General features: G+C 36.5%; 2 protein-coding genes, 1 non-coding gene and 1 pseudogene across 3 annotated transcripts; 1 reads left to right on the top strand and 3 right to left on the bottom strand.

The window, feature by feature from the left end:
* Nucleotides 1-2,213: 2,213 nt before the first annotated feature.
* On the bottom strand, nucleotides 2,214-65,232 carry LOC118010867 (transmembrane protease serine 11F). Its single transcript, XM_035005577.1, has 10 exons — nucleotides 65,225-65,232; nucleotides 33,954-34,105; nucleotides 32,131-32,249; nucleotides 18,724-18,791; nucleotides 16,964-17,127; nucleotides 14,669-14,707; nucleotides 10,671-10,872; nucleotides 6,683-6,942; nucleotides 4,561-4,703; nucleotides 2,214-2,418 (listed from the first exon to the last, which is right to left on the bottom strand). Exons 1-10 carry the CDS (start codon nucleotides 65,230-65,232, stop codon nucleotides 2,260-2,262), a joined length of 1,314 nt encoding a protein of 437 aa, XP_034861468.1. The 3' UTR covers nucleotides 2,214-2,259.
* LOC118010743 lies at nucleotides 26,166-26,877 on the top strand (annotated as a pseudogene).
* A 13,432-nt stretch (nucleotides 65,233-78,664) lies between the features above and the next one.
* LOC118010989 lies at nucleotides 78,665-78,800 on the bottom strand. The gene has a single exon (XR_004679388.1). It is a non-coding gene; the product is annotated as a U4 spliceosomal RNA (small nuclear RNA).
* A 23,390-nt stretch (nucleotides 78,801-102,190) lies between these two features.
* On the bottom strand, nucleotides 102,191-116,630 carry LOC118010866 (transmembrane protease serine 11B-like protein). The gene is made up of 11 exons (XM_035005576.1): nucleotides 116,537-116,630; nucleotides 114,302-114,359; nucleotides 112,224-112,339; nucleotides 109,476-109,594; nucleotides 109,310-109,377; nucleotides 106,705-106,865; nucleotides 105,960-105,998; nucleotides 105,263-105,437; nucleotides 104,286-104,545; nucleotides 103,669-103,811; nucleotides 102,191-102,638 (listed from the first exon to the last, which is right to left on the bottom strand). The coding sequence occupies exons 1-11, from the start codon at nucleotides 116,628-116,630 to the stop codon at nucleotides 102,477-102,479; spliced, it is 1,395 nt and encodes a 464-aa protein (XP_034861467.1). The 3' UTR covers nucleotides 102,191-102,476.
* Nucleotides 116,631-121,457: the final 4,827 nt, after the last annotated feature.

The raw sequence follows: 121,457 nt of genomic DNA, 5'->3' as shown, positions 1-121,457 counted from the left end.
TTTCCTGTTTCTACCAAAGACTGTGTTTAGCTTTAATATAAAAAGGTCTGTTTTCAATCAAACACATCTTAAATTGGCTAAATATTCTCCAGAAAGCTTTGGGTGTTTCTCTGCATATAGAAAGAAGTGTAACATTTAAGTTTTTACTCTGCTTTTTCTATTGATATTTAGTTATTAGTAGTCATCAACTCAGAAATTTGGTGACATTTTCTTTTTAAAAAGAAAGTGTACATGGATGACCTTTTGTGTCTATTATATCTTAATATTAAGATGTAAATAATAACTAGGAAATTTTTAAAGTGGTATTTATCTTGTTTACATATATTGCGCTAAACCCACATACACATAAGTTAACAAAACTTTGTCATTAAAGAAACAGAAAGGCTAGATTTTTCTCTGATAAATCAGAACAAATCTAGCACTTGAGGTCTCACATCTGCGCCCTGAAGATGAATACTGCTGCATCTCTGTAGTCACAACCCTGGTGACAGATGACCACGCACCTGCAGCTTTGTCTCTGAGCAGACATAGTCCCAAATAGATTGACATATCAGAAATGATTTTGAAAATCTAGTAAATCACTTAGGGATTTTTCATAGTGTAATTTAAGCATTCTGAAATCAATTACATGAATTTAAAGAAGGAACAATTTAAAAAAAAAAGATTTTATTTATTTATTTGACACAGAGATAGACAGAAGAGCACAAGCAGAGGGAATGGCAGAGGGAGAGGGAGAAGCAGGCTCTGCACTGAGCAGGGAACCTGATGCGGGACTCGATCCCAGGACCCTGAGATCATGACCTGAGCCGAAGGCAGACGCTTAACCATCTGAGCCACCCAGGAGCCCAAAGAAGGAACAATTTTTAAAAATTATATGGTTTTTGGAGTCCAAGGCACATTAATAATAATTTATAGTAGCTAGTCCATATTGAGATACTGTATGCAGACACTGTTCCAAGTGCTTTACTTTTATGAATACATTTAATCCTCATAACAACCATATGAGGTAGATACTATTTTTATTCCTATTGTGGAGGTGAAAGTGCTAAGAGATGTTAAGAAACCTGTGCAAGGACACATAGTTCATATGGGTCAGAGCCAACATTTAAGCTTGGGCAGCCTAGTTCCAAAGCTTGTGCTCTCCACCACTAGACTCTGGGCTGTATTTAAGCCCCAAAGTCACTTACTCGTTTGACAAATTAAGTTAATTTATCTTAAGGTTCACAGAGGCTTTCCTTTCCTCCATATACAGGAAACATCCATGCAGTGCTTAATATATGTGAGGTACTGTTCTAAGTGCTTATACGAATCAATTATCCCAACCTGATAGATATCTGACCTGTCAGAGAGCTGAAGACTTACAAAAGCACCAGTTACCATCTGCTGATGTAGATATTTCTAAATAAATAATTGGATAGCCCATTCCACCAAAAATCTGAGGAGTGTTTTCCCTGCTGTTAATCTTTTGAAAGCAACTCTGCTTGTCTATGTCCCATCAGTTCTTTTTATCTTCCTTGTACACATGGAAAAATGCTCCCAAGATTCTTCTTTTTTCTTCTTTCTGGCTTAACTTCAATTGATATATGGATGGCAAGATGCTGTTAAAGAATAAATCAGAAATGCTTCTTAAAAATACAACATGCATCCTGAAGCTAGTTCTTGTGTGTATAACAATATTTCCAGTAAGTTCAGATACACTCAAACATGTTTGAAATGGCAACTCTTCTTGTTAATGATAATCCTTTGTATTATTATTTACAAATCCAGGTTGGAGTTCAAGGTATATTGTAAATCCATGCTTCTCCATTCTATCCATTGAATGACCAGCCATCCGTCCTAAAATGTTGAAACTGAATTCTCAGGGAGTGATATTTTGCAACAAGAGTTACAGGTGATCCAGGTTATTATATATAAGTTTTTGGCAGCCCTAGCAACTCCTCATATCCTGTGAAAAATGATGTTCCTTGTCTTCCATTGGGGGAAACCATTTATAAATACTCATTAATAAGTATCACAGTTTCTCTTGTGAGTGAGGAGTTCAGTGTTATTGATATTTGCTATGTTTTCCTCCCTCAAGGTAGAGAAAGACTTCAGTCACTTGTATGCAAAGACCACCTTGTGATATTAGATTGGTCTGAGTTGGAGGATTTCTTGACATCCAGAAAAAGCACTGATCCAAACCACATAACTATAAATAATATACAATATGCAGGCATTTCAGCTTCGTGTGCCATGGATATAGTTCATAGGCAATTCACACTAGATAGCAGTCTTTGAGGCAATCCATTCTCGATACTGAGTCACTCTGGTGTAGACCCCAGGTTTTTTGGGAAGAGCACATGATTGTCCCCAACTTACTATACCAACTAAGTACCAGATGTCATGATTACCATAAACCAGCGGTCCACCAGAATCGCCCTTGAGAAAAAACAAAAATATATTTAAAATTATTAATTCTAATTTAATTCAGGAGGAAGGTCATTGCAATCATCTCCCTTCCACAGGAAAAAAAAAAATTGGTACATGGAGTAGGAAGCCAGACTAGAGATAGATGATATAATGTTTCTCTGAATTGAGTTAAAATTTTGCCCTAAACATTAAAATGCATTGTTTTCTAGAAAGGCTAAACCTTATTCACATGGAATGGTTACATTATTTATGGTTCAACATCCTTGGATTTTTTTGTTAGTTTGATTAGACACTTCATGCATCGTTTAGTAAGTATGATATAAAATATTAAATATGAAGTTAGCATTTGCAAGCATAGGTGGAAAGTTTGGTGATCTCTGAATACTGTTAGCTAGACTCTATACTATAGATCGATTCTTGGTCTCCTTGTCTTTCATGCACCCAACTCTAATTTATGCTTGTTTGCTTAATTTTATATAAGCCCTCTTAAATCTGTTTTGGAACAAGGACAATTAAGTAACTAAACAGATATATATGTAGAGGTTGAGAGTATGGTCTTGGTAGTTGAACTTCTAAGTTTCAGGACTAGCTCTATTAATTACTGGCTGTATGAATTAGGGTAAGATACTTCTCTGTGCCTCTTCCACCTCATTCATTTATTCTTTTATCAACTACTTATTGAGTTCCAACTATGTGTCCCAGGCATTTTGGTGGGCATTGAGGATTCAATGATGACTGAAAGTGAATGGTCTTCATACTCACAAACTTGAAGTTTAGGTTATAAAAACAATATTAAACAAAGCCCATGAATAAATGCAAAGTGACAACTATGATAAGCGCTATGGAAACATACACAAGGGAAATGTGACTGGTCAGGGAGGTCAGGAAAGTTTTTCCTGATGAGAGGTAATTGAGCTGATATCTAAAGGATTTAGACATGAAAAGGAAGGTGGGGCTATAACATGTTCTAGGCAGAGGGAATGGCTCTGCAAATGCTCTGGGGCATGTAGGAGCCTGGCATACGCAAAAATCTGGGAGGAAAAAAAAAAACGAGGACTGAAGAGAAGACAGCAATGGGGCAAGTGGTGTGTGATGAGGCTGGAGAGGTCAGGAGAACTAGCCCTTGAGGAACCCTATGGGTCTTTCTTAGAAGTTATATTTTCCATCTTAAGACTGTGTTAGGTAATATAGTAGTAAATCAGATAGACAACCCCAAAATCTGTACCTTCATGAAGTTTATATTCTAGTTTAGTGGGAGAGACAGACAATAAACCATCTAAATAAAATATATTGTATACTGGATGGTGATAAAAGCTAAAGGGCAAAATAAAACAAAAGACACAATCTACATATGTGTAGTATAAGTTTGGGGGGGTGAGGAGTGACAGGTCGGGCAGTAGCATAGAGAGTGCGGCCTAGGGAGCAGGAATAGCTTGACATGCAGGCAGGAAGGATTGAAGATAGCTGTTAAATAGGAAGATTTGGGGAATTAGTATTTTTGAAGATGCAATAATTTTTTGTGACAAGGCTCAAGATGTGACCCTAGAAATGGTGACTGAGAGGAAGCAAAGATCACTGGGGGTTAGAAGGTCTAGGAACTAAAAGTCCAGCATTTCAATGGGTCAGTGTTAGTACCAAAGGCTTGGGATGGAGAGGAAACCTGTTTCAGGTGTCAAGGTCATTGAAGAGTGAGAGGGACAAAGCGAGAGACTTGGAGGCCAGGGGATGAAAACAAGATGCATGAGAGATGATGCCAAAGCTGAATAAAGTGGTCCTCAGAGGACAGGTTTCTCTGTCTTTTGTTTCCAATTTTGTTTAAGAAAATATTAGAACAGAAGAGTAATTGTTTGAACCAGAAATAGGGAGCAATAGACTTTAATCTCCTAATTTGTAAAATAGGCATAATAATAGCACCTCTTCAATTTCACTATATTAAATTAAATATTATATATAACATGCTTAGCACTTAGCTTGGCATACAGTAAACACTCAATACAAGAATTTTTAATATTATGATTATTAAATAAACTGAATTCTTGGTGAATTGGATGACTTTTTTTTTTTTTCCTCTTCCAGGGGAAATATATGCCATGCTAGAAATAGCTAATGGAAATTTTCCTTTCCAAGTTTTGACCTTGACTTTGGACTTACCTTACATGCGTCTACTTTTCCTTCCATGTATCCAGCACATAGCATTCCTGAAGTGATCAGGCCATCATATACATCCTTTCTATTACACACATCAGTGCTTATGGTTTCCACCCTGGCTTGATGAAGTTTATTTTGTGTGGGTCCTATTACACAAACAAACATACACATACAAACAAAAAATGTGTTCTTTGAATATAACTGTATTTAAAACATGAAAAACACATATGTTGTATATTCCTAGGAACAAAAGCACAAAAACAAAAGATTACTTTATTAACATTAATTATAATTCATTATTGCCTAATTTATGTTCTGTTTCATAAATGCCTAAATGCAAGGAACTATAAACATACATACCCCAATATTATATCATATTTGTGAATCTTCAAGTTATTAGAACCCCTACAACTATATGTAATAGTCTGTGTATACACTTTTTTTTCATGAGAAGAGGGTTCACCCCACTCATCTTGACCAACTGGTACCCTTTTCGTATAAGGAAATCAAGGCTCAGGGAAGTATATTTATTTTCTGAAAGATATTCAAGCAGAAACCAGTGCATGAGCTGCACAGCGCTATTTGCCCTATTCCATGCTGTAGTGCGTTATTTAGGAATGTCTTAAGGCATGGGAAACAGAACCAGTGCCCAAGGTATGCCAGCAATCTGATGCCAGTAGAAAACAAGGCTGGAGGTTATGAAAAGGAAAGGAAGTAGCTTAAGACTCCAGATTGAAGCTGTTGGTGAGTAGTCTTAATCTAGTTATAAGGGCAGAGAACATGAAAGGAGACTTATAACAACATTTCACAAAGTCCAGTTGGACAGGCATTGGGCATTTGGGAAATTTTACATATAATAGAGTTCTGTCAAGTAAAGAAAAGCCAGGGGCGCCTGGGTGGCTCAGTCGGTTAACATCTGCCTTCAGTTCAAGTCATGATCTCAGGGTCCCGCATCAGGCTCCTTGCTCAGCAGGGAGTTTGCTTCTCCCTCTCCCTCTGCCCCTATCCCCTGCTCATGTTCTCTCTTTCTCTCTCAAATAAATAAATAAAATCTTTTAAAAAAAGAAAAGCAAAGGAAAAAAAAAAGCCAGATTAAGATATATTAGCATTTGTCTCTTACTTTCTTCAGGATGATCTTTGATAGAACCTTGAACATTTCTTATTTCCCACTTTAAAACATTCAATTAATCTCTCTTTAGAGTGGAATGAGCTAATAACTAGAAATCTTATAGATTTATAGAACTGGTATATTTCAACCACCCAGGAGGTGAGACAGATGAAAATAAATATATGTTAAATCAACTAACCAAAATGAAAATTCTCAAAACATTCACAAAACACTTTTAAGTTTATAATCATCAGAAAGCCTCACTAAAATGAGGAAACATTTAGCCAAAAAAAAAAAAAAGAAAGAAGAAAGAAAGAAAGAAAGAAAGAAAGAAAGAAAGAAAGAAAGAAAGAAAGAAAGAAAGAAAGAAAAAGAAAAAGAAGAAAGAAAGAAAGAAGCTATCATTGGGGCACGTGGGTGGCTCAGTTTGTTAAGCGCCTGACTCTAGGTTTCGACTCAGGTCATGGTCTCAGGGTTGTGAGATCGAACTCTCTGTTGGGCTTTGTGCTCTGTGGAATCTGCTTAAGATTCTCTCCCTCTCCTTCTCCCTTCCTCCTCACCTCTGCCCCTTCTCCCACTTGCATGCATGCACTCTCTCTCTCTCTAAAATAAATAAATAAATAAAATCTTTTTAAAAAAAAGCTACCATTAAGATTGTGATCTGAAGTATATGCTAACTAGGAGTTTCTACATCTGGGAAATGTACCATTTAGAATCATTTATTCCCTTGTAGCCCCATAGTATTTTGTCCCTTCTTGTAGCATCTAAAACACTCTCTTCTTTTCTTCTCTATTAGCCTCTCCCCTTTCTCACCACTGCTCCAATTAATTGTGAACTCAAGGAAAGGGACTTGATTCCTTTTACTTTTTTAACCCACTGCTTCCAGTTCTGCTCTGGGCCACACGCATTGGAGGCATCAACATTATTTTTATGAAAAGTCTGAAAAGGGATTCCCTAGGACAGCTCGTTAGAGCTCAAGATAAATTTGTACTAAGTATGTTAGGCTGAACTACTCACCATCATCTACAAGGGATCCAAAACCTGTGACAAATACACTTGTTTTAGGTGGCAACTTTATAGATGAATCTGGAAGGCAAACTCTCTGTACTATATTTGAAAACTCAACTCGAGTAGTAAGCTGAGCCAAAGCAATGTCATTTTCATTTGTTCCTCTGTGATAGTTTTCATGAATGATAATTTTCCCCAGCCTTCGTTGCACTGCAGGTGGTGTTACTGTTGTACCAAAAGTAGCAATCCATTGACTTGGGTCTTTATTTCTGCAAAAAATTAAAAGGTAAGTTTTGTGATGTTTAACTGCATCCTTTCAAAGAGAACTGAGATTGTATTTCTCCCAACTATTGGGATTATGCTCCTGAAAAATCTCTCTGGTGAGAGAATTTGTAGTTGTCGGCCTTATGGCAAATAGAGTTTAAAATATTAATGAGACAAGTGAGTGTATGAAAGCCCTTAAAAATATTTTACATCCTCTAAAACTAAAAAGAGCACAGCAACTAGATGGAATTTTCATGCTTTTTTGGATTAGTAATAGTAATTGATATTTTATAATGAATTGCCAATCTTTTAATTCCTTGTCTGTTAAAAAGATTCTCTTTCTTCTATAATTTCATGAAACATGTAGAAATTCATTTTGATTTGTTTTGGATAATATAGATACTAGGAGGCATTTTCCCTCTGTATTAGATGCTCCTTCCATTCTTACTTTATGACTCATCTTGTTTACTATGTCTTACTGTGATCTTTGACACAAAGTGTAACCTTCCCTGCTTTACAAACCCTTATGTGTTCATGGGTTTGTACGGGTTTGTTTCTCTGCCCTCTGCCCATACACTGTCCCCATAGTCAAGAGCAAAGCAAATCTAACTCAATGTCACGCTGTTAGAGGCTCTCTCCCACCCCTGCCTCCCCTTCCCCACCCTTTGATCTGGCCTGGTCAGTCCTCCTTAGTACTTTTTTTTTTTTTTTAAGATTTTATTTATTTATTTGACAGAGAGAGAGATAGCGAGAGCAGGAACACAAGCAGGGGGAGTGGGAGAGTGAGAAGCAGGCTTCCTGCCAAGCAGGGAGCCCGATGCAGGGCTTGATCCCAGGACCCTGGGATCATGACCTGAGCCAAAGGCAGACGCTTAACAACTGAGCCATCCAGGTGCCCCCCCACTTAGTATTTTTGAGGCTCTGCCTCCACACAGAAGCTTTTCTCTCCCACAGGCTTCTATTACAAGCAAATTCTATATAGTCCTATTATTTCTTTACCTCCCTATTCTTCCCCAAAGCCCAGTTCTGTTTTTCTAATTATCTCTGTGAAGAATGACTAGAAATATATAGAAACTTGAAATTGTCTATGTAAAGGAAAATTACATAGAAAGAAATCACACAGAGAAGAATTCGTAAGGGGGTTTCCTTGTTCATGCAGGATTACTGTGTTGGTGAATCATGTATTCACACACTTAGAAGTGTAGTGAAAAACCTGAAAGATCAGTGATTTTCAAAGTATTCTGCACTGCCTCAGGGACGAGCAGGCCTGGCATATGTAGGAGTGAGAGAAAGAGAGGGGGTGGGCACCACAGGGACCTGGAGATGGGGGAAGGCTGTTTTACTTATTTATACTTTAAAGGAAAATTTTATTTGATGCAGAAATCTTAGGGCTGAAGCATTCTTTTGAAAACTGGAATTCTGGAAGATACAAAGAAATATATGACTTCAGTCCTACTACTCTAATTGAGTAGATCAAATAGAAATACCCTATCCCTTCATGCACTGTCCACCAGAAAGGGAACCTCATGGAATAGCCCAATTCAATCAATGCTTTATGGATAAAGACACTGAGACTCAGAAGTTAAATGGCTTGCCCAGGTGAGTGATACATCCCGTGGATTAGTGTCAGAGATGGCCTGCGGTTCCTGACGTGCTGTCAGGAACTTTGTCCCCACCCACACTGTTGCACAAAGACTGGGATCATTTTACATGGACATAAAGGTACTAAGATTTGTCTTAAACATAATTTTTAAAACTACACTATTTCTGTAAAAAAATACACTTATAAAAATTTCAAAGTTATTTGGGTAATTGTGATATAGTCTTCAAAGTACACTGTATTTTTTCCTTCACAGCAGTATAATGCATTGTGCAATTAAACCGAATTATATCACTCCCAAAATTGAGCCCTTTCTATCATCACCTTTCCCAACTGTTTTGAATCATCACTATTGGCATAAAATAAGCTCTAATAGATGATAGATAGATGATAGATAGAGAGATAGATAGATAGATGATAGATAGAGAGATGATAGATAGATACTATCACATTTTTAAAAATCCTTCCTTTGAGTCCACAACCACCCTTAACTGTCAAATTTCTCTGCTCCCATTCATTTAAAAACTCCTTGAGGGGCGCCTGGGTGGCTCAGTTGTTAAGCGTCTGCCTTCGGCTCAGGTCATGATCCCAGGGTCCTGGGATGGATTCCCATATAGGGCTCCCTGCTCAGCGGGAAGCCTGCTTCTCCCTCTGCCACTCCCTCTGCTTGTGTTTCCTCTCTCGCTGTCTCTGTCTGTCAAATAAATAAATAAAATCTTAAAAAAAAAAAAAAAACCCTCCTTGAAAGTGGTATCTAAACTCATAGTATCCAAGTCTTTCTTCTATTCTCTCTTGAATTTGTTCCCGTCCCTGTCATACCACTAATACTGATTTCTCTTATCAAGGTCACCAGTTATCTCTACTTTATCACACTCAGTGGCCGATTCCTGTTAGGTCTGTTGTCACACAGAGACTGCACTGGACCTGCTGAGACGTGTACTTCAATCACTGTATCTTACTTTCTTTACTAGATATTAATAAATTGACATTCTGGGTTTATTTATGTTTAATTTATGTAAACAGAGGTCAGTTATAAACTAAAATAGATGACACTCTCCAAAACAAGTGCGAAGATTGAAGGACTATGTGAACCCCCAAAATTAAGTTAGAGGAACTCAAGTTCCCCTAAGGCATAATGCTAGTTATTCTGAGGATTGTAAATGTATGTAAGTGAATCCTTTTTTTCTTCTCTAGTGAGAGAGTGACAATCACCTTAAATTCCTTAGGTCATTCTCATTACACTTCTACTTATAAAGAAAGGTGTAGGCACCTTGGAACCATTTGGGTGTCACCCTTGGAAGAATGGTCAAGCGTCGCCCCATATTACCAAGCACAATTTTCTCTGAAAGGGAATGTGAATAGTGCCACTGGCCAGAGCTTTTTTTGGAGCTTTTGTCTTTTGAGAGTTTAAAAGGAACCTCAGGGAGGAAAGATGGTGTGTGCTTGATCTCTTGGGGCAACAGGGTGCCTGGGTAGGTCCATGTATGTGAATGGACACAACTGAGTCTTAAAAGCTATAGCTGTGGAAGCCCAAGCAGCACACTCCTGTCAGGTCATATAAGACCAGTCTTCAATACGGTGGGGGCCGTGGGACAGGTGGCAGGCCCCTCCTGTCATCTACACACCTCTCCGGACCCTACAGCCCACAGGGGTTCTTGAAGGAAGAGCTCCAAGAGTGATACCCTTCATTTTTTCTTATTTATAAAGCGATGGTGGATGTTGACACAGGGAAGATAGAGGGTTAATCAGGGAAAAAGAATGTTAACAGAAGCAGCTGAATTTTCTCCTTGAACATGTGCAAGAGTTTATACTTGTTATGTGTATAACAGTCAGTCTTTACACTAAACTAATTTATGAGACAGTAGGAAAGAGAACACTAGTGTCATGATAATATAGGAAAATATGTGCTAGGAACCATAAGAGTGATACAAACCAAACATCATAAATATTGAGAAAAGAGAGAGGGGAGTGCATGAATGAGGTGTAGAGTAAGCATAATGCATTCAGAGGGCAGAGCAGGATCCATTCTGAATGGAGTAGAGGAGAAACTGGTGAGCTGGACTCTTCCAAGCACTGAATTGGTGACAATCGATGACCAGGCAAGGAAGACTCACAACAGTCCTATGAACTTACTTGCGGAAGCAGTGAGCTGCTGTGAGCAGCCAGGTGTTACTGATGAGGCTGGCTCCGCACTGATGGCCTCCCCCTATGAGCTGGAGGCTGACCTGCCATGGCCACTCCCCTTCCAGAGCGATTTCCCTCCCTTGGACAATCCTTTCAGTAGAAGAGGATGCTGGTAAAGGCATGTTTGAAGATGTCATCCTTATTCCACAGCCTGTCACAGAAATATATGTTAACTTGTTTTCATGAAAAGGAGGAGAAAAAGAGCATATGCTGATTTGCATTGGGTGCAGATGCTTTGGCAGTCCATTGTGCCTTCTGTTTTTATCCCTTTCCTAGGACTCAGTGTCTGAGGTTAGTCCATAGGGGTCAACCTGATCCTGTTGAGGTTCAGAAGAAATACTGACTAACAGGTCAAGGCATCCAGTCCGGGAATTAACTTCTCTCTCTATTAAGCATATATGGATAGAGAGATAGATAAATCATTTGTTGAGCATTAAAAATATATAGATCCTCTGCTAAATGTTTTAGATTTTATTTATAGCAACACACTTTTCAGATGAAAAAACTGAGCCTTGGAAAGAGAACTTAAATTGCTAGAGGTAACCCAGCTGGCAAGTGACATAAGATTAGGAAGATCTACATCAAAATTTGTGTTCTTGCTCCTGAGAGAGAGCCCAGTACTGAATGCAGTTCATGATTCCCCCTTGACGTGAATTTATACATTGTCTTTGCAAGCCCTGAATTTAAACAGTCTTAACAATGACCTTTTTTTGGTTTTCTAAAACTTTAAAGTCTAGTTTCTAAAAAAATCCTGATTCCCTGACAACAAACCCTCAATTTGTTAGAGTTCAAATCAACCTCAATAAGACTTGAAAGCATATTGATATGTTTTATTGATGTGACTTTTATTTTTATTTTTGTATTTATTTGTTTAAATATTTTATTTAATTATTTAAGAGAGAGAAAGCAGTGGGGGGGGTGAGGGGAAGAGCAGAGGGGGAGGGAGAGGGACAAGCAGAGTGTGCTGAGCCTAGAGCTTGATGTGGGGTTCCATTTCATGACCCTGAGATCATGACTTGAGCCAAAATCAATTCAGACACTTCATTGACTGAGCCACCCATGCACCCCTATTTTTATTTTTTTTAAATAAGTTCTATACCCAATGTGGGGCTCAAACTCATGACTCCAAGATCAAGAGTGGCGTGCTCTAACGACTGAGCCAGATAGGAACCCCTATTAACGTTCCTTTTAATTATTTATATTTTTATTAAAAATACTAGTTTTTTTCAAAAAGGAATTTTTTCAGAAACAGGTTAAAAATATATGTCTGAAATCATATTCATAGATTCATAATAATTCCCTCAGAGTTAAATAGCTCTAGTTTAAAGTGACCATAACATTGGACAAATGAGATTTCTAGGTTAATATAGTGCCATATTGGTAGTGCCTAATACTTACTTCCTCTCCCAACTTCCTCTTAAAATAGGCATAGAAGTAATACCAATATAAATAATATCTACTAGTTTTGAGCCAGGTCCTATACATAGTGTTACATATATTTTCTCGAATGTTCACAACAACTCTATGGTAGGTGTCATCCTCATATTGTAGATGGAAAATCTGAGTCTATGGTATTTTTCAAAGGCAAAGGAATCAATTCAAAGCACCACAACTTAAGGAAAGATGAGAAAAAAAAGTTACAAATTCTGGTAAAAACTGCAATATCCAACGGGGTTTGAAAACAACTTCTTGGACTACCTAAGCTCTAACCTGTGAACCAGAATTGTGTGGAGAATCCTGGTAAGCTTGACAAAGCCTTTGGCTCCCCGCTATTGTGATTCCCCAGCCCAGGAAACAAAGCTACACTGCACTTGTTCCTAGCCAAGCAGAAACTATGGTTTAAACCATCCCACTGTGACTCATAAACTCATTTCTTCCTCTGTATGTATGCAGAAGCCACATTTCCTGGCACACCATCCTATCACGAGATACAGGAAAGATAAGAAGTTCTATGAAAACATAGGTACTCCATGCAGCGGTCTGAATGTGAATCCCTCAAATTTATGTTAAAATCCTAACCCTTAGAGGTCATAGTATTAGCAGGTGGGGCCTTTGGGAGATGCTTAAGTCACCAGGGTGAAGCCGTCATGAATGGGATTAGTCTCTTATTAAAGAGTCTCCAGAGACATCCCTCGCCCCTTCTGCTCATGGCAGGACGATACTTTAAATCTGTGAGTTGGAAGAGGTGCCTCACTTCAGGCTGGCACATGCCGGCACCCTGATCTGACACTTCCAGCCTCCAGAACTGTGAGCAATAAATTTCTGCTGTTTATAAACCACCCAGTCTATGATATTTGGTTACAGCACCAAGAATGGACTGAGATGCCTCCTGAAGGTCGTTTAAACAGTGAAAGGAAGAACACTGGCATCGGTGAATGCTGCATTCGCTGGTGCAAACGGAGAGGTCAATGTAGTTTTCGGAAACTCTGCATGTTGGATCAAAGCTTAAGCCTGCATCTAACTATACAGCATGGTTAGGGCCCCCCAAATCAGATTATATATAAACTCAAAAGACAGACACATCTCTGAAAGTTATTTTCTACAAAAAATCTTAGGGCATGTGTTTGGTATCAGCCAAGTTGTACAAGAAAACATGATCTTAATGTAATGTAATCTAATGTAATCTAATCCAATGTAATGCAAAAGCAGCCAAACGTAAGGGGAAAATATGCAGTGAGGAGAGTACACATAAGAGCTGTCTGTGATTAAATAAAATTCAAGAAATCACAGGCACATCATAGCAGATATAAAATCCACATGGAAGAAGAGAAAAAGTGACACCAGACAACTGAGATAAGTGGTTTTGGGGAGTACAGAATTGATCAGATCTTTCTGAATGCTGAGGAAAGTGACCCGAACTGGAGCTAGAAATAATGATTGATATGGAGGGCAGAAAATGGAGTTCAAATAAATCATCTGTGTTCCTGAGGGAGGAAAAAAAAAAAAAAAAGAACAATTGGAATGGAAATCAATCATCAAATTTATAATGGAAGAACATTTTTCCAGAACAAGAAAAAAATAGGATACAGATTGAAAACATTCATAATGTCTAGTCAAAATTCAGTGCAAAATATAATTACAACTCACTCTCCTGGCAAAAAGTTATAGGGTAAAGATTTCCTACATTCATCCCAGGACAAAAAAGGTAACCTACGTAAGAATAAAAAATACAACAGTCTTAGATTTCTCCTCTACAACAAAACACTAGTAGAAAATGGAATAATGTGTATAGAATTTATAGGGGAAAGTGTATACGACCCAATAATCCTATAAAAAGTTGAGATAAAGGAAGTGGAAGGGGGAAGGCAGAAAATGTACATGCCAGATATTTCAGCAAAAATGCAAGAAAACTGAGAAATTTTAACAGAAGGAAACCTAACTAGTTACCACTTTAAAACATTCTCTTGAATTGTGGGAGAATATTAAAATACAACGTTAGAAAGATAGTTAGAAAACTTACAGTATCAAGAATACTATGTAATTTTTTTTTTTTTTTACTACATCCTGAAAATCATAAAACTTGAAATTGTAGGGGCATCTGGGTGGCTCAGTTGGTTGAGCGACTGACTCTTGATTTTCCGCTCAAGTCATGATCTCAGCGTCCTGGGATCAAGCCCTGCGTCGGGATCCGTGCTCAGTGGGGAGCCTGCTAGAGATTCTCTCTCTGCCTCTGCCCCTCCCCCACTTGAACAAGCTCTCTCTGTCTCTCTAAAATAAATTTAAAAATCTTTAAAAAAAAAACCTTGAAGTTGTAGTTGGTGTAAATTTATAAATTTAAATGTTTTAAATACTAAAAATAAGCAGTAATAAAAACACCGAGTATTTGGTTTACAAAAACATAAGATGAGCAAAAAAGGCTTTATAAATTCTACTTCTAACTTTTCTGTGGCTTTTATTCATTATCTTTGCTATGAAATGAACAGTTCATTGTGGGTTTTGGAACTTACGGCTGTTGAGAAGATTCATCATCTTTTTGCCGTCAATAGCTGGAATAAGCAAAACATTGAATTAGTTGGTAGAAGAATATGTTCCTGTTTTTATGTGATTTTGTTCAAATGGTCACTATAAGAAATGCTTATTATCGAAAGCATCCATTTTTCAAGAGGGTATGAGATTTTTCATAGCCAAGTAATATATATACATAACTCTGATTTGATTTGGTCCAAAATGTATAATTTTACTTTAAAAGAAAAGAGAGCATTTTGTCGTTTTCTGATTTTTGCTATGAGATCTGAAAAAGAAATTAGAAAATTAGGAAAGAATGATAAGGCTAAATCATGTCCCTGATTGCCTTCTTGGGAGCTCCAGTATAATTTGAAGATGCAACCTCCAAATCCCATCACAACTGGTACTCACTGCATTAGATGTACCAGCCAATGTGTGTCAAGCATATGCCTGATGGCCACTGTTGAAAGGGCAGCTCCAGGGAGCGAAGGGCATCACAGGCCCCTCACAGCCTGATTTCCAGCCCTGGTCTACAAAGGATAGGAATTCACTCAGTGCAAGTTGATGGCCTTCTATCACTGAGGATTCTTCCTCATGGTGAATATTGTAATAGGTTGCAGCCCAGGCAGCAGGCACCAGAGACATGAAGAAGCTCTTTGACATACAGCCAGTCCAGGAACCCCACCCATAACACTTTATGCCTCCCTTCTGTGACATCTTTTTTCCCTTCAAATTTCTCTTCGTGTTCGTTTACGTTTAGTTTCATTGCATTTTTTGTTTTTTTTTGGTTTGGTGTTTGTTCTGTTTTGTTCATTTGACAGAGAAAATAGAGAAGTATGTGATGATTTCCTCAGGACCACTGACCTCCCCAAGAGAGGGATGTGAGCCTCAAACACTACTAGAGGTTTCCTGGACATTTCACTTCTCCTTATTTAACAGGAGATAGGTATGTGGTGGAAGAAAATATTTGTAGTAGAATTTTGATTATTGAGTATAGTCATAGAATAGAGTTATTCTGATATTAAAACAAACCTGTGTAATAAAAATTCAGTGTGCATGACCAAGAAGTCTGAAAAATAATTTTTTAAAAAATTGTAAAAATTATTTTTTAAGAATTCTAAAAAAAAACATTTAACATATCTTTTATGATGGATATGTTAGCATAAATGATCATGCATTAGGGACAATTATATTATCAGAAATTGAAATTTAATTTGAGATTGCCATTTATAGAATGTTGAAAAATATGCTTTACTTTGGAATATAATTAACACTTAAGGTAGGTACCATTCTCTTCATTATTTCTAATTACTTCATGAAAATTGTCATTAATGCGTGCAAGGATTCTATCTCAAAATGGATTTTGAGTATTTTCCTGATTTCTAACAACAGAGAAATTACCTTTAGACAATCTTTTTCTTAAATTCATGGATGCTTTGAGGGGAAAAGACTTTCCAGTCCAAAGGGCAAGCCTTATTTCTTGGTAATAAATCAGAAATGGCTGCCCTTGAAGTACTTAATCAGAACAGTGAACACAACTGGAATACCTGTTGTGTGTGAGATTTACGTTCGTGTTTGGGGGGAGGGGTAAAGAACTAAAAAGGCACAGTACCTGACCTTGAGACTTAACATTTGGAACACATTATTAGGCCTCTCAGCTTGGATTCCAACTAGCTGTGAAGTAGTTTTAATTTCTTAACATTGTGACCTCATTTTCTTCTACTTTTGGGGAAAACCAAAACTTCTCTGATTTTGTTTTGTGAGGAATAAATGACGAAATGAATGAAACATAGTTTTAAATTGGAAATAATCTAGAGAACCTCTTCATAGATCATGTCAATGGTTCGTCCTCTGGGGGTAAACCTTCATAAAGGTGTTTGTTTCCCTGATACTGTAGAAGCTAACCCTGGGAACTGACCTGTAAAGATCTCTGGGAGTCAGAACACCTGTACTTCAGTTTTGGCCGCAAGGCTGGCTAGTCCCATGTCTTATATTTTCCTTGAGTCTCAGCTTCCTTAAAATGGCAGAAAATAATACCTACCCTCTCATGCTTTTGAAAAGATCCAACATAGTATATCGGAAAAAACTTAGAAACCTTAGCAAAAGCCCTAATCAAATATGAAAATAAATTCCTAAAATTAAACTTTGCCTTATAGTGAATTTTTATTTAATTTTATTCCACACTGATATGTGTATATCAGTGGTGAAGTCTTAAAATGAGAGAAGATACTGACCTAAATTCTTATGAAAAGTAAAGAGGAATACAAGGGGATCACAAAGATGGTAAAAGGACTTACATGTGAGAGTAAAGGAAGGTTTGTTTATAGTCAAAGGCAACTGTTTTGTCTTCAGACTTTGATATAAAATCCTTTCAATTTTTTTCTTGATTCGCTCAGCACTATCAGTAGATGGGTATCGAAACATGAGCACCATAAGAATTTTCACGCCATGTTCATCTGGACTGAAGAGCAAAAAAGCAGATAAAGCCACCTCTCTAATCGTTAACTCTTTTTACCTGTTAAGATTCACACTAAATTTTAAAAAACAATGGGTGAAATACATGTATATCAAATTTCTAAATTATCTCGAGAAATACTGGCTCAGATATGTAGCTGAAAAAAATTGTTCTTGCTCTTTATTTAGCTCATAGCCTGTGGGGGAGGGTGGGAGAGGAGGAGATGTTCATGAAATCATGCTTTATATGCACTTAAACAATTTGCTTTTCAAGACATTCTGAGCCATCATAACCAAGATAATTTTTCAGTACTGGTATGACAGAGACAATGCTTTGTGTTCATGAAACCCAGTTACCTTTTCCTCCTGAGCACAGAGCAAGATTTCATTTCCTGGCCTCCTTTGCAGTTTATCGAAACTCAAGTGAATTCTGGACAATGGAATGTGGGCAGAAATGATGCACCTTATCTCCAGCCTGGCCCCTGACATCTCCCATACCATCCTCCATGCTTTCACTCTTCCTGTATTTGCCAACCAGATGCTGAAGATCCAGTAAGCAATTCCATTCCACATCTCTCCCAGCACCCACGTCCCTGCTGCCACTCCCAACTCTTTGGACTATTCCATGGAAATGAAGTAAACCTTTATTGTATTAAGTCATTTATTTTGGGGGATATGATGGTCAGTTAATATGTATTTGATAAGTGGATAATTACAGAAAACACTTATTAAAGGAAATCTTTTGATAAAGGGATCACATATTATACTATAATGTGTAGGTTTAGAAAGCCTCTAGTTGACCTTTGAGGATGAATTAACCTTAAAACAGATAAAGAATCAAAGAAGGAAGGAGGGAGGGATGGAGGGAGAAAGCAAAGTAAGGAAGGAACAAAAATAGAGAGCAGGAGAGAAGAAAAGGCAGGGGCTCCCTAACCACATGTATATGTACTCTACCATCAAGAAGTGAAGCAGACAAATAAGTATTACAAATACTTATATTTGTATATTGATTGATAGCCACAGAAAAAGTTTAAAATTTTTCATCAAAATAGGCAGAAAACAAGATATATTATTCCAGCAAATGCCAAGCATTTTGGACATCATATAAAAAGTACATTCGAGATGGATTCTGATAATTTATTTGAGTCTCTTACAACAAATATATGTTCAATTTAGGCATATTGCCTTTTATCAGAACATAAAAATGAAAAGGTATTAGAAATAATAATAAAAATCCAGTAGCATTAAAGAAAAACCTTATTGCAGAGAAAGTCATCATCTGTTGTTGTTGGATAAGCTTAGAATGAGGATAATCAAGAAGAGCTGGTCTACATTCTACCTAGCCCTGGGCTGAAGGAGCAGGTGCCATTCCAGTGCCATTCCTCCCCTTCCAATGTCTAATAACTGACATCGCCTCTTGACATAGAGCACTTTACATCTTCCTATTGTAACTGGGAAATGTCTATGCAGTATAAGCTGCACTGCTCAGGATTTATGAAATCTCTGTGTTCTTGCAAAGATTTGCCTGGAGAAGCTGGGCAGTCATGTTGATGGAGTGCTTCTTAAGGGTACTGGTTTGAAGTTGCAAACTAAATTTACATACCTCATTTTGATAACATGAGATTTGATAAACCGATCTCCTCCAGAAGAATGTTGAAATATCCTAGATATCTGGTTAGAAAAATTAAATGAGAGTATTAGTCAAAAGAAAAATGTTACTCCTTCTCTTTTCTAGAGAGTTGAGGCAAAGACAATTTTGGTTTATTCCCAGATTGGAACTGGTTTATCATAGTGGTAAGACTAAAAGAGGTTCTAATTCTTGTAGAAACGAATAACCTTAACAAAATTGTGCAATTTTGTCAAGCCTCTGTAAAACAGGATAACAAGAGTATCCACCTCACAGAGTTGTTTTGAAGATTAAATGAAATAATGTTTATCACACATTTCACACCTTGCTGGGTGTAAACTATTGATAATGTTCATTTTGATTATTGTCAAATTAATTTAAGTATCTGTGCTATTTTTAAAAGCAGCATCATCACTTTTAATTTAATTTAATTTAATTAGTTTATGTTTTTGAGAGGGAGAGAGAGGGTGAGCCCGTGCAGGGTAGGGAGGGGCAGAGGGAGAGGAAGAGAGTTATAACCCCAAGCAGGCTCCACACCCAGTGAGGAGGCTGATGCGGGGCTGGATCTCACGACCCTGAGATCACGACCTGAGCCAAAATCAAGAGTTGGACACTCAACCGACTGAGCCACCCAGGCGCCCCAGCGTCCTCACTTTTAAGAAAACCCACCCTAAATTTGTCTTATTCCCAAATATGGAAACTAGTCCACTATTTGTATCAACTCGTTTCTTTCTTAAATGATTATCCCATCACTAAAGCATTTGACACAATAAGTAACAATACTGTCCTTTGACTCTGACACCCTCACTTGTTAGTCACCATTCTGTGGCAGGCAGGCTTTCACAACTGGTACCAGCTTTGGGAATAAGTTTCACCACACTCCATACCATCAGCATTTTATTACTCAGCTTTTCCAGCCTGAGCCATTGAAGGATTTGGATGTTCAGTGAGCTGATTTCCTGGAACCTAATTCTCAAAAGACTGTTGAGGCAGTGCCTCACAGTAAAAAGCACTGGACTAAGAGTCAGAAATGAGAAATCACAGGTCCACATAAGTTTACATAAGGTCCACCTCCCGGTAAATCTTGCCCTGCCCCCAGTACTACATCCTCTGGGAAAGGGGAATATTGCCTCCCTCCCCACAAGATTTCCCCCTCTCCCTGACTCCTTTAAACCAGTAACACTGTTCAGTAGATTTTATCAACTAAATATGGAATCTCCCTCCCTTCCTCCAATTCCACTGCTATGGTCTGAATTCAGCTCCTGCGAAACTTGTGCCTGGACCTGTGCAATATCACCACACTGGTACTTTCTGTGATTCTACTCTGTCCTCTCCCCCCCACAATGCTACCAACCAGGATGATATCCCTAAAGTGCAAATCTGAGTATGTTATGCTCCTGCTTCAAGCCCAATGTCTCCCTCAGTGTGAGCTCCATAATCTTATGCCTTCATCAACCCTTGCCCTGCCTCTACCTTCAAAGCCCATTTTCTTTTTTTTTTTTTTTGAAAGATCTGATTTTTGGGGTTTTTTTTAAATTTTATTTTATTATGTTATGTTAGTCACCATTCATTATGTCATTAGTTTTTGATGTAGTGTTCCATGATTCATTGTTTGCGTATAACACCCAGTGCCCCATTCAGTACGTGCCCTCTTTAATACCCATTTTCTTATCTACTGAATGACTTACTCTTTCCTAATCCCACTCGACTGGTTCATACCTCTGTGGCTTTGCACATTCATGTCTTCTTCCTACAATACACTTCTTTCCTCTGGCAATTCCTTTAATGACAATTTTGTTACCATCCAGACACTCCAGGGACAAATAAGTTATCTTTGACTTGCCCTCCTCAAAGTTCAACCCTCCTTTATTTGGGCCACCCCAGCATCTTGCACATGAGGCTGTTATAGTACTTATCATACCAGTTCACAGCTGTGCCTTTCTCCCTCCAGACTGTGAGCTATATGATGGTAGGGAGTGTGTCTAATCCATCTTTTTATCTTCAGTGTTTGGAACACTGCCTGGCCCACAGTAAATCCTCAATGCATGTTTGAATAAGTCCATGAATGAATAAATGAATTGAGAATGAACAATATGGTAAAGGGAAGAAGATAATAACACACTGTTTTGTTTTATCTGCAGGTCATGTTGCCGAGTATAAATAGAAATCCATGGGAATCTAAAGCAAGGTGGGAGCCAGGAGACTCCAGTGGTGACCCCTTTTGTATGGTCCTTTCAGGGGTTTGGATCACTTTTGAGTTATGTCACTTATGATTTCACTAAGCTTCTCTGAGCTCATTTTATTTCCATATCTCAGGGAACAGGGAGAAAACCTGATGTTAAGGTCTCCAGCACTTTATATAAATGTCCTCTGAAATTCTGAACTGTGCACATAATGGCATTTGGGGAAAGGATTAGGATTCTGTCATATCAGAGTATAAGAAAGTGCTAAGAATCTATTCAAACTAAAATGTGATTATTAGCAAGATTATCATTCCCTGAGGAGTCGACCTCTGTTTTAAAAATGGATAGATTCTGGTACAGTATGGTATTGGTATGCCCACTAATAATAGCTTACGTGTACTAAGTTCATACTACAGGGTATGCATTGAGCCAATTCCTTTGTTTAAACCTTATGCCACCTTAGGAGTAAAGTATTTTTTTAATTCTTATCAGCTTCATTTTAAAGATAAAGAAACTGTGTCAGAACACTTGCCTAAGGTGGCATAGAAAGTGCTGGTTCTGGCATATAAACTCAGGGAATCTGGTGTTAGATCTTGTGTTCTTAAGTATATTAAGTGACATTGACAACCCTTATACACTTATATACCTGATGACAGATGTTCAGGTTGGTTGTGGATGGAGAGTCCTGAGGCAGGAAACCCTTAAAGAAGACCTCAGATATATCTTTTATTCCCTGAATCTAAACCTCATAAAAGATCATCTCTTGGGAGGTTGCTTTTTATCTGCTTCTGAAAAACTGTTCCTTTTTGGACACCTAGTCATCACTGTAAGCAATTTCTGGAGAAAATTAACTTACTGTTTATATTTTTCTATTGAGAACTCAGTAATATTACATTTAGTCAAAATTACAAAAACTAGTTGTATCCTTCCTTTTTCATGGTTGAAACCTAAGAATAGATTTTTTTTTTAGAGATTATTCTGTTTAAAACAAGATAGAGTCTAAGCTAAAATGGGAAAAAAGTTCACCTTAAAATCAGATCCCACTTGGAGTCCTTGGTTTGTACTCCAGCATCAAAAACCAAAATGACATGTTTAAAACAATACTTGTGACTCTAATAATACATCCAGTTACTATCTTCCACAAGCTTGAGCTTGCACCTTCCCTCTGGCTGGGAACTGCATGCAGATTAAGTCCTCATGAAAGATCCGTAGTTACTGGATGCCAGCTAGGGAATCCCTTTCCAGGTCCACCCATGAAAATAAGTCAGGCAAGCTCTACAGATTTTCTGCTACTGTCAGGAGAATATGTAACAACAGAGGAAGGACATTTAAGTGATATCTGAAAGATCAGATGGAATAAGCAACAAAAAGAGTAAGATCATGGGACAATCTTCCAGGTAGAAGGAACAGAATGTGCAGAGCCTCCAAAAAGAAGGCCAATATGGTTTGAGAACAGTGAGCAAGGAGGAGAGCCAGAGCATTAAGTTCCTTAGAGGACTTCATAAAAAGCTGGGATTTTATTCTAAGTACATTTGGAAATCACTTATGAAATTTTAAGCAAAGTAATATATATGTTTATAAAAGGTCATCTGGTTGCTATGTAGGCAAGATATTAGAGGGAGCTTGAGTGGAAGCAATGATTATGGTGAGCTGCCTATATGAGGGATCACATTAGCTAGGTTCAAGATGGAGACAGTGAATTAGAAGTAGAAACATCATTTGTGAATGGATTAGACATGAGGATAAGGGAGAATAGTATTCTAGCAACTAGATGGACCGTGATGTCATTGGCTGAGTGGAAAAAAAATAGGAATTAGAGAATGAGAAAGGGAACAACTTTTAAGAATTGGATTTAGATATAACATCAAGATGCCTATGAGAGATCCAAGTGAAAATGTCAAGTAGACCACTGAATGCACAAGTCTAGGGTTCAGAGATATCTGGGTTAGAGGTTAAAATTTTAGAATTAAAGTTATTGTATATTCATCAGTACTATTATGGAAAATTGTCTTGTCCTGCTTCAGTTAATTCCTGAAAACATATGACTATAGAGTAGATGTAAGCTGTGTCATCTGCCATGTGGAGAAAGCCTGAAGACATTGTTTGAGCCTCTGAATCCCACTATACCTGAAGTCAAATGAATCTCTAGATTTTCCCAACAATCTTCCCTCCTCCCTTCCTTCCTTCCTTCCTTCCTTCCTTCCTTCCTTCCTTCCTTCCTTCCTTCTTTCCTATCTTTGACTTGTTCATTGGGTTTCTGCTACTTTCTACCCAAACTGTCCCATTTATTATGGGAATTTACAGAGCAATAGAAGACAAAGAATCAAAATCAGGATCATGTCTTGGATGATCTGGAGGCCTAGGCCAATGGGAATTATATTGTCTATAATCACTTACAAGCAAATAAATTTTTTCCTCTTAAGAGATTTATTAAGAAGCTGAATTCACTTACAGACGATGAACTATGGTAAAAGAGGAATTGTAGCAGCTATTTGTTCCCTATCTAAACTTCATTTACTGGGCAAGTACACTAATGCTCCAGCTTCTGTAAGTGTTGATTGGTAATAGCTCACACCAACACTTCTCCAGAGGCGTGCCCTTGTCTGACCTGACTTATTGATGTCTGGTAGCTTGTGCTTCACCTTCCCTGGACAGCCCTTGTTGGTATAACTCAAACAGCCCAGCCCTCTTACCTCTGGGTGCAATTACCTCTGTGATGTAATTTAGTATTAACCTTTTGGATTATTCTAAGCAATGATATTCAAAGTGAAGCTAATGATTCATTGAGGATGTAAAAAATATTAGAACTTCTATTTATATTTATTTTTAAATTTAAAAAAAGTTTTCAGGGGCATCTGGGTGGCTCAGTCATTAAGCGTCTGCCTTTAGCTCAGGTCATGATCCCAGGGCCCTGGGTTCGAGCCCCACATCGGGCTCCCTGCTCAGTGGGGAGCCTGCTTCTCCCTCTCCCACTCCCCCCTGCTTGTGTTCCCTCTCTCGCTGTGTCTCTTTCTGTCAAATAAAATAAATAAAATATTTAAAAAAATAAAAAATAAATTAAAAAATCAAGTTTTCAGAGCACTAGCCCCAAGGTGTGGAATCCTACTGGGAATGCACTAATTACCTAAAGTCTCCAAGGGGAAAGTAAAGGTCAGTTTGTTTTAAAATGATATCTAGCTCAGTGCTAGTCTTAGCATAGATACTCAGTAATTCCTTGCTGTATTGCATTGAATTAAGTAATCATACTTCACTCATTGATTTTAACATAATTAAAATAGTAACTCTTAGCAAAAAAAATTATCTTGTTTTAATTACTATATTAGTCTTTTTTTTAACTCTGCCAAACACAGTGGAGCACATACCAAAATATAAATCCATTTTTCAAACAAAACAGTTCTGTGGCAAACCTTACCACACATCTGGCTTTGAGATTTCAGATGGGCCTTGGGGCAGAGAATGATACTAGAGAAAATAACTATCTTTAAAAATCTTTTGTTGAACCTAACATTGGAACACCTAAATATATAAAACAAATATTAACATAAATGTAGGGAGAAATAGGCAGCAATAAGATAATAGTAGATAATTTCAATACCCCACTTAAGATAATGAACAGATCATCCAGTCAGAAAAGCAATGCAGAAACAGTGGACATGAACAATGCTATAAACCAAATGGCCCTAGCAGACATGAATAGAACATTCCACCCAAGAGCAGCAGAATACACATTCTTTTCAAGTGTGTATGGAACATTCTCTAGGATAGATCATATGTTAGGCCACAATATAACTCTTGATAAATTTAAGAAGATTGAAATTATATCAATTATCTTTTCTGAACACAATGGTATAAAACTGGCAATCAATAACAATAGGAAAATAAGAAAATTCACAAATATGTGGAAATGAAACAACACATCCCTGAGTGACCAATAAGTCAAAGAAGAAATCAAAAGCAAAAAATTATTTTAAAAAAAAGGAAAATTCTTGAGATAAGTGAATGTGAGTACACAACATACCAAAACTTGAGCAATGCAGAAAAAGCAGTTCCAACAGGGAAGTTTACAGTGATAAACACCTACATTAAGAAAAAAGAAAGATCTCAAATAAACAACCTAACTTTATACCTTAAGGAACTAGGAAAAAAAAAAAAAACAACTAAACCCAAGGTTACCTTCTGGAAGGCAATAACAAAGCAGAGCAGAAATAAATAAAATAGAGACTAGAAGAACAATAGAAAAGATCAACGAAACTAGAAGTTGGCTTTTGGAGAAGATAAACAAAATTGACAAACCTATAGTTAGACTAAGGAAAAAAGAGAGAAGATTCAAATAAAATCATGAATGAAAGAGGAGACATTACAACTGACACCAGAAATAAAAAAAGGATGATAGGAGCCTGCTGTGAGCAATCATAAGCCAACAAATTAGATAACATAGAAGAAATGGGTACATTCCTAGAAACATGCAATCTACCAAAACTAAGCCATGAAGATACAAGAAATCTGAAGAGACCAATAACAGAAAGGAAATTGAACCAATAATCAATAATCTTACAACAAAGGAAAGTCCAGGACCAGATGACTTTACTGGTGAACTCTACCAAACATTTCTTGAATTGTTGAATTCTTGAATTCAATCATCTCGAACTCTTCCAAAAAATTGAAGAGGAAGAAATGCTTCTAAACTCATTTTATGAGGCCAGCATTCCCCTGATACCAGAGCCAGATAAGGAGACTACAAGAAAAGTACAGGTCGATATTCCTGATAGAATATAGATGCAAAAATCGAACAAAATACTAACAAACCAAATTCAACAGCACATAAAAGGATCAAACACCATAATCAAGTGAGATTTATCCCTGGAATACAAGGATAGTTCAACATAAGTATATTGATAAATGTAATACACCACATTGACAGAATGAAGAATAAAAATCACATGATCATCTTAATGGGGACAGAAGCATTTGATAAAATCCTACATCCTTTCATGATTAAAAACTCTTAAAAAATTAGGCATGTACCTTAACATAGTAAAGGCCATATATGAGAAGTCCACAGTTAACATACTCAATGGTAAAAAGCTGAAAATTTTCCTGTAATCAGAAACAAGACAAAGATGTGCATTCTCAACACTTCTATTCAACCCAGTGCTAAAAATCTCAGCCAGAGCAATCAGGTAAGAAAAACAAAAGCCATCCAAATCAGAATGGAAGAAGTAAAATTCATCCTCCTTTGATATGGAGGACTTCACTGAGAGGATGATGGCCTATGTGCCTGGCTTTGCTCACATTCCAAGGGGTACAATAGGGGACATGATGCAGAAGCTCTTAGGGCAGTTGAGTGGTGCCAGGAAAGAAGAGAACCTGCAAACTCGGAGCTCTGAAGTCCAAGGTCTGATGCCCATCTCCACATATCCCCTGCAGTGGCCCAAAAAGCTCAAAGAAGAGACCAGGGATTCTCCTACATGCTGCTGCTGGAGACACCCAGGATGAGGCAGCCAGTGCTGAGGAGGAGCTGCTAGGGGTGCATGTACTCTTGGAGGTGCTCCCTCCCTGTTCAGTGGAGCAGGCCCAGGGGGTGCTGACCAAAGCTCAGGGAGACTTGGAAGAAGTTGTGCAGATGCCGGTAGAGGGGAAGGAGGAGGGACTTCCAACTTGGAATGGCCCCAACCAGGACCTGCCCAGATGCTTCAGAGGCCCTCAAAAGGATGAACTGAAGTCCTTCAACCTGCAGAAGTACATGATGGTGGATAGCACAAAGGATCAGAAGATTTACCAGCCCATAGCTCCCAGGGAGGCCCTTAAGAAGCTGATCCAATACATCAACAACCAGGTAGTGAGCACCAAAGGGGAGTGATTCAAAGATGTGCAGAACCCTGAGGCCAAGGAGATGAAGGTCACATACATCAACCTCAAACTAGCCAGGAAATACCATTTCCACTGAGGAATTCACCCGACTCTGTCAAAGCCTTTTAGGCTCAGATCCTAGAGGGATGCAGGAGACCTACACCCCCACACAGGGCCTGCCCTAACTCCTGTTCCCCTTCTCTATTCTGCTCTCTACTTCCTTGCCCCACAGTGTTGACCTCCTCTTGGAGCTGCCCATGGGCACAGTAAAATTTGCCCCAAGGGTGGGTGGGGACAGGGGAAGTAAGGAAACTGGCTTCATAAAAGGAAAGTGAAAGACAAAGAAAAAAAATCGCAGTTAAACAATATAAGAAAACCTTTCACATTTCTGAGAAGGTATTAGCTTAATCTGATGATAAAAAATAAAAGGTCAATAAATTGTTGTCATCATAAAAGATATTGGAACTAACCAGAAAACCCCTGCTTGCTTATTATGCACAAATCCACATTGCATAAAATTTTAATTGTATTCATTGTCCTTTGGGAAAGTTGAAGTAGAATGAGATATAGTAAAGAGAAAGGAAAATAACATTCAAGGATTTGGAGGTATTCTTATGGAAGGACATTTAGTTTTGATTCTAAAAACTAGTTGTTAATTTTGAAATGGTAAACTTTGATTACATGCAAATAAAGAGATTTTTGTCCAAGATGGCAGATTGACTATATATTCTCTCCTTTTTTGAAAACCCATTAAAATTATGTTAATTATTATGTATGAAAATGGAGATAAATCTGTAACACTGACAAAAACCAAAAAGATTTCTTTAGTAGGTGACAGATTCAACACTTTTCCTAAATTCAACAAATGAAGGAAAAATAACTAATAAAGTAAGATGAGGGAAGTCACATATTGGAGCAGGATTTTTCACCCTCAGCAGTATTGACATTTTGGGCCAGATAAGTCTTTGTTGTAGGGAGCTATCTTGTGACTTGTAGGGTGTTTTGCAGCACTCCTGGCCACTAGATACTAGATGCCAGGAGCACTCCTCCTTCCAGGGTGACAACCAAAAAATGTCTCCAGGAATTGCCAAATATCCTTTGGGAGACAAAACTGTCCCTGACCGAGAATCCCTGGACCAGACTATGAGTCACAGAAAAGCAGCCAAGAAGAAAGACTATCTGCTCTAAAAACTTTAGGAGAGACTCAGAACTTAGAAATACCAAATACAAAAAAGAAAGGACATAAAAAGGGATTACAAAAACCAGTCATATTTCTATATACCAGTAAGAAAATGTTCTTTAAAAAGATACCAGTTAACAATGACAAAAAAAGAACCTCTAATATTAAATCTAATCAAAGATGAACAAGACCTTTAACAAAAATATTTTAAAGCTTTATTGAAATACAGTAAATATGTATAAATAAATGAAGATGTCAATTATTTCTCTAGACCTCTAGATTTGAAGCAAGCTAAATAAAAATCCCAGTATGAAGGTGTGTGTGTGTGTGTGTGTGTGTGTGTGTATTACTTGATATGGAAACGAAAAGGGTCAAGAATAACCAAGACATACCTGGGGAAGATGGTGACAAATTCAGGTGTACTGGGTTGAATGGTGGCCCCCTAAAAAGATATGTCTGTCTGGGAACATGTGAATGTGACCTTATTTGGCAGAGTCTTTGCAGATTCTATGTTAAGGATCTCAAGATAAGACCAATGTGGGTTATCCAGGAACATCTTGAATATAATGATTCTAATCTAATAATCTAATGCCCTTATTGGACTGGAGAAACACAGAGGAAAAGGTCAAGATGGAGACAGAGATTGCAGCTATGTAGCTGCATGTCAAGGAATGCCTGAAGTTACCAGAAGCTGAAAGAGGCAAAGAAAGATTCCTCCCTAGTGCCTTCCAAGGGAGCCAGCACTGTTGATACTTTGATTTCAGATTTCTGGCTTCCATAACTGAGAGAATAAATTTCTATTGTTTTAAGCCACTAGTTTATGGTAATTTGGTACAGAAACACTAGGAAATTAATATAACAGGTATCAACACTTATTGTCAAACTATAGAGGTTAAAACATTGTAGTATTGACACAATGCAAAACAAGCTGATCAATGGAACAGAATAGAGAGCACAGCAACATCCCAATTCACGCATGGAAACTTGATTTGTGGCAGAGATGGCATGGTAGATCATCCAAGAAAAGACTGACTGCTCAATCAGTGGTACTAAGAGAAATGTTTATTCACATAGGGGGAAGAAAGAAATTAAATCCTTAAGTCAAACACATATGCAAATATCAATTCCATGTAGAATAAAAAAGGCTTAAATGCAAAAAGGAAAAATGATATTTTTTAAGACAGTGATATCAGGATCAGAAAGGATTTCTTATACAAACACAAAGAATACTACTAATAATAGAAAAGAATGATGTATTTAACTATATTAAAATTTAGAACACTGTTCATTTAAATATATTATAAAGAAAATGAAAAGCTAAGCCACAAAATGGAAAAAGATTCATTTCCCAAAATGAAGGATTCATTTCCCAAAAAATGTTTCTCTTTTTCCAAAAAAATGTTTCTAAGAATAAATTAAAAGACAAAAATATAATAGGAAATGGCATGTTACACTGTATGTTAAGTAAAAAGAAAAAGAAAAAAAAAGAAATGGGCAAAAAATCATGAGTAGCTATTTATAAAGGACAAAATGCAAATGGTTGATAACCACTGATGAACATTATTAATAATAGGGAAAATGCAAATTAAATTCACAAAGAGTTACTATTATACATACATACATACATACCAGTTTGGCAAAAGTCAATTTTGTTGAAAATTTTGATGAAAAGGTAGGGCAACATGAATTCACTCCCTGTTGGTGGTGGTGTCAAATGTCTACAAACCCCCTGGAAAACCATTGATCAGAATCTGCTGAAGTTGAGTCTGAGCAAAACCTATGACCCAGCAAACCATCTGCTTGGTTTATGACCTGAGGAGGCTCTTGCACATGCACTAGGAGTGCATGCACTAACCTGCAAGGATGTTAATTAGCTGCATTGTTCATAATTATAAAAGTGAAAACAGCTGAAATATTTGTCAACCTTAGAATGAATTAATAAATAGTAGTATATTCTTTCTAGGACATTCTACACTGCAGTGAAAAATAAATGATGGATTTATTTTATATAGCTACAGGATTTTTATTTTATATAGCTTTTATTTTACATAGCTTTATATTTTATATATAAAATCCTATTTTATATAGCTATTTTATATAGCTATAGCTACATGCATCAAAATGGGAATATCTCAAAGACATAACGTTGAGGGAAATAATGAAGTCACAGAAAGATATGATTATATTTACATAAACTTCAAAAGAGGAAAAATTGCATACTATGCTATTTGAGTATGCATACCTCAGTGATAAAACCACAGAATGATTAAATCCAAATTCAAAACAGTTTTTAACTATGAAGAAGAGAGAAAAAAGAACATATAGAGGTCTCAGAGGTACTGGTAAAGTTCTATTTCTGAAATTTGGTGGTAGGTTCTTGGATATTCACTTTAAAATGTTTTACACACTTTCTAAAGCATAATGATATCCCAACAAAAATGAATGAAAGAAAAAATACCAAATACCAAGACACATCATTATGAAATTTCAGAAAACAAAAAATAGAGTACAAAAGTTTCTAGAAAAAGAAGAGATTACTTAAAAAGAAACGCAATTTCTCATCAGCTGCAGTGATAGAGTAATAAAAATGAAGCAAGGCCTCAGATGGTCTGAGGGGAAGTGATTTTTCAATGTAAAGGTTTACATTCAAACTGTCATTTGAGTAGACTATTGGATAAAGGGTTTTTCAACATAAAATAATTCAGAAATGTTACCTCCCATGCACTTTTTTTCTTAAGGAAGGTGCTTGAGGACATAACCCACCATATCAAGGAAAATATGAGATGCAAAAAGCAATAGCTCTCACACACTAGAGCAATCCTGTTTGGACCCAGGTTACCTCTCTAAAGTGGACCTAGAGAGCAACCAGTTCAAACTGAAGCAGAAAGCATAAAGTTTTGAGAAAGAAGAATTAAAGAAATAAAGAAATAGTGAGACTTTGGACATATCTAAAGATATAGTAAAATGGTAGAGGACTTAAAATAAATGAGTGAGTTCTACTCAAAATTGCTTTGGGAAATACTCTTGTGTGGCAACCCAATAGTAAAAAGCACTGTTTTGTTAAATGACAAACACTATTTAAATAGCTATGGAAATGAAAATACTATTCATTGGTTTTCAATATTTAGAATCAACCTATATAAAGATTAAATAAAATGAAATACTTTCCTACATTGTTAATATGCCAGAGAAAGGAAAGTACGATGAGTTAAGAGTTGAAGTGCTAAAGTCATCTTTTAATTGAGCGAATCATAAATAATCATACTAATTCAGTCTTCTTTCTATAGAGCTATTACTTCATTGTTCCAGAATAACTCTCATAAGCTTTAAGGAGAACATTCTAGGCTAATATACTGGGTTTTGCTAAACAAATCTATGGTCTCCACAGACATGCTTTTCATGGGACAAAAAATGGAAGACTATTTGACTTTCTGCTATGATAGGTAAAGACTTAGCTTGTCTAACATACTTTGAAAATTAGAAATGCCTTGATAAATGCAGTTTTTAAGGGAAGCCATGAGAGGCATAACTAGATTTGAGATTGATATAAAAAATTTTAGACACGGGAGCATCTGGGTGGCTCATTCAGTTAAGCGTCTTTCTCTTGATTTTGGCTCAGGTCATGATTTCAGGGTGGGGAGATCTAGCCCTCGCTCGGCTCTGTGCTGGGCATGGAGTCTGCTTAAGATTCTCTCTCTCCCTCTGCCCCTCCCTGCCTCAATCTCTCTTTCTCTCCCTCTCAAAAAAAAAAAAAATTACAGATGCACATTTGTATGTGATGCTTTGCATGCTTTTAAAAACATAATAAATAAAATGATAAGGCAAACATGGCAATCATATATTCTTATGTTAAAAAAGTTTAAGGAAAATGAACCAGTACAGAAAATCAAGAATTGAAAATCAGAAGAACGTCTGTTTCAACCAACAGTTTTCTTAGTTCTTAATTAGTAGCCTACTCTAATCTATATGCATTTAATTGTATATAACATTATTCAAAATATTTTACATATATTAAGTTCTTTAATCGTCACAACCATATGGCTTAGATATTATCTATATTTTACAGAAGAAGAGATTGAGGCATGGAGAGGCTAGGTTCTTATAGCAACCAGACTGAAAGTGAAACAGAAAAACACATTCATAAACTTCTAAAATTTCTATTAAGCTTACCATTCTCTCAATCTGATGACTCCTTTCTATAAACTCTCTTGAGCTTTTCATTCCATAATTTTCTTTGTATTTTATATTTGTGATTTTAAAAGAGGCAAGGTAATAGAATGACTTATCATCTGAAAGGTAAAATAAACAAAAGATTCATGCTTAAATATAATGTTTTTTGTCCCCCAACCCCAGGAAATAGGTTTACTACAGTGCAGTTTATTTCTTCTTGGTACAAAAGTTATTGTGGACATTTTTCAAATATTTTGTAATTTTATCATTGTATCCAGCTAAAATAGAAAATCCAGGCCTCCAAGTACACTTTCGGAATACCTCTTTTACAGTGTTTATGCATATCAAAATTTTCATACAATTGGACATGCAATATGGACAATAAATATTGAAAGCAATTGCTGAAAGTCATGTAAAAATTATCAGTTTTCTCAAAGAATTGTAACATAGGTATATCTTAGATAAGCTGTATTATGAAGATATATTGAAGAGGCTGTCAGTTTTTTCCATGCTACTAATAAGTATTAGTATTTATTGTTTTCACTTTTTGCCTATTCACTTCTCAATTCTGGGCAGTCCATTCTTGACATACCACTGAAACTTCCATTGTCAAGGCCAACAGTCATAATATCGAATAGCTACCTTTTTTAGGGTCTTTTTTCTTTTCTTTTCTTTTTTTTAAATCTTGATTGTTTTGCAGGTTTAATCATATTCCCTGAAACCCCACCTTAGGCTTTGTGGAGCCATATTCTAACTTTCTTCCTCCCTGGCCACACCTTTTCATCGACCTTGGAGAACTCTTTTATTTCTGCTTCTTTCCTTAGCAACCCACTGTTCTAACCTTGCCCTGGCCATGTAAATAACCCTTTCTGGGTGATCCTAACAGTGATGGCCTCAACCATCAACTATTTGTTGATGTTAAAAGATCAACTAAGTTGGGGTACCTGGGTGGCTTGGTTGGTTAAGCGCCTGCCTTCAGCTCAGGTCATGATCCCGGGGTCCTGGGATCCGGCTCCCTGCTCAGCGGGGAGTTTGCTTGTCCCTCTCCCTCTGCCCTCCCCTCCCCCAGCTCATGCTGACCCCCTCTCTTTGGCTCTCAAATAAATAAAATCTTTAAAATAAATCAACTGGGGCACATTTACATTTTCAAGAGTTTATTTGAGCAAATAGTGATTCCAGTTGGGCAACACCAAACCGAAAGTGATTAGGAGTCCTCCACCAACAGGAGTGAGGGGAGATATGTATAGAGAAGATGCAGAAGCAAAGCAAGGAAATTATTTGATTGCCTATAGCTTAAGCAGTTGCCTTATACCGCTTTTGGGAAAAAAAAGGCATATGAAACTCAGCACATGATGTGATTTGTCTTTATTCTAAAGATCAAGCTTTTCACTCTTCTTTCTCATTTTAAAACGATATTGCTTTTAAAGATTTTTATTTATTTGAGAGAGAGGGCAAGAGAAAGAGAGCATGCACCAGCAGGGGTAGGGGCAGAGGGAGAGGGAGAAGCAGACTCCCAGCTGAACAGGGAGCTTGATCCTAGGGTCATGACCTGAACCAAAGGCAGATGCTTAACTGACTGAGCCACCCAGGCACCCAAAACTGTATCGCTTTTAGATGTGTCCATCCATGTAATAATGTTTATTGCAAGCTTCATTGGCTGGAAATATGTAACACTGAACACTGGAGCAAACAATAATTTAACATCAATAACAGATTAGTAATTAAAATTTTAATATGCAAATAGCATTTTTTATACAGGAAAGAATTTCAAGATATTAAGTCATAGAGCACTTAGGCAATAGAAATGTGACCTGGATACTTACCCTCAACAACAAAATGAGTAACAATACCAATTGCAATTCCTATGATTGCTACAATTGCCAATGTGAAAAGAGCTACACGTATAGGATCCCAAAATTGCTGTCTTCTTTGATATTCAGCCCGTGGGTAATCAGCTTCTGAAAATTCAACTGGTCTGTGATAATAGAAACAAATAGTAAGACAATAAGAAAGTCATTATGGTTCCACTTTATGTCCACTTGTTATGTTCCTCTAAGAAAATAGTTTATACTGCTAATAATAGGATACTTAGATCTTGAAAAGAACACAAGGTTTTAATTTGTATATGCTTTCCCAATACCCCAATCACAATATAAATTTTGGTTAAAGTTCTATCGATGTTGACATTCAAGTGAGAATATCTTCCTACAGCATTTTGTCTGACATATTGGCAATTTGAAATTTGAAGGGTGAAACACAAAGACTTACTTATTAAAAAGGTAGTTTATAAATAAAATTTTCATATTTTAATAAGGGAGTTTCTAGCAACAGTTATACAATAATCTCATCAATTCTACTTGATTAAAAATTTAAAAAATTAATATGAATACTTTTTTAATGACCTTAAAATTTTTCTTAATGATTTCTTTTAAAAGTAGCAACATTGCTTTTGAAACCCTGATCATGGTTCTTTGCATTTTATTAACACCTCCCAATGAAATCACAAATTGTGAATCGTACTTGATAAGACTCCAGTCCCCAAGAAGACTATTTCCACTTGACTTTTACCTATGCCTAATCATGTACTACCTCCCCACTCAAAATATCTTATTAAGATTATCATTTTCCAACTTGAAAGTTGGCATTTATTTACTTTATTTTCCAAATCCTTGAATAACATTCGATATTTAGTATCTTGCAAGTGAGATACTTTTATGTCTTTATATTTTTAATTTTATTTAACAATATTTATTTTAAACTTTATTCATTCAATGAGATAATAGAAAGTTCTTAGAATAGTACCTACCACATTCCAACAATTTCAGGAGCAGTTCTAGATGCCAAGAGATATAAAGATTTTAAGATATACTCCTTGCCTGTCGGAAACTCACTCTTTACAAGAGCATACAGATGTGGAAATGAGTAATTAATATATAGTATGAAATATGCCAAAATAAAACTTGGTGCAAGAATAGAAAGTAATTAACTTTTTGGAGGTCTGTGTCAGGATATTTTATCAAGAAGGTGACATGATTAAACTTTGAGTGTTAAAAGTTCTCCAGGCATAAAAAAGGAGAAAAGAACAGAAAAAATAACATGTGCAACAAAAGGGGGTGTGCTAAGGATGTGAAACGATATTCATTACTAATACAGTGGTCCCCTTTTTCTCACTTGGGATATGTTCTGAAAACCCCAGTGGATGCCTGGAATTGTGAATAGTGCCAAACCCTATGTTTTTTTCTATACATACGTATCTATGATAAAGTTTATTTTATGAATAGGCATAGTAAGAGATTGACAATAATAGTAAAATAGAGCAATTATAAAAATATGCTGTAATAAAAGTTATGTATATATGGTCTCTCTCTTTCAAAATACCTTACTGTACTGTGCTCATTCTTCTTGTAATGATGTAAGATGAAAAACGCCTATGTGATGAGATGACGTGAGATGAATGACACAAGCACTGTGACTAACATTAGGCTACTACTACCTTCTGACAAGTCAGAAGGAGGATCATCTGCTTCAGGTTGACCATAGGTAACTGAAAACACAGAAAGTAAAATCTCGAATAAACAGGGGGTGGGGGGGTGCTACTATAGTTAGTACTGGGAATGAAAATTCTGCTTTTGCCCTCAAAGAATTTATGGCGTCCAAAGCATGTGCATGATTGCATGTTTTCTCGCCACTGTTGTACTAGAAAGAGGATATGCTAAGGCTGGTGGACTGATTGGGTCATGAGGAGTCCCATAACCCAAAGTAAAACGTTTGAAATTGACTCTGCAGAAGATGGGGAGCCAATAAAAATTTTAATCAGACTGAGAATTTAGAATAATCACAAGATGAGGATTAGAGCAGGAGTGCAGACAGGAAGACCAGTTTATAGGTTATTTTGAAGATCCAGGAGAAAGATGGAGAGGATGGTGAGGACCTGAGCCAAGGCTGAAGCAGTGGGGTGGAGAGGAGATGGATTTAGCTCCAATTCTTGATTTTTGTTGGCTGATTACTTAGTTGTGGGATAAGGAAAGGATTAATGTCTCCCTTGTTTTGATGTCCAAGTAAATGATTGTGCCTTCTGGCAAGATGAGAAAGATTAAAGGAAAAGACAGTGATTTCAATTTAGACATCAATGTTGTTAATAATGACCAATGTGCTGTCCTCACACTTGGGTCTGAGCCAAATGGAAAGTACTCATTTTATGCCCTTTTCTCTTTGACTTATTTTATTTTAGTTGTGTCACTGACATCTGTTGGCATGACTCTAATAAAAGCAACTGTTAAGGTTGGCACCACATAGCCCAGAATAAACAAAATTTATTAGTATACCCATATACAATACCTCCTTCCTCACCGTAATTGCAGTCTCCATATACAAAATCTATAGTATTAAGTATTCTTGATATTTAGTTTGTGGACATTTTGGTTCACGCATTTTTTTCTCACTTCCTTTTTCCCTAAGTTTTGTCAATTTGTTTGTTTTTACCTGAGCCCTTCAAAATGCAAGAAATGATAAGAATCAAATTCTGTCAAATTTTGGGGGTTATAGACACACAGTAAGTCATGATAACATTGCATCATGGTAAAGAAGATTTTTTTATTCCTGACATAAATGTTGCTGCTCTTTGAATAAATGAATGATGAATAAAAGGGACACAGTCTAGATCCTAGATCGGAAAAATCATTTGCATACAAAAGTTAAAGAATTCTGAGACACAACTGTTGGTTCCAGTTCAAGATGGCAACCCAGGAGGATCCTGAGCTTATTTTCTCTCACTGACACATAGAACCTACAGCTACATATGGAACAATAAACTCTGAAAAAACCTGAAAACTACTTGAACGACTACTGTACTTCAGAAAGTGAGAATGAAACCTCATGCAGGTGGGTAGGAGAAGCTGAGATATAATCTCACCATAAACCCCACCCCTGGCATGGTGATCCACAATGGGGAGGGAACTCAAAACCTGGAGCTTATCCCTGAGGAGCGAAGGGTTTGAATCCCACATTGAGCACCCCAACTTTTAAAACCTGAAAGAGGAGTCCCCAGAACATCTAACTTTGAAAACCAGCCAGGCTCACCTTCACAAGACCCATGAGTTTGTAGCAAATGGAGAATGGCTCTGAGAGAGCTCCCCAGCAACACTTCCACCCCCAGAGCCCAGCTATTTCATTCTTATGACTTAACTCAGGTAGATATAGCAGACTAACTACATTATCCCACACCAAAACGATGTACATAAAAAGTCAATCTTATACTTTTCTCTGCAGACAGCCTTACAAATGCTCTGATGAAGAGAACAAACACAACCTCTAATACAGCCCCCCTCCAACATGCCACTTGTGTAGATTAACAATTAAGTCTCAGAGTTATGTCTTCTTTTAGAGGCAGGCTCTTTGATGATAAGCACTGTAATCATACCTAAATAAATAGGTGAGAAAACTGGGCTCCTCTCAATAACTAGTTGCAATAAGCTCTAAGATTATTATATCAAAGATGGCTGACTACTGGACATATGACACTTATCAGATAGTTCAGTCTTGAACTTTTAGGAAGTTTATTTAAGCAATTGAAATTGAGTTGCTTTTTCCCAGTTTCTTTTACAGAACTTTTCTTAAAATAGATGCTTTTATAACAGATTGAGTTACTAACTAGCGTAGTTTAAGTAGAGGTTTGCAGAAAGAAGTAGGCCATCTTTATTATATATTTGCACACTGAATGGCATGTGTGTCTTTTATGTTAGGCACAATGTATAATTAAGACATCTCCCAGTCCTTCAGACCTCAGCCTCCAAATATCTTTTAGATTATTGCTCTTAATGTGAGAATCAGTGGAACAAATCTGTTCAAAAACCATGAAATATGGAAAAATTATAGTATTTTTGGCTAGATTAAGGAATAATGAATTATAAATAAATCATAAAAATGAAGATAGCTTATTTGTGTCTAAATTATTCTTATTCCAGAATTCTCAAAGTTAATCCATTTGTATCCTTTTAAGGAGTTAAATTGAAATATATCCAAGCCAGAGCACCTGGGTGCCTCAGTTGGTTAAGCATCTGCCTTTGGCTCAGGTCATGATCCCAGGGTCCTGGGACTGAGTCCCACGTAGGGCTCCCCCCTCAGTGGGGAGCCTGTTTCTCCCTCTGCCTGCCACTTCCCCTGCTTGTGCTCTCTCTCTCCCTCCCTTCCTCCCTCTCTGTCAAATAAATAAATAAAATCTTCTTAAAAAAAGAAATATATGTAAGTGTATGTGGTTCAGGTGGACTGTACCAGTCACAAGAGGACACTTACATGATAAGAGGTATCCCCAAGCTAGAGTAAAACTTCCTTAATCACCAAACACAGCTACTAGATATTATCGAGATGGACTAATTAAGAGTCAGATGGCAAAAGGGTTAATTTTTAAATTCATAATTGGGATTTATTTTCTGCCTGTCATTTTGCGTGTTAGGACTTAAGCCACTAATTTGAGACACTTTGTAGCATGTGTTTTGGTACAGCACCCTGTCTCTTTTTAAACTTTAATCCATTTTAGTTAATTCAGTTATGAAATTGGGATTTGAACAAGTTCATTATTGAAATACATTGACATTGCTTTTCCCATTTCTAGACTTCATATTATAGTTGATGTGTGTGTGTGCTTGATTCCCAAAGGTTATATCACTGGAAAGCAATTATGCTATTACTGAATAATTATTTGTTGGTTTAGCATTGGTGTTGTTATTGGTGTTAGCATTGATAGACTAATTCTCGGCTTCTCTAATCACTAATTGTAATCTGCTTTTCAGGTCACACACATATATATATATGTAATAGGCATTTAATAATAACTAATAGATATATTATATAAATGAAATGTCTCTATTATTTATACTATAGTATTTTATTTGTTGATGCAGAAGCAAAGCTTGGTCTATGCCTTGTAAACTCATTTATTATCTATGTTCTCTGAACTCCACATAGACTAGAAGTTTTTCCAGTACTTTTTTTCTCCCATAGTCTTACTATGTAACTATTGAGTTCATGGTTAAAAGTCCCAAAGTTACATTATCACATTACCATAATAATGAAAATTAGTTTATTGATGTAAAGTATGTCAAGTATTTCTAGACAAAGCTCTGCTAGTACTGAATTTGGAACATACCCAGAGCCACATGATGCATGATCTGGTCAGTAGGATTGCTATATGTCCTTTTGCTATACTCAATTCAATTCTATTTAGGAAACTTTTATTGTGTGCCTATATATTCCTGGCAGTGGGGATATAAGAATTTAAAAACAAATGCACTTTGTATTCAAGGAGCTTATGGTAGAGTAGAAAGATATAAAATAATAAAATCAATACAGTGTCATAGGAAAAATAACAGATTTACCAAGTACAGTGATAAGTAAACATGGAGGATTGAATAATAAAGGTTGTTTAAGAAAGAGACAGAAAGGCATACAGGAAAGACTTCTTAGAAGATGTGATGACTGATCAGGGCCCTTGAAGGTCAAGGGTGTTCTCTAGCATGTGATAGTGGTTAATTACATCCTAATCCTGTTTACTCCTTGCTTGCAAGCAGAACAACTTCTCATTATCATAAAAGCACCTTTTTAAACAGGAATATGACCACAGAATTTATTTGGAAGTCAAAGAAACTCACCAATGAATAGTATTTTTCACCACCACTCAAAAAATTGATAAAATCAACAAAAGAAAACAATTCATGCATTTTGGATAAAAGACGAGAGTAAGAAGAGCTTAAGAGATTTTGGAAAACCATTTTAATGACTTAAACAGTCTAATTTAGTTCAGCTGATGGTGGTGCTGTTCTTTTTGGGAAATATCTTTTTATGCGAAGACTTGGCAACACTAGAAAATGTAAATCAAAACATTGGCAAAATGGTGGGTAGTAAAAGAGAGGAGTTCATCGTGTTGTTGCAGCATTTAAAATGGTATAGTCATCTATGATGGACATATGGGCTGCTTCCATAATTTAGCTATGGTAATTAATGCTGCAATAAACATAGGGGTGCATATATCTTTTTGAGTTAGTGTTTTTGTTTTCTTTGGGTGAATGAATACCCAGTAGTGGAATTACTGGATCGTATGGTATTTCTATTTTTTATTTTTTTGAGGAATCTCCCCACTGTTTTCCAGTGTCTGCACCAATTTACATTTTTTCCAGTAGTGCACATGGGTTCCTTTTTGACACATCCTTGCCAACACTTGTTATTTCTTGTCTTTTTGATTTTAGCCATTCTGACAGGTATAAGGTGATATCTCATTGTAGTTTTGATTTGCATTCCCATGATGATTAGTGATGTTGAGCATCTTTCATGTGTCTATTCATATGTCTTTGGAAAAATGTCTATTCAGTTCCTCTGCCCATTTTTAAATCAAATGGTGGGGTTTGTTTGTGTTGAGTTGTAAAAATTTTTTTTATCTATTTTAGATTTTAAACTCTTATCAGATGTATCATTAGTGGATAAGGAGACATGGTGTGTGTTTGTGTGTGTGTGTGTGTGTGTGTGTGATGGAATATTTTGCAGTCATAAAAAAGAATGAGGTCATGCCATTTGTGACAACATGGATGGACCTAAAGAGTATTATGCTAAATGAAATAAGTCAGACTGGGAAAGACAAATACCATATGATTTCACTCATATGTGGAATCTAAAAAACAAAACAAATGAATAAACAGAGAAATAATAAGCAGAATTAGACCTATAATATAGAGAACAAACTGATGGTTGCCAGAGGGGAAGGGGGTAGGGGCAAAGTGGGTTAAGGGAAGTGGGAGATATAGGCTTCCAGTTATGGAATAAATAAGTCATGGGCATAAAAGGCACTGCATTGGGAATATAGTCAATGATACTGTTGTAACAGTGTTTCATGGTGACAGATGGTAGCTACACTTGCGGTGAGCATAGCATGACACATAGAGAAGTTGACCCACTATATTGTATACCTGAAACTACTGTAACATTGTATGTCAACTATACTTAAGTAAAAAAATTATAATCAATCAATCAATAATGCAATCGTTTAAGTAGTGATGACACATATTTTCATGATGAGGCAAAATTTGCTTTAGACTTGGTAAGAATTTTAAAGACTAGGAACACAAATGAAAGGATCCTGGCAAGAAATGCCCTTGGTTTTGTTCAAAAGGCACATGAAAGCATATCCTAAAAATGTGATAGTAAATGACTACAGCAGCATAAAGAACTAGCAATGTGGTGGGAAACTGGGGGAATTTCAAGTATGAGCTAGTCATCAAAATTGGGTTCTCTATCAGCTAGACATGACTGGTTTGGCAGGTAATGGAGAAGGGCAAAGGTTCAGAGTGTGGGCAGAAATCAGATTGCACCCTGCTCCTTTACTGTAATGTGTAATAATTCTATTCATTGCAGGGGGATGCGTATGTTAATCCCATTAAATCCTATTTACATAATGTAATAGAATATAAAAGAATGTAGGACATTCTAGGATATTGGTGACAATTTCATGGGCTTTCCAAAACTTCCTTTAAAAAATTTTTTTAGACCTATGATTTCTAGATCCAGCATAAGATCTATCCCCCTTTATAGCTTATCTTCAAAATCATGATTGCCATCTTCTAAGCACCCAAAGGCAACCTCCTCCCATGCTATAATATTAGCAAGGTCAGCTCCACCTCTGTGAAAGCAGCTACATGAACAATAATATTTAGTAATTTAATTCTTACAAATATGGGAAACATTTCCATAGTTTTTGTGTGTCCTTCAAAAATACACCAGGCTCTTCAAAATCTTTTACTTTCTGGGTAACTAAAATATTGCATTAGAATGATCACATCTTCTGCCTGAAAAAGATTTTATGGTTATTATGATTGCCAAACACACTGTTAATAAGACACCTTTGATTTCATTCATTCAGTCAACATATGTTCATTGAGCATCTACTTGTTTCAGGCACTATTTTAGGTGGTAGGGATATAGCAGGACCAAAGACATATTCTCTGGGAGGAAGACAGACCATGAACAAAACATAATCTATATATAAATGTAAAGTGTCCAGTAAGAGAATAGAGAAAGAATGGTGGTGGGGTGGGATTAAGGCGATCAGAGGAGACCTCTCTGCAAAGATGACATCCAAGCAGACACAACAAAGTGAAGGATGGAGTCATGTGACTGTCTGAGGGAAAAGTACTATAAACAAAGGGAACAGTAAGTACAAGTGTCCTGAAGGGGGAACAGATTTGGTATATTGACAAGAGAGTGAGAAGGTCAATGTGACCAGCATGTAGGCAGCAAGCAGAAGAAAGAAGCTGAGGTCAGAGAGAGTCACATAACTGTTCATAACCTAGTGAGCCACTATAAGGACTCCTTTATGCTATCCTGAGTGACAAGGGAAACCATTATAGAGTTTTGATCAGTGGGATGGATGGTCTTATTAAAAGGATCACTCTGTGGAGAATTGACTGTGGCAGAGGGAGAAGGTAGCATGAAGGGTAAAAGTAAGTAAGGGTTAGGGGACCACTGCAGACATTCAGGTGGGAGATGATGGTGGCTTGGACTAGGAGGATGTTAGCAGTGAGGAGATCAAAATATATAATTGGATTCAGAATATATTTTGAAGGCCTTTCTGATAGACTTTGCTGATGAATTGGTGCAGAATGTGAAAGAGAGTTAAGGAGGATTCCACCATGTTTAGCCTGAGCAGAGGAAAGAAACATTTTGAAGGGGCTGAGACCCCTTTCTTGAATTAATGCTTGCATGGAACTCTCCTGTATAACAGTGATTAAACACAGAGCTGTTCTGGAATGGAGAGGATATATGGAACTCTACCAGTATGTAATCTCCTCACTGAGACACATTCACAAGAATTAAGTGCTAAATTTCACATTGACATACAAACGCTTTAACATAACGCTGAAGATTCCCCATGATGGGGCCCTCTACAGCCGGATCTGTCACACAGCCCCTAATCATCTCTCTCACATTCAATTCTCCAGCCTTCACCTGTCATGCACCCAAGGAACCCTTTTTCAAGTGGCACCTCTATAAAGTCTTTTCAACATAAGAAACTCCTGAGCAGGCTTTGACTTGTAAGGAATCATCAGACAGGTGATGGACATAGACTTGAGCCATTTATTCCCTTTCTGTCACAGGGCCTCAGAAAAGGTAGGCAAAGCTGGGATCTAGAGAAGATAGTCTTGATAAAGAGACCTGCTTCCTCTGAAACTGGTTGCAGATACAAATGTATTAAGTATGGGAGTAGGGATATGAACACTCCTTTTTTTTTTTTAAGATTTTATTTATTTAACAGAGAGACACAGAGAAAGAGGGAACACAAGCAGGGAGAGTGGGAGAGAGAGAAGCAGGCTCCCCACTGAGCAGGGAGCCTGATGTGGGGCTCCATCCCAGGACCCCGGGATCATGACCTAAGCCGAAGACAGATGCTTAACGACTGAGCCACCCAGGCACCCCTGAAGACTCCTTTCTTGATTTTTACCCAAGAACCTATAGATTCTCAAAATTCATAGTTAAATATGATTTATCATTAATCTACTTCATTTACTAATGCTAAACTCCCCTTTATCATATTACTCCTCAAGCCCAACCTGTTCTTAAAACCCTTCCTTCCTAACTTCTTTGAGGAAGCTCCTCTCACCTTTCAGTAACCTAAAGATGGTTTTTAGGAATGCATTCTTAAACTTTACATCTATTACACTAGTTATATTTCCTTAGGATTATATAAAATGGATCTAATCCTTTTGTCACATGTAATTCATTCAACAGGTTCTTATTGGGCATCTACTGTAAGCCCAGCACCATTATAGGCACTGGGTATTTGCTGATTAACAAACCTAACTCTCTGTTGTCACATAAATTAAAATCAAGTGAACACTTAGAGTTTCTTCCACCAGTTGGCCAAACCAAAGGATTAAATCTCCTTACTGCCAAGGGAAGACAGTTAGGGATGTGTTGAGAAAGCATTTCCCAAACCTCTTTCAAGAATTAAAAAAATATTGGAGGGGGAGCAAGATGGCAGAGGAGTAGGAGACCTAAATTTCATCTGGTCACAGGAATTCAGCTAGATAGGTATCAAACCATTCTGAACACCTACAAACTCAACAGGAGATCAAAGGAAAGAATAGCAGCAATTCTAGGAACAGAAAAGTGACCAATTTCTGGAAGGTAGGACGTGTGGAGAAGTGAATCCAAGGGGATATTCAGGAAAATAGACCATGGGGGAAGGGAGCCTCCTCAGCCGGCTACTGGCAAGTGATAGAGCAGCAGAGCAAAAAATCGGAACTTTTAGAAGACTACTCTGCTGAGGGACGCTCCACCGGCTAAACAGGGGGTAGAACCCTCACTGGGACAGTGTGGTCTCAGGACCCTAGGGGTCACAGAAAGACCATGGGTGCCTGAGTGTGGAAGAGATCCCAGGTATCAGAGCGGGGAAGCTAGCTGCAGAGATGGAGCCGAGGAGTGGGCTCTCAGCTCGAGGTTGCCATAAACCGTTATCCGCAGCACAGTCAGGCCACTACTCCTCCAGCAGGGACCCAACAAGGGGCAGATCCTGGGAGACTCCCCTTCCTCCCCTGGGAGGAGAGGCACAGAGCACACCACAGGAATCTGCTGGGTTTGGAGACTCCAAATGGGATCATGTGCCAGAGATAGAAATGCTGGGTCACAGGCCAGGTGATCATGGAGTGTGGCCGGAGACAGGGGAGGCAGGAGTGATTGACTGCTTTTCTCTGGGGGCTAACTGACGAGTGGGGCCCCGAGTTCTCAGCTCCTCCGGGGTGGAGATTGGGAGGCTTCCATTTTCATTCTCATCCTCTAAAGCTTTCAGGGAACAAAAGCTACCGAGAGCAAACCTGAGCAGATTACCTAGCATGGCCCCTGGCAAGGGCAGTGCAATTCTGCCTCAGGCAAAGACATTTAAGCATCATTGCAACAGGCCCCTCCCCCAGAAGATCATCAAGAACAGCCAGCCAAGACCATGTTTACCGATCAATGAGAACTGCAAAACTTCAACGCTAGGGGAATACAGCACATAGAATTCATGCCTTTCTTCCCCATGATTCTTTAGTCTTTCAAAGTTATTTTTTTTTTAATTTTCTTTATTTTTTTCTATTTTTTTTGAAAATTTTCCCCTTTTTCAAACAACATCTTATCAATTCTTTTTTTAAAAATCTTTTTTAATTTTCATTTTTAGAGTCGTTCTATCCCTTCATTGTAGTTAACCTTATTTTTTTGTATATATATGTTTTTCTCTCTTTAAATTTTTGGGATACAGGTTCTTCTAACAGACCAAAATATACCCTAAATCTCTAGAATATGGCTTTGTTCTAGTCTCCTGCCTGATCACATTCTCTCCGTTTTTGTTTGTTTGTTTTTAAATTTTTTTTTCTTTCTTTTTTCAACCAACTTTTTATCTTATCAATTCCTTTGGTAAAATCTTTTATAATTTTCATCTTTACAGTCATATTTCTTCCCTTCATCATATTTACACTTATTTTTGTACATATATAAGTTTTTCTTTCTTTAAAATTTTGGGAGGCAGTTTCTTCTAACAGACCAAAATACGCCCAAAATCTAGTGTGTGACTCTGATCTATTCACCAGCCTGATCATATTCTTTTTTTTTCTTTCTTTTTCTTTCCCTTTCTTTTCCCCCCAGTTTCAGGTCTCTTCTGATTTGTTTAGTTCTAGGGTCATTGTTACCCTGTTAGCATTTTGTTCTCTCATTCATCTATTCTCCTCTGGACAAAACGACAAGACAGAAAAACTTACCTCAAAAAAAAAAAAAAAAAAAAGAACAAGAGGTAGTACCGACTGCCAGGGACCTAATCAGTACAGATTTTAGTAAGATGTTGGAACTAGAGTTCACAATGATGATTATAAAGACACTAGCTGGGCTTGAAAAAATCATGGAAGATACTAGAGAATCCCTTTCTGGAGAAATAAAAGAACTAAAATCTAACCAAGTCAAAATCAAAAAGGCTATTAATGAGGTGCAATCCAAAATGGAGGCTCTAACTGCTAGGATAAATGAGGCAGAAGAGAGAATTAGTGATATAGAAGACCAAATGATGGAGCATAAAGAAGCTGAGAAAAAGAGAGATAAACAACTACTGGATCACGAGGGCAGAATTCGAGAGTAAGTGATTCCATAAGAAGAAACAATATTAGAATAATTGGGATCTCAGAGGGGGGCAGAAGGTATATTGAAGCAAATTATAGCAGAGAAGTTCCCTAATCTGGGGAAGGAAACAAGCATCAAAATCCAGGAGGCACAAAGAACACCCCTCAAAATCAATAAAAATAGGTCAACACCCTGACATCTAATAGTAAAACTCACAAGCTCAGAGAAAAAGAGAAAGTCCTGAAAGCAGCTTGGGACAAGAGGTCTGTAACCTACAATGGTAGAAACATTAGATTGGTAGCAGACCTATCCACAGAGATCTGGCAGGCCAGAAAGGACTGGCATGATATGTTCAGAGCACTAAACAAGAAAAATATGCAGCCAAGAATACTATATCCAGCTAAGCTGTCATTGAAAATAGAAGGAGAGATAAAAAGCTTCCAGGACAAACAAAAACTAAAAGAATTTGTGAACACCAAACCAACCCTACAAGAAATATTGAAAGGGGTCCTTTAAGCAAAGAGAGAGCCCAAAAGTAACATCGATCAGAAAGGAACACTGACAATATACAATAACAGTAACCTTACAGGCAATATAATAGCACTAAATTCATATCTTTCAGTAGTTACCTTGAATGTAAGTGCCCCAATCAAAAGACAAAAGCTATCAGATTGGATAAAAAACGAGACCCATCGATATGCTGCCTGCAAGAGACTGATTTTAGACCCAAAGACACTTCCAGATTGAAAGTGAGGGAGCGGAAAAAAATTTCCCATGCTAATGGACATCAAAAGAAAGCTGGGGTGGCAATTCTTATATCACACAAATTAGACTTTAAACCAAAGACTATAATAAGAGATGAGGAAGGACACTATATCCTACTTAAAGGGTTTATCCAACAAGAAGATCAAACACTTGTAAATATCTATGCCCCTAACATGGGAGCAGCCAATTATATAAGTTATTATTATTAATAACAAAACCAAAGGAACACATCAACAACAATACAATAATAGTAGTGGCCTTTAACACCCCCCTCACTGCAATGGACAGATCATCTAAGCAAAAGATCAACAAGGAAACAAGGGCTTTAAATGACACACTGGACCAAATGGACTTCACAGATATATTCAGAACATTCCATCCCAAAGCAACAGATTACACATTCTTCTCTAGTGCCCATGGAATGTTCTCCAGAAAAAAATCACATCCTAGGTCACAAATCAGGTCTCAGCTGGTACCAAAAGACTGGGATCATTCCCTGCATATTTTCAAGGCTTTGAAACTAGAACTTAATCACAAGAGGAAAGTCAGAAAGAACTCAAATACATGGAGCTAAAGAGCATCCTACTAAAGAATGAATGGGTCAACCAGGAAATTAAAGAAGAATTAAAAAAATTCATGGAAGCAAATGAAAATGAAAACACAACTGTTCAAAATCTTTGGGATGCAGCAAAGGTGGTCCAAAGAGGAAAGTATATAACAATACAAGCCTTTCTCAAGAAACAAGAAAGGTCTCAAATACACAAGCTAACCCTACACCTAAAGGAGCTGGAGAAAGAACAGCAAATAAACCTAAACCCAGCAGGAGAAGAGAAATAATAAAGATCAGAGCAGAAATCAATGAAATAGAAACCAAAAGAACAGTAGAACAGATCAATGAAACTAGGAGCTGGTTCTTTGAAAGAATTAACAAGATTGATAAACCCCTGGCCAGACTTATCAAAAAGAAAATAGAAACAACCCAAATAAATAAAATCATGAATGAGAGGAGAGATCACAACCAACACCAAAGAAATACAAACAATTATAAGAATATATTATGAGCAACTATATGCCAGCAAATTAGACAATCTGGAAGAAATAGATGAAGTCCTAGAGATGTATAAACTACCACAACTGAACCAGGAAGAAATAGAAAACCTGAACAGACCCATAAGCAGTAAGGAAATTGAAGCAGTAATCAAAGATCTCCCAACAAACAAGAGTCCAGGGCCCGATGGCTTCCCAGGGGAATTCTACCAAACTTTTAAAGAGGAACTAATACTATTCTTCTGAAGCTGTTTCAAGAAATAGAAATGGGAGGAAATTTTCCATCTTTTTCTATGAGGCCAGCATTACCTTGATCCCAAAACCAGACAAAGACCCCACCAAAAAAGAGAATTACAGACCAATATCCCTGATGAACATGGATGCAAAAATTCTCACCAAGATACTAACCAATAGGATCCAACAGTACATTAAAAAGATTATTCACCACGACCAAGTGGGATTTATTCCTGGGCTGCAAAGGTGGTTCAACATCCACAAATCAATCAATGTGATACACTACATTAATAAAAGAAAGAACAAGAACCATATGATTCTCTCGATAGATGCAGAAAAAGCATTTGACAAAGTACTATCCTTTCTTGATTAAAACTCTTCACATTGTAGGGATAGAGGGTACATACCTCAATATTATAAAAACCATATATGAAAAGCCCACAGCAAATATTATTTTCAATGAGGAAAAACTGAGAGCTTTTCCCCTAAGGTCAGGAACACGGCATGAATGACCACTCTTACCACTGTTGTTCCACATTTGTTATTCAAAAGACACTACTAAAGAATAAAAAGAAAAAATGACAGAGGGAAGATATTTGCAATACATACAACGAAAAAATAGCTCATATCTAAAATGCATAAGGAATGACTACAAATCAATAAGTAAAACAAAAAGCCTGATAAAAGAAAATGGACCGAAGATTGGAATTAGTTACATCAGAAAAAATCGGAATGGCCAATAAATACAATAAAAGAGGCTCAATCTTATTAGAAATAAGGAAAATAAAAAATAAAGCCATGGGGCGCCTGGGTGGCTCAGTTGGTTAAGCGACTGCCTTCGGCTCAGGTCATGATCCTGGAGCCCCAGGATCAAGTCCCACATCGGATTCCCTGCTCAGTGGGGAGTCTGCTTCTCCCTCTGACCCTCCTCCCTCTCATGCTCTCTGTCCCTCATTCTCTCTCTCTCAAATAAATAAATACAATCTTTTAAAAAAAGAAATCTATAGTGACTCTATTAATATTTGACAAAATTGGACTACAAATCAGGGAATTATCGAAACTAAAGATGATACATAATAATCAAGGGGGTCATTTCACCAACATGGCAATGATACAACAATCCTCAATGTGTAACTAATAACAGAGCTTCAAAGTACCTGAAGCTGAAACTATTATAATTCAGAGGAGAAACAGACAAATCCACATTGATAGTTGAAACATCAACACCCTTTAGTAATTGATAGAATTGATAGACTGAAAATAAGGAAACAAAATATCTTAGGAACATTATTAACCATCATGCCCTAGTTGACATTTATAGAACACTCCACCCAACAACAGCATAATATATATTGTTTCCCACTGCATATGGAACATTTACCAAGAAAAAACATAATCTGGTTCACACATCAACAAATTAAAAATAAGTTAAATCTTAACAGTAGAATTAATCTACAAATTGATAACAGGAAGATATCTGGAAAATCCCCCAAATGTTGGAAAATTAAATAAAAACCTTCTAAGTGACTGACTCATGGATTAAAAATAAGTCATTATTAGAAATATTTTGAATTGAAAGAAAATTATCTACCATATAAAAATTTGTGGGATGCACCTAAGGCGATGCTTAAGAGAAAATTTTATAGGTTTATTTATTTTAAAGATTTTATATATTTATTTTGTCAGAGAGAGAGAGAGCACGCATACACAAGCAAGGGGAGTGGCAGGCAGAGGGAAAAGCGACTCCCCACTGAGCAAGGATCCTGATGTGGGACTTGATCCCAGGACCCTGGGATCATGACCTGAGTCAAAGGCAGATGCTTAACTGACTGAGCCACCCAGGCATCCCAAAATTTTATAGCTTTAAATTCTTTTATTAGAAAATAAGAAAAGAATAATCTGGCCTCTACCTTAAGACACTAGAAAAAAGTAGAGCAAAGTAAACCAAGAAAAAGTAGAAGGAAATAATAAAGATAAGAGGAAAAGCTAATGAAAGTGAAAACAGAAAAACAGTAGAGAAATCAATAATCACCAAAAACTTAAAAGAACCCAAATATCCATCAACTACTAAATGGATAAAGAAATTGTGGTATAGCCATGCAATGTACTCCTCCTCAGCAATAAAAACCAACACATTGTTATACATGGCAACAATAAGGACAGATCTCACAATGGTTTTGTGATAGATACAAAAAAACTGAGAAAGAAGTTAGACACAAAAGACTAAATACTATTTGATTCCATCTATATGACATCTGAAAAAGGCAAAATTTTAGGAACAAAAATCAGAGCAGTGATCACCAAAAACTAGAGCAGCAATAGAAGATTGACTATCAATGAGCACAGGTAACTTTTTAAGGTAATGGATATAGTTTATATCTTGACTGTATACATTTGTCAAAACTCACAGAACTGTACAACTAGAAGAATAAGTTTACTATAAAGGAAAATAAGGAAGAAAACTCTCATGAATATAAAAGGCAAATCAATCCTCTGGAACACCATGTATAACTACAGTGACTGCACTCAAGGAAAATGCTAACAGATACAGAGTAGGTCCAAAGAAGGAAACTAAAATGATCAAGGGGCTCCTAAAATTGCCATATGAGCTTAGAGTATAAATACTAGACCCTAATCTGGAAAAAGTAAGACTGAGTAGTGTCATTATCAAAAATGTGTTTAATAAATCCCCAAAAAGAAAGAGTTAAAAAGAGTGATCATCCTTTTAAAATAGAATTAAGCCAAATAGAAATTAGGACTTTTGAAAATAATACACTTATGAAACTCCTTCCAAGAGGTTGTGCTGATAGGAAACATGGTGGAGAAAAAGAGAATTTGTACATGTTTATAAATATTGAAACCACAGGGGCACCTGGGTGGCACAGTCAGTTAAAGCGGCTAACTCTTGGTTTCAGCTCAGGTTGTGATCTTAGGGTTGTGAGATCAAGCCCTGCTTCAGGTTCCATGCTCAGCTTCGAGTCTGCTTCAGATTCTTTCTCCCTCTCCCTCTGCCCCTCCCACTCTTGTTCTCTCTCTCTCTAAAATGAATAAATAAATCTTTAAAAAATATATATATTGAAACCATAAATGGCAACTAAAAAATGTTGCAGTGTATTTAATCTCTAATGTTGATAATAGGAAATGCAGATTATTACAAGATACATCTCCTGAGGTTGTCATTGGCAACACATTATTAGTCTGGATGGGCCCTTATGAGTGAAGTTCATGTCCAGATGAACTTCCAACAAAAATGATTTATTTAGATGTAAGAAAAGAAGAAGAACTCATTTTCTTCTGTAACAAATATCTTGGCGGGGTCCATGCATCTGTGACAAGTATTCTTGGAAAATCCTGTGTATATTTTGCTTGCTATTTATCATGTTAAGACTCTCTTAGTAAGTCTTAGTCTTTACTTAGTAAGATTACCCTCCTTCTTATTAGTAAGATTATCACTAAGTGAAAGTTTCAGTAAGGTGTAGGCCATTCCATTTCCACATGTTATATTATAACAAGGAAGGGGGGAGAAAAATCATAAAAAATACCCTTCATTTAAATCTTGCCCTATGGTATAAGAACTTTTCAGTGCTTATTACTTTGAAATGTCTGTTCTAGAGAGTACAGGAAAACTATCATGTTCCCAAATGGAGAATGGAAGTTTGTAATTAGGACTCTTTATTTTTCAATTATCTTGAGTATCAGAACATAACCCTTAAAGATCTCTTGAAGTTACTCTCAAGGGAAAAGTATTCACATCATGTTCACAGACTGAACAGTCCAATCTCTTTTCATATTCTTCAGTTAACATGGCAGTAGGTAAAGGTGACTTCTTGAAATTTTAAACAAATATTTGTCATAATAAAAAGAGAAAGATCTCACCAAAAGAGAAATCTGAGTACCTAATACAGGTAATATTCAATGATTATTTAATGTTATCTTGAATAGAAAGTTGGGTGTCTTCGCTGAAAAGCCTTTCCGGTTCATGTTTGCTTCTTAGAGTTCTCAATCTTCAGTTCACTGAACTATAAAAAGAACTACTAATTACCATTGATCCTTGGGCAAAATTTTCTTAAAGCACACCCTTACATTTATTTCAGCCCCACATAATTAGTGTTAGTTAATCTTGATTGTTCCATTCCCCTGGCCAATGGTTTTTCAAGAGTGGACATGCCAATTCACTTCTGGCCAATGATATGGGGTGTGGGGGAGTTGGTTGGGAGACTGCTAGGAATTATTTCCTTTCTTTTAAAATGAGTCAAACTCAGGGGCACCTGGGTGGCTCAGTCCGTTAAGCATCTGCCTTCAGCTCAGGTCATGATCCCAGGGTCCTGGGATCGAGCCCTACATCGGGCCCTGCTCAGCAGGGAGTCTGCTTCTCTCTCCCCCTCTGCCCTCCTCTTGTTCACACACACTCTCTCTCTCTCAAATAAATAAATAAAATCTTTCAAAAAATAAAATGAGTCAAACTAAGAAATGGCTCCTTTTCTTTTCCTCTGGACATTATGTATCAATATGACACATGGGATTGCTACAGCCACCTTGCAACTCTGAGAAAAAGTAACCTGGGGATAAAGCTGATTCACTAAAAACAGCATAGGGGAGAGAAAGAAAGAACCCGGCTCTCATGTAATGCAGTTGAGCTGCTCTATCAAATAGGACAAAGACCAGTCCTGCTTTTAGAAATACTGTTATATTAAATAATTTTTCTTCTTGTGTAAGCCAGTTTGAGGCTGGGTTTTTAATTAATTTTTGTTGAAAACACCTAAACTAATATACATTTTTAAATGTTAATTCCACAGCGTTAACTATCTTCCAAGAATATAGAAAGGGTTTTTTTTTCCCCCCACACTTAAAGATTCAATTCAAGCCCTATTATAACTTTGATATAGTTTTGATAGTTCAGACACTTTTGTATTACATGCATACAAAAATACTTAAAAAGAATATTCTATAACCCAAAGGTTGTCTATATTTTATGCAGTGTGGAAACATTCATTACAAATATTTGATATGTTAATTACAAATATTTCTAGCAATTCTTTGAAACCAGGCCTGCAGGATTTTCCTTGGTAAAGAATTTTAATATTTATATATTCATTCAAAAAATAGTTATTGATAATTTTTACTGGTTGGGGGTAGAATGGTTAACCAAATATATTCATAGAGTTTACAGCCTGGGGGAAATGCAGACATTAAGAAATATAGGAATATATATATAATTGCCATAATGAAAACTGCTAAGGGAAATGCAAGTTGCTCTTCTATGCATGTAACATGAAAATTTTATCTAGTGTAGGGGATTAGGAAAGGTTCCCCTGAGGACATTTAAACCAAGACCTGAAGGATTATCTAATTAGGTAGTTAGATGTGTTAATCAGGCTGAGGAAGCAGCACATGTTGGGTGAGTTGAAGTTTGGCAAATTCAAATACTGAAAAAAACCAGTGTGGATTAAACACAGTGAGTGTGAAAGAGAACAGCCTAAAGTCACTGCAAAAAGATAAACAAAATATTTCCACAAACATTTTTGTGTATGAGTGTACAAAATTAGCTCTATAAATTTGGGCAATATTATATAAAGTCCATTAATGAATAATAATAAAAATATAAAAAGTTCATCACATTACTCTCAATATTTTTAAAATTTAATCATTGTAAAAATATGAGAGGGGCGCCTGGGTGGCTCAGTTGGTTAAGCGACTGCCTTCGGCTCAAGTCATGATCCTGGAGTCCCGGGATCAAGTCCCGCATCAGGCTCCCTGCTCGGCAGGGAGTCTGCTTCTCCCTCTGACCCTCCTCCCTCTCATGCTCTCTGTCTCTCATTAAAAAAAAAAAAAAAAAGAGAAAAACACTATTAACATGGTTACCATAGAAAAGGTATGCAAACTATAGAAATACTGCCTGTGATCATTATATATAAACATCCTGGTTATTATTAACATTCTTCTTTCTACCTGTATTTTATATTATTATTTTACATTATTCTATTACTCTATTCAGCCATTGATTACATGTTAATTTATTTTTTGCTTATGTGTGTAAAATTTTTCTCTAAAATTGTAAGCTCCTAAAGAGCAGAGGTTTCTCTTCTGCTTTCATATTTCCAAAAGGCCTTTGCATGACAGTTATTTAGAATTTTGGTTGACTTGGAAAATTTGAACTATGAATGAGTCACAGTGAACTCCAGATTCACAACTTGCCAAGTATTTCCTGAGGATAAAGAGGACATAAATCAACATTTGACACACAACAATTAGGAACAACCATAATAACTTCCCAGAATCAAATAAAGAATCCCTGGTCTGAGATTTTATTCTGTCCCCTGAGGCTGCAGAAAAATAATAACACATGTCATCTAATAGTAAAGAGAACAGCAAGACTTTCTCATTAAATTTCTGAACTTCAGATCAGGTAATAGGCAAGGCATTTACTTTTTTCCTCAAGTATGACCCAGGAATCCTCTTTTAAAATATTGACATAAGAGAAATTGAAAAGAAAATGCTAAATTACTAGAAAGTGCTTATCACTTCCCCTTCTATATAACACATCCAGCTGACTGGATCTATACTGGATCTATACCTTCCATGTCAATTCTCTTGGTGTTAGTGACTGAAAAAATTCATAAACTGCTAAGGAAACACTCTCCTGACAAGTATTTTGTGTATTTGTTGATGTATATATCACAGATACCAAACAGAATGTGCTATTCCTATGTAGTTTCTGGCAAAATAAATAATTAAATACATAAATATGTATTTTTAAAATGCAGTTACTTTCAATAAGCAGCCAGTGTTCTTTACTTAGCTTCCTGTATGACTGACTGGTATGAAGATTTGTATTTCAGTGGTATTTTGCAATCCAGTTCAGTGCGAGGAGGTATGATTAAGATATAAATGTCCTAGATAAAGGAGATCAACAATGTTCTCATTTGCAATTAATATAATCTGCATATTAAATAAACAAAATTAACATGTCCCAGAATCTTTCTGTCACATTTCTGAAGGGCTGTGTGTGAAAGAGGTAATGAATAGGTCAGAGTGCTAGATTGGATACAGAGAAGATTAAGAGCTTCTCATTCTCATTTTCCCTTCAAATGCTCAATTGCCTTATCACTGATGAATTAACTAAAATATCATGCAACCCAAATGCTATTTCATTAGATTTATACTTTTTTCAAATAGCCATTTTTTATTTTTTGAAGGTCTGAGTATACATTAAGTGGTTCACTGATAATTAATCGCTATAATAAAATCATCTAATTCCCAATAGTTTAAAGGAAAACTATGTAGCTGTGGAATCACATAAAATCATTGGATTTTAACTTCTGAATTTTTTCTTTTTTTTAACTTTTGAACTTTTAAAGAAATCTTACAAACTGTATATATAGTTTAAATGTTGTAAATATTAAATTTTGTCTGTATAAGAATACCTAGGATTCCATTATTGAATTTCATAATCTGATAGATCTACTTCTATTTTTATGAATGGATCAACAGAAATTTACTTCTATATTTGCATGAACACCCATTAATCAACTTATTATGTTACATCTGGCTACAGATAAAACTCTAAAAAGGAATTACAGCCAGAGGGGCACTTGGGTGGCTCAGTCGGTTAAGCATATGCCTTTGGCTCAGGTCATGATCCCAGGATCCTGGGATCGAGTCCCTTATCAGGCTCCCTGCTCCGCGGGAAGCTTGCTTCTCCCTCTGCCTCTCCGCCTGCTTGTGTTCCCTCTCTCCCTGTGTCTCTCTCTGTCAAATAAATAGATAAAATCTTTTTTAAAAAAAGGAATTATAGGGGCGCCTGGGTGGCTCAGTTGGTTAAGCGACTGCCTTCGGCTCAGGTCATGATCCTGGAGTCCCAGGATCAAGTCCCGCATAGGGCTCCCTGCTCAGCAGGGAGTCTGCTTCTCCCTCTGACCCTCACCCCCTCATGCTCTCTGTCTCTCATTCTCTCTCTCTCAAATAAATAAATAAAATCTTAAAAAAAAAAAAAAGGAATTATAACCAGAAAAAAAGCTTACTTCATAGCTATATGAATAATAATAACCATATTTCATTAAGTATACTGCAGGATTTAGAATTCAGTTCCCATGTATTTTCTCCTATACAATTAAACAGTTATGTACTATAAATGCAACATTAGTATATGAATCAAAGAAAATGCAATTCTAGTAGGTAGATTCCATTCTAAATGTTTATTTCATTTACTCTAATTAAGAGGTAACACATAATTAAAGCAGATAATCCAGTTCTAGTCACCTAGAACAACTCTTAATATATTAGTTATTATATTATTATATATATATTATTATATATATTATATATGTATATTATTATATATATAATATTATAATATGTACTTGCATCAAAGTACATTTTATTTAAAATTTATTTATTTATTTAAGATTTTATTTATTTAAGATTTTATTTATTTATTTGAGACAGAGAGAATGAGAGACAGAGAGCATGAGAGGGAGGAGGGTCAGAGGGAGAGGCAGACTCCCTGCCGAGCAGGGAGCCCGATGCAGGACTCGATCCCGGGACTCCGGGATCATGACCTGAGCCGAAGGCAGTCGCTTAACCAACTGAGCCACCCAGGCGCCCCTTATTTAAAATTTATTAAATAATTTCCAGAAAGACAGTCATGAATATAGCACCCTTTATCCTCATTAGTTTAGAGATATGCACATGCTCCCTAAGTTCCTGATCCACTTTAAAAAAAATTTCTTGAGGGTGCCTGGGTGTCTCAGTTGGTTAAGTGACTGCCTTCAGCTCAGGTCATGATCCCGGAGTCCTGGGATCAAGTCCCGTGTCGGGCTCCCTGCTCAGTGGGGAGCCTGCTTCTCCCTCTGACCCTCTCCCCTCTCATGCTGTTTCTCTCTCTCTCTCAAATAAATAAATAAATAAAATCTTTAAAAAAAATTTTTTGAGGGAATGTAGTTGGATCCTTGAACCTGAATTCCAGTTTACAAATATCACACATAAGGGTATGTATCTTAGTTTATTCTAATTGGGTACTAAGAATAGAGTCAGTTGGCTTTACTATGTTCCTTGATAATAAACTGCAACTCTACCTCAGTCATGCAAATTTTAAATAATGGAGAGCCCTGAGGGAGTTAGGACAAATAACACAATTCAAACAGATCTACACAACACTACTAAAAAATTGATTCAAAGGCCAGAAGTTTGTGAACAAAGCCATTCTCAGCTAATAAGCTGTATCCTTCCATGTTACCACAGTTTCACTATAAGTAATGTTAACATTTTATTTTAAAGATTTTATTTATTTATTTGAGACAGAGAGAATGAGAGAGAGAGCACATGAGAGGGGGGAGGGTCAGAGGGAGAAGCAGGCTCCCCGCCGAGCAGGGAGCCCAATACGGGACTCGATCCAGGGACTCCAGGATCATGACCTGAGCTGAAAGCAGTCGCTTAACCAACTGAGCCACCCAGGCGCCCCAGTAATGTTAACATTTTTTAAAAGCTGTTGTCAGCAAGAGAAAGATGACAGCTGACCAGTTAAGCAAATAGCAATAAAGAGAGACAAATGGTTTTGCCATTTTTAAAGAAGTAGTAAATACTGACTAAATCCTTGCTGCTCTTGTTGGACCAAAGGGTAAGGAACACAGGAGCAGTCCTAAACAAGAAATAATTGCCCCAAAAAAGATGAATCATGAAAGGCGAGGATTCTAAGTTTATGTTTTCCTCTAAAGAGGACAAATTTCTTAAGTTCACTACTGAAAATGCAGAAAGGTGAAGGTACTTGTCTCAACTATTTTATCTGATAATATCCCAAGTACGCAATCACAATATCCCAGGAGTTAATATTTTCTTAAAAGTGACATGATGTATAAGCAATAGAAAAATAAATTCATCCTTCCTCTCTATTGCCAGTAGCAGAAATGGTGGCCAGTAGCACTAAAGCAACTGAAATTTGAGATTGGAAATGAAGGTGCAATCAGGGGCTAGTAACCATCAAGGAGAAAGATGATTATGGGAGGATGAATGAGAAGAAGGAGGAGAAGGCAGGTAGTAGGGCCATAATGGGGCAGGAAATGCCACACTGACTTAGTAGTGAGGAGAGCTAAAACGATAACACGACATAGTTTCAAGGTGGTGTCTATATGCTATTATGTCCAACCCTGTCTTCAACAGGTCTCTACAACTCGTTCATTTCTACACATATGACCCAAATCATGAGTTCAGTGTGAAATATGGGAGTAACATAACCGACCTGATTTTTAAATTTATTTTATTTATTTATCTGAGAGAGTGAGAGAGAGAGCTTGAACAGGGGGAGAGGCAGAGGGAGAGGGAGAAGCAGACTCCCTGCTGAGCAGGGAAGCCGACATGTGGCCTGATCTCAGGATCCCGGGATCATGACCCGAGCGGAAGGCAGATGCCCAACTGACTGAGCCACCCAGGCACCCCACTGACCTGCTTCTTAAACTACGTTTTAAAACTCTTATCAAGATGAAGCCATAGATTCTTACTTTTTGTATATCTTCTCTTATGATTTGACACTGCCCCGTTGTACTAAAGGTATCACTCATTTTAGGTCCTTTTGTTTATTCAGGTTTATTTGATTATGAAAAGAAGTAGTGCAGAGAATATGCAAGAATCTGTCAATGGGTGTAAATAGGGGAGATACAAGAGTTTGTTTTTTGGGTTTTTTTTTTTAAAGATTTTATTTATTTATTTGAGAGAGAGAGAATGAGAGACAGAGAGCACGGGAGGGAAGAGGGCAGAGGGAGAAGCAGACTCCCTGCCGAGCAGGGAGCCCGATGCGGGACTCGATCCAGGGACTCCAGGATCATGACCTGAGCCGAAGGCAGTCGCTTAACCAACTGAGCCACCCAGGCGCCCCGGGGAGATACAAGAGTTAAGGCAATTGTTTGACACCTTATAGATCAAATGATTAACTGGATATTTTTCCCCCCCCTTTCTGCTTACAGTAGTGTATAAACACACCCTACAATCTGTTTGGCACTGGATTTTTTTTTTCTATTTTCAGGAATAAATTCTTGCCAACTTGCTTTACCTTATCTCACCTTTTTGAGATGTGTGTTCAAGGTTGTTTGACATTATTGTATCTAAGCCAGTGTTTTTTAGATAGTATGAAGGATTTTTCAAATGTCTTGATAGTTTCCTTAAATCATGTAATTTTAAAGTTGCATCAGTCATTCCATACATATATATATATATGATATAGATATATGTGTGTGTGTATATACATATATATATTAAGATAAATAAAATAAGACCTGGAAGAGATTTGAACTATATGAAATTTCTGGTATTCAGTCATTTTTAACCAATAAAAGGGGCAATTTTATATGGGTCCCACTAGTAGTTCACACTACTGTATATTTTCTGTAGTTATATTTTAAAATAATTTATTTTTATTTTATATAAAATACCTAAGTTGTGGGCTGCTGTCTTTACCCAATGATAATGTTACATAAATTACTGAATGCTTCAAAGTAGACAGTTTTCAAATATTGAGCGGTAATAATTAATTATAAAATCTTAAAAACTTTGCAAAATAATTCAGAGACATTTAAATACATTTTACTACTGGCAACTAAGGGGAATCAGTTAAAAGTCAAAGTTTAGTCATATAAACTATTGGAAGAAAATATAATGTACAGAATCCAAAACAGCAAGTATCTCTCATATGTCTTTGATTTGGCTTCTCAACTTGGATTTCAAATGTGAATGTTCCTGAAATGTTAAGGATTCAAATGCTTCATAAATAATGAAACCATATAATGAATATATGATTCAAGAGCATGAAAAATTTCTTGCTATTTTTCCCTAAATATCAGTCCATTACCCTAACACATCTAAGCCCACAGTACTCCAAAGACACAATATCCTTTTTAAAGACTACTGGAAATAACTGGACACAGCAACACAGAAGCATCTTCTTGGTCAAGGTACTGGTTTTCATGTTTTCCTACACTTGTTGAATAGTGTTAAGAGGGTTAGGTCCTATTTAGATCTTCACAAGGCTTCTTTAAATATAGTGGGAAACTTTTTCAATATTTAATGTTTTCAAATGCATTTCACAAATTTAGCTTTCATTTATATTTGGACAAAAGTAGGATGTAGAGTGTTATCATATAAACTGAAAGTCTATTTTTTTAAAAAAAGCCAGCAGTTATCACTACCAGCATTATCACTGATTCCAGAAATTATTAAAAGAAATAAAGCTAAGCAGAAAAAATTTTTGGAAAAAAGTACAAAACCTTTACCTCATACTTATTACATTTTTAATTCATATCCATTTGTTTTAGTTGTTTACCATGTCTCCTCTAAATTGTAAACACCATAAAAGTAGAGAATGTTTGTTATATTTTGTACATGTCTATGTGTATATTTATGTACATGTGATATGTTTATATATGCACACATGATATAAATTCACAATAGATATCATGTGTATATATAATACACTATATATGTATATATATTATGTGTGTATATAATGTGCTACTGGTATGTTATAAGTTAGTATAATAAGCACTTCTTGAATTAATGAATAAGTAAAACTTTAAAATCTAGTCTATAAGCATTTATTTGATGCTTTCATCTCTTCTACAGTATATCCCCATGGCATAAGTTTACTTCAAATGAATTCTCTCCACTATTTAACTTTTTATTTACCTTCTGATTACTATCTCAAATTATCTCATAGGCCTTCTTGAATAGATATGTAATGAAAAGTAAACTCCGAGTTCTTGGGTGGCATTGTCTTTTGGGCATTGAACTCTTGGTTTTGGCTCAGGTTGTGATCTTAGGGTCATAAGATCAAGCCCTGCGCTGGGTTCCTTGAGATTCTCTCTGCCCCTCCTGCCACATGTACTCTCGAATAAATAAATAAATAAATCTTAAAAGAAAAAAGTAAACTTAAAATTTTCATTTACTCCAACTTTTCCTCTTTTCTTAGTCTCTGTTCTTTGGCTTTAGGTATATGTTACCATAAGCTAACAGACAAATGTTGAGGGTCTACATTGGGCCAGGCAATGTGTTTGGCACTGGGAATGCAGAGAGCTGTCTATTTAACTGTGGGCCATAATTGTAAACAAATAGTTAACCATACAGAGAAGTGCCGACAGAAGTATATATAATGCTGAAAAACAACTGAGGGTTCTAGAGGGGAAGGGGGTGGGAGGATGGGTTAGCCTGGTGGTGGGTATTGAGGAGGGCACATTCTGCATGGAGCACTGGGTGTTATGCACAAACAATGAATCATGGAACACTTCATCTAAAACTAATGATGTCATGTATGGGGATTAACATAAGAATAAAAATAAAATAAAATAAAGAGTATGACCGCAAAAAAAAAAAAAAAGAAGTATATATAATGTTTACGTGATATTTTTTTTTTAGAGAGAGAGAGTGGGGGAGGGGCAGAGGGAGAGAGAGAATCTGAAGGAGGCTCCACGCCCAGCCCTCAATCTGGGGCTTGATCTAATGACTCTGGGATCATGATCTGAGCTGAAATCAAAAGAGTCGGAGGCTTAACCAACTAAGCCACCCAGGCACCCCTGTTTATGTGATTTTTTTTTAACAGGATGGCTGTGCTTCAGGAATAATTAAGACATAAGATGTGAGGTAGGAGAAAAATTTCACAGTAATTTTGATTAGAATCTTCAAGGAAGATATGGGATTTCATCAACTGTGAGAAGGAATTTTCATTTTAGGAAGAAGAAACAACTTGTACGTGGGCAGTCTCCCTGACATTCCCTTCATTTAGTTCTGCAATGGTACCAGAAAACAGTAGAACCACCAGACTGCTCTGGTCCACCCTAGTGGTTCTCAATCGCAAATTTTATCATTTCTTCCTTGTGCTTAAATTTTTACTCAGCTCTCTTAATAAAGTTCAGAGATTTTAATCTGATACAAAAGACCCTCCGTAGTCTGACGATCACTCATTTCTTCTCATGATTTCCAACATCTATTTCCCACTGTATGTTGTGTCATCACCTTTGCAAGGGCTGCCTTCTCCCAGCCCAGGATCCCTACCTCCTTCTCCTCCAACTAATTTCAAATAGTTTTTTTTTTAGACTAAACTCAATCATTATATGTTGAGAGAAGCCTTTATGAGATTGAATGGGTATCCCCATAGCATTGTTTATACTTATTTTTTCACATTTGTCAGATTGTGCCATCAGGGTGTGGCCTCCTGCCACTAAAGTATCTATATTGCTGCTCACAATATCTCTTATTTCTGCATCACCTGTGGGAGGCACCAGATATAGGGACTAGTGGGAAAAAAAAATCTATACTCTGGGATAATTTAATGGTTCTCTAGAACCTCAAGAAAGTTAATGTCCTCCATATTAACTAGCTAATAAGTCTTTTGAAATCACAGAATTCAAAAGGACTTTAAGGCTAATGCAGTGTTTTTAAAATATTTTTGACCGTGACCCACAGTAAGAAACGTTCTACATCACAGCATGGAATGCACACATAATCATATATCTAAAACAATGGTTCCACAATACAATACTTAGACTTACTAGTTATGATATGGTAAAAATATAACAAAATTAATATCAGATATTACTTCACAGTTATTTAATTTAACAAATAAAAAAACCAAAATGAATAATACCAAAATAAACCAAATACTAAATCAATAAAATAGCTTCGTGCTTACCCACAAAATGATTTCAAGTCCCATTAATGGTGACAACCCCTCCTCCATTTATGTTAGTGTAAACTCTCCACACTTTACATATAAAAGAAGTGAAGTCTTGGAGGTAAGTGACTTGTCCAGACAAATGAGTGCAAAGCTGGATCTAGAACACATCTAAGCCTCATGCTAGTACTCTTTCAACTACACCACAGTGAGAAAAATAGAACTTCTACGAAGCTATATCATCTAATTTGTTCATTCTTTGAGACTGAGACTCTTGGCCCTTGAGCAAAATACCTTTACTAAGGAATTCAACGAACCCACTGCCAACCTTTTTATCTCTATGGTACAATCCACTTTTTTGACAGAGGATGTGTTAAAAATAATACTGATCTAGAATCCAATTAGAAGAGATACTTAAAATCCTCAGAATTATAAACTCTGGATCAAAGCTGTTGAGGCTTCAATAAATATAGAAATTTCATGTGTCTGTAAAGATACTTTTAGGGTGGGAAAGTGAGTGAATGGAGATGATACCAGAAGTTGGGAAGAGGAAAATCAGACTGACATAAAAGCCATACCACAGAATTCTGAGCAAAATGAGAATGAGAGAACTTCAAGTGCTTTGCCAATTCTTTAAAACTGAAATTGTTAGCATATCATAATTATATGAATGTTTGTTATATATAAAAGTAATTTTTCTGTCTGCACAGTTTGTCTTACTCTGTCCTTATCTTAGTGAATTAGAAATAACACTTCCAGGGATGCCTGGGTGGCTCAGGCAGTTAATCGGTTCTTGATTTTGGCTCAGGTCATGATCTCAGGGTCTTGAGATCAAGCACCACATCAGGCTTTGCACTCAGCAGGGAGTCTGCTTGAGATTCTTTCCCACTGACCCTCACTCCCACTTGTGTTCTCTCCCTCTCTCTTCTCTCTCTCTCTCTCAAATAAATAATCTTCAAAAAGAAGAAATAACACTTTCTCGTATTTAATAAGAAGTATATATCTCATGGGGTGCCTGGGTGGCACAGTTGGTTAAGTGTCTGACTTTTGATTTCAGCTGAGGTCATGATCTCAGGATTGTGAGATCGAGCTCCATGTCAGGCTCTGTGCTCAGTGTAGAGTCTGCTTGAGATTCTCTCTCTCCCTCCCACCCTGCCGCTCCCACTTGTTCTCTCTCCCTCTCTAAAATAAATAAATATATCTTTAAAAAAAAGTACACCTCTCATATTTAATAAAAAGTACCAATAATATGCTATATCATGCTGTCCTGAAAGGGCCTTTGGGGAGAAGCTCTATGCATGAAATAGATAGTCTTCCTCAGGCTCATGCTATTATTTCGGAGTAATTTAGGAAGGGCAAGAACACTCATTATCTAAGAGTGCTGGAGCCTTCAGGCTTAAAGTATTATACTTCATTGAAGACAAAATCAAATGACTGTACAATTATAATGATCACAGAAACATGATTAAGTTTGAAACATCAGTCAGCAGACCACATGGGAAATTAGTGTCTATAGAGAAGTCAAGAACCTCTTTGAGAAGCAAGGTTATAGACTAAACAGGTGTTTGAATGAAATCACTCATATCAAATACTAGTTATTCATTTCTGAGTGTGTAAAATGATAGCCTGAAATTACCTAACTGTATATACATATACAAATCTATTTACCTTAAATTCATTAATTGATCAATTATTTTGGAGTTCAATTATGAGAAAATGTCACATACACTGTAGATTTTAACTCAATAATTATTTAGATATTTAGATATGAATATTTTAATTTTCATCCTTTATTCATGATACATATAATCTTACTGCTACCATTTAGAACTAAAAATGAAATTCCAATAAACTCTCCTTTTATATTTCAAGTTTTCCCAGAATATACTTCACAAAGCAATATAAGACAAAAATTTATAGCAAGCTATTGATCATACCAAAGAAATTAAACTACTATAAATTAATCTTTTGAAGCATAGGTTTTTCTAAATGTTTTAACATAATATAGATAAATATATTACTGCACATCATTTCTATTTCTATTATTTAGAAAGAATCATGTTGGCTTCCTTTTGTTTAAAAAAAATTCTTGTATGTAGAAATAGCAACAAAATAAACTTTAACCCAAAATACAGTAACACACATAAAGAACAAACAAAAAACCCCTTTATTTTTAAAGCACTCTCCACCAGCCAACATTTGACCTGTCTGTCTCAGGAGTTGTGAACCTCTGCCCCTGATGGTAACTCTGACTGAGAAAAGCTGAGTACTTACCCGTACATCATGGACCCAGGACTGGGGCAGCTTCTATCCAGTCACCATCTGATCTCTATCAGCCAGGTCAGGGCTGGGAGGCTGGAAAATAATGAGAGTCACTGGCAACAAGAAAGAAAACAAGCCCAACGGGTTTAGTAACTGAGATCTGCAGTCCTGATACAGCGTGATAAGAACATGATCGATTTTGTACCAGCTAGTTCACAGTGAAGTAATTATAAGTACTTCCTAGCACAGAGAAGCTCCAAGCAGTGGATGGCACACAACGTGCAACTGCTGATGATTCAGAAGACCACACTTTTCCAGTTGGGGAGGTATGATCGGCATTGAGGTGTGGCCCCAATTTGTTTAAAACAACAACAACAACAAAACATTAGAGTACATCAATGGTACATCCTTCTTCATGAGAATTGTTATGTCTCTTCCCTTTGAGGGAACCGTGAGGTATGGTGGTGTGGTAAGGACCTGAGCTACAGGCGAGGCAGGGCGCTTGTCTCTGCCACCTTGGTGGTGTGACCCTGGGCAAGCTGCTTAGCTCGTTGGGACTTATTTTGCTCAAAAGTAAAATGGCAGGACTGTATTAGCTTTTTCTACTGCTGTCCATTTTAGTTCTAAAGGTCACAGATTTTATTGAAAGAATTTTTTACCCCTCAATGCAGAAGAAGAACATTAAAAAAAAAAAAAACAACCTTTTTCTTTTTCATCATCAAGAATAGCTTAGGGATGCCTGGCTCAGTGGGTTAAGTGTCCAACTCTTGATTTCAGCTCAGGTCATAATCTCAGGGCCCTGTATTGGGCTCTGCACTCAGGGAGTCTGCTTGGGATTCTCTCCCTCTCCCTCGCCTTCTGCCCCTCCCCCCCACTCATGCACCCTCTCTCTCTAGAAAAAATAAAATCTTAAAAAAAAAAAAGCTTAGTTCATCTTAATGGTGTGTGAATTTCTCAGTATTTATAAATAGTCACTTTAGATAATTGTATTTTTTCACAGAGATTTTTGGTCTGAATATATGAACTTCTAATGAAGATCAGTAAAGTTTCAGCATGAATATTACAATTTTAAGAGCTGCTTTTAAAGGCTTAGAGCCGGGAGATATTACAGGGAAAAAAAAAAAAAAACTTTAAACATGCATCTTTGTTGTTCTTACAGGATACCTTTATCTAAAATTAACATTTTTATTATACTATTCCACAAAGTCATTAATATGAAATATATTTCCCAAGACATTTTATAAATGGAAAAACTGAGCGAGATTGTCAGTTAGTGTAATCATCGATAATATGACAAAAAGACATATAACAATATAATTTTGAAAAGGAATAAAAATTTCTGAATAAGTAGTTCACAAAACTTACTGAATCACTTTACCTATATTAAAAATTATAACTCAATTTAGCAAAAAGTAATTTTATTCTTTGGAGATTTGATTTTTTCCAAAAGTAAAAAATCATAAAAATCTAACAAAGAGAGTGCTAGAAAAATTGTATTAATTTTAATATATGACTATAATTTATATATTATAGTACAGTGTTAACTTGAAATTAGCATCATATACATATGCTTTTAAAATGGTTCTAATGTTTACATTAAAATATTTCTCATTAATAAATTAATACTATATTTGTATAAATTAATATTGTAATTTGTTAAATTTTATAAAGATATTCTGAACTCTTAATGTTAGTAAATAATAATACAGAATAAACTGTGTGGCTTAAGTGGAGGAAATTATGCTATACAAGAATCATGTAAGTACAAGAACCAACTTTGAGGGTTCTAGAATGAGATGTGGAAGCATATATTTCTTATATTCATAAATATTAAAAAATAGAGGTTCAACTGTTTCCCTCAGGAATCTTTCTTCCTATGCCTTTCTCTCAAATTATCTTCTTTCTGATTTCAAAAGTTATATTTATTTGATTGTCTTTGGTTTTTTCCCTTCTTTCCCTTTCGGTGAATATATAAAATAACTCATCTTTATTCTCTGAGGTAGTATCTTTCCCATGGTCGGGTGACAGCACCCTAGATTCCTGGGTAGGATGGCTGGGTTCACTTCCTGGTGCTATCATCAACTAACTGTGTAAACTCAGTTTCTCCCTCTGTAAAATGAGGATACTGCTTGTGCATAGTTTAAATGAGAGAATAAATGTAAAGGACTTAAAATAGTGTCTGGTTCATAATAAAGCCCACAAAAATATTAGGTACTTTATCCCCCCAACTCTCATTTTTTTCTAAGATTAGTGCTATGTTGCTAATTACGTTCGGTGAACTTCAAAAGTGGTATTTCCAAACTCCTGTTCATGTGGTTTCTCTTTTCAACAATATATTATGTCTGCACAATTTTTTAATTTTAATTAAATTAATTTTAATTGTAATACATAAATAAAGATATTGATGTATTAGGTTCTGACTAATGTAGCATATTTGGATTCTTAAATGAATGTTCCTTAAAAGGCTGAATAACTATCAGCTAATTCTGAAGGTTGACAGACATTAGTTATTTGTACTACAGAAGTGAAATTACTACATGTGAATTTTATTTCATTGGTACTTAGAACCTTCAGCACACTGTGCTCCATGTGTGCAGGCATAACACTGGTTTCTATTGCTGCATTGTTGATTGATTTATTACCAGTCAAAAGACAATAAGTTTATGTTGCAAAATGTCAATAGGGAAAGTCAGTAATAAGATGACATTACACCATGACATCGAAGGGAAAGTTAAGATACTCCCAAACTGGTCACATTTCTTCAGTTTCCAAAAAAAAGAAGGGAATAGGAAAAAAATAACTTTTAGAATAGAATCTAAAAGGTTTGTATACATTTCTATGTAATTGCTGATTTTATAATAAATTAGTTAAATTTATGAACTTAATAGAGTTATAACAAAGAAATAACTTAGCCTGATACTTACTAATAGCTTAAGGTTTGAGAAGTGGCCTTAAATTCTATCTTGCATTTATTGAGGCAATCAGCGTACTATTTTGCCATTGAAGAGAGAACATAAGGGGATGTAGTGGAGTATTACACCTTCCTGAGTATGAGGACTGTCAAAGGGTGATTACATGGAAGGAAGAGGCCAACCTCAAGGGTGACAATGAATTCTCTGGACTAGAATGAATGTATCACTGACCTACGAAAAAGGAGACCAAATTGAATGGCCTCTCTCTAATAGATTATAAGAACTAATAGATGTTATTTGCCCAGAAAACTGAGGTAACAAAAATTGGAGACACTTAGTCTAAGATCAGCTCATTTACATGTATCATTTCCTTGTGCTCATTAAATTATGGAACTGAGAAAATCAAAAGATAATATATGTGCCTTTTTTTTTTTCATTTCAAGAATTAGATCTTGGAATTTTTTGAGCCAGTGTGCAAGCCAATCGTTTTTTTTTTTTCTCAGATCCTAATTGTTTCTTTTAGAAAACTTTTATTTGTAAGCAAAATATATATTTTACATATAAGAGAAATTATTTTATTTCAATATAAATAGCTTAATTACTTCATTAAAACCATCTTCAAAGTTGTAGACATGTTCTATTATCATTCAAATATAAAGTATTAAGTGATGTCTTTGCTGATAAATATCTGTATTGTCTAAATCTGTAAATCTAAAACAATTTATCGGTCTCTATATTTAAAAATACTGCTGCTCAAATTATTTTACAAGTAATTATAAAATATATTTCTGCATTCTTATATGCAGAGTTCATTTTTTATGCTTTGTGATCCATCTATCATCCAACTAAATGTTGGGAAATAGAAGATATGCAAATGGTTATACAGAAGTGAATTGGCTAATATCAGTAGCACTGAGATTCTCTTTCTAATAATCAGTCATTTATTTTCATTCTTTGGGTGACATTATTAGAAAATATTTTATGTGCAAACTGTTTAACTCTTGGGAAAAAATTAGTAGGTTCTGTTGTGCTAGAACACTACATGAACTTCAACTCAAATTTTGGAAATCTGTTTGTTACCCTTTCAGTATATCTATAGTTTACAGGTATCCTCTTCCATGATACTTTTAACTCTGGCCTTCTAAAAAGAATAGCTCTTCTGTGTAGATAAATGGCTTTATAATATCTGTATGAGCTTGAACATGGTTGAGGAAGTCTAAAAATGTATGTTCCTGGGGTTGTACAGTAGTAGTCTGTAACTACTGATTAAGTAAAACCTGTCATCTTTAGAAAGAAAAAACTTGAGCCTGATCTCCAACCTTGAGTGCTAGATGTTAGGGCAGTCTATTAGGGAAAAATTGAAAAACCACAAACTTCTCAATGCCAAGGATCCTTCCACCAAAAGAGTCTTTCTTTAAAAATTCTTTGAGCATAGGTACAACATCAGAATCAAATGGCAAAATCCAAAATGGCCAATAATACTAGGCCAAAGTGATACAAGGAAGGGTTTCCCTGGGTCTTCCCAGAGAATGTGCATGCTTCTCTGTCATAAGAAAGATAAAAAATTAATGCCCTGGATCATTGGAATGGCCAATGAGCAAGGAAAGGCCAAACTCATGAACAGCAACAGAAAAAACCCATGTTGAAAAGCTTTCTAGATAATATGTTTGACATCAACATGCAATACTCTGAAGAGCATAGCTCGTGACTATGAGTAAGATTGCATTTCTTCCATACTGATTTCCCAACATCAAACTGATGCACTGGGAACTCCACGTCTAGGTTTTTGCTTCATCTCTCAAATAGATGGATCCAGTTGTCCAGGAAACGCTTCCCCCCAAACTGATGCATTTCCTCGTCTAAAGGAGTCATGATTGCCTTTCATTCTCTTTAGAAGTAGTCATCTGTCATGATATGTTTTCATGATATATGTACTTGTGCACAATTAATTGTCCGGAGGACAGCTGGCAGCTTGCTGGCCACAAGTGGAAGTTTCATTCTGAGCATTGCCAAAATGCTGCCGTACAATTTAATCTGTTTCTTTCCTGGAATAAGATATTTTTAACCTTCTCTAGCAGCACAGTGCTGTTTGCTCAACTAGCGTATTTTCTTACATAGAAACATGATGAGGTTAATAGTTAGAAATGGAGAAGCTGATACTGTTTCCTCTAGGAGAGTCAGCAAAGGTATGGGAAGAATAATAGGAAATAACCACAGGAATTCTACAGCAGTGATTCAATACATCCTAAGATTTCTTTACCAGATGTATGACTGAAGCAATCTTATATAGACACATATTTAGACAAGTTTTTAGAGTAAAGGGAGAAAAATAGAATAAAGGGAGGTAACTGTTTAAAAACAACTATGAGAATGCCAGAGATATGCAAAAAGAAAAAGAAAGACAAAAAGAAACAACAAAAAACCCTACCTTTCTCTCTCTAGAATCTCCTTTCCAGGATGAGGAGTAGAAAAAAAAAATGACCAGGAAGCTAAGTGTCCTGGTGACAGAACTGACTGCCACCTCATAGTTGTGTGTCTGAACAATGCAGATAACATCTCTAGATCTCATTTTGTACATAGATGATGGATTAATGGATAGGTAGGTAGATGATAGATGGATAGATAGATAGATGTACAGATAATTTCAGGGTTTGGACTAAGTCCAAGGACCACTGATATGTTTCAGTTGGATTTACAGAAATTACTATAAAATTTATTCGTATGTATGTGTGTGCATTTTTCTAAGGCAAGGTTTATCATTTTCATCAGATATCATCATAGGTTCTATGTTATAAGACACATTAAAAACTATTGAAACCGATGATCTTTGAGATACTGTTGATTGATTATATCCTATTATCCTACCTGTAGGACCCAACCCAATACTAATCTGATGGTCTTATACTCCTTATTTGCTTGACAATTTATTCTTCTCTGGAAGCCTCAAGGGAAAGTGCATAGGGAAGGCTATCTCTCTATGTGGAAAAAAGTTGTTTCCAAGTTTTCAGGACAGTTCTGATGATATATGTATACTTGTACTATATTTTTTCCCAACTTCTTCCCCCTTTCTCTCTCCCTTCCTTTTCTTTTTCTTTCCTTCTTTCTTTCCATATGTGTAACTGTACTACCTTTTGTAGATAAAAATTAATGTCCCAGACTCTAGAAACAAAAAGTAAGAGGAGGAGAAGCAGGAAAAGGAGGGATAAGAGAAAGAGGAGAAGACAGAGAAGGAGATGCAAAAAAAGAAAGACAAGCAGGAGAAGGAAGAATAGGAAGAAATGTAAAAGTAAGAGAAGAAAGAATCCAAACTAGACTACAACAGATACATACAACAGATAGATACTCTAGTTGAGAATTTTCACAAGATTTTTAATGAGGAGACAGAAAATTTACATTAAGATTTTGTCATATATCTTATATGGTTGCATTTTTTAAAAAATTTGAACTATTGAATAAATATATCTGTATAGATCTCATTCCAAAACCTGTGGTCATCCAAAATAATCAAACTACTTTGTCTTTAGATATTCCCAAATTAAAAATCCTTTCAGAAATTGGACCCCAGCTTTCCTTTTATTCATGCATACGATCATTAAGCAATATTTCTTGAACACCTACTGTGTGCCAAACAGTGTGCTAATTGCTGGGCACAGTGTAGCAAACAAGATTAATTTCTGTCTGCAAAGGCCTTATGACTGCGCAAAGAAGACAAACATCAAGAGAAAATCATAGTAAAGTACATCATCTGAGCAGAAGTACAAATGCTACAGCAGCATACTTGACTACGACAGTGAAGATTCCAGGATTCAGAGACGCCAAACAAGAAACATTTCCTGTCAGTGAACGTTCACACAGTTTTATTCATTCTATAGTTGAATTAAAGTATCACTGACCTTACATTTCATATCATGCCAAGGAAGATAGTCTTTTATCTCTGTAAAAGCCTTGTGAAACAGATATGAATATGAATCTATAAAATGTTTTACAGGCATATCTCGCTTACTCATTTTCATAATTTATTAGATTCATTCTTAGCTCCATTTTAATGATTAGGAAAGAAGGATGAGAGAGAATTATGAAGGAGTTTTTACCCAACGCTTTGTTTTATATGTTAGATACAAAAAAAGCTGAAGGATCCATAACAGGTTCTAGAAACACACAAGTCCAGTTTTCTGGTGTCAAACCATATTTATAGCTTCAAATTATGCACTGTTCTCCCAATTTCTTTCAGCTCATGATTATTTAACTTCCTTTCAGATATTATAGTACCTTAGACTCAAGAATTTCAGTGACTACCAATAATTATGGTAAATGAAATTTATCATTTTATTTCAACTTTTAACTTTCTGATATCTAAGGTAGAACAGGTCTGATATTGATTTTGTTTTTTCCCCAAATCTTAGGTTGGTGTCCCTATGAAATTTCATGTTTTTGTTTGCAATTTTCAGTCGATACAGGGAAGAAATTTAGAAAGACATACTAATCAGGTTAAGAAACAGTTTGATCCTTTTGCTCATTAATAAATAATATAGAATTAAGAGATTTCTCCTGTTAAACATTTACAATAATAAATATAAAACTGTGTCATTTGCTTCCAGAATTTAGTATTTTCAAACGTGAATTGAATGTGTTCCAAAACTTTCCAAGTGATGTATATAAGAACTCTATCATGTCTCATTCACATTTTCATGTGATTTGTTTCTTTAGTAAATTCACTACAAGTTTGCCATGAAACCTTTGACTAATAATTTAGATTAAGTGATTAAATGGCTTTATTCCACCCACTCATAAAGACTTCAGTGGAATGCTGTAATAACTCACAGAAAGTACAATGTCAAATTGCATGAATAAATTTGGGGGGCCTAAGTTAGTCTATTTGAGCTACTAAGGCGATTTTGGAAGTAAAACTTGGAAGAGTAAATGGGATATTTTAGAAGTTTAGTTTACTCTTATTTATTACTTAAAAAATTATTATGGAAGGATATAGTCTGAGACGTTTAATCTGGGAATGAAGGTAGAATTAGGGAAATATTTACGTCTACTATCAATTTGTTGAATGAAATCATCAATATCCTGATGACATGTAGAGAGCTCAGTTTTCTCAGTTTGATAAACCAAGATTGGTTGCCCTGAACTGTGCAGATCCAAGAAGATGATGTGACTAGTTCTAATAATACTTCCTTACATGGTCCTGTTGAGATAACTTCTAGGGAATATTTCTTGTTCCAGAAACTTTGAAGAAGAACCATTCCCAAGAGTAAGCTTTGATTTTTACCAACATACCTCCAGTTATTGACATATAGAGTATGTGTAGGCTAGTCTGGTACAGCTCACACTCTATAAGGGGGTGAGGCAAAGGTCATTGGCAGAGGTGTGGGAGGAAACTGCTAGAACTTATTTTCCATGCATTTCTTAATCTACAGAATATTAAGAAGCAATGCATTACTAGTGTTTAATTCCTTGATGGAGATTGGCATCTGCACTCAGCCTTGGATGGCAGGTCATTAGCAAAGACGGCATCCTCGGCTAGGGGTTCAGTTGAAAGTGGCCTGGCATTTGTTCTTTCGGCTTTCATCATATTTTGATGTGCTGCAGTTTCATGTATTTGATTAGGTGAGCTGTTTATGAATAAAAATATCTAGTTTTAGATAAACTCTCTTCATAAAATGGAAAAGGTTGATATAAATAATAAAGAAACAAACAGAAGTTTGACCTATGGGGAAGTGTTAGCTCTTTCAGAGAAGCATGGGAGAAAGTGCATGCTCTTGTTTCTAATACCTTTAAAGAATATAATACATCCAGCCTCTTTCTAAAATGTAATAATTTATTAAAGATAAATTAAGGCTAAAGTCTTTTGGATTAATCTCTACTCTTCTAGTCTCTTTTGTCTCCCCATACTACTGCCATTGTTTTGGTGTACACAGTTCCTAGATGTTAAAACATGAGCTATGAATATGATCTAACATTTTCTAGTATACACTTTCAAAAAACAATTAGGTGTTTCTCATTTGGAATTAAGCCAACTGAGATATTCTCATCTTCATCAAATGATACTGGATCTGAGTAAAACAGATGAATGTATTCTACATTCTTGTGTATTAACTATATATGTCAGTGATTTTGACCGAAAGAGAAAAATGTGTCAAACTGATCAACACCCCATAAGCTCCCCCAACAGGATTAAATGCAAGAGACTGTTTTGTGACACATGTGCTAAATAAGCGTTTATTTTTCTTCATAATTCTTAAATTGAAAGAAGTCCTTTAAGACCTCAAGTAGGAGGTTGCTATACCAGGTCCTCCAGATTTTCTTTTTCAGAACAAATTTCTCTTTCATGAATTAATTAATCCTCATGACTCTACAGGACTCTCCTCTATTCAGACAATTCCTCAATCTGTATCCCCACTTTACTCCCTCCTTAAAGTTGTAGTCCTATAGATGCCTATTGAGTTTTTGTTTCATTGTCTTACCATAACTATATTCAATCATATATTTAAAACATATTTTCTTGACCACTTACTACGTGCCAGGCATTTTAAAAAACATTTTTTCTTGACCATCTACTATGTGCCAGGCATTGTGCCTGTCATATGGCTAAGGCTAAATTGGTAAATGTGACATCACCCTGCTCTCAGAGAATTTTACAGTTTGGTCAGGTATCTCAAATTTAACAAAACTTTGTGCCTCCAAGCTTCCCTGTCATTGTCAGTGGCACCACCCAATGTCCTAATCACCTACACTTAATATTCAAAAGGTATCTTTGACTCAGTACTCACTTTAATTCTCTGTATCTAGCCAATGATTTTGGTAAACATTCCCTCAAATTATTTCTTTGGCCCGTGTATTCCTTTCTCATCCTAAACTAACTTAGACTATTATAACATCTTCCCAGCTGAAATCTATGGCTCTTGCTTTTTTCTCCTACCATTTCACCTTCATGCTCATTAAAGACTAATTGTCCATAAACATGACTTTCATCATGTGACTATTTAAAAAAGCTTATAATGGCTTCCGTATTTTCTACCTCGTCAAGAAAGTGCTCAATGAAATTCTAAAATCCGCTAAGAATCAAATTCATCCCAACTCTATCTCCCATGATACATTGCACCATGAACTTTAAGCCTAATTAAGCTTTGTCATTCTTAAAACATGTAATATTCATTCTGACTTTGTAATTTCTGTTATTACAGGCTCCTTCCCATTGGAATGTTTTCCCTATTATTTTCTCTCACTTAAGTATGACACTTTGAAAAAGCTCAACCCAGTTACCACCTCCTTAATGAAATCTTTGACAGTTTAGGGTAGCAGTTCAAAGTGCAATTCCTGGGGCGCCTGTGTGGTTCAGTCAGTTAAGCATCTGTTTTGGCTCAGGTCATGATCTTGGAGTCCCGGGATAGAGCCCAAGCCCCAAGTCAGGCTCCCTGATCAGCAGGGATTCTGCTTCACCCTCTGCCCCTCGCTCTGGCTGTGTGCTCTCTCTCTCTCTCTCTCTCTCTCAAATAAATAGGTAAAATCTTAAAAATAAAATTAAATTAAAAAGTTCAATTCCCGGGTACTGACTGCTTTGATTCAAATTCTTGTTTTGCCACTAGTTAAGTCACTTAATCTCTCCATGCCTCAATTTCTTCACTTGTAAGAGAAAGATGAAAATAGCATCTGTCTTTTAGAATAGTTGTACCTAGAAAATGAAATAATGAATGTAGTTGGCTTGGAACAGCATCTAACAAGAGTAGTTACTCAATTAACATTACATCATTCTCATCATCAATAATTTAGTAATAGTGGTATATTGTTCTAGAAATCTTAGCTTCTCCACTGGTAGACTTCTCCAACGCTTATAATCTATGGTATGGTTTTGTGTTTTTGCTATTATGTATTCTAGTTTTGTCACTTCAATTTTATTTAAAATCCAAAAGACCAGAAAGTGGATCTTTTCCTTCTGAGATATCTTCTGGTGTCTGGTATAGACCTATAGTAGGTGGCCAATTAACAGTCACTGGCTGATATACCTTATTCCATTCCAAAATACAATTAGTATTTATCTTTTACATAACTTCTGGAAATTGGAAATGTGGACCTTTTCTCTCTCTTTAATTTTGGAAGTAAAAAAACTTCTTTGCATAAAAATTGCACTGTTAGCTTTTCAGAACTCTTTATGAACTCTATCTTTCTTGTCTGTTAAGCAAAAGGAATCTTCTAATAAATTATACTTAAGAAAAAATGAAGAGAGCCATTTCCTCTAAACATTTTCTTCCTTTATTGGTGTCTGATTTAGGTATTGCAGTGGCTTTTATCTTATTCATAAGTGGCTTATAATCTTCATTGATAACTTGATAAAAGAGAGTGACTCTGGTATGTAATAACTGGAATTTCCGTTGCTGCTCTGAAACAGTGGCACCCCGCGTCTGAAGTCAGGGGTTATAGAAGCAGTCTATTCTGCATGCAGGAACTAGGAGGGTACTGTGTCTGTAAAGAATTTAAGAACAAAAGGAAACTGATTAAAGTTGGTGTGGGCTAAGCTGATACGTACATTTGTCTACAGGTTTGAGTGTGGATATATGTTTTCATTTCTCTGGTAAATAGCTAAGAATGGAATGGTTGTTTTGTATTGTAAGTGTATATGTAATTATAAGAAACTGTCAAATCATTTCTCAAACTGGTTATACAATTTTACATTCCCACCAGCAATTTATGGGCATTCCATTGTTCCCAAATGTCCACCAACAGATGAATAGATAATTGCTGTATATCAGGTAACAGACTGCCATTTAGCAACAAGGAGGGAACTACTGATACCCTCAACATCATGGAGATAATCTCAGAAGCACTATAGCGAGTGAAAAAAGTCAGACACAAAAAGTACTTACTGACTGATTCTATTTATATGAAATGGTAGGAAAGGCAAATCTAATTGATAGTGATAGCACATCAGTGGGCCTATGTGGCACAGAGCTGAACATGTAAGGATTAACTGGGAAGGGTTGATGGAGATAATCCATATGTTGATTGTGGTAGTGTGACATGAGTATACAACTTTGTGAACACTCACTGAATTTTATGTAAATTATATTTTGATGAAGTAGATCTTTAAAATTGTTTATATGGTTTAGGGCATGAACTCCAATTTTGTGTAAGGCGCGTACTTAAAAGAAACACAATAAAGAATGGTCTTCATTTGAAAAAAAAAAAAAGTTGGTGTGGTCATTATTGTCACCATGCACCAGCAATTCTAAACAACAACATTGATAAAATATTCCTCCCTGCTGGGGGTGGACTAGTCCCACTAATTCTCCACCCCTACCCTACCTCCTATATCATGCTCTGAACTTATCCTTGTGGGCATTAGATTTTTCCTGGTCAATATTGAGAGTTCTGACACATCTTAGTGCAGCTTTTTTTCTCCCAAATTTTTATTATGTTCTACAGTAAAAATATATTTTATATCACAGCATCATACACATATAGATAGATATATATGTTTCACAAAACAGTCTTTTCTACTAATAGGTAATGGCACTGATTTTGAAAAATATCACTCTAATTTGGTCCTTAGCCATCCAAACTAAAACTACCAAGACTGTTCTAGAATGAATTAAGTAGTCCCCCTGGCGTCCCATGAACTATTGGAAATAAACTAGATTTCTGATATTGAGAGATGAAAATAGAAATGAAAGAGCTGATTTACTTTCTTTGGCCTCTTTAGTAAAAGGCACAGAAAACAGAGAAAATAGTACATCAAAGCCAATATCTAGGCTGAGGGGTGGGTATCACCCAAAGACCCCTGACCTTTGCTCTTTGGAATTTCCATTTCCAAGCCTGGCCCTGACCTGAGTACCGTCTTTCAATTTCTTCTCCAAACCTACTCCCGGTCTGAAAATATGCTATTATTCTCACTGAATTATGGCCAATTTCTAGTTCCATTCCAAATTCATATAACACTGAAGTTCATTAATCTCCATCATTTTTTATACCATGTGCCTTGTTTCATTCATCTCCAGTGAGTATACTAATTCCTTAGGTATTTCTATCACTATGCATAATTCAAATACTTCTCACTGGAGGAGTTATTTTATGCCCATAATTCATGAATGAAACCAGTCATGATGCAATGTTGGCTGCCTAGGATTTCCTCATGAAAGCTATAGTTAGATGCCTAATTAATAGCAAGATAAGTTTATACTTAATGATACCTCTCAAATATTACAAATTATTCTCTCTTATATACTCTTTGGTTTATGATAGAGACCAATTGTAAACAGGGATTTAATCATTGTTATATAACTTCCAAAAATGTATTATACACAGCTAAAACTTTATGAAATATATTTAGGTAAAGATTTTAAAGGGGATGATTTATTCTGAGTTCTATATAAATAACCATTCAGTTATTTTATACCAAGTGAGAAAGTGACCTTAAATTTGTTACAGTAGGGATTGTAGGGATTGATTACAGATTAATATGCATACTTTTTTCTAGTTAGTTTTAATATAGGTTATCATTTCTCCTGAGCCATGGTTTTTTCCATTGTTAAAATGAGGGATTTCAATATTATTTAACAGTTTTCTATATGCTCATGATAACATGATATGTCAGGATTTGTAAAAGGACATTTAATTAGCAATAATCGCACCTCGGATAAACCTCATTGGCTACGATACTGCCACTGCGCAAAGCTTGTAAAAGGACATTTAACTATTGAAAGGCTGGTAGGTAAATTACTCTTTGCAGACAACGTGATTTTCTAGATAGAAAATCTAATTGAATTTAAATTTAAAAACAGGAAAATCCAAGTTAGTTAAGGATTAGCTAGCTAAACTAATAAAAGAATTCAAAGTGACTTGATTCAAAAAGTAAATATAGCAAACAATAACTTTATCAGTGTTGACCAGTTGTAAATAATAAAATCTATTCACAAAAGCAAAAGTGGTGTAATATAACTAGTAATAGCCTTAAGAAATGTGCAATAACCACATAGAGAAAGCTATACACATTTTATTTTATTTTTTTTTAAGATTTTATTTATTTATTTGACAGAGAGACACAGCGAGAGAGGGAACACAAGCAGGGGGGGTGGGAGAGGGAGAAGCAGGCTTCCTGCGGAGCAGGGAGCTGGATGCGGGGCTCGATTCCGGGGTGTTGGGATCAGACACTTAAGGACTGAGCCACCAGGTGCCCCAAGCTATACACATTTTAAAGAGAAGAAAAAATACTACAAAGGTATGCAGAAAAATATTACAAAAGGCTACATGGATGATTTTTATATGTGAAAACTGGTAATACACCAATTATTGAGTAAATGGGATATTTTTTAAAACATGAAAATTCATATTAGATTTGCAGATGGGGAAGAGGAGGAGTAGAGAAGAGAAAGAAAATGGGCAGAAAACCATACAAAACTAAAGAAAATGAGAGAAGAAACAGAAAATTCTGAAGGTTTTATTTATTTATTTTTTATTCTTATGTTAATCCCCATACATTACATCATTAGTTTTAGATGAAGTGTTCCATGATTCATTGTTTGTGCATAACACCCAGTGCTCCATGCAGAATGTGCCCTCCTCAATACCCACCACCAGGCTAACTCACAGCGCTTACCAGAGCACATACCCTCCCCAGTGTCTATCACCCAGTCACCCCATCCCTCCCACCCCACCCCCCACTCCAGCAACCCTCAGTTTGTTTCCTACAATTAAGAATTCCTCATATCAGTGAGATCATATGATACATGTCTTTCTCTGTTTGACTTATTTCACTCAACATAATACCCTCCAGTTCCATCCACGTCATTGCAAATGGCAAGATCTCATTCCTTTTGATGGCTGCATAATATTCCATTGTATATATATACCACCTCTTCTTTATCCATTCATCTGTCGATGGACATCTTGGCTCTTTCCACAGTTTGGCTATTGTGGACATTGCTGCTATAAACATCGGGGTGCACGTACCCCTTCGGATCCCTACTTTTGTATCTTTGGGGTAAATACCCAGTAGTGCAATTGCTGGATCATAGGGTAGCTCTATTTTCAACTTTTTGAGGAACCTCCATACAGTTTTCCAGAGTGACTGCACCAGCTTGCATTCCCACCAACAGTGTAGGAGGGTTCCCCTTTCTCCGCATCCCCGCCAACATCTGTCGTTTCCTGACTTGTTAATTTTAGCCATTCTGACTGGTGTGCGGTGGTATCTCATTGAGGTTTTGATTTGGATTTCCCTGATGCCGAGGGATGTTGAGAACTTTGTCATGTGTCTGTTGGCCATTTGGATGTCTTCTTTGGAAAAATGTTCATGTCTTCTGCCCATTTCTTGATTGGATTCTTTGTTCTTTGGGTGTTGAGTTTGATAAGTTCTTTATAGATTTTGGATACTAGCCCTTTATCTGATATGTCATTTGCAAATATCTTCTCCCATTCTGTCGGTTGTCTTTTGGGCTTGTTGACTGTTTCCTTTGCTTTGCAAAAGCTTTTTATTTTGATGAAGTCCCAATAGTTCATTTTTGCCCTTGCTTCCCTTGCCTTTGGCGATGTTTCTAGGAAGAAGTTGCTTCGGCTGAGGTCAAAGAGGTTGCTGCCTGTGTTCTCCTTTAGGATTTTGATGGACTCCTGTCTCACATTGAGGTCTTTCAACCATTTGGAGTCTATTTTTGTGTGTGGTGTAAGGAAATGGTCCAGTTTCATTCTTCTGCATGTGGCTATCCAATTTTCCCAACACCATTTGTTGAAGAGACTGTCTTTGTTCCATTGGACATTCTTTCCTGCTTTGTCAAAGATGAGTTGACCATAGAGTTGAGGGTCCATTTCTGGGCTCTCTATTCTGTTCCATTGATCTATGTGTCTGTTTTTGTGCCAGTACCATGCTGTCTTGATGATGACAGCTTTGTAATAGAGCTGGAAGTCCGGAATTGTGATGCCGCCAGCTTTGCTTTTCTTTTTCAACCTTCCTCTGGCTATGTGGGGTCTTTTCTGGTTCCATACAAATTTTAGGATTATTTGTTCCATTTCTTTGAAAAAAGTGGATGGTATTTTGATAGGGATTGCATTGAATGTGTAGATTGCTCTAGGTAGCATTGACACCTTCACAATATTTGTTCTTCCAATCCATGAGCATGGAATGTTTTTCCATTTCTTTGTGTCTTCCTCAATTTCTTTCATGAGTATTTTATAGTTTTCTGAGTACAGATCCTTTGTCTCTTTGGTTAGATTTATTCCTAGGTATCTTATGGTTTTGGGTGCAATTGTAAATGGGATCACCTCCTTAATTTCTCTTTCTTCTGTCTTGTTGTTGGTGTATAGGAATGCCACTGACTTCTGTGCATTGATTTTATATCCTGCCACCTGACTGAATTCCTGTATGAGTTCTAGGAGTTTTGGGGTGGAGTCTTTTGGGTTTTCCCCATAAAGTATCATATCATCTGCAAAGAGTGAGAGTTTGACTTCTTCTTTGCCAATTTGGATGCCTTTGATTTCTTTTTGTTGTCTGATTGCTGTGGCTAGGACTTCCAATACTATGTTGAATAGCAGTGGTGATAGTGGACATCCCTGCCGCGTTCCTGACCTTAGGGGGAAAGCTCTCAGTTTTTCCCCATTGAGAATGATATTCGCTGTAGGTTTTTCATAGATGGCTTTTATGATATTGAGGTATGTACCCTCTATGCCTATACTCTGAAGAGTTTTGATCAAGAAAGGATGCTGTACTTTGTCAAAAGCTTTTTCTGCATCTATTGAGAGGATCATATGATTCTTGTTCTTTCTTTTGTTAATGTATTGTATCACATTGATTGATTTGCGGATGTTGAACCAAACTTGCAGCCCAGGGATAAATCCCACTTGGTCATGGTGAATAATCCTTTTAATGTACTGTTGGATCCTATTGTCTAGTATTTTGGTGAGAATTTTTGCATCCATGTTCATCAGGGATATTGGTCTGTAATTCTCCTTTTTGATGGGGTCTTTGTCTGGTTTTGGGATCAAGGTAATGCTGGCCTCATAAAATGAGTTTGGAAGTTTTCCTTCCGTTTCTATTTTTTGGAACAGTTTCAGAAGAATAGGTATTAATTCTTCTTGAAATGTTTGGTAGAATTCCCCTGGGAAGCCATCTGGCCATGGGCTTTTGTTTTTTGGGAGATTTTTGATGACTGCTTCAATTTCCTTAGTGGTTATAGGTGTGTTCAGGTTTTCTATTTCATCCTGGTTCAGTTTTGGTAGTTGATACATCTCTAGGAATGCATCCATCTCTTCCAGGTTATCTAATTTGCTGGCATAGAGTTGCTCATAATATGTTCTTATAATTGTTTGTATTTCTTTGGTGTTGGTGGTGATCTCTCCGCTTTCATTCATGATTTTGTTGATTTGGGTCATTTCTCTTCTCTTTTTGATAAGTCTGGCCAGGGGTTTATCAATCTTGTTAATTCTTTCAAAGAACCAGCTCCTAGTTTCGTTGATCTGTTCTACTGTTCTTTTAGTTTCTATTTCATTGATTTCTGCTCTGATCTTTATTATTTCTCTTCTCCTGCTGGGTTTAGGCTTTATTTGCTGTTCTTTCTCTAGCTCCTTTAGGTGTAGAGTTAGGTTGTGTACTTGAGACCTTTCTTGTTTCTTGAGAAAGGCTTGTATTGCTATATACTTTCCTCTTAGGACTGCCTTTGCTGCATCCCAAAGATTTTGAACAGTTGTGTTTTCATTTTCATTGGTTTCCATGTATTTTTTTAATTCTTCTTTAATTTCCTGGTTGACCCATTCATTCTTTAGTAGGATGCTCTTTAGCCTCCATGTATTTGAGTTCTTTCCAACTTTCCTCTTGTGATTGAGTTCTAGTTTCAAAGCATTGTGGTCTGAAAATAGGCAGGGAATAATCCCAATCTTTTGGTACCGGTTGAGACCTGATTTATGACCTAGGATGTGATCTATTCTGGAGAATGTTCCATGGGCACTAGAAAAGAATGTGTATTCCATTGCTTTGGGGTGGAATGTTCTGAATATGTCTGTGAAGTCCATTTGGTCCAGTGTGTCATTTAAAGTCTTTATTTCCTTGTTGATCTTTTGCTTAGACGATCTGTCCATTTCAGTGAGGGGGATGTTAAAGTCCCCCACTATTATTGTATTGTTGTCGATGTGTTTCTTTTCTTTTGTTATTAATTGCCTTATATAATTGGCTGCTCCCATGTTAGGGGCATAGATATTTACAATTGTTAGATCTTCTTGTTGGATAGATCCTTTAAGTAGGATATAATGTCCTTCCTCATCTCTTATTACAGTCTTTGGTTTAAAATCTAATTTGTCTGATATAAGGATTGCCACCCCAGCTTTCTTTTGGTGTCCATTAGCGTGGTAAATGGTTTTCTACCCCCTCACTTTCAATCTGGGGGTGTCTTTGGTTCTAAAATGAGTCTCTTGCAGACAGCATATCGATGGGTCTTGTTTTTTAATCCAGTCTGATAGCCTGTGTCTTTTGATTGAGGCATTGAGCCCATTTACATTCAGGGTAACTATTGAAAGATAGGAATTTAGTGCCATTGTATTGCCTGTAAGGTGACTGTTACCGTATATTGTCTGTGTTCCTTTCTGGTCTATGTTGCTTTTAGGCTCTTTCTTTGTTTAGAGGACCCCTTTCAAGATTTCCTGTAGGGCTGGTTTTGTGTTTGCAAATTCCTTTAGTTTTTGTTTGTCCTGGAAGCTTTTTATCTCTCCTCAATTTTCAATGACAGCCTAGATGGATATAGTAGTCTTGGCTGCATATTTTTCTCATTTAGTACTCTGAATATATCCTGCCAGTCCTTTCTAGCCTGCCAGGTCTCTGTGGATAGGTCTGTTGCCAATCTAATGTTTCTACCCTTGTAGGTTACATATCTCTTCTTCCGAGCTGCTTTCAGGATTTTCTCTTTGTCTATGAGACTCGTAAGTTTTACTATTAGATGTCAGGGTGTTGACCTATTTTTATTGATTTTGAGAGGGGTTCTCTGTGCTTCCTGGATTTTCATGCCTGTTTCCTTCCCCAAATTAGGGAAGTTCTCTGCTATAATTTGCTCCATTATACCTTCTGCCCCTCTCTCTCTTTCTTCTTCTTCTGGGATCCCAATTATTCTAATGTTGTTTTGTCTTATGGTATCGCTTATCTCTCAAATTCTGCCCTCGTGATCCAGTAGTTGTTTATCTCTCTTTTTCTCAGCTTCTTTATTTTCCATCATTTCATCTTCTATATTACTGATTCTCTCTTCTGCCTCATTTATTCTAGCAGTTAGCGCCCCCATTTTTGATTGCACCTCATTAATAGCCTTTTTGATTTCTACTTGGTTGGATTTTAGTTCTTTTACTTCTCCAGAAAGGATTTCTCTAATAACTTTCATATTTTTTTCAAGCCCAGCTAGTATCTTTAAAGTGATGATTCTGAACTCTAGATCTGACATCGTACTAATGTCCGTATTGAGTAGGTCCCTGGCAGTCAGTACTACCTCTTGTTCTTTTTGTTGAGGTGATTTTTTGCGTCTTGTCATTTTGTGCAGAGGAGGATAGATTAATGAGAGAACAAAATGCTAGCAGAGTAACCACGTCCCCAGAAAATATACTCTAAACAAATCAGAAAAGACCTGAAGCAGTGGGAAAAGAAAGGGAAAGAGAGAAAAAAGAAAAAGATAAAAAAGAAAAAGATAAAGATAAAAACAAAAACAAACAAAACAAAACAACAACAACAACAACAACAAAAACAGAATGTGATCAAATATGATCAGGCTGGTGTATAGATCAGTGCCACACACTAGATTTGGGGTGTATTTTGGTCTTTTAGGGGAAAGTGCCTCCCAAAATTTTAAAGAAAGAAAAACTTATATATGTACAAAAATAAGGGTTGATATGATGAAGGGATGGAATATGACTGTAAAGATGGAAATTATAAAAAATTTTATAAAAGGAATTGATAAGAAGTTGTTTGAAAAAAGAAAGAAGAGGATTTAAAAAAAGAAAAAAGAATAAAAAAAAAGGGAGAGGATGTGATCAGGCAGGGTAATAGAAAACACCATATACTAGAGATTTAGGGTATATTTTAATCTGTTAGAAGAAACTATCTCAAAATTGTAAAGAGAGAACAACTTATATATATAAGCCAAAAATATGGGTAACTACTATGAAGGGATAGAATATGACTCTAAAAATGAAAAATAAAAAAAATTTTTTTTTTAAAAAGGGATTGATAAGATGTTGGTTGAAAAAGGGAAAAAGAATTCAAAAAGAAAAAAAAAGAAAAAAAGACAGCTAAAAAAAAATTAACTTTGAAAGAATCATGGTAAAAAAGCCATGAATTCTATGTGCAGTAGTCCCCTAGCGCTGGAGTTTTGCCGTTCTCATTGATCGGTAAATTTGGTCTTGGCTGGCTGTTCTCGCTGATCTTCTGGGGCGGGGCCTGTTGCCGTGGTTTCCAAATGTCTCTGCCGGAGGCGGAATTGCCCCGCCCTTGCCCCCTCCCGGCTAAGTAATCTGCTCGGGTTTGCTCTCCGGGGCTTTTGTTCCCTGCGAGCTTTCCGTACAGCTTTGGAGGCGGAGAGTGAAAATGGCGGCCTCCAATCTCTGCCCTGGAGGAGCCGAGAACTCGGGGCCCTGCTCCTCAGTGAGCCCCCAGAGAAAAGCCGTCAGTCACTCCCGTCTCCCCGGTCTCCGGCCGCACTCCGAGCTCGTTCGGCCTGTGACCGCGCGTTTCTATCTCTGGCACCCGACCCGGTCTGGAGTCTCCAAACCCAGCAGATCCCTGCGGTGCACTCCCGCGCGGCTCCTCCCGGGGGAGGAAGGTGAGTCTCCCCGGATCTGCCGCTTGTTGGGTCCCCGCTGGAGGAGCAGTGGCCCGACTGGGCCGCGGATCACGGTTTATGGCCACCCCGAGCTGAGAGCCCGCGCCTGGGCTCCGCCTCTGCAGCCGGCTTCCCCGCTCCGATACCTGGGAGCTCTGCCACACTCAGGCACCCCCGGTCTTTCTGTGACCCCGAGGGCCCTGAAACCACACTGTCCTGGAGGGTTCCACCCCCCTCTTAGCCACCAGAGTGACGTCCTTCGGCGGAGCAGACTTTTAAAAGTTCCGATTTTGTGCTCCGCGGCTCTATCACTTGCCAGAAGCGGCCGACGGAGGCCCTTCCCCCGCCGTCTATCCTCCCGAATATCACCTCGGATTCACTTCTCCGCACGTCCTACCTTCCAGAAAGTGGTCGCTTTTCTGTTCAGAGAGTTGTTGCTCTTCTTTTCTTCGATCTCCTGTTGGGTTTGTAGGTGTTCAGAATGGTTTGATCCCTATCCAGCTGAATTCCTGAGAGGAGACGAAATCCAGGTCTCCTACTCCTCCGCCATCTTGCTCCCTACCAATTCTGAAGATTTTAATGTTTAAATATTCCTTTAGGCATAAACCTCAGAATGTTCTCAGATTGTGGCTCTTCACATGCTTTTTATCTATAATCTCTCAGATGCTTCAATTTAGTAATTTTACCCAAATAATCACAGTAAGAAATGCATGGTTTTTACAAAGCAGCTATAGCAGCAACTAGGACAGTACTCCCTGGAAAATTAGGCTAAAGTTCCAAATTTGATTTTCAGCATTGAATCTTTCCATGTCTAATTTAATACCTCAAAACATTAACTTAATAAAATTGAGCACTCAGTGGACTGAAGGAGTGGGTGAAAATTTCAAAGATCACCAGCTTATGGAATTATGGTAACATTGTAAGTCAATATTTTGCACTCAGGATCAAAGATTTTGATCTACATATCAGAAGGCAGAAAATAAACAGCAGTATACTGAAAAGAATATTTGACTAGGAAAACAAATTCCAGTTCCAGAATTAGTCACATACTGACCTTGTATGTTATCTACCCTTCTCTGGACCTCTGTTTTTGTTTCTGCCAAAAGAAATTTTGGACTACCTCATCCCATGTCTTTTTCTATTCTAATATAATTATACTTCCATGATTTTAATCCCATGACCTATATGACAAACTTAAGACCATTTGTAGTAGGTAGTCAAACAAAGTTCTGATCATCAAAAATGTATCTTGTTCAAGATCCTCGGTGTGATTGTGGAAATGATTATGTTAAGTGCTGGGGGCCAGGAGATAAGCATTAATTAAATAAATAAACAAAATATATCACCCAGAGCACTAGAATTATACATTTTAAAGCTTCTGATCTGCACAGTTATTAGATGCATAATCACTATGTTAAATACGTCATGGACTAAGTCACTGAATGAAAAAAGAACAGATAACATTTTTTGTGGGCTTACATATTTTTAGAAATCTAGCTTTGAGACTAATGAATTAGCACCCTATCATTACATAAGTCTGTTATGCTTGACTTCTCCCTTGCAAAGAATTAATCAGTGGTTCTCAGACATTTTGGTCTCAGAACCACCCCATAACCTGAAAAATTACTGAAGACCTTAAACAGCTATGGTTTATGTGTACTATCTATCAATAATTTCTATATTAGAAATTAAAACTAAGAAATTTAAAATATTTATTTAAAATAAAAATAAGCCATTTAAAAATACCATTTTTATTTTTAAAAACTATATTTTCAAAAAAACCCCATGAATCCTGTTTTATGTCTATTTGCTCTTGAACTCACTGTACTGCCATGTGTTGTTTTGATTGAAGTATTTTAGGAAAATTCTGTTTCACACAGAGATGTAATTGGAAAGAAAGAGTATTTTGATAGGCTTTCAAATAATTATGGATATTCTTTGATTTTACCCCAAACATCAAAAAGGTGAGTTGTTGCCATGTAGAATCTGAGACCATATCAATTAAATTTTTGTACTTTGCTATGTTAAAATCCATCAGTCTTTGTCACACTTGATGGGATCTTTAAATGTGTATGATTTTGTAATATCATGCATTGGGTTTTTATAAAGTACTGATTCACTTAATTCACATAATCATCCATATCTCACAAGTGTTAACACATTTTATTATATAATATCAAGAAACCCATATTTCTTAATGTCAACACCAACCTCATTATAAAAAGGAAGTATATTGGAAAGCTGTAAAATTTATAGGGGATTATGCAAGTTTTTAAAAATACTAATTTTCACTTGTGAGTTTAAATTTTATCACAGACAACAAATTATTGTTTTCTTTGAAATGACAAACTTACTTTATTAATTTTTTATAAACTACCTGCCAAAAAACTAAATCTAAATAACCATAGTTTGTCAGTTGCTCTTTAAAGTAAAAATGGTGCTATATGTTAAATAGTAGCTTTTTCAGCTTTTTTTTCAAATATCTAAGAACTTTCCTCAAGACCATTGCACTTCAGTATGCAGCAGAAGTGTTTATGCATGGTTTTCATTTTGTCACCAGGCATATTAATAAAGGTCTGTACACAATGTTCAAGCTTTAATAAAATTAATACATTTTACTGCTTCATCAATAACATTCTTAAGTGAAACTGGAATTCTTTTTTTCTGGAATGAAAGCAAAAAATGTAATGGCAGTGGGGTGCTGTTTGGTATCACTATGTTGATTCACACTAAGATGCAGCAGTTTTAATCATCATTGCTTTTGCTTCAATCAGTACAAATGTCAACACGGCAAAACCACTAATGATACTTTAATATTGATGTCAACAGCCCATGAGAGTCTCAGGGATTTCCCAGGAGTCTTTAGTACACACTGAACTAAAGTTTTCAAACAAATAAATGCCATTATAAACCTAAACCTCCCAAGACATTTTTTAAGTAGACTGTAAGCACATTTTTATGCAATAAATTGAAATGCCTAATCATTCAAGGTTCAAGTAGAGAGAATAAAATTCGAACAAGACAGATTTAAAATGTAAGCATAAGAAGTAAATTTTTAAAAATCATGTCATAGTAAACTATAATAGGGCATAAGGAGGACAGCAAATGGATTTTAATATATGTGTTTAATCCTTTTAACCATTGCATCCATACTTTGTGGTTTATAGTCTTGAAGTGGTTCCGTCATTAGACAGTTTCTACTTCTTTGGCTGGCAGCTGTTGGAAGTAGTCCTAGAATGCAACTCTGGAATCCTTTCTCTGACATCCAAAATATATGAAAGATAATGCAGAGTTAACCTCCTTCTCCCAGAACTTAACCCTTTAAATCTGAGTCAGACAAGGTCCCCACTTTCAAAAGGGTTCTTTCCAATTTGAAATTAGTCACATGCCATCTTTTTTAGCCAATCATAGGGCCATGATAAAAACAACAGCTGGTCAATTGAGACATCATTCTAACACACCTATAATCACCACTATCATTATCGCTGAATCTCTACCAGAGAGTTCTGAAGACAGCACATAATCCTAACAAATCTTACAGCTCCCAACATGTAGAAAGAAAAAATTATGCTCACTCTATACAAGGGTTATCCAGTTTGATTCAAGCCTCACAGTAAGTCAGAAGTTAAAATTTTGATGAAAGAATTTAGATATGGGATCTTTGTTTCAAGAAATACCTCTTTTTTCTTATTCAGATTCCTTTATGCAGTTGAAGGAAATGAATAGGAAATAACCTCTACAATCATCATTTTTAGAGTGTTCTTTGCCAGTACATAAAATGGTTTGTGACTATTAAATATCTGCCAGTGAAATATTACAGCATGGAACTAATATTTATTCAACTCCTACTTCTGTAAGGCATGCTTTTAGGCACTAAATATTTGAAGGGTTTGGGGGCACCTGGGTGGCTCAGTCGTTAAGCGTCTGCCTTCGGCTCAGGTCATGATCCCAGGGTCCTGGGATCCAGCCCCACATCCATCTCCTTGCTCAGCGGGGAGCCTGCTTCTCCCTCTCCTGCTCCCCCTGCTTGTGTTCCTGCTCTCGCTATCTCTCTGTCAAATAAATAAAATCCTTAAAAAAAAAAAAAAGATTTGAAGGGTTTGGCAGACATTATTATTACATAAACTAAATTATTCACAGTACTTTTAGTGTTTGATTAGAACATCTAATTCAAAAGGTTGTTGAAAAGATACCTAAGGAAAAAATCTGTAGCTACTTCGGGGCTTTAAATTATTCCTAATTAACAAAGGAAATATGTTCAAACTACTACACACTATACTCTTAATGTACCTGTGGCAGTAGTAGATTATATCTAATACTTGAAACATGAATCAACTAGGAGTTACAGGACTCCTCAGCAACTGCTAATTACAGGGCAATGACTAAGAAACTACTTGCTGAATCCTCTACTCTTCCCAAGCAGTCAATCTTGCAAGTTTTCAGGGCTCAGCCTTCAGATATCTTCTCTGTCACATTCACCCTCTGACTTTCATGGACTTCCTTTATTTCAAATATACTCTCGATACGTTCATGATTCCCAAACTCACATTTCCAATCCTGATCCCTTCTCTGAACTCCAGACTGGCATATCTCAATCTCTGCTCAACATACTCACTTGTATTTCACCAGACATCTCATATTTAACGTGTCCCAACCTTAACAATTAGTTCTCCCTAACCTTCCTGACTGCTTCTTCCCACTCGATCTCAATCTCAGTAAATTGCACCATTCCTCACCCAGTTGGTCATGACAAAAACCTTGAAACCATCCTAGACTCCTCTCCACATCCAATCCATTAGAAAATCCTAGTCTTTATCTTCAAAATTCAGATCTGAGCACTTGTCACCATCTTCACCCTAATCAATAACCTGATCATCAGTCATCTGAAATGCTGCATTACCTCCTAAGCATCACTGCTTCCATGATTGGCCCCATTCAGTCTATCCTGTATACAACAATTAGAGTGATCTCATTGAAATACTAGTCAGATTATGTTGCTGCCTTGCATAAACCCCTCAAATGCCATTTCAACACAGTTAGAATAACATTCAGTTTTATCTTGGCACACAAAACCGTATTTAATCGTGCCCTACTACTTCTCTGTTTTTTCCAACCTCATTTTCACTCAATTCCAGCCGTGTTGTCCTCAGCCTTTGTAGTTTCTATACTCTCCCCTTTGAAACTTTTCCTGGAGATATTTACAAGTCTTGCTCCTTCATTTCTTTCATATCTCCACTCAAATGTCACCTCATCAAAGGTGCTTTTCTGACCATGTTCTCTAAAATAGTGGCTCCATCGCTTTTATCCTCAACCTCTGATTACTTGTTTTTCTTAGCATTTATAGCTTGTTATCTCTGTCTACATATATATCACATACATATATGTATGTATATGCATATATAATATTTTATCAATTTATTAGTAGAGTGAAAACATGGATCCTTGCCTCTTTTTAATGCTTACAACAGTGTTTGGCACATAGTTGTAAATATTGTTGAAGTAACAAATTAATCAAGTACTCATTCATAAGGACTTTGTACATAACCAGTATACATAATATCTAATTTTTGAGATAGCTTCACTAGCTGTATCTAATGGTCAGTTCTTTAATAATAAAGTGTTAGAAATTAATGCTGGAACCACCCTACATAATACCTATAAATTATATATATGTATATATATGCCCACATACACACATTATTCTAAGTGATATGCGTATATATTATTTCTAGAAATGCACACACACACACATGCACACACACACATACACACACAAAGACCAACCAAATGAGAACAAGTAAAGCCTATTTATTCAGAGTTTCTATAGGAAGAGAGTCAGCCATTATCATTTACTTGTGTTTGGAAGACTCAAAGGCAGGCAGAGCAGGGGGAAACAGTAGAAGGGTTAAATAAAATAAGGCCTCCTATTTGATTGGATAAGGGTGCATATTTAGCTTTCTGTGATTGGTCCTATGTTCTCAGCTATTAATCACATTATTAGTCAAGTTGTAATCAACTGGGGACAATTGCATATTTGGCCTCTTGGACTGGTCATTGCAGATAGTGAGTTGGCTTTCTGGGCTGGTTGCTGAAGGTAATGGGTCAGAGTTGTATATAATCTGCCCATTGCTTATTTTATATTCAGCCTATAAACAGGTAACTTTTAATAAGATATGTATAATTCATTATATATTTTTAAGATATTTTATACTATTTTTAAATAGTCTCCTTTAATATTTTGTCATCTTTTAAATGTCTGTAGTTAAAGAACATCTCTAGGTATTGCTATTGATAAACATCTAGAACAAAGGCTCATTTAGCAATGGTAGTTAAAATTCTGGGTCCAAGAATTTCTTATTTAAAAATGGCGAAGAGCATTACTTAAAGTACCTATAATGATAAAAATAAGATGAAAAACATATTCTATAGGATCGTATAAGGATATAATAGAGTGAGAAAACATTAGAAGAAATAGTAACCAAGAATTTCTAAGAACTGAAGACATAAATATTCATATTGGAGAACCTAAAATATTGAAAGTAGGATAAAGTGCTCTTAAAAGTTCTCATCTATAGAATATTTCAGTAAAACTTAAGAATTCCAAAATATTAAAGAACTTATAAAACTCAACACCCCAAAAATGAATAATCTAATTTAAAAATGGGCAGAAGACAAATAGACATTTTTCCAAAGAAGACATACAGATGGCCAACAGACACATGAAAAGATGCTCAACATCACTGATCATCAGGGAAATACAAATCAAAATTACAATGTGATATCCTGTCAGAATTGCTAAAACTAACAGTATAAGAAATAACAGGTGTTGGCAAGGATGTGGAGAAATATCTCTCATGTTTTTTATTCTCCTAATTCAGGGGAATGCTCTTTCACTGTTGGTGGGAATGCAAACTGGTGCAGCCAGTCCGGAAAACAGTATAGAGTTTCCTCAAAAAGTTAAAAATAGTAATACTCTATCATCCAGCAATTACACCACTAGGTATTTACCCAAATAATACAAAAATACTGATTCAAAGGGGTATTTGCACCCTATATTTATGGCAGCATTATCTACAACAGCCAAATTATGGAGAGAGCCCAAATGTCCACTGACTGATGAATGGATAGTGAAAAGATAGTATATGTATGCAATGGAATATTACTCAGCCATAAAAGGGATGAAATCTTGCCATTTGCAATGACATGGATGGAGCCAGAGAGTATTACACTAAGCGAAATAAGTCAGTCAGAGAAAGACAAATACCGTATGATTTCACTCAGATATGGAATTTAAGAAACAAAACAGAGGAACAAAGGGAATAAAAGAGAGGCAGGTAAACCAGGAAACAGACTCTTAACTATAGAGAACAAACTGATGGTCACCAGAGAGGTGGTGGGTAGGGGGATGGGTGAAATAGGTGATGGGACTTAAGGAGCATACTTGCTATGATAAGCACTGGGTGAGGTATGGGATAGTTGAATCACTATATTATATACCTGAAATTAATACTACACTGTACATTAACTAACTAGAATTTAAATAAAAATTTAAAAAACTAAAAATGAGAATTAAAAAAGAGTAAAAAATAGAACTATGCTAGGATCCAGTAATCACATTTACCCAAAGAATACAAAAACACTAATTCAAAGGGATACATGCACCCCTATGTTTATAGCAGCATTATTTACAATAGCCAAAATATGGAAGCAGGCCATGCGTCTATGGATTGATGAACAGATAAAGATGTGATAAATATACAGTGGAATATTATTCACCCATAGAAAAGAATGAAATCTTGTCATTTGCAATGACATGGGTAGAGCTCAAGAGTATAATGCTAAGTGAAATAAGTCAATCAGAGAAAGGCAAATACCATATGATTTCACTCATATATGGAATGTAAGAAACAAAAAGAGGAGAAAGAGGGAAAAAGAGACAAATCAAGAAACAGACTCTTAATTATAGAGAACAAACTGATGATTACCAGAGGGGAGGTGGGGGATGGGATAGGTTAATTAGATGATAGGGATTAAAGAGGGCACTTGTGATGAGGACCAGGTGATGTACGGGATTGTTGAATTACTATATTGTACATCTAAAACTAATGTAACACTATCTGTTAACTAACTGAAATTAAAATAAAAACTTAAAAAAAAGATCTAATCAACTGGTGTTATGTAACTGGTAGAAAATACTGGCATACATATTTGCATGTGAAATAAATACTTGAGGAAAAAGGGATGAGACAAAATATAGCTCCAGAGCAGTTCCTAACTCAAGATTTGTTGATTTCCTGTTGCTGTACTGAGCATTTTCAGTATTTTGTTTCCCTAATTCTAACAATGCTGTGAAGTGTACACTATTATTCCCATTAATCTGGAAAGGAAACTAAGATCAGGGAGACTGAGTAAATTTCTCAAACCACAATATAACTAACAGAATTGGAATTGGAATACAGTTTTTCTCATTGGATAGTTGCTGATCCTAAGATCCCCTACCATTAGCTTTCCTTCCTGAAGTCGAATCCTACTCACCATATTAAAGATCATCAACAGTTTTAAACTGTAAAAACAGAATCTTTCTGGACTTGGTTATAGTTATATTTAATTGAGAAGCTGAAGAGGAACAGAAAAGAACATCTTATTTACTGGGCTCCCAGAAAGCAGAGGAAGTTGCTGTTAGGAGAACCATGACAAATTTCCTGATTCCGACTTCTGCAGTTCATAGGCATGGTGGGTGGAAGGGAGTTGTACATGCAACTATTCAAGTCATTAGCACTGAAAATATCTTTTTTTTTTTTAAAGATTTTATTTATTTATCTGAGAGAGAGAGAATGAGAGACAAAGAGCAGGAGAGGGGGAGGGTCAGAGGGAGAAGCAGACTCCCTGCTGAGCAGGGAGCCCGATGCGGGACTCGATCCCGGGACTCCAGGATCATGACCTGAGCCGAAGGCAGCAGCTCAACCAACTGAGCCACCCAGGCGCCCTCGCACTGAAAATATCTTATTTGATTTGCAGGAGGTAGAGTTTAGGATTTTTTAGGGACAGACATATAAGAAATAATTCTGATATAGCGATAGGTGAGTATATGGATAAACAGGTTGTCCCATGTGTTATTGTTTGTTTGCTTACTATTGTGATTTATATTAATCATACTATTCATTCATGGTCAATATCCAAAGAAAATTTGCTAATATACAGTTTAAAGAATAACAGCCAGTCATGAGAGAAGAAAGGAGAACAGCATGACCACCATTTCCATTCCTTTTATAGGAAGAAAATGAAGTGGACCCTATCAAACTGTTGGGAGAAAAAAGTTCAGACACCCAAAATACTTCATTGGAACTGTCAACTTTTGCCCTATAATTAGTGGTAATCTAACTGATATGTGTGTGCAAATGTGAGAATAAAGGTCAGGGAACCCAATAAACATGACAGGGCATCAAATAATGTAACACATTAAAAACTCAGGTATTTCCTGGCATAATACTATATATTGAGTTCTTTGGGTCATACCAAATTTCTCATCAAATTGTCAGTATATCCTTTGATGACCTGCTTGCTTTATACATAAACACAGATCTTTTTTCTTGCTGTACTGAGCATTTAAGCAATCTTACGACACGTGTTCATTATCTTACGATGACTGAGGTTGCAGGAGTTCAAATGTATTGTCACTCAGGTGACTCAGCATCAAAGTGACAATACACATTACCTAATTTTAAATAACATGTTAGAGGTTTAACCTGTCTTGGGTTAGAGGAGGCTCTGATTAATGTCTTTATCATTTCAGCACTGAAACAAATAGCTATGCTATGTACTTATATCTCAGAAGCAGTGTTCTTTCGCATGTTTAAGCTGCATCCTTCTAGAACAAAGACTTATTTCCCTCTTATGTGTTTCATAATTTGGAACAATTCTTCTGTGGCACCTCTTACATTAATAAGAAATTCTCTTTTCAGGCAAAGAGCCAACGATAACTATAAAGAGGAAGTGAAGAGTCTCTGATGCTATTTTAATTTGAATTATTCACTGAAAATGAATGCATATAGCATAATCAATTAATATGCCTTGTGGTATGTGCTTGAAACTAGTACTTTGTAAATGTGTTTATTTATTCAGCAAATATTTACCTAAGGCCCACCATGTAGAGATACTGTTCTAGACGCTGGAATGATAGTAGTGAATACAACAGAGTTCTTGCCTTTATGGGAGCTTATAGTCAAAAAGAGAAGACAGAGTAAACAAATTATGTATTTACATAATATAACTCCAGGTGCTGTGAAGCAAGTTAAAGCAGACTAAGGACTATAAGAAGGCATGGGCACTACTTTAAGTAGCAGAACAAGGAAAAGCCTGTCTGCGGATGTAAGATTTAAGTTGAGACCTGAATAATGGTATTCTTGGATAAACTTTTAAGTACTTATTAATTTAATGACTACTTTCAATAAATTTGTATTTTATAAATTTCAACAGCATCCGTACATATTTGAAAGTGGTATGTAATATATATAGTTAGTTTAAGAGCACTGTTTGGAGCACTAACGGATTTGAGGATTCCATATGATGACTGCACATCTTACTCCCTCACTTAGGCCTCCAGAGATGGGTACCACTCCTCTAGATCAATCCCATATGCCCAAACTTATTCTTCTCCTTCTGAATATGCATTCCTTTTCTAGTGCATTCAAAGGTGTCACGTTCATTGCTTTGTTCAAGTTCAATATTCCCCTCACCTGAAAGCCAGCCCTTTCCCACCCCCTGTGCCTATCCAAATTCTCCCCTCCCACCAAGGCCTAGCTTCTGTAACAATAAATCACCACTCTTTGGGGTGAGGGGGTGGATTACTATATGCTAGACGCTGTGTTAAATGCCTTATATTCATTACATTATGTACAAGCCTTGATAGTAACTATTATCATTTCTACTCTGTAGACAAAGACATGAGGGCCTGGGGAATTTAAGAAATTTGGCAAAGTTCATACAGCTGGGCAGCGGCAGGGACAGAATTCCAACACAGGTCTAATGATTCCAGTGTAGGTGCTTTAAACTACTACTCCAGTGTGCCTCTACCATGCTAGGTGTGTTGTTTGGCTTTAAACTTGGTGAATTTGGCGTAATATACGAGAACAGTAATGCCATTAAATAATGGAAGGGGGGGCGCCTGGGTGGCTCAGTTGGTTAAGCGACTGCCTTCGGCTCAGGTCATGATCCTGGAGTCCTCGGATCGAGTCCCGCATCGGGCTCCCTGCTTGGCAGGGAGCCTGCTTCTCCCTGTCCCGCTCCCCCCTCTTGTGCTCTCTCTCTCTCTCTCAAATAAATAAATAAAATCTTAAAAAAAATAAAAATAAAAATAATGGAAGGGGAACACATGTGTGAGTCAGATGATGAAGTGTACTGATGTTAAGTTTATTTTGAATTGTTTGGAGTGGTCAAAGAGACAACTGGAGATTTGAAACCGTTTCCAGGTCTAAACCTGGCAATTATTACTGCCATCATGTATTTGAATTTGCTGTGTATTTACACTTTCCCGCCACTAGGTCATGTGGTTTTTAGAACAGAATCCATTAGTCAGTGTGTACATCTTTATTTATCATGAAACTTGATATTGTCATTTGCAAGAATGTTCTTGACACCTTCCTTTAAAATGGAACTGAATCTATGCTCTTCCCCAAACCATATTTAACCCCTCCTAGATGAGGTGGCACCCTTATGGAAACTGTGCTCTCTGGGCTGTTAGCTGTCTCCACTTATTTGAAACTTGGTACAAATTGGTAAGAACATGCACAAATCATCTCAATTTATATTTTTTGTTTACCAGGAAAAAAAAGGACTGGAAGGGAAGTTTTTACTTTGTCTTCCCCTGCCTCCTCATGGGATTAGTCTTTGCCCATTTATGAAAGTTGTCAAGTAACTATGAAAGCTTGACATTTATGGAAACTATGAGAAACTTGATACTTGGGTTATAGTGCCCTCTGCTGGGAGAAGTGATAGAACGTAGGTGTTCTTTTCTAATAAACCCAGATTTCAGAGGTAAAAATTGGAAGCTCATTGTTACTTAAGCAAATATACATATATACATATATATCCTATATAGAAAAATAATTCAAAATAATATATTTATTTAAATACCAGGTTATTTTAGAGAATTTAAAGTGTAATTCAACTTATAAAAATTGCATTAACACAAATTTTATGAACACATCTGTGGAAAGCAAATGCATATACCTGTTTTCTTTTCCCTCTTCTACCCTCTTAAGGAAAAAATTTAGCTCTCCAATACCAGACTGAACTTTTGATCACTATACCGTAAAGAATCTCTTGCTTACTGTCTAAGCCCTCCAGCTCTATATCTACTCCTTTTTGACCTGAAAACTTCTGTGTGAATCTGCCTACTAGTTATCATTTGGGTTGACTAACAGAGTACTTTACTGTTTATCTATAGAAACTATCTATTCTTTGTACTAGTAAGGGTCTGTTTTACGGGAACTAGGTTAGGCCAATTTAATTTATGCCTCTCCAAATATCCAAGTGCTCTCTCCCATTTCTCAGCCCCCTTAAAGTTTAAGGGGTCATTAGAGAAGTTCTGTCTAATGGTCTAAGACCATCAGTGGATATATTTTCAGCTCTGTTAGTAGATCTATTAGCAGCTTTCTCTTTCTCGGCCATGGAGATTGTGGAGGCTACATGTTCACATAGCATAGCCACAGATAAAAGCAGCCTTGAATTGTTGATACAGCTGCCTTGATGAGTCATCCTACTGGCAATAGTCTGAGTGAGAAATAAATTGTGACACATTAAGCTATGGAGATTTAGGTGTGTGTTACAACAATATAATCTAGCCTAACCTAATAAATGATGCTGTGTTCAGTCATGGTGTTTGACAGTGTGTTTCCTCTGCTTTGGATGCCCTACCCAGTACCTCACCCCTTCACCAAGAAGTCTTTTTTTGGTTTCTTCTTGTTCATCTTATAGGGCTTATCTCAGCTTTGTCTGCCCCCATCCCTCTTCCTGGGTTCGTTGCCTCTTCAACATGCTTCTTTTGTGCATATGTATGGATGAATGACTCCTGGTTATTTATGGATGGACGAAATTATTTTGTGGTTGTTATAGATACTTCTCTTTAGAAAAATTAACATAGCTTAGTGGTTTCAAGTTTGGCCTGCATACCCCGGCGGGTCTCTGAGACTCTTTCAAGAGGTCTGTGAAATCAAACCAGTGGTGCAAGATCAATAGTGGGTAAAACTTCTGGCACCTTAGTAAATCAAGGTTCTGGCATCAGACCCTACCAGGAGTCATCCTGTCATCATATTCTTCACTGCCACACATTCACTGGGGGGAAAGAATCTAACTTCATTAAAGAATTCCCTGGATGAGCGCACCTGGGTGGCTCAGTCATTAAGCGTCTGCCTTCGGCTCAGGTCATGATTCCAGGGTCCTGGGATCGAGCCCCGCATCGGGCTCCCTGCTCGGCGGGGAACCTGCTTCTCCCTCTCCCACTCCCCCTGCTTGTGTTCCTTCTCTTGCTGTGTCTCTCTCTGTCAAATAAATAAATAAAATCTTAAAAAAAAAAAAAAAAGAATTCCCTGGATGAAATATTAAAAATTATAAAATCTTGAGGCTGAGTATGTCTTTGTAATATTTTGAATGACCAAATGAGAAGTATGCATAAGCACTTTTGCTGCATATTGAATTGAAATGGCTGTCTTGAATAAAGGCCTTGAACAATTGCATGACTCACATGCTGAACTCACCACTTTGGTCATGGAGCAGCATTTTATTTGAAAAGAATGACTGACAAAACTTGGTTATTAAAATCAGTATTTGGCAAACATTAGCTTGAAAATAAGTAAAGGAAACTTGTCCTAAGGAAAACAACTGATAGTATTTGTTGCTAATGTTAAAATTTACCATTTAGCATGAAAAGTAAATTTTGATGAATTTATATGTGCCCCTTGATACTTAATGACTTTATGATGGGATCAGTTCTGATATTAATGAATTATCACTAATTATTTTTATGTTAATTAATTATGTGTCAACATTTGGAACATCTGCATAACTCAAAATGACCAATAAATACTGTTAAAAAATCATGCACAGATAAAAGATACATTGAAAATTCAAGACATACTAATGGTTTTTAATATAACAGAGCATAAAAAGTTCATTGATCTTGATATGGTTTTGGAATTAGGTGATGTTTGGTGGGCTGGGGTCCGGAGCCGACGGCCAAAAGAGAATTCTTGAGGTGTCTTTGGTACAAAAAGGTGGTTTTATTAAAGCACAGGGACAGGACCTGTGGGCAGAAAGGGGCTGCACGGGGTATGAGGTGTGGCTGATTATATACTATGGGGTTGGGGGAGAAAGGAAAAAGGGAGGTTTTCAAAAGAACTTTCATATGCTAAAAAGGACCTGCAAGATACCGGAGGCCTTGCCATTGTCAAGTTAAGGTTGTTTTTCCCTGTAGCGAGGTATTAACATTAAGATACTTGGGAACTTCCTGGAGGAACATTACACTCTGCCCTCTTCAAGTATCTGTCAATGGGCTGAAGGTTGTAAGGACATTTAATTGTATCTACATTTCCTTCTGGAAGCCAGGTTATTGATAGAAATGCTTTGTTCTTGTAGATTGCTAATTTGTAAACTGAGGGAGACTCATGTCTTGCAGGATTGTGACCTCTATAAGTCAACTATTTGTTTTTCCTTTCCTTAGCTTTAGGGCAGCCAGGAGTGCCTGAGGAATGTCACATATATCCCATGGCGGGGGGGGGGGGGGGGGGGGGGGCGCTGTGGGTTGTCAGCTTCTGCCTTGTCCTCAGCTTGCCTTCTGTTCTCTCATCAATCTGACTAAAAGTCCACATGGAAGAAACTACCACTTGTTAAGTTTGGGTGTATTTTCATAGGAGAACATCTACAAATATCTGAAAACACTATTAACATTCTCTTCCCTTTCTCAACTACGTACCCGGGTAATGCTAGATTTTTTCATATACTTCAACCAAAACAACAGACTGAATGAAGAAGCAGAGATGAGAAACCAACCATCTTCTATTAAGCCAGATATTTTAAAATAATGCCATATTTCTCATTTTTTCCATTGGCAAATACCCATATTTTTTAATAAAAATTCTGTGATTTATGTAACATGTATTGAGTTTAATACTGTTACTTTTAGTGGATTAAATATTTTAAACAATTTTCAGTTTAGTGCTTAGTATGATAAGTATGCCTAGGTACAGGCTACATAGAAACACTCTTTGAGGGTCTCAGTAATTTTGAAGAATGTTAAGGGATCCTAAGAGCTCAAAATTTGAGAACCACTGATATGTAATCTGGGATCCAGGATATGGACTTGGCAAAGTTAACATAGTAGACTAGCTACATTACTCTATCACTTAAAAAAATCCACAAATTATCTGTTTTAATTAGTGTATGAGTGGACATGATGCTAATTGGCAGTACTTGATTTTTTTTTAAAATAGTCAATAAAATTTTATATAAAACAGCTGCCTTTGCCTTGCTACTCCTCATTCAAAAGATGAGCAACCACCTGACCAAACTTCTCAGGCTGGCAGGCCTCAACCCTGGCTGGGCTGGCCTCATGCCTGACTGGGAGCCTTCTGCATCTAGTTATGAGGGACCCATCCACTGCATCCCTGTTGGTGTGCCTGAGCCTCTCCCTCCAGCCTGAAGGTAGCTTTTTAACTACGTTATAGCCTTCACTCAACCCATGGACCAAGAGGAAACAACAGAAAAAAAGAAAAAGCTACCTGCAAAAGACCATTAAGAAAAAATAAATAAATAAATAAAACAAGAAAACCACACACACAAAAAGAAAGAAATTTGTTATTGTACAAAGACAGTCTGCTTTCAAATTTGTTTTAATTAAAATACATTATACATTTTCATGGTTCATAGCTACTCCTTTTTGTATGTGTTACAAATGAAGAATTTCCACAAAAACCTGTATCAACACTGAAGAATTAGTGTACCTGGTTTCTGTAGGTCTAAAATGTTTTTTGCTGAGTTTTGCTGATGGTGAAATTGTTTCACAGTGATTTCAAGAGTTGATCAAGATCCCCATACAATAAGAGACTCTAATTCAGTGCCTACTTCTGGCCAGAGTCAGTTTACAACCATACCCTTTCCTCAAATGCTATGAATGAAGGCAGATAGAGCATGTTCCAATCCAACCCTCAGAAAGTGTTGGTTCCAGTCTCTCACAGCTCTGCCACATAACTTGCAATGGAAAAGGACATACTTTCATAATTCCAGAAAGTCTGAGTGACTAAAACCAAGAGTTTTATGCTATGGTAAGACAACCATGATGTGGGCTCACACAATAGAGAAATAGTAATGGTCCTTTTTTGATAGGAGTGTTTTCTTTGCTTAGGCCTTCTTGACTAAACATGAGATTTGTTGTTTTGTGAAATTAAAGTTCATAAATATTTCCTCAGGACCACAATTCTTTCAAAACAGCCATTGTACACACTAATTTAAAATGCATGCTAGATAAGGCTGGGAGTAACCTTAGGCAAAAATGACTTCAGATAGTTGCTACAAGATGCTTTTCTCTTAAATACCAGTCTTAGAGGCAATCCAGTTGCGGTAGGCAGTCACTCGCATATAGACACCTGGCTTATTGACTTCACCACATTTTTCTCCCCAGCTCACTGTTCCAACAAGGTACCAAATATTTCGAGAATTGGGATGAACTAGTGGTCCTCCAGAGTCACCCTGAATAAAACAAAGAATATTAATCATTATGAGAATTAACTTTCAGATACTTTACTAAGTGATAAGCCCAGATGAAGTTTGTGATTCATGCTTCATACAGACCATAGGGAAAATGTATGGTGTAAATCCCTGCATCACCCTTAACACCACCTTTGGCTGGAATATATTCTCTGGGGCTCTTTGGTGTTGACTTGAACCTTGAAGGCATGAACTGCTAAGTTATAAGGTCTAGTTCTTTTTTTTTTTTTTTTTTTTTATTTGAGAGAGAGAGAATGAGAGAGAGAGCACATGAGAGGGGGGAGGGTCAGAGGGAGGAGCAGACTCCCTGCAGAGCAGGGAGCCTGATGCGGGGCTGGATCCTGGGACTCCAGGATCATGACCTGAGCCGAAGGCAGTCACTTAACCAACTGAGCCACCCAGGCGCCCTATAAGGTCTAGTTCTATGAGAAAGCTTTTGGGAGACAAATATTATAGATGTACTTGGAGAACAGGGCTTCATATCTGAGAAAAGTAACTAGAACCCTAGTCATGAGGAGGCTAAGAAGGTAAGAGAAATGGGCTGGAAGTAGTTGGAAATTCTCTGAGACTCATCCTTTCTTGAAATACGGTTAAGACTATGGATTGTGAGCCTAGACTACCTTGGTTTGTGTGCCAGGTCTTCCACTCACTAGCTGTGTGCTCTTGTGCAAATCACTTTACCTTCCTCTGACTCAGTTTTCTCATCTGTAGAATGATAACGATAGTATATACATCACAAGGCTGTGATGAGGATTAAATGAATTGTTTGTAAAAGACTTCAGTCAGGTGCTTGGCTCAGAGTAAGTCCAACTTATGTGTTTGTTAAATACTTATAAACATATGTTGCATGTAGCGGAAAATTACTTTAGCACCAAAGTTGGAGGGAGTTTAACAGAATTGTCAAAGTGCAAATTAACTGAAGCATAGGATTGTCTCCATATTGATGATTTTCATAAAATAACAGCAGTTTTTTGTACACTTTGTGGTCAATATGATTAGTGTCCAGACTTACCTGGCAGGCATCTATACTTCCTTCCAAGTACCCAGCACACAGCATCGTATCTGATACCAAACCATCATATCCTTCCCTAGCGTTACAAGTGTTTGTGTCAATAATCTTCACAGGTGCCTTCTGAAGTACCTCTGGGTATTTACCTAAAGGAAGTAAACATTACCAGTAAAAGAGCTGCTCTGAAATAGAGCAGGATGGAAAACTTGTTTTGTCCTCTGTGCTTAAAACTTACATTTGACTCTTGACTATTTTTAAGATTAAAAAACCCACTCAGTTCCCTCACCCAAATCAATGAAACAGAAATCTTCAAAGAATAATTTGAAATCTTTTAAATGCTGCCTTTCTATATCCTTATCTCTCTTCTTGTATCTTTGAACCAGAACTTGCTCAATTAGTTACTCCAGGTCGGGGAGTTTCTACAACCAGTTAGTTGGTCTCCACAGAACATTCCAAACCAAGGCAATTTGCAAAGCCATACTCCATATGCATCATTTCCTGAGACATTGCCTGTGAGAACTAGGCATCCTGAAGTAAATGATGCCTTTGACTCTGTACCTTGGTCACCATTTTTTCTGCTTTTGTACTCAAACACTATGTTAAGCCTTCACTGAACTTACCATTATATGAAAATGCTCCCCATCCTGTAACAACAACTCCTTCACCTGGTGGAAAAACCTGCGTGGCTTCAGGAAGACAAACTCGATGTACATCATTCTGAAATAAGACTTTTTCAGTGAGCTGTATAACTGCAATATCATCATGATGTTCACCCTGGATGTAGTCTTCATGAACAATAATTTGTTGAACATAACGTTGCATATAAGGGGGATTTACTCTGGTGCCAAAGCTGACAGTATAGTTTTTTGGATTGTTTGTCCTAAAGAAGCAAAAATTATGTATTTATTTTAAAATAATAGAAATGCAGCCTGCATCTACTGTACTCTTTTCATGACATTAATATTCCTTTGCTGTATAGCTCATTAGCAGTGATAGTCTGATTTTTTAAATTCATTTAAAAAAATCTTGAGTCCCTATACCATATACTATGTAAAGTAATGGGAATATAGAAATAAAAATTAATAGCTACACCTTCAAGAAACTTAAATCTAATGAAAGATGGACATAAACACAGATAGTTATAATTGCTTAAGTGCTTTGTATATAATTAATGGGACAACAAAACAGGTAGACTTAAATCTGCATGCTCTAGGGATGAGATTTCTTAGGGAAAGTAGCATTTTGGGTAAGACTATAGAGCTGAGTCATAGTTGCCTAAAAGATAAGGAGAGGGGGACAGGCATATGCAGTGGGGGAGAGGGGTATGAAACAGGATGATGTGTTTTAGCAACTATGAGTAGTTAGGGATGTCTGGAGTATAAAGTGATGAGAGATAAGAATCATGTGAGAAAAAAATATAGTATCAAGAATGAATGACTCTTGCATTCTTATAGGTAATGCAGGAAAATCTTAGATTGACTTTCTATATAATTTGTCTTCCGAACCCGGACCCTTGAGATGAGAGTGCTACTGATAATGAAGCGGGGAACTCCAAGGTCTTTGGTCTCCCTAGCCTTGGGCAACATGATGAACTTACTTTTGAAAGCAGTGAGCTGCAGTCACCAGGTATCTTTCACTGATCAAAGATGCCCCGCAGCGGTGTTGGCCATTCTTTTTGAGAGTTGCTTGCCACGGCCATTCTCCTTTCTGAGCATTGGAACCCCCCCTGATTCTATCATACGTAGCTGACATCCTTGCTCGTGTCCCACAGCCTGTCAGAGTCAGTTTTGTTCCATTGAGAGTAGGAAGATAACATTTGTTTGATTATAAAGCAGAGAGTGAGCTGAGTTATTCTTGTGTAGCTCTATCTGACAATATCTTGCACTGAAGGGGCTAGGTTGTAATTTGCACGGGAATCACTAGCAGCCCCTGGATCACCTCTATACCCAGCATAGTATCTCCAAGATTCTTCAACATTTGGAGAATATGAGAACTGTGGGAGGCAGATAAAGTCACAGTTAAGTCCATGGGCTCTGCAACCCTGGTTTGAATTCTGACCATACCATTCACAAACTGGATGAACTTGGGCAGATTATTTCACTTCTTTGTGCTTCAGTTTCCCCATCTCTCAAATGGGATGATAATAATAACATCTGTCTTTAGGATCGTTGTGAGTATTAAATGATTTGTATGTAAAGCATCTAATTAGAATTGTGCCTAGCTAACAGTAACAAATCTTGACTGTTATGTCTTAGATCATCTCACACGTTTAATTAAGAAGTATCTGAACTTACGGTTGTTGATAATCTTTTCAGCATGAACCTTATTGATTTCTGAAATAGAACAAAAGCTCATGGTAAATATAACACCTAGCACCTAATACCCTGGGGCCAATGAAGTAAGATGCTAGATTCAGCAGAGCTGGAAGGTCCAGAAATAATTTTGAATCTCAGGATAAAATGTCAGTAGAAAGGAGAGAATATTGGTTTATTTGAATTGTTCTTTTATCATATGTGAGTGTATGATATGGAAATACCACCTTCATAGTTCCACATGGGAGACTTCTTTTGTATTTAATTGGAACTGTATTCTATATCATCTAAGGTGGATGGTTGCCAGTATCTTTTCTCAGAAGAACAGGAAGAACTCCAAGTGAATGTGATTCCTGTCAGTCCACAAAAATAACTTTTTAAAAAGTGATCTGTCTTATAAGGGCAGATTGTATGCTATTTTTCAATGTTATAGGAGATCATGAAAAAATATACAGTACACACCATTACTTTTAAGGACTGTTCAAAGTTTTACTATTTGCTTTATACTGAGAAGCAGTTTTCCCCCCAGAACTGCTTTCAGTTATGGCATTATTATGATTTGATTATTATGTTCTCAATAGTAAAGAACACAAATTATTACTCTGATATAAAATAATGACATATTCATTTAAAAAATTGAATATCAGCTTTGTGCATGGTACTTGTGATATATGTTAGACATAAAAAGATAAGAGTAACACTGCTCCTATTTAAAACATAAGCTTACCCATGAGTCTAAGAGAATTAGGATCTGTAGTCAGAGAGCCTGCATGGTTCCTCAGCATCTGATGTAAGATGCTTTCAATTCTTCTTCTTGTGTTTTCCTTCATTGATCTGGGAGCCTTGAATACTAGCCATATATGTGCAGTGACACTGTTGTTATGAGGACTGGAAACAAGATAAATATGTTTCAACGAGATAAACATATTTCATACACTGCTAAAAAATAGCATTTACTTCCTCATTCCCTGATCTTTCATATTTTTATTTCTTCTGACTTTTTATGGGTTTGTGTAGTAACTTCACTTTTGTTTAATCACAGGATCATCCATCTGCCTACATTTATTTGGTGACAGTAAGCATGCAGCTAGAGTATTCATCTTAGAGGACAAATAGTTCTATAAATCTGAAAAATAGGAAAGGCCTGAAGCACAGGGTAGAAATACCAGATAAGAGGGATTAAGCCCTGCGTCAGGCTCTGTGCTTAGTGCGGAGTCTGCTTGGGATTCTCCCTCTCTCTCCCTCTGCCCCTTCCACTCATGCTCGCTCTCTCTGTCTCTAAAAGAAATAAATAAATAATAATTTTTTTTTTTTAAAAGAAGTACCACGTAAGAACTGGGCTCACATTCATGTATTCACCAATCATTTATTGAGCAAATGCTATAGACAAGTGCCTGGAGTAGGTGCTACTAGGTGAGGCAAGGATGACTAACACATGGTTCCTACCCTGCAGGAATTTACAGATTTCTAGGAGATAAGACATGTATACAAATTACTATAATAAATTAGGCAGAAGCATTGATATTTATTTTATCTGCAGCTAGAAGGGTAAGTCATTTTTTACTTAAAGAATCAGAGAAATTTTCATGGAAGAAGTGACATATACTACTGGACCTTAGAGTATTGTTATCACTACTTCATTATGAAACAGAAAATTTCATCAGGCAGAGGAGAGGAAGAGAGTACTACCAGAATAACTGGACAGCAATAATTAGTTAGCATTTACTGGGCATCTTCTGTGATTTATTATCACACTTAGACTTCATAACAACCCTGCAACATAGGTGTCATTATCTTCATTTTATAGGTAGGGAAAAATGGAAGCTCTGAGAGGTTCCCTAATATGCTTAAGATTACACAGCTACTAAACTCAGACCAGATTCAGTACAATTGACTCTATAACCCAGGATTTTTATACTGTACTGTCTCTTTATGCCCAGTCACAGAGACAACAATGTCTAGGAGATGGGATGCAGATGGAGGAGGGCTTTTAATGCTAGTCAAGGGGTAGCAGTAAAGAGAAGTTGTTGAATAAAACCATACTTGAGGAAGATGAACCTGACTGTGGTGTCCAGGAAAAATTGGTTTGGAATTCAGAAAGGGGTGAGCAAGGTTGACCAATGGACATGTAGGAATTGTCAAGCAGCTTTGAGGCTAGTGTCTGAAGTGGCACTATTATGCTTTGGCTCTTCCTGACAGATGACTATCATTTTGGCATATAAATCAGTAGGAAGCACCCAACACACACAGGTTTGATTATCACAGGAGGGAGTACCAAAATGAAAACCTCTGTCCTGCAGCCTCTCCATCACTTCCTTTGGGACCACACTTCCTATAGATACCTAAAGTTACATGCATGGGAAAACAAAGCAAAAGCTCTCCGGTGGTTGCAATGATCTCTGAAAGATACCTGGGCCCTTCAATTTTAGCCTCCCATCCCTTTATAATACTCAAATCAACCCTCAAGGTTAATTCCAATTGAGATCTTGATGTGTTCTGCAATTCCAGGAGGCCCATGAGTTCCAGGAGCAGGGGAAGAAGGGCAGGCATATAGTCTGGTGGCATTGATGAAGGTAAAAGCAAAAATTGCCTTCATTGGAAATGTGTTTATTTGCAAATCTTTCCATACATATCTTCTTTGATCTCCTGAGTCCAGTTTTATGAGAGAGGCAATGAGGGTGCTATTATTAGTATTTCACGGATAGGTGCACAGACTCAAAGTGTTAGAGTAACTCACCCAAGGCTCTGGAGCTACTAAGTGGCAAAGGCTGGGCTCAGGTTGAGTAATTCCTGTTCTTGGGCTCCCCTGCTATTCCATGCTACTCTAAGCCCACATGCAGAGGACACATAGCCTATTTCACTTGTGGACTAGAAGGACCTCCTTGTCATCAAAGTTTGGTGTAGATATGCTCTTTCTTACCCTGTAAGAACTCTAGAATAGTTCCACAAGGTATTTAGCTGACTTGCAAGCGGAAAGACATGAGAAAACAGGGTCTGTACTTACACTACTGCTAAAATGTTAGACTATCAAACACTGGTCAAAGGGATCATCTGCTATTTGCTGGACATAAAAACTTAAGAAATTTGAGTGATGAGGCATTTAATAAATAATAAATTCTCAATAGATCTAATGAATAAAATTAGATAGCCCAATCTTTGCTTTGGTTTTATATTGAACAATTATTCTGACATTTAGCTGAGGGTGATACTGTTTATTAGTAATTTATTGACTAATGACTATAATATTTCAAAATTCTTTTTACAGAGGTATTTGAAATATGTATGTATGAATGGGTTGATCTCTTTTCTAACTGCTATTATTAGTTACTTACACCAGTGTGATGACTTGAGAATTGATATATTGTCTGTAAATGCTAGAACTTTGAAATGCATCAACCATCTGTTAAAGAGAACATAGAGTCAAGCATCAAATTCCAATAATATATTTATATTTCAGAGAACTAACAATGAAATAAATACAGGAAAATCCTAATTTACCTTGGTCTCAAGAATTTTGCTAAGATGGTTATTTTCCAGTGATGTCTCTCTTTGATAATTTCTGTTATATGGGATATCCAACACTTTAAAGCTACCTTGGTAATAGTAGGTTGTATTTTCTGTGAGATAAAAACAGGATCCAGGAATTATTTAAATGAAATGGATTTCAAATGAAAATATAGATTACATAGTAATACCAACTAGTAAATATTGTGCTCATATTTTACATTGATAACCTGTGAATCTTTCTGGCACAGTTGATTAGATATCCTGGGCATTGTGAAAAGTGCTTATTGGACCCATAATGCAGCAGATATAGATATAGACAAAGGTAAGAAAAAAGAGTAATGTCTTGAGATTGAGACAGATAGGACTATATACAAAAATGAGATTTTTGTCCCATAATCATCAGACTATGACTAAAAATAGTTACCATTTATTATGTACCATGGGAAGATACTTTATAAAACATATATGAAGTATAACATTTTTTTTTTTTCAGGAGAAATGTGGTCTCCGAGATATTCAGTAACTTAGCTAATATTATATAGCTACTCTTAAGAGCCAAGAATCAAATTTGATTTGACTACAAAGTCACACCTAATCCATTATATTTCCTTCCCAAATTTTCATAGACACTAAGCCATTTGGTATATGATATGTCTTACCCCTAATATGTGATAGATATTAAGCTGTTATATAGCATCTAGCATATAGTAAGCACTAAATAAATATTAATACTATTTTGCAATATGATCATGCCTTTGAAGACTATGCGATAGGACAAACAGTTAGAAAGTTCTAAAGAAAATGCTGGAAATCATTTGTTTATGAATAATAGTTTGTGAACCAACATTGTTAATTGTAGTTTGTTTGTCTGGGGGTCATGGATATTTTACTATAGAGACCAAACTTTGCAATGGTAGTTTATTAGACTTTACCATAAGTAGTAAAAAATACATCTTGAAACTATTCAACTTTCTTTTTTATAATTCAGTGTTTACAGTGCATCCTTCAGTTCTTTATTTAGATTCCTAGATATTTCTACCTATTGTGATAATCAAGCTGCCATGAATATTCCCCAGTGTAAACTAATAAATTGACAATATACAAACTTTTTATTACAACTGCATGAGGCACTTTTCTAAGAGCCAGTGGATAAACTAAACATTTTATGTCTAAGACATTTAAGACTAAGAAACTACACCCTAGAACAAGGAATTGAGTATTAATTTAATTGTATGCAGCAATCCTAATGGCCACAGAGATGGCTCACTATGCTGAGGTCACTGTGAAATCAGTCAGTGAGCTCTGTTGGTACCTCGTGAAATGAAAACAACCCCTTGGGGATGAGATATCCATAAGGCACACCTGCACCTTATGATTAACATTCCCATTTCTCTAAGTGGTTCAAATGACAATATGAATTGAGAAAGATAGATAAGGGACAGAAAGAAAGAACTGTTTTATGACTTCCATGACTTAGAACTTATTTCTGTAAAGAAAACTTACAACTTAACACACAACACACACACACACACACACACACAGTTTTTATTTTTGTACAGAGAGTGTTCTGGAGTGTAGTAACAGAGCTTAAGCATGAATTATGGGAATACTTCTATTTAAATTTGACAGAGTAAAAACACTTCTTTTACATTCTCCTTCCTCTAAGTTTTTAAAAAGACCAAAAGACAAGGGTAAAGAGCTCATTTCCAAGGAAACAAGAGAAAATGACAACACCAGACCAAAAACTATGAAGCAAATATTCCCCTAAATGTGAAATATACACTAGGGTGAAGAATGATACAGATCAGGGATACATCTCCTCACAACTTGAGTCAAGTGAAGGTCTTTCTGAAAGTTCTCAATGATTCTATGATTAGAGTAATGAGATTTCAGGATCTGGAAAAAAGACAAGGAATATTTCCATAGAGTCCTATTTTGACCCTGCAGAATGACAGCAGTGAAAATAAAAGTGAAACCATACTAATGTGCCATTTTTGGGTATATGTTCTAATCTCACAGCTGAGGCAACGTTCTAGAGGTGAGTTGGGATGAACACGGGAGGGAAATCAAGATCACTATATCATAATTCAGAGAGTCTGTAAATTAAGGAGCTTTCCTCAAGGCTACCCCAGCTTCTTGTGTTAAAAACTAAAGATAAGTGTTTCATGATGTTAAAAAAAAAAATCACACTGGATAAGAGAATATTTGAGATAAGTAAAAATATAAGCTGCAAACTCCCTGTGGTCCACCCCTCAGATTCACTTCCCATAGTATTCTTTAGAAAACATCTAGTAATTATGATTACAAACCAGAATGAAGTGTTATAAATGTTGACAATATAAAAAGAATAATACTGCTAACAAACCACTGGGAAGTCTGGAGAAAAATGAGAAGTATAAGTATATGCTGATTTTCTTGTCTTTCTTATCCTAATATTTTAATTATAAAGTCATATAATACCATCTTGGTAGATTACTTTTTCTGCCTATCAATTAACTATCTGTGCATTCATGTCCCTATATTGTATACATTCTTTTACATTTGTATATTCAAAAGATGTCTGCAATAGAGTGCTTGGCAAATGTGTATTTCTGGGATCTTGGGTCATTGATAGCCATTTTAAAGGAAGATAGTTAATTTATTGTTTGCAATTATCTCTTTGTCTTTGGTAGAAATGGAAATGAAGTTTACAACAAACTGTACTCTTTATAAATAAATAAAAATGTATTCTTTACCAACCTACTGCCAGAAAATGAACCAGGAGACCAATAGTTATTCCCAGGATTGCCAACACTCCAAACACAATGAGGGCAATCATCCATAGTGGCAAAGATGGACGGGAGATTGTGACTGGTCTGCAAGTAAAGGATATAAATATAAAAGCTATATCAGAAATAAGTCACAGTCATTCTAAATCTTTATTTCTTTCCTTTTGTTCACCCCCAGAAGCTCAATTTAGACATCATAGTAGTCAAAGGTATATGAGGAGAGGAAAGGAAAGGAAGAAAGGAAGAAAAGAAAGGAAAGAAAAGGAAGGAGGAGGGGGAGGAAGAGAAAGAAGGGAAGAAGTTTAAAATCGAACCTCTCTGGGTCTATGCTATGAAATTATTTTTCAGGAGTACGATGGTGTCTAGTTCCCTCTCACCAGTGACAGAGTTAGTATCAATAAGTGAAGACCTTGCCAGGTTGGGGAGGAAGGAGGGAGGAAAACAGAGATTTCTTAGAAGTTCTCTATGCCAAAGCCTATCATAATTTTTGAAGTATGATCATGATTCTATTTTATTTATTATGTCCTTATTATATACAAAGAACACACACAATATGAAGTGCTATATTGGGTGAGAGCAGTGTCCATCTTTCTTACTAGTTTATTTATGGCTGTAGTTCAAAGAAATCTTTTGTAGAGAAGCATGCTGTGTTCAACCTACAGTAAGTTAGGTATTTTCACCATGCTTCATTTAGACAACAAATAGGTATTGCCTAAATTGAAATAGGAATTTGGGGTAACTTTCCAGATAAAGAGGCATGAGAAGACAGTCTAGGAAGAGGGAATAACAAGCAGTGTTCAAAGAATGGCCAGCAATTCAATTTTCTTGCAGCAAACTGTGTCATGGATTGGCCAAAGATGAAACTGGACAGTATAATGACTAATTTTAAGTGTCAATTGGCTAGGCTATAGTGACAAGTTGTTTGGTCAAACACGAGTCCACATGTTGCTGTGAAAGTATTCTGTAGCTATAATAAACATTTATAATCAGTTGACTTTAAGATTTCCCTCTATAAGTGGGTGGGCCTCATCCAATCAGTTAAAGGACTTAAGAGCTAAAACCGAGCTTTTTATGAGAAGAAAAACATTCTGCCTTGGGAGTAGAACTCCTGCCTGAGTTTCCAGCCTTATCAACCTTACAATTGTATGAAGCAATTCCTTAAAATAAACCTCTCTATCTTAGATACACAGATCCCATATATAGATATATCTATATATTTATATGCCTAGCTAGCTAGCTATCCATTGAGAGAGAAAAGGAGAGAAAGAAAGACGGGAGGAGGAAGAGGAAATAGAAAGAAAGATATATCCTATTGTTTCTGTTTCCCTGGAAAATCCTCATACAGAGGCAACAACAAGGGCTTTGTTGCTACACAAAGGTGTTGAGATTTTGTCTTAAATATTGAGGCTCCTCCAAGTGTGATTGGAGGACAGCTTTTATCAAAATCACCTGGGAGTGCTTATTACATACGCAGATTATGGTATCCTACCTCAGATCTAGTGAGTTCAAATTCCTGAAAGGGTCTGAGAATTTGCAGTTTAACACTCTTAGTGATGCAGATTTTTGCTAAACTATATGCTATCTTCACAGCAAAATTGGAAAACTTTAATCTAGCCAGGCCTATCACCAAGATTTTCAGATTAGAAGTGGCATTGAAGGGGTGCCTAGGTTGCTCAGTCAGTGAACCATCTGCCTTCAGGTCATGATCCCAGAGTCCTGGGATGGAGCCCCACATTGGGATCCCTGCTCTGCAGTGAGAGTCTGCTTCTCCCTCTCCCTTTGTCCCTCCCCCCGCTCCCAAGCAAGCTCTCCCTCTGTCTCTCTAGCATGTTCTCTCTCAAATAAATAAATAAAATCTTAAAAAAAAAGAAGTAGCATTGGAGGGGAGTATGTGGATGTATTAGGTCTCAGATAAAAATAGATTGCGTTGATGCTTTCAGGAGAACAAGTTTGTGTTTGTGTTTTTGTGTGTGTGTTTAATACATCCTCTGTTGATTTTTTTTTTCCCACTCTCTTCAAAAACTATTCCATACTTCTTTTTTCCTCAACCCTCCAGCACCTTTTACCTCATCCTCAATCTTAGCTGATAACCTTACTTCCTGGTCCACTGAGAAAATTAAAGGCATCAGAAGAGAATATTTACAATTCCATCATCACATTTGTGAACTTCTCATCTGTACCCCACACACTGCTTTTTCCTCATGTTTCTGTAAATAAACTGTGCCCCTATCTTAAGGCAACCTGCCATCATCTCATCTCATTCTCCAATCTACTTCTAATCTATGTTCCAGCCATTTCAAACTACTCAGAGTTCCATGGACAACCAAACTCCTTCACACCTCCATGTCCTTGCACACTCTGGTTCTTCTGTCTAAAATGTCCACCTCAAGTCTACCCAGTGAGCTCCCACTCAGATTTTATCACTCAACTCTGTCGTTTCCTCTTTGTTGAGGTCTTCCATGGCTCACCCTAATATGGATCTATACTGAGGGTATTTTGTACTTTTACATGGCAGTCTTTTCACCTCTAGTCGAGGCCATGTTATGGTCTGGCCCATGTCATTAATTATCGCTGATGTTGGTGTTGCTTTATACCCAGGCCATATTGTGGGGCCTAGTACATTATAGATAGTGTTTGTTGAAGTAGTGAATAAATGAAGCCAAGGGATATTGAGGACTACTAGATTATAAAGGATAAATAGATCAGAGGGATACAAATTATGGAAAGCCTTCAGTGCCAGTCAAAAGAGTTTTTGACTTTATCTAGTGGAAATGACTAACATGAGGACATGCAGTGCTTAGGAAGATGAATCCGCAGTCCGCATGATGATAGTTTAAAGGAGGGAGAAAAGAAACAAAGTGATGAATTTGAGAACATTTACAATAGAATATTTGTCAGAACTTGGTAGTTAATTAACTATCTTGGTAAAGGATAGGGATATGTCAAAGATGACACAAGATTTTATCTTGAGAAGTAAAAGAGAGTCAAATGAAGTCTAGAAAAGGTAACTTGGGGGAAAAATGATAAATATTTTGTATCTGGAATTTAAGAGACATTTAAATTTCCAATACACAAATGGAGATGTCAGACTGGTAGTTAACTGAGGCACCGTAGTTGGGCTTAACTTAGGTGTCATTCAAAAACAGGGAACAACCAAAGCTGTGAAACTGGATTAGTAAGTTTAGTGCTTGTTATATAAAATATGGTAGAAAATTGATATTTCTCTTTCTGAGGCAAACATTTGTTTCCATTCTAACTACAACTAATTTATCTCAATTTTTTCATGCCTTACTTGATTTTCACAGTCTCATTATTCAACATCACTCAAAAGACTTTAAATTGTCAGCATGTTTCTTAACTATAAAATTTTAAATCTCGTCCACCTTGCAGTGATGGGTAAGCACTTACCTCATCTCCTAGGCATTCAGCTCCACCAAGACTACCTTGTTGACCACTTGGTTCTCTAATCTTTTCTCCACACCCTTTCCTTACTTTTCTGTCTCCCATAAATTGTCATTGATTACTTTTCTTTTCCTAGAAGTCTCTCAACTGGGGATATATTTATACATTTCTTGTTTTGTCTAGTTTTATTTTTAAATTTTTACCTCAGGACAGGACTTCATATAGATTTGGGCAAATTTTTTTCTTTTATCTTTACAATTTGTTTTAGGGTTGGTGTTCTTATAAGAACAGAAATAAATCTAAATCTATTAAAATATGATCAAATAAGATATCTTAGAATTCATCCAAACACTATGGTTTGAAAGAAGACTGAAATAACTTCCTCATTTTCATTTGTCTTCCTTTGAAAATGCTGTAGAATTTTATAGTTATATTCCCTAGCCTCCTTTTCCATTTCGATTATTGCTTGTCACCAACTCAGATGCTTCTCTCAGATGCAGCTATCTTTAACTGATAACCTAAAGATCTTACACACCATGACACAGATTAAATATCTGTTTAAAAATGACAGACTTCCCACACATAAAAACCACTCAAGTATTTAGCCAATATTTTTGGTACTCCACACTATAAATTCTTCTGAAAACTCACATAAGGGGGATTACTGGAAGAGGACATAGAATATCAATTGTATCTTGCTATAAAAATTAAAAACAAAACAACAACAACTTCTGGCCATGAAATCTCAATGCCACCTTGGCAAGGATCTAAAACACCACTTTCTCCTGAGACCTTTTCCATTGTGTCCTAGAAAACTACTCCAAGAACAATTGAAATTGATAAAATATAGCATTGAAGTCTTTACTTCTACTTCTAGTGTACCTGTTCTTCCTCTTGGCCATTCATTATTCAGGAACCCATATGGAACCACAAGATTGACTAAGGTCTCCTCAAAAACACCTGCAGAGTCAACCATGTTTCCAAATCCCTCCAACCTCTTCTGGGCAGATTAATGCCTCTGCCTGTGAAGTTAACCACTAAATTATGGCTTGAACCTTTCCTAGGTAACTAGGAGTACTTGGAAACAGTGGATTAATCCTTTGAAATCTTTCAGGTGAAGACTTTACACAAGTGTTAAAATGTTGAAGGAGAAGGCCCTATTTAAAAAAAAAAGAAGCACATCCATCCAGCATAAAAGTGATGTCTGTCTTATAGACAAAACAATAACAAAATAATTGTGCTGTTTACTTTCCACTTACTAAATGTGTATGATCATCCTTTCCTTTACTGATAGATCAGAGATGCAGCCAATAAGAAAACATCAGGGTTATGAATAATATGACATATCTAATAAAGAATTTGCACAACAGTTAATTATTTACTTTAGTTCAAAAAAATGTTCTTATTATATTCCATCACAGTGAGTGTGCTCTTTCTAGTCACATTTTTACATGAATAGTGACATTGCAAATTACATATGTGTGTGTGTAAGTCTTAAAGGTCTAAAAAATTGACTAAATATGCAAATTTTAGAGAAATATTTGTGTAAAGCATGCATTTATATTTTAAAGTTATCTGAACATTAAATATTTTATAATTAGTTTCACTTTATTTTGTTATATTTTAATGAAAATGTCTTGTAAACTGAAAGTGTTTTTTTAAAATGGCATTGGGGTGCCTGGGTGACTCAGTCAGTTAAGCGTCTGCCTTTGGCTCAGGTCATGATCTCAGGGTCCTGGGATGGAGCCCCGCACCAGATTCCCTGCTCAGTGGGGAGTCTGCTTCTCCTTCTCCTTCTGCCCCACCCCCTGCTTGTGCTTCTCTCTCTCTCTGCCTCAAATAAATAAATAAAACCCTTAAAAAATATAAATAAATAAAATAGCATTCATAATCACTGTTCACTTAACATAATAATTATCTAGTTAGATACTTTAAAAATAAATAGCACATGTCTATACATGATTCTCTTCTAATTCATGAATAATAAAAATGCATGGTTTATAAACGATTCTATAAAGAACACCTATGAAGCAATGGTACTGTGAGATTCAAGACAGTATTTATGAAAGCAGTTTAGAAAGCACAAGATATTAAACAAATACAAAGGAGTCATCATCATTATCACTACTGAGAACAATTTAACATTTGATTTATGAGAGAATTTTTCCCTCTGTTTCCTCCTTTGTACTTTACAACAGTCACACAGTCATTTTTCATTCACAGGATGTTAAGCTGCTTGTCACCCTTCTGAAGCATTCTCCAAAGCATGATATAAAACTGCAGATTCCAGACACAAATGCACATGTGTTACAGGGGTGTCTCCACGCAGAAAATCCAAAATGCTGTAGAAAAAATTACAAATCCCCCTCTAAACTCAGTTATTTTACTGCAACACTTGGGCAAGAATTTTGGGCAAGCAAATGTCCACTTACCTATACATAATGCGCTGATATAATTTAGGCTTTTGGTGTTAATAAGATAAAGGAAACTTCTGCACTTCTTTTGTCCTGGTCAGTGGTTCTCAGGTAAATGTGCTAAGCACAATGATACTTGGGATTTTAAGGGTTGGGTGCAATAGCAGAAAGCAATTAAAAGGAAACTAGTTTAACAAGTGTTGATGACATTTGCGGATCTGTGGTTAAAAGGAAGAAATGAAAATTCCCTTTGAGCTGAGTACTTAGAAAAAAAATAGACATAACTTGGATTGGTTGCCTGAGAGGTCCACCCAGGAAATACCACCACAGATTGGTGAATCAGTGTTCTGACTCAGATCCCATCCAGCCCATTCATGTAGTAGAACTCCTCCTTGCTGAAACCATCTGTATCCACCATAGCAGTCTCTGACAAATGACTTAAATATACATTATTTTTTTATATATTTTTTATATTATTTTTATATATATATTTTTTAAATTCTACTACAGCATTACTCATTTGAATTGTGCTTAATCTAAAAATTCTTACTGGAACTGTGTACATACTTTTGTAAAAATGGATTTACACTATATGTAATTAATTGAATTTAAATAAAATATTGAAGTGCTAAAAATGAATAAAAATAAAAAATATGAAATAAAATAAATTTAAAAATGAACAAAATAAATAAAAAATAAATAAAAATGAAGTGTTAAACCATGTTAACATATTACCTACTTAAAAATACATTTGCATTTAAAAAAATAGATATGCTATCATGCCCGGAAAAAAAAAAGAAATGGATTTACAGGTGGAGATAAGTTTTAGTGTAAGAAATATCAGTTCTCTTTTGGCAATTGTTTATAGGAAATGGAACTAATTAATTTAGTCAAGAGTTGTTTTACTAAATGAATATGGATTAAGTTTTTGGGTGACATCAAATTCTTATAAAAACAAAAAGTCAGGAGGTCACTAAGATATTTTGGATACAAATATCTAGATTCTTGGCACCATCTTTCTTATCTTTAACCATCTATTCACTCCATTCATTCATTTAATATATATTTGTTGTAAACTTCCTGAGATTTACGTATTGTGCCTAGTAGTGAAAATACAACAAGGAATAAAATAAAGTCCTTGCCATCACAGAGCTTACACTTTAATGAGAAAAACAGGCAAACACTCAAGAAAATAGTAAATGCATAATTTGATATGAAATATGTCATAAAAAAATGAAGCAGAGTAATTGGGTAGAGAGTGGTGTGTGTGTTGGGAGGGCAGATGGTGGCTATCTTTAGGGTGGTCAGGAAAGGCCTCTCAGAGGAGGAGGCTGTTGAACAGAGAACTGGATTATAATATTAATTAGTATGACTCATCTTCCTAAAACACATATTCATGACATTTCTCTATTTAAAAATCTTCAAAAGTTTCAATTGCTTTCAGAATAAAATATAAACTTCTCTGGTTGATATTCAAGGCTCTTTAGAATGTCATCTCTTTTTATTTATGTTGTTCCATGATAGTTGGTTAAACAAAGGGCATGATATAATCTGAGCTTCAGCTTTCTTATAGGTAAAAATGCAATCTAATGGTGTCATACTTGTAAGGTGTTATATCAGCTGAGGTCATGTATACCAAGTGCTTGGCACAATATTCAGGACATTGTATTATCTTAACGATGTCTTTGTCTAAAGTATGACTTTAGTTGAGCCATTTCTCACAGTTCCATTCCTTGAACGGCAAGTGTTTTCCTACATCCATGCTTTTATTCATGCTGTTTAATACTCTCAGGATTGTCATTTCTACCCATTCAATGTTTATTCATGCTTCATAGTCCAACTTAATTGCCACTGCCTTCATGAAGCTTTCCCTATAAGGCATTATTCTCTTTGATCTCTTTTTTTCTGATTTTTAATATTTACTGTCATTAGTACTTTTATAAATTATAAAATTAATAATTTTAGATTTAATTATCTGCTATGTTGTATTGATTTCTATTTAAATATGTCCTGTGGATGGTAAGATTTGGTAAGCAGGTGGGGAAATGGGCTCCCTTATGTTGATGGTAGGAGTTAGAATTGAGGCAGAAACTTTAAAGGGAGCATTTATTTAATTTTACACCTATATCTCCTGTAATCAACAGTTTCACTCCTAGGTATCCACCTAGATTTCTATCCTGGCATAGGTAATCCAACAGGAATATATGAGGATGTTTATTACAAAGTTTGCAATAGCAAAAAGAATGGAAACAAATTATTAATTGGTAGAGGAATGGTTAAATAAACTATGGCATATCAATATTCTGGGATGTTATTTAGGTGTTAAACGAGGTTATAGTAAATATGGTGGATTGACTTACTCATACTTCATTCTAAGGTCCCTTTTTCTGCTGAAGAGATTGGAAAATTGGAAAACTAAAAATGACATCTCCCACACTCCTTTGCAGTTAGAATTCTGGCTGCAGTTTAGGTTCTGCCAGCTAGATGCACTCTGGAAAACAGTGTGGAGGTTCCTCAAGAAGTTAAAAATAGAGCTATCCTATGACCCATCAATTGAACTACTAGGTATTTACCCCAAAGATACAAACGTAGTGATCCAAAGGGGTATGTGCACCCCACTGTTCATAGCAGCAATGTCCGCAATAGCCAAACTGCGGAAGGAGCCGAGATGCCCTTCAACAGATGAATGGATAAAGAAGATGTGGTCCATATATACAATGGAATATTACTCAGCCATCAGAAAGGATGAATACCCAACTTTTACATCAACATGGATGGGACTGGAGGAGATTATGCTAGGTGAAATAAGTCAGTCAGAGAAAGATAATTATATGGTTTCACTGAAGTATGGAACATAAGGAATAGTGCAAAGGACAACAGGGGAAGGGAGGGAAAATGGAAGGGGAAGAAATCAGAGAGGGAGACAAACCATATGAGATTCTTGACTCCGGAAAACAAACTGAGGGTTGCTGGAGGGGAGGTGGGGAGGGGATGGGGTAACTGGGTGATGGGCATTAAGGAGGGCATGAGATGTAATGAGCACTGGGTGTTATATACAACTAATGAATCACTGAACATTATATCAAAAACTAATGATGTAAAAGAAAAAAAAGAAACAGAAGAGAAAAGCATGTCAGAAGCCTTCTAAAGCATCTTGTGGATTTATGCTGGTAAAAGTTCATGGATATATGATGTTTCCTGTAGCAGCATTTCACTGTCCATTCTTCAGCTTTCTGGAAGCCAAGAAACAATTTTAGGGTAGGCAGAGACCAGACCAGCTTGTGGGTGTCAGGAGGCTGCAGCAATGTCATCAGTACTTGTGCTTTCTTTTCCTTCCTTCCTTCCTTCCTTCCTTCCTTCCTTCCTTCCTTCCTTCCTTCCTTCCTTCC

Source organism: Mirounga leonina, unplaced genomic scaffold, assembly GCF_011800145.1.
Source record: "Mirounga leonina isolate KUSES-001 unplaced genomic scaffold, KU_Mleo_1.0 Mir_129, whole genome shotgun sequence".
In the NCBI taxonomy this organism is placed as follows: Eukaryota; Metazoa; Chordata; class Mammalia; order Carnivora; family Phocidae; genus Mirounga; species Mirounga leonina.
This window is presented reverse-complemented; position numbering and strand designations above follow the sequence as displayed.

What these genes read in the sequence shown, in the direction of transcription:
- LOC118010867 (XM_035005577.1), bottom strand. An exon ending in GTCATCAGATTGAGAGAATG is followed by an intron (nt 18,792 to 32,130) that starts GTAAGCTTAATA and finishes TTTTCTAACCAG; the next exon opens with ATATCTAGGATATTTCAACA. An exon ending in TGGATCCCTTGTAGATGATG is followed by an intron (nt 4,704 to 6,682) that starts GTGAGTAGTTCA and finishes TTTGTGTAATAG; the next exon opens with GACCCACACAAAATAAACTT.
- LOC118010866 (XM_035005576.1), bottom strand. Translation starts at nt 116,630, where the DNA reads ATGGTTGACTCTGCAGGTGTTTTTGAGGAGACCTTAGTCAATCTTGTG. An exon ending in GGTTCATTTTCTGGCAGTAG is followed by an intron (nt 109,595 to 112,223) that starts GTTGGTAAAGAA and finishes TTTATCTCACAG; the next exon opens with AAAATACAACCTACTATTAC. An exon ending in GCAAAATTCTTGAGACCAAG is followed by an intron (nt 109,378 to 109,475) that starts GTAAATTAGGAT and finishes TCTCTTTAACAG; the next exon opens with ATGGTTGATGCATTTCAAAG.